At 46.6% G+C, this 142,088-nt stretch overlaps 1 protein-coding gene across 10 annotated transcripts; it reads left to right on the forward strand.

Moving 5' to 3' along the window:
- The first annotated feature begins 304 nt into the window (after positions 1–304).
- LOC311426703 (PH and SEC7 domain-containing protein 3-like) lies at positions 305–107,768 on the forward strand. Of its 10 annotated transcripts, XM_084503251.1 has the most exons (17): positions 2,830–3,078; positions 12,944–13,052; positions 25,597–26,665; positions 28,014–28,406; positions 41,243–41,449; positions 41,553–41,633; positions 44,345–44,457; positions 47,048–47,106; positions 50,050–50,139; positions 71,213–71,256; positions 78,192–78,385; positions 80,908–80,978; positions 87,115–87,272; positions 88,105–88,249; positions 91,421–91,564; positions 97,978–98,118; positions 101,372–107,768. In XM_084503251.1, exons 1-17 carry the CDS (start codon positions 2,845–2,847, stop codon positions 101,390–101,392), a joined length of 3,273 nt encoding a protein of 1,090 aa, XP_084359377.1. In that variant the 5' UTR covers positions 2,830–2,844; the 3' UTR covers positions 101,393–107,768. The 10 variants fall into 10 exon arrangements, with proteins under 10 accessions (XP_084359379.1, XP_084359381.1, XP_084359377.1 ...); XM_084503253.1 differs by lacking the exon at positions 2,830–3,078 and adding an exon at positions 305–447 and having other exon boundaries at positions 97,978–107,768; XM_084503249.1 differs by having other exon boundaries at positions 97,978–107,768.
- The last annotated feature ends 34,320 nt before the right edge of the window (positions 107,769–142,088 follow it).

The following is a 142,088-nucleotide window of genomic DNA, read 5'->3' on the forward strand; positions in this document are numbered from 1 at the left end:
CCTGACGCCTTGCGGGCTTTGGGGACCACCGCTCCCAAGCGCCGTCCTCATGGGTAAGCAGCCCTGCCCCTCGGCAATCCCGAAACCTCTCCTCATTTTTTAATTTTTATTTTTTTTTTGATTCAATCTCTTTTTGACGAGCACGTGGTGCACTCCGTTCCTCTTCCCCTTCCTTAACGTCCAACCCCCCTTCCCCTTCTTCCCTTTCCCCTTCCCGGCCCGGCCCGGCCCGGCCCGCCCACACCCCGCCCCGCCTCGCCCGGCCCGGCCCGGGCCCACCAGGCTGGGGCCGCCCGCGGCCGCGCTGCCCGGCTCCGCCGCCGGCGCTGCGGGGCCGGCAGGGCGCCACGGCCCGGCCCGGCCCGGCACGGCACGGCCCGGCCTCAAGGGAGGGCGGCTGCGATCCGCCGCGGCCGGCGATGGAAGATGGAGGGAGGCGGCGGTGCGGTAAGGGCGGCGGGTGCCGGCGTGCGGGAGCCGGGCGGGAGCCGGGCGGGCGGCGCGCCCAGCCGGGGGCACCTCCTCGCCTGCCTTTACTTTCCCTTTTTCTTTCTTAACACTTTTTTTTTTTTTTCTTCTTCTTCTTCTTCTTCTTCTTCTTCTCCTCTTCTCCCGTATCTCCTCTTCGTTTTCTTTTTTTTTTTTTTTTTTTTTTTCCGTTTCTCTTTTCTCCTTCATTTTTTACCTTTCCCTTTCATCTAGCTTTTATTTTTTGTAGCTTTTTTTTTTTCTGCAGCTTTCCTTTTTTTTTTTTTTTTTTTTTTTTAGCTTCTCCTTTTTTCTTTTAGCTTCTCCTTTTCTCCTTTCATTTTTTTTCTTTTCCCTTTTATTTTTCACTTTTTTCTTTCCCCTTTTCCCCCTTCTTTCCCCCTGTTCTTCCCTCTTTCCCCCTTTTCCGTCCTCTTTCCCCTCTCCTCTTTTCTCCCTCTCTCCTTTTCCCTCTCTTCTTTTTAATGTTTCCTTTTTCATTTTCTCTCTCTCTTTCCCCTTTCCTCTTTTCTCCCTCTCCTCTTCTTTCCCCCCTCTTCTTTTTAATGTTTCCTTTTTCATTATTTCTCTCTCTCTCTCTTTGTGCATACCCCTAAGGGGCAAACACTCGGAGCCCACTAAGGCGCTCACTACTGGTAGCTCCCCAGAAGCACCAGCATCACCAGAGAGGCAGCGCGGGGGGCCCCCATCCCCGGGCTGGGACCCCCCACCTGCATCTTGTGTGGTTGGTTTTGCTTCTGTCTCCGTGTCAGTGTAACAAATCAGCACCCTTGCTGCACTGACAGGCTCTGTTAATCATGCCAAATTCGTGAATTAAACGAGAAGGAGTGCAAAAATCAGCATCTTTGGCTGAGTTCATAGCATTGTGCTTTCTGGGGAGGAGTAGGGTTGAGGTGAATTCACCAAAGGTGTAAAGTTTTACAACATCAAACTTGCACAGGGACACTCCTGCACTACTAGGGTGTTATCATAAGCCCTGCTGCTGTGCTCCGAAGCCAAGCTTCTCAATGGGAGCATAAACATAGAGCTGTAATGAGCTTGAACTTCACACAAACTCGCAGAAGATGCTAACTTCTCACATAGACGCAGTATTTCCGTGCCATAAACAACAATTACGTGGCTCCCACAGGGTGCCAGTTAGTATATTGTCAGGCAGAGCACATCTATGTGTTATTGAAGTGATTTGGGTGTGTAGTAGGTAACTGCAATTACTTCTGCTTCTGCAGCTTCAGTCACACTTTAATTCTGTCTGTGCGTAGGGCCATTAAAACAGAGAGAGAAAATCAAATGCCATATTTCTAATGAAACTGCTGGTTGTGTACACGGTTTTTGAAGCAGTTGTAATAGGCTGCTGATAATCATCCAGGCCTTTCTGGTTTAGCTAGCAGAAAGGAACCTCTTTCTACTCCAAGTGCACTTTCATCGGTCACATCCTTAGTTGATGTGCTTTAGCAGATGTTACCAGTTTAACACTAGCTGTAAGTCAAGTCTGACCTAGCCCTGTTGGCTTGCACACGCTGAGAATTTGGCTATACAGTCGTTGGTTTTGGGAGTATGCTTTTGGTGGGAGAGAAGGTGAGGTTAAACCACCTAGGAATCCCTGTGCAAATGCTCCCATTCAGTTGTAGCCTTGGTTCACCGTAGAAAAGAGTGTAAGAAATTCCTTTGTGGTAGTGGTGATGTTAAAAACAATTTCAAGAATGTTATGCATTGCTCTCCTCTAAACTTGATACACAAAATAGGGCTTGATAGATAAAATTCTTGCACAACGTACCTGTGTGAAGGAGGTCCTCTTGTGCTGCTGGTGCTTGAGCAGATTATTCTTGCCATTTCTAATGCCATCAGATTGAAGGGAAGAGCAGTGAGGATCATAGTGAACACAACAGATATTTTTTCTTCCTCCTCCTCCCAGGAAGGCTGATGAAACTGGGGGAGCAAGGTTTTATTTGCTGTTGTCAAACTGGGTGGCTAAAAGACCGGATGCAGTTCAGAGCATTTTCCCTCCCCACCTCATCCTTTCTGTTCCTGACGATGTTACCGGGAGAGTTTGGCCTTTGGTTTCCAAGCTTGGATTGAAGAGGCAGTTTGGAGTTTGTTTCCTGTGGGATGAAGAGGATTGTGTCTGCTGGAGGATTGTGGACTGGTGCCACAAAGCATCTATGCAGACAAGCAGCTGTCATGCCAAAGGTGCTGTGCTTGGGATGAACGTCCCAAGTGCTGGGAGCTTCATCGTTGGGGCTGGTGGCCGTGGTGGCATGAGCCGTGCTCCACAGGTGGCTGTCAGCATGTGGGAAGGATCCTTTGGCCACAGCTGGTGAATGGTCCTCGTGCATGAGGCACTGATGGTGACTGGAAATGATGTCTGCTCGGTGGGGACAGGGGCACCTGGTAGCAACCTTGCCATGCTGCTGTGGGCAAGGTGGGGCAAGACCAACAAGCTGTTGCCAAAGCTCAAAGTTTGAGACAGCCAGAGCATCCCACCCTGTGTCGGCTCTACGGCTGGTGAAACACGTGTGGCTGCTGGGATCTCCGGGCTGCAGCAGCGGGAGGCCTTTGTCAGCACCAGGCTTGCAGGCCTGGCCTGAAGAGGTAGGAGAAGTCTTGGGGCTCAGCGACATGCAGCCCCTTTCCCCACGAAGGGCTGCTTCGTCACCTTGGTGGAAAGCTGCGCCTGAATCATGGCAGAGGGGGGATTTCTCCATCCCATTTTGCTCTCCTGCCCAGATCTGCTCTGTGGCATGGGTGGCTGCCCTGTCCCAGGGGGATGTACAGCCAGGGGTCCTTCCTCTGGAGGTTTGGCTGAGAGGGGTATCTGTGGTCAGAGAGCTCCTCCAGGCCGTCAGCATGCGGAGCAGCAGGGACACAGATGGACCGAGGCAGATCTTGAGCAATTTGTGTCTTCAGAGTCTGCATCTCCTTCTGAGGGGATTTCTGTGCTCTGGCACCCATGGCAGCAGAGGTTATTTCCAGTCCTTTTTTCCTGTTTGCACTGAGATGAAGCTGGGCGGGGGTGTTGAAACAGCACGTTTCTATGGGATGAAAAAGCTATTTCAGCCCAGTGGTAAGTGCCTGCCTGACACTTTCAGACCAGCCCTAAGCGTCCTGTTCCTCTCAGGATTACACCATTTGAAGTACGCTCTTGCAGCGTGTTTCCAGATGCTTTTTGTGAGCACGCCCCCTCCTTGCTCTGGGACTTCTCTTTCTGTCACGCCAGCTCCTGCCAGAGACCACAGGCCCCTGGGATGCTCACGCATCTGGGTGTTCGTGCTCTGTGTCTCAGGCAAGCACGGTGGGTCGTGGATGGGGCGTAAAAGCAGGGTGGAGTGAAGCTGATTCCGGGTGAGGCTGGGTTGCCATGGGGTTGAATGAGGAGTGAGAATAGCTCAGGTATTATCTAGCCCTTGAAGCTTGAATTGCTCCCGAATTGACTGTACTTCCTGGATGCTGTAAGCAAACAAACCTGCCGGGGCACAGGATCAAGCTGTCTGTCAGAGCAGGAGCTCTGCACCTCCAGCCAGTGCCTCAGCCATCAGCTCCAGCTGCTGGAAGCACACTGTGTTTGCCGTGGCTTGCTTTCCTAACTGTGCACTGTAGAAAAAGATTGTCAGTGCCACGAACAGTGTCATTAGCCTGAGGAGACCAGGCTGGAGCGGGCATTTGAGGCTGGGCTGCCAAGGCACACCGGTAGCTGTCACGCTTACCAAGGGCTTCACGTTGTGACCACAGCAGGTTTTTTTTGATGCCTGGTATTAGGGCTGAACAAGAAGGCATTGTCTTGAGCCTGTGACACAGTAGTTTGGGAGGACTAAGAAAACAACTCAAATGGCAAGGATTAAACAGTCGAGACCTCCCTTTTTGCGGAAGCGATGAATGCGGCATCCTTTCCTTTCTTAGCGTGAAATGCCACAGTGGAAGAGGTGGCTTATCTCCAAATTGTACTCATTATTATTTCACAACAGCTTTCAAACAGGAAGTGTCACTGGGGTAATAACCGCATCTCCCAGGCTGGGCAAGCGCCAAGTGCAATGGCAAGATGCACTTAAGCCCGGGATATGGCTGCATTTCAGCCCTAACAGAAGAAGTGGTACCAGGAGGGAACTTCCTTCAGAAGACGACAAATTCTAGCACCAGTGAGTTCTGGTTTTCATCAGCTCGCTTGTGTGTGGAGTCTCCGTGGCCTCATGAAAACAAAACAACAACAAAAAAGAAGGAAGAAGTGTGTATTAGCTTCTCCACCAGTGGGACACGTGTGCCAGCTGGCTGACTTTGTGCTGCTTGCAGGGAATATATAGCTCCTGGTGTCTTCTCTTCTGCCTTCCTGCCATGGTTGGAACTGCCTGGTGGCTCCTGGCCATCTCTGGGGCCACGGCTGCCAGAGGGTGCCAGTGCTGGCACTCCCTAACTCACGCTTTCTTAGCAGGCAGGCAGTCTGCTCTTGCAAAAAACATCTTTTCAGGCCCCCGGTATCTGCACAGCAGGAGGCTTACATAAACTTAGTTGGTGTGACTCCTAGCTTCTGCCTGTGTTCTGCCAGGGGAGGACAGATCAGCTCAAACTTCAGTCAGGTTGCTGATCTGAATAACTTCTGGTAAATCTAGGCAAGGTTTAGAAAGAACAATGGAGGCAAACATTGTAAAATTAATTTAAATACGTGATATGAAATAATCATGCAGGGTCAAAGAGCTGTTTCTAGGTTAGAGGCAGATCTATACACATCTTTGCATGCTCTTTTGCTGTGTTGTAGCTCTACAGCTTGTCTTTGCCTCAGAGGAAATGCAGATTTTTACATCTTTGCAGATGTTTTTCCAGTTGCTCTTGTGCAGAGTGGTTTTTGTTTTTGTTTTTTTTCCCCCCACTGTTCAGTTCCCTGAACTGCAAAGAATACTATAGTCACTTTGAGCTACTGCCTTAGACCAACCATGTTTGTAATGCTGATGTGGAAAAGGCACCTGAACTCTCCTGATAACTCTTCTTTTTCTCTACATCCATCCATAAAAACAGTGTTTTTAGCTCAACATAGGGAATGTACAGCATGTGGGAAGGGATGAGCTTTGCAAGTTCTCAAGTCTCAGCAGATGTTGGCTGGGGTTTTGAAAAAAAAAAAAAAGAGTTGCTTAAAGATACAGATGTAACTTCTGGTAGCCTCCTGAGGCACCAGATTTTAGCTTCTGTGGAGCTGAAATCCATGTGGGGCAGACCTGTAGCAGTCTAAACATTGTTCTGCCTTCTGAGGTACCTAAATATCATGGAAGTGCAATACCTGCTGAACAGAAGCAGTCTGTCAGTTTGCTAAATATACTTGGAACAGATTGGACAAAAAAAAAGTAAATGCAAGATGTCTGGTACATACCACTACTGAATTCTCTGAGTAAAAAATTGCTGGCTTTGTGTTATTTTTCCTACATCAGGACTCCATCCCAGTGCTGTCTGAGATAACTAAGAAAAAACATTTGTATTGTGACTTTTAATATTTTGGATCTTTCTACTCTATCTGCTTTATATTTAAGAAGGTGGTTTTTCATGCAGTGAGCTGCAGCCTACCTCTCGATGGGCTTGCTTTGACTTGAGCTCTGTGCTTACTTTCGAAATAATGCATAGACATCCAGAGGTCCATACAGCACACATCAAAAATCACTGACTCGGCAAATAGAAAATGCTGAGTGACCTTTAAAGGTAAAGTGTAATCATAAAGACTTTGAATTAAAATGCTGTACACATTCACGCAGTTACAGCTCAGACAGTGTCAGCCTTTGCATAATAAAAAGCATTTAATTCAGTATAGCAGCTGACTGCTTTCCTAGCAGCTTCGGCCAAACAACAAAGCAAACATTTCTTTAAGGCGGAAAAAAAAATGAAGTACAGGTGTAGAGCAAGACTAGCAGACTGAAAACAAAGTTTACCTGCAGCTGTTTGATTCTGCTGGTAAAGAATGTGTGTTTAGTCACTGTTCCCGTGGCTTTTTCTAAGAGGAGACTCTGGTGGCTAGTTTCTGAATCGAGCCTCTCATCAGACACTGAACTTTTGTGCAGTGTGGCTTTGAGGAGGGAGAATAGCCTCGATGGTATCTGCGCCCTGTTAGTTCTGCTCTCTTCTGCCCCGAACGCTTCCCAGGAGGCTGTTCCTGGTAAACAAATTCGTCAGCATCCCGAGCGCGATGAAAAGCCTGCAGAGCCCCAGTTCCTTGTGGCAAATTCCTGGGGCGAGCCAGGGTGTGCAGGGGGTGTGCCGCGGGGAGCCCCGCGGTGGGGCCGGAGCAGTGGAGCCGCCTGCCCGGCTGCAGAGCCCGAGGGCTGCCTCGTGCAGGGAGATGCCAGAGCCTGGTCAGCAGGTAAGAGCAGGCGGCTCTTCTGGGTTAGACCCACGGTCAGCTCAGCCCAGCAGCCTGTAGAGGTGGTCATGGGTGTCTACAGGTGCCTGGGAGGAGCTCAGTGTGGAGTTTCGTGCTTTCTACCTGCGTGGAGGATTTGTACCCCTTGAGGTTGTTTGCCTTCCTTTTCAGCCTTCCTGGTTTCCATGACATTGCTTTGTAGGGAGCTCTCTGGTTTGTCTGCAGGCTGTGTGAGGAACCGTCTCCTTCTGCTTGGTTTGATGCTGACTCCTAAAACCTTCTTCTGATGTCTTCTGGCATCATTATATATGGTATTAAAGGAGGCAGTGGGTCGCTTCTCACAGGCTTTTCCAGAGCCATAGTGACTGCATGCATCTCTGCTATATATCTCTCAGCCATCTCTTTCCTTTAGTTGGGAAGCTGCATCTGTGATCCCTTGGTATAATTCAAGCTTTTTTGCTGGAGAATGGTTATAGGGAGTGCCCTCACACCAGTCCTTTCCTTCCTCCCCAACGCCCTGTCTCTTTGCAGGTATCTCCCTGTAACTCCTGATAGTAAGAAATTAGTTTAAACCAGGAGCTGGGTTTTCTTCTCTTCCAGAACCTAGCATTGACTTTGGCAGCCCCAGGTGAGGTTTAGCCATGCAAAACTCCTGTTCTTTTCAGCCTTCATCTATTTTACTAATGCTTTAATTTAAAAATTGCAAACATGTATATTAGCATGTGGGAGGGCGTGTGAGGAAAACACGAACGTGGTGTACGAGGTCATACAAAAATAAAAACTACAAACCTTCTTAGCGGTCTGTTTGTGAGCACCAGCTCTCTCAGCTCTCCCTGCTGTCAGTGCATTGGCTTCCACCAGCTAGCAGGTTTATTTTAACTCCAGCTTTCCCCATCTCATCCTGTTACTTAGGAAAGGGACTCAAGAAAAGCTCAACAGAAATAGTCTTTTCAGAACAATTAGCACAACCTGTCAAAAGCACGAAGACTTGCTAAGTTCACGCCCACACAGGAATGATAACTGTGCTTAAAATCAAGGGCTGACCATTAGTGCTACCGGGCCCCTGGGAGCTTTGTCTGTCCGTGACAGCAGAGGCCAAGCTCTCGCTGCGTGTCTCCATGAAGAACTGACCACGGCATGGCAGCCTGGCTCAGATGCTCTCCCTTTTGCTCTTCTGGCAACTTGCTAAGAAGGCTGCAGATCTCTGGAAACACTCCATCCATCACTCTTGCCTCTCCCTTATGTGTTTTCTCATGTATTTTTTGAAGCTAGCTCCTCTACCAATTCCTGTATTTCAGCTAGTCTCTGAGGAAACTTCTGGGCTGTGGAAGAGAACGTCAAGGTAGAAGTTTAAACTCCTCCTGAAAGCTAAAACTCACCCGATTGGGGTGTATGATAGGCTGCTGAGAGGCATTTGGCTTCTTGCTGCAAGGGACGATGATGACGAGGTGAGGATAGGACAGTCCTGGAGTTAGAAATGGTCTGAGTGAAGTCTTCCACAGCTGACTTGTAATATACTTGGTTCCCAGCAGCTGTGCAGTCGAGGGGAAGGTGGTCAGCTCTGGAAGGAGGGGATATGCCACTGTGAGAGGGCAAAAACAGGGCTCCCCCAAGGCGCCCTCGTGGTGTGACTTAGCTGTGGAAGCCCCTGAGCCAACTACCCAGTTCCTTCTGGGTCCTCCTGTAAGCCCAGAATTAGATTAACATTTATTTATTATTTTTTTTCTGGGGGTAGGGTGAAAGTGTTTTATTAAGAAAGATTACAGCGGTCCCCCCAAGGGCACTTTCACTTCTCTGTCCTGGCTCACAGCCCTTCATGAGAGGTCACAGAAACACAGCATATCCTGAATTGGAAGGGACCCTCGAGAATCATCAGGTCGAACTCCTGGCTCCATACAGCACCACCCACAAAATCATGCCCGAGAGCATTGTCCGAATGCTTCTGGAGCTCTGTCAGGCTCGGTGCTGTGCCCATTGCCCTGGGGAGCCTGTCCCAGTGCCCGACCCCACTCTGGGTGCAGACCCTGTCCCTATCCCCCAGCCTGACCCTCCCCTGTCCCAGCTGCATGCCATTCCCTCAGGTCCTTAAACACCTTCCTGCTGATGTGTCTTTTTGCTCAGACTGGCCTGTTTCTGGTGTCAGCAGTTGTGGGCAATGTAACCAGACTTTGGTGTTCCTCAGTTAATGCTGTGTGGAATGTAGGTATTTAATGGGAAAAGAAAAAAAAAAAGTCCCCAAGAAGAAAACAGCCTGTTCCCAAAAGGTCCTGGCCAGAACCTCAGTTAAATTCAAAGAGGATATTTTGGTGCTTTCTTTCCGTGGAGAAAGGAGAAGCATTTCCTTCAGGTTTCGATGACTCAGCCATACCATCTAAATATCTGGGGCAGTTTGAGGGGAGCTCACAACTGGAACTGAAATCAAATTCACCCAGCAAGAGACACTGTGCTTCAGGAAAGCTGGCAAACAACCCTTGTTTTGGGTCTGGATCAAGCCACCTTTCAGGGACAGACTGTGGCAAGGGTTTTTCCTTGCAGCTACTGACCCGCTGCTCGGGTCAGCATTCAGGGAACAGAGCTGTGCAGAGATGTGGTGTGTGATTCACAGCTGCCTGACTTATCTGTACGTGGCAGCTCATGCCAGAGGAGCAGGACCCCTGAGCTCTGAGCATCCTCCTGCTGCTCACTTTGGTGCTGAAACACGCATTCAGCAGCTTTGCTTCCCGTGATGGCCTTAAAACACAAGTGCTGTGGGCACTTCCTAAGCAATCTGCTTTCCCTGAGGGAAAGGATGAAACACCAGCGAGTTGGGACCTTGTGCCAATGCCTTGCGCAGGGTCAATAGAGAGGTCCAGTGTGGTGCCAGGAGGCCTGAGGGGTGAGGACTGGCACATGGAAGCAAACACAGACTCACGAGCATTAAATGAAATTCTCCCAAGGGGCAAATGCAGCCTCCCCAAGTCCCAACCAAGATCCGTGACCCAGAGGAGCAGGCTTGAGCAAACATGACCCAGGAGGCAGAAAGGGCTGCAAGAGGGGTGAACAAATGGGCAGGAGCTTGCTGCCACTCTGCCCAGAGCTTAATCAGACTGAAAAACAGTATGTGTGTGTGTGTGGCTCATGAGAAATGAATGTACAGCTGGGCTGATTTAAGGGGATTGATGCTCTGGGTGAGCGTCACCCTCTCTGGTGGTGACAAACACCAGATGCATCAAAAGTGGTGGTTAAAGCCCTCCGAGGGAAGCAGTTATGAAATGAGATGACCCGGATGCAGATTTCTTTGCTCTTGAGCTGAGGGAGAAGGCTTAAGCAGGAGGTTTTTTTGTTATCCTTTCCAATCTTGCTTTCTTTTAATCCTTGCTAATGCAGCCTGGAAAGCTCCGGGAATGTTTGCCCTGCCCTCCTCTGAGCTCCCAGTTTCAGGGGCATAATGACTTCAGCAAGATTTGGGTGAGTGGCAGATTGAGGTAAGAAAAGGAGAGCAAATTTTCTCTCTTTGTTTTATAACTCTTCTTCCCTCTGTCTCCAAGGAAGGACCACAGTGAAGCAATGCTCTTAAAAGCAGTTCATGCCTGATAGCATTCACCTTCTCTCCCTCCCTTTTCTCTTTTCAATATTTTTTGTTTGGATGAAATACCGTGACCGTATCCTCAAGCCTGGCTCTGGAGGCTGTGACCTGCTTTACCTTTATGCATCCTTATATTGCTCTGACAGCCTAGACAGATGTTAGGCTCAGTTGTTTCCACACACCAGCCGCTACATGGAGTTCTCATCAGCAGCGCTGAGCACTTCTGAAAATGAAGTTGCCTCTTTCAGGTGCCAAGATGAAGGTCCCTGCCAAGGCACCAAACTGATAAATGCTGCCCTGTAAACTGAAAGATCATTCATTTCGTCCTAATACTGGGTGATGCGGAGGGTGTTGTGAACTGAAATCTTTTTCAATGCTTTATGATCAGATATAGGCAAGTACAGGCATTTGGAAAATGTGTTTGCTGACGAGGAGGCTCAGTGCAGCAGATGTCTGTTAAGTCTTGAAGAGCGGTGCTCAGGGATCGAGGTGCTGTATCTCAGAGGTGCGTAGATCAGAAATTTCTGATTGTTGAGCAACTGGACTGCTCTGTGCATTTTATTTACTATTTCATTCATGCGTAGGTGGGATTTGGCAGCAGCCAGAAGTTTAGCCATCCCATCCCATTGTATCAGCTGTGTAGGCTGAATTTTCATCTGGCTCCATAAGCTGCTTTTGACCAGGTTATCTCAGACTGAATCTTCTTCTGTGTGCTCTGTGTGTACCCCTTTCTTCCCCAGTTATTCCTGCCCCAAATCCTGTGAATGAACACATCTTCGTGGACATGATATAATTTGTCTTTGTGCTAGAAAGTCTTTGCTCTATTACTTCACGGTTTTCCTGAAGGATTTGTCTGGCTAGTATTAGGAGGTCCATCAAAGTAGCTGTTGGAGCCCTAGTGACAAATAGTTAGGCCAGTGAATGATAAATACACCCAAGAACTTCATGGATGACTGCTCAGTTATTACACATGTGAGCTGGACTCAATTCTGCAGAACTGGTTCAACACAGAGGTGTGGGAGAAATAATGGGGAAAGAAGTCCAGGAGAGCCTGGAGCAGTTCTAGGGCATGGGGTAAGATGGTTATTTGTCAGTGTGGTCTTAGAAGAAAATGTAGTTGTTGTAGAGCTGGCCTTGGGGGAACGTATAGATTAGTGATTCCATCCATCTCTGATTAAAGAGCCTTGACCGTGTGTTCCTGTGAATTATGTGTCTCCTGTACTTTGAATTTCTGTTTGTAGCTGACGCTTACCCTAAGGTATTTGTTGGAAGTGCATGAAAGTTATTATTGTCCTGGGGGGCAGAATGTTCCATCTGACTTTTTTTTTAAAGTATTTTTGTAAGCTAGGGCCTTTGCCAGTGTGAACCATGAAATGACTTGATATGCTGTAAGAACTGGCTGCCTGGCTGCCTAAGACATAGGATGTGAATACAAAGGTCACCGAAGAATTTATAGAGCTAATAATTTATTTCATCTGTCACTTCAGACAGAAGAATTACAGGCTCTGTCTTGCCCAGCTGGATAGCAACTTAAAGCTGACTGCAGACACTATTTGCGCTACAGTTTATTGCTGGTGTATGCTTCATCGTGGAGATTTGATTTGTCCTCACCTGTTCAGAAAAGTAATTTTAATGTTTGCTGTGCAGCCTCTCTTTCCCCTGAGAAACTGGACCTTTCTCTTTCAAATTGCTTCGTATGAGTAGGAAGCAGTGGGTAGGTGCTGGTGGCACCAGGCCTGTGTGACACCAAGATGCTTTATGTGCCTGTCCATCCATCCTCCCAGGTGCTCCCCTGCTAGCCAGGAGGGCCACCCTGAGCCTCCTCATGTCAAGGTTTGGCTTGTGGGATCATAAAAACAGGACGAGTTGTCATCCTGACTTAGGTGGTGGTGGTCAGGCACAGGCCTGGGATCCGGAGGACAGGGATTGTAACACATCACTGGCCATTTATTTGCTTGCCTTATTATCCTTTTTCACATTTCTGACCCTCCCTATTGTAGCCTCTTCTCACTTTCTTCACCCCAGTCTCCTCTCAAAAAAACCATCCTTTTCCTTTTTTTTTTTTTCCCCATAGGTCCAGTTTTGTGACATCCTTACTTGAATTTACTGTTTCTGATACCGATATTCGGACTTCGAGAAACGTTTGGACAATGCTGTCAGATATATCTGATTTTTGATGGTCCTGTGCAGACCAAGGGGTTGGGCTTGATGATCCATGTGGATCCCTTCCAACTCTGCCTGTTCTGTGATTCTGTACCACGGCCTAGCAGTGGCTAAGATTGCTAAAGGGGCTTGGTGTGGGCTGCTCTAGTCATCCTTGCTTGATACTGAAACATTTGGGTTCAAAGACTCAGAGATGAGCCCTTCAAAGGCACTGTGAGTTCGCTCAGGTCTGTTGTTCTTGATCTTAGTGGTGGTAATGGGGTGATGCTAATAGAGATAAATGAACAATTAGCACTTTGAAAATCCTACCTGACGGCCCACCTGAATGGATTTCGTGTTCCTGCTGCCATTTTTTTTGGCTAAAAGATAGATAAGCTTTGTTTATTTTGACTCTGCAGGCAGAAGCACTTGTGTGGGATAATGATGTATCGGCTCACGCCCAGACTGTTGCCAAGGCCAAATATGAATTTTTATTTGGCTTGGAAGAAGAGAAGCCTTCAGAAATGGGTAAGTGCTATTTATCAGTAATGTGTGCAAAAACATCCTCTGAAGGCCCTCAGGAAGGAATTGCAGAAGCTGCTCCTGAATGACCCCGCGAGGGCTTGCTCACTGTGCCACGCTGCTCTTCGCTGGCACGCAGTGCAAGTACCAGACCAAAGGACCCTGATGGTTTGGTCACAGCAATCTTATGCCCCCCACCTGTCTCTTTGGCTCACCTGGGCCACCTCGATGAGATGGTGGGGACTTGTGTGCTGCTCACACTCAGCCAAGGGGCTGGCGGAGGAAACCTCAGCCCTTCTCTGCAGTGGAGCCATCTCAGCCACGCGTCTGCACTCTGCATGCCAAAACATGGCTCTGCCTGGCAGTCCTTCCAGGAATGCCCTTCGTGAGCTGCACGCTGCTGTTCCTACAGCTAGAGGTAGATAAGATTTTAATTTAGATATTCAAGGTGGTACCTGAACTGCTCCCTCCTCTGTATTTAGTAATTCATGTTATCCAGATGTAGTATCTAATTTTATGCCTAAGGGTCAGTCTTGTTTCTATGTTTTTCTTGTAAACAGAGGGCGTTTTCTACCTTTTCCCAGTCCAAGCTTAGAAGAAGAAAAAAAACAAAAAGTAGTTACTATACCTATTTCTTTTGCTTCATTTTAATTACCAATCCCTGCCCTCTTTGCAAAAGTATTTCCTCAGGCTGTTCTCTTTGCGCCTTGATCCTTTCTAAATTGCAAACTTTCTGGAATGTCACTTTTAATTAAAGAAGATTCCCTTCCTGCCAGAGAAGGGCAGCACTTTGTACAGGAATAAGCTGTGTATGGTCTTCCACTTCAGTCAATAGAAAAAAAAAAAAAAAAAAAAGAAAGAAAAAAAAGAACAAGCAGAAGTGAGTTCTGGAAAGTGAATAACAGTTTCTCCTGGATTTCCTGAAGTTAGGTCTTCCACTTGGGAAATCCTAGTTGCAGAGCAGGGGGAAAAAAAAAAAAAAAACCACACAGATGCTCTTGTTTAGGAATTTTAAAAACTTACAAATTGCCACAGAAATGTATATCGCATTCTTACATGAATCACAATGACCTCATTTCTTGTTTCGGGAGAGACAATGTGAGAGCACTGTCAGCAGGCATTAGTACATTTCCGGAGATTGGCATTAAATAAAGCATGCTGTGTCTAGTAAATCCAAGTGAATCTATTGTCATTACTAACCAAAACAATTATCAAACGTGATGAGCATTCTGTGCTGCATTGGTACTTAAGAGTTAAAATAAAGGGCGGCTTTACTGGCTTAAGTGTGTACTTTGCCATATTTTTCCTGTGTTGCTTCTTGCCTTGTTTCTGAATCTCCTTCTGTACCTTTATTAATCGGAAGCTACCAGCAGGGGCTAACAGGCAGTGGAAAGGGAGTGACTTCCAAGGAGAGTTTCCAAATATTTAAGTGGTTAACATCTATCATTTGTGAATTGTACTCCAAAACTGTGTTGTAAGGGTGCTTTTACTATACCATTATGCCCACAGAATTAATGACTGTGACAAAGACCAAGCAGAGTCTCAGAAAAAACCCCTTCCCTTATGGCAGGTTGGTCCTTCTCCTTTTAGCAGATTCACAGCTGTCGAAATCCAGGTGGGACCTAGAAGAGTCTTCTCGCCCCATCCCATGTCCTGGCCAGCTAGACCTGTACTTGGCCAGCCTGGGATTTGCAGTCACCTTTGTCCCTCTGGCTCTGATAAAGGTCTGACAAACTGTACTGCTTCTGCTGTGTGTTTTCCCCAGCCAGGATGAGAATATGTGCTCTCCTCAAGGCCCCTGTTCCCCCTCCCCAAAACTCAGGTTCCCTGCTGCACAGCATTTTGTCAACCCAGGCTGGTTTCTTGGTGGTATCACAGGCAAAGGCAGTCTCCTCCTTCTGCAAGATGCCTGGCCAAAATGGATGCATGAGAATGGTGCTGACCCTTTTTCTTCAAGGTTTCAGTTGCTTATTTATTGGAGATGAATGACTGGGCTGGCTCAGGTCACGATAGTACAAACCCAGCTCCCTGTGCACCAAATCATAGTTTCCTTTGATTTAACCTATGCTGAAGATGTCATGGTGTATCTGCAGGCGATGAAGACTGTTCTGGGGGAAGCAGCTATGCCTGAAAGTCTTTCTGTCCTTCTTTATATTAGATGGGGATGGGAAAAAAAATCACTGAAAATCCAAACCAACCTGCTACTTTCTGAAGTTGCTTTTAAAATAAAGATGACATGGTTTTCATGGGTCAAAGTATGCAAGATTTCAGACAAATGAGTGACAGCAGTAGGGCCCAGGAGCAGCACTGGTGTTTAAACTTAATCAGGAGAACAGCTTGTCGCTGTGGGCAGTAAAGCTGAACTTTCATTTATCTGACCTAAAGAGGCTTCACTCGTGCCTTGGCTGGCCTCAGAAAACGAGAACATAATACATAAGCTGCTGAATGGCTTAATTAGTTCTGCCTCCCAGTTTGGCCTTTCTCTCAGACACAGCCATATTGCCGAAGCCCTGCTGGATGCTGTTGAGAGTACGATTTTTTTAATTGGGTAGTGAAATACTTGCGCTGGAGAAGACACTTCACAGAGAGGGACAATGACTGGGGGATGGTGTAGCAAGCACTTCTGTTTGCCTAGGTCTCTCTCTGGTGACAGCAGACTGTTAATAAGCTGCTGGGCTGATTTTTGCCTTCCAGGTTTACGCTAGCAGTCATTTTCACAGGTGAGAGGAGAAAAAAAACCACCTGGTTAAATGTGTATAGAAGAGGTGTTTCATTGCTATATTCAAATGTACGTGTTAATAAAGCTACCACATTACAAACAATTCCTCTTTTTTTTCCTTCACTGCCCTCGGTCTGTTTTTATTGGGGAGATTTGCAGTCCCAGGTCGTCTCTGTACTCGTCTATTGGTCTCCAGCGTGTGACTGTCCTGCCTGGCTTTCCTTTCTCCTCTGTCCCTGGTTCTCCTCTGTCCCTGGTCATCCTCCTCGAGGCAGGTGGGTAGATGTGTGCTGGGAGGACGAGGGGACATGAATTTTCCTGCCGAGGCCTGCTTGTGGGGCTGCACCGTGTCGCCTCTACGGCCTTGCAGCCCTGCCCTGCTCCTCGGTGGAGCCCCAGCCTTCTGCCTCCAGCAAAAGAAAATATTTTCTAAAATCTGAACTCAGCCGGAGCAGACAAGACGTCTTCTCAGCCTTGTTAACATAAAGGGCACTTGTATGGGTCTGGAAACATATCCTCCTCTGGAACTGGCCATGCTAACAGTGGTCTCTATTGAGCAGCTCTATCTCTTAGGCTTTGGCAGGCTGCAGAGTACTGATTGTTATGACTTTGCAGTTTATACATTTAAATACCAAAAAAAAAAGAGTTTTGACAAAGTGACTTAGTCCTAAAAAGTGCTTCCTTGGGGAAAGAAAAATTGGGGGGGGAGGGGAGGGCTGCAAAATAATTGCTTAAAGAAACATGAAATCCCTAATCCCTGTTATTTGATGAAAGAAATCCAAGGGAGTTGTTAAGAAGCAAATATCTTCTTAAGATTCGTGAACAGTCTTTTCTCTGATACTTCTAGGAGGGGAAAGCTTTCACCCCTCCTCTGTAACTAAGTGTATAATCTCATTCTTCACAAAAAAAACCCTGTACAAGTAGTTCCCGGGTTGCTATGCAAATCTGGTCTTTCCCAACAGCTGCTGGAAGGAGCTTGTTTTTGAATTCCTGGTGAAACAAATAGCTTTTTGGAAAGCCTGTCACTCGCTGTTTTGTGTACAGTGAGGTGTCATGAGGCAACTGAGCTCATGTAACAGCTTGCTTCTGCCAGAAGAGATGGTCCCAGCCGCATGCTGCCGCGGATTGTCTCATGCTAGCTCTTGTGCTCATCTGTTTTCTTAGCAAGTGTAAGCCAGTAAAAATGGAGTAAAAAAAAAAAAAAAGTCTAAAAAAAGGTTTAGTTTCTCCTGACAATGCATGCTGAATCACCTTTCCAATGGTCAAACAGTGCCAGAGCTGATATGCAGAAGAAAATGAAATACGTACATGTACTTTAAGCCATGCCACATACCCATTCCTGAAACTGAATCATGGAAATGAGTGCATTTGCTGTAGAATTTCTCTGGCTTCTTTCAGGAGCTAAGGAAGCACATAGTGGCTGTTTTTTTGTACACCCTTTTTCACAGAATCACAGAATAATTGAGGTTGGAAGGGATCTCAGGAGACCCTCTAGTCCAACCTCCTGCCTCAGGCAGGGTCCCCTTGAGAACATTTCCCAGTATTGTGTCCAGATGGTGGCCCTATATTGCTGATTTAAGCAGCCTTGAGAAAGTTACCCTCTTACCTTTCTGTAAAATACGTATTGCTTACTTTCTAGGGAGACCTTTGCTCTTCTGCTTTGCTTTCTTTCTCTGCATCACTTCCAGTCATGCATGTCCAGCTCTGCTGCACCCTCCTTGCACTGCGTAATGTGACACACTCCTGATCCTCACTCTAAAACTTCCCTTACATCAAATTTGCTCACGTACTGCATCATCCTCATATTAGCATGGATTGCTAGCTGCAGTCTTTCCCTGTGCTTTAACCACATCTCTGTTCATTTCGATAACACCACCCTTTGTCATGTTTTCCTTTCTTGCCCTTTCGCATTTCCAGGCAGTCTTGAAAGTCTAGGCACCCTGGGCTGCTGTTTTCCTCTGCAGTTCTGCTTTCCTGAAAAGGTACAAAATTGTATTTTCTGAGGGTCGAAGGGCTGCTGATTGCAAGTCCATGTTGCAGTGACTAGAGCCTGTGAAGATAAGTATGTCAAATGTTCATTTTGGATATGCCCTGCAACATTTAACAGGGGTACATGCAAGACTGGATTCTTGGATAGCTAAAACCTGTGGTGCCCATGCGCTCTTAATTGAAATTCCATCGTTCCGTTGTGCCTTCTTGAATCTCTAAGCTTACTTTTTGTTCTTTCTGCGGCTCTACTGCTGTTTCTGACACAATGAAGGCCAGCAGGAGCTTTTAAGTGGTAGTTTGGTAACACTGCATTTTATCCTAATTGTCCCTGATGTTTGCTGTCTTCTTTGGCTGGCAGTGAGACATTACGCGAGGTCCATGGCTCTGCAGGAGGAAATTGCATGTCTTGTGACCTGCACTTGAAAGCTGGGTAGTTCAAGTTATCATAACCTACAGCTGCAGGGAGGAGATTACCACATCCTTAACTCAGTAAACAACAAAATTGTTTGAAGGCCAAGGGTTTAGTACAAATAATAGTTAAAACATGGGCTGTTTGTTTATTGTTTTTTTTTAAGGTGCAGAATTAAACACTCAGCAGCTAGGAAATGCCAGAGTTGAGGCAGTAATTACCTCCCCATTTGTGGGCTGCCGGCTGGAGCGGCGGAACGCCCTGACACCAAATGGACAAATACTTGGGGGCCTGGTGATGCTGGCAGCCCCTTGGTGGTGGCTGGCCTTCTGCGGGCACCCAGAGCATACGGGGTGCAGGCTGAGCTCAGCAGCAGCTGAATGCAGCAGAAAAGCTTCCCCAGCACAACAAAGCCAAGTCCACAAGGCACAGAAGGAGGGGCTCAGCTGGCTGACTTGATCGACCGGCCGTATGTGGACGCGGTGGGGCACAGCTGCATCGTCGCTTATCCTCGCCATCGGCTCCGCTCCTCTCCTTTGCTACAGCCCTGTCATCTTTTGAGACAAAGGAGGTAGGCAGCACGCACACAGAAGCCCTCCATCGTGTTGTAGCCTTGGTTTATCTCTAAAGGCTTCCGGAGGAACAGCAGTGTACTGTCCTGCTGCTAAAGATGACTTGGTAATGAACATGTAGAATTAAAATTACATGGGTAGATGAAATTCTGGCTTGTGAAATGTAACATGGTACAGCAAATATCTTTCCTATTCACAGTTCAGCACTTTAACGAGCGCCTTCTGCTCTGGACCCCTGCGTTGTTTATTGACCACCATTCAGCTTACTGAGGAAGGGAATCTCATTCACCATGCTAGCTTGCTGAAGAGTGCCCGTGCAATGTCCAGCTGCACCTTTAGCAGCAAAGACTCCAAGCCCGGGAAATGCACATGTCCCTCTATGCGGCTACTTTTATTTTAGCTGCGTGCATAACTCGATATCCAGCTCCTGGGATGCTTTGAAGACTGCTTACCCAGCTTTCTCTTAGCCCAGCTAATTGATCCCGAATCTCAAAATGCAATAAATGACATCGTCTCACAGGGGTATGTCTAGTTTCCTCAGTAGCTGCTGCAAAGACGCAGGGTTTCTCAGATTGGTAAGCAATTGTGTGTTTGTTTTTGCTTTTTTTGTTTTGAAGCCGTCATTTCCACCTTGAAGTCTGGAGCGGTTTCTTTATTTGAGAATATCTTTCCATTCAAAGGACTTTTTGAGGGTTTTAAAAAGATTCTTTAGAAAGACAATATTTTAAATACATAAATGGAAGTGGATTCTGGGAGCTACAAAGTCTTCACTTTATAGTCGCTGTGAGTGTCAAAGCAGCTGTGGGTTGTCACTGCTCCAAAAGTTTGTGCTTTCAGCCTGAGGTTCTTAGGGAGCTTTTTAAATAATTACTGATATCACTGTATCTATCTGCACTTGGAAAATCACCTGTTAGGAGCTTCCTTTCTAAGTCACAGTAATGAAAAAATGACAAATTTTTGATTCTTTTTGGATTTGCCATTTGAATTTTGAGCTTAATGCTTATATTTTCCAAGTTTTTTAAACCAAAACTTAAGGTTCTTTCTGTCACAGCAGGCGGCGTGCCTTTAAAGAAATGAAATGCTGTGCATATAACAAGACCCACTGACGTCAGGGTAGTGAGCCCAGTTTTTCCCTTTGTATTCCCTCCCGTTCCCCCTTCTGCTAGCAGCTGTTTCAGTCTCTACCCTTTCGCTTTCCAGGGTAATGACTCTGGGGACCAAGCTATCTCACTGACCATCTGTGGCCCATGCAGCAATTTGTAGTGGATAATCCCTCACAGTAAGCTCTCCCAGCACGTGCTGTGTGTTAGTTTTGGACCGGGTCCTTTTCTGAGCTCACTGTGGGTCTGCGAGCTGCTGCGGCAGCGTGCCCTCTTTCCTGCAGCTTGGGGAGCGATGAGGTGCCCAGTGGAGGGCTTTTAGTTCAGTGTGGTTTGAGTTACACCAGAGGCTTCCAAACCCCATTTACCACTGGGAAATGGCTAAAATCTATAAAAGAAATATGTAATTGAGTCACAATGTTATTTACCTAAGGCTTTCCATCAGAAAGCACATGATGTGGAATAGAGCTGGAAGACTTACAATTGTAAAAAACCACACATGCACACGCACATATATTTTACATGCTGCTCTCGTCATTGCTTTCTTAAAGGACAGACTTTACGCTCATAACTCCTCCGTCTTCCTTTCTCAAGTGGTGCCAACCTGCCTGTCACATCATCGCCGACTGCAGGAGCTGGAGCTGAAGGAGCTGGTGGAGATGCTGTTGGTAAATGTACCTGGTGTAAGAGTGGCTGTCCTGTGGCAGACTGAAGGTTCACCTAATGCAGCCTCTTGTGGCCAAAAAACAGAATTTAGGGAACTAAGAACTACAGAGAGCAGTACTTCTCTGGTAACTTCTTCCAGCAGAGGTTTCCTGGTGGTCCTTGCTAGCGCTGGATGGATGGTGTCCTGCCCTGTGCTGGTCAGTCTAACTTCTCAGCTGTCAGCCACCACCAGGTCTGTGTCCCTGGGACTCACCAGTGACCCCCTCTGGTCCTCTCTTTTTGGGGTGAGGGATCCCAGACTGCATGGTCGTTTCTTATGCATAGGCTCATCTGTATCCTTGGCTCCAACTCACTTCCACTGTGTGTTTGCTAAGGCAGGCGTGGAGGTGGCAGTGACGTTTAGCCTGTGCTTACTTTATAAGTAGCTCTCCCTTACCTCTTTGCCCTGCTCTCCCTACTTCTGTCAGCTCCCATATTTCCACCAACCTGTTTTTTGTGTAATGCTGATGGGCCGGTGGAGGCCTGGCTCCAGCTTCCCCAGGTGAGCAAGCTGCCCAAAAGCCCAGAGCAGCTGCAAGCTGCAGAAACCTGTGCTCCCAGTGCGTGCAGCAAGATGTGGTCATTTGCAGTCTGGTTAGAAATCCTCAGTGCTTGCATCGCGTAAATCACTCAGCTTTGGCTAGCACAGGACCATCACGGCACGGAGAATGACATCATTTGGCAAAAGGGCTGCTGATGGTGGTGTGGCAGCATCCCTGCTCTCCCACAGGCAGGGGCCGCTCCAGCTCAGCCTGCACAGGCACAGCTTGATAAATCCAAATAGCTTTAGTTACCGCTGAAGTTTCTGCCCAAGGGAGTGCACGATGCCTGTGGCTCCCCCTCTCCAGAAAGGTGCAGGAATGATACCGTGCTGTAACTGCTGTGATCTGTTCATTAAACTTTGTCACCCAGAGATCGTTTCCTTGCAGTGCACCCATTGTTTTTACGGCCCTAATTTGCCATTTACAAATAAAGGCAATAAATGCCCGCAACAGAAGATCAATGGTATGGTTCTGCATGCAGTCTCACCTATGTGCTGCTAGCGATCAGCGCAAGGAGCTGCAGAGAAATAAAATGCAAGATGCCTGCACTGTTGTGTGAACCCTTCCAGCTCAGTAACGCTGAAAAGCCATCAGGCGCCTTCTGCTCTGAAACCAGCACGCCACTCTCAGGATCACCATGCTGCCCCTTTATTCCTCTTACAATACCCGGCAGTTAAGCACAAACATCTCCCTGGCATATCATCAGGCAGCCTGTGCTGGAGGAGATTTTTTTTTTCCCCCTGCAAGCTGCCAAGGTGGACTCCTTAGCTCCGGCGATAGACTGAATGAGACTGCAGTTCCCCCATCAGTTTCATAATACTCAGAAAGCTTCCATTTACATCATTGTGTGCAGTGCAGGGCAGCAGCTGCCAGGAAATTTGAAACTATTTTGATTCCAGTTGACTAGAACAGCAGCAATTGAATTAGCTGGTATCGCTATAGATAAACTGATGATCTGTGCATTTTATTTCTTTGACCAATGGGTAACTGCTGGAGCTACAGTAACCTCTGTGAGTAAGGAGACTGTTCAAGCAAATATATCTGATTTCTCTAGCTAGCTAATCTGTCTATCTATCTATCTATATACTGCATAGAGAGAGAGACACACACCATTCTTTTGTAAAATGTACCTGTAAACAAAATGTCTGTCTATGCTTGTAACTTGTGTTTTGCTTCCTAGAATTTCCTTTTATTATGCTGTAGACAAGCTTGATTGAAACGGAGTGTCTATTTACCTATGAAATATCATATCTATGCCTGATTTAAGTCATGAATTCTTTCAACCTCTAGTCATACGAAAGGCTGACAGCTGCTGTTAGGTTATATTTGCCCATTTTCTCGCCACTCGCCCCCGTGCTGTTTTAGCTCTTTCTCTCTCCTTTTTATTTTTTTTTTTTTTTGCTTTGTTGAAAGAAGCCACCTTCAATGCAAAGTAGAAATTGGTGTTACCTGAGAGTGTGTGTCCTTTCATTGTTTGTTTGGTGGTGGGTATTTTTTTCCCTGCTCATCTTCAGTGCGGTCCTTAAATTTTGTTGTTGCCTTTCTAGCCTTGTTTGTAATGCAGTCATATTGGGGGATGGGGTTGCACAGGATATGCCAGTAGCTGCAGCAAGACATGATGCTGTGGTGGTGGATGGGAATAAGGGAGGAGTTTCCCTTAAAGAGCTCAAGCTCCTCCAGACTTGGGCACCTGAAGCGGTGCTCCACGGAGCCTTGGGGAAGGCTTTGCCCCTTCCAGGAGCTGCTGGTGGTGGTGGTGATGGTGGTGGTGATGGTGGTGTGCTGCAAGGAGCGGAGGCCTCAGCAGCGTGGTGTGTGGTGCTGCCTGAGGCAGGGGGAACAGGCTGTCGCTTTGATGCCACATTTGATATTTGTTTTTCCTCAGGCAATGTCAGGCAATGAATTAGGCAATGTTTCTCCAGGATGCTCTGCAGGGGAGAACCCCATTTGCTTGTGGTAACAAACTGCAGCAGCAGAAGTCCTCCCAGAGCATTGCTGCTGCGACCTCAGGGTAGAAAAGGCCTTAGGTTTCTACTGTGATGGTGCCCAGGTGAAACACTTGCAGCTTGCACGTATGGCAAGTTCCTGTACGTCTCTGTGGGCCTGTGTGTTCTGTACTCATGGCTTTTCCTGACCGTACCAGGCTTGCCAGAGGGTCGTGTTTGCTTGGGAGTAGGTTGTGAAAGATGTTCAGGAGGAGAAGCAAAGCAGGAACTTGTTCAGGACTGTTCACTGCTGTAAGCAGTGGCCATCGGTGATGGATGGGGCGCGCGGCAATGTGTGCGGCATTCACTGCCAGAAAGAAGGCCTCCTCTGTTTTCCCTCCTGTCAGTTCAGAAGCTAAGATAGCAATTAGCAGAGACGAGCCTGGCCCCTTGGCAGGAGCTGTGCGCGGTGCCTTGTTGGGGCTTGGCCTCCAGTGTGTGTTGGCTGCAGCCCAGCCCCGTGGGGGGCCGGGGGGACACCGATGCCCCGGGCTTCCTTCCAAGGGGCCGAGTGTGTGGGTCAGAGGGAGGCATGGGGGTCCCTGCTTGTGTGGGCACTTCCCATTGCCTTCCTTCGGGATGTGCAGAGGCCGGGGCATGGCCATGTGCCTCGCCATGGTGCTGGGGATTTGGAGCTGGAGCAGCATCTGCCATGGGGGACACCCCCTCTGGTGGGTCTGCAAGCTGAGAGTTGCCGTAGGTAGAGCTGAGCCCTCCAAGAAGGGTTTACTGACATCTACAGTGATGGGGCAGCAGCCAGCATTAATGCTGCAGCACCTAAGTGCTGTGTGGATGTGAGACTGAATTTGTATACACTGGGGGCTGTTTACCTGGGGCTCCCAATCACTTAGAAAAAGCACTGTGCCTGGAGATGCCTGTGTGGAGAAAAGATACCACAGCCTTCTTCAAACTCCTCTGGTATACCCACACCTGTGGGCTTGGAAACTCTGTGACAAAGGCAGGCTAGCAGTGCAGATGTGGACAGGCCATCTCTGCTCCTCACAGCCCTGTGGGACCTTTCTCTTTGCTCTGAGGCTGCGTGACTTTTGCAGCAGAGGTCCCTGCTTTGCCCAGGCACTGTCCTTAACAACAGTCAAGTCATGTAGGTGAAACCTGAAGTTTAAATCAGGAGTGATTAAATCAAAGGCATGGAGATTCTAGAGAACCTGCTGGGGAAGAGGCTGTGGTTTGGTGTAGTCCGAGCCTGTCATTTTGATCCTTTGCATACACACACACCATGTGTGGTATTTACCCTGTGGATAGAGCTACTGGCTAGTTAGCTGCCAGGTGTGACCTGCTTCTCCTTGTCTTTACAAACTGCTGGCAGATATATAGCCACATTCATGTGGTGCTGAACTCGTGTTAACTTACTCTCCCTTTTACCTTGAAAATCATTAACTACAGCTACATGGCTTCCCCCTCAGCAATGGCTTGTGGCCAGCTCAGAGAGGAGACAGGCATGGGTTTGCAGAGCAGCACCCAGTGATGCCCCCCCCAGCAGGGCAAAGTGTCCAGATGCAAGTGGGTGTCTGGTTTCAGAGGTGTGCCTCTTGACATTTTTTGGAGTAGGTGATTGGGTTTGGCCTCCTCATTGTTTGGTTTAAAGAAATTTAAACTCCAGGCTATGTCTTTCCAGAAGTGTGCAGAGAATGCAGCTGCTGCTGCTTTTTTCCAAAAGCTCAGCTCCAGCTTGGACCGTAATATCAGGTGGCCAGAATTGCATCAGTGTGCCATCCATGGGTCCCTCTGAGAACAGCTGAGTCTGTGTTACCCAAGAACAATGGGAACCACTGGGTGCTCGGCTCCTTTGAAAATGCCACCATCAGTTTTCGCTCCCTCTCTGTTTACATCCGTTTGAAAAATAGCACGAGTAGGGAGGGGTAGTGAGCTTTTTGTGAAGCACTGAATTTACTTTTTTTTTAGCAGAAAATGTAAGCTACTTGGGATGTGTGCATCACTGCAACATGACCTTCAGTTACCTGAGTTGTTAAAGGAGGAGGGTAGTACTGGCAGAAAGTTTAATTGCCCATTAATTGCTGTATAATTTAACTAATTGGTTTTGTGGGATATATGGGGTGTGGCTGATTACCTTCCTGGTGTTTCACCTTTGTAAGTGAAAATGACCTCGAAGTATTTTTTAAGTGAAACCACTACGTATGGCGCATACTGTGGATGGATGTTAAACTACTGAGTATCTGCTTCGTTCAGCCTGTGTGTTTGGTGTGTGGCCTCAGACTATTCATGGGCCACTGGGACCCTTTCTGAAGTGTAGCAGACATTTTTGGCATTCCTTCCTCGGCAGTGCAAGCTTCCAACATAGGGCTGCCCAAAAACTCGTATGCAAGAGGACCAGTTGTGGATAGCTGCAGTGTGAGAGCATGCAGAAATGAGTTAAACAGAACGGTATTTTCCCTGCAGGGACAAACACAATTGCTCTGTTCTGAAAGGCTGGGATGCGGTAGTTAGGCTTTTTGCTTATGCACAAAGTAGATAAATCCACACTCTTTTTTTTTTTTTTTTTTTTGGCAGGTAGTGGCCATGGAAGTAACACGTTGCTCCCCCACACCATCATCAATGAATTTCCAGAGTACGGCACTATAGAGCCAAGTGGAGACGCACTCAGGACATCATCAGAGGGCCAGGCAGAGCCTGTGACGTGCAGCCCAGAAGGACGGGACAGTCACCAGGTACCTGGCAGGCCTCCTTCTCAGCCTGCGGCTTCTGTGGACGAGTCTAGAGCTCACGCTAAGGCAGTACAGCTGCATGCTACGGAAGAAGGCTTACAACCTGCGGGTAACGTGCCAGAGATTATGAAAATCTCTCGACGGCTAGAAGCAACAAAGGTGCAAGAGGGAGCAAATACTTCTCTTGATTCGGAGACACACATGGAAAAAAAGAACGTTCCTGGCAGCCAAAATGTACAGACAGCCAGAGAACCAGTTCCAGCAGGCCAAGAAAAAACCTCAGACATGCCTCTTCCATCTGAACGAACAGCTGAGGAAAAAATGCATTTGATCGTAGGGAAAGATCTGGCTGCAATATGGACTGGAGAAAAGCAGTCCGAGTCCTTGCAAGCCACCAGTAATAAAACTGAGGAGGTCCACACAGCAGAGGAGACAAGCTGTCATAGACCATCTGCGACAAACCTGGAAGCAGCCAGCAGAGTGGAAGGGTGGGCGCATTTCGAGGAGTTTTCAGCATACAGTCAAGGCAAAATGCAAATGGGTCCTGAGAGGAGGCTCTCTAAAGAGGCAGCTGTGAGCAAACATGTAGAATTTCAAGGGGTGGAGATTTTATGGCTGCAAAAAGCAGAGGAGCAGAGCAAAAAGAAGCATTCACTGCTGGAGACCGCATCCGTGGAGAGGAAGGCATTCCCCAAAACATCCAGCCACCCTGCGCCCCCAATGGTCTCCCCGGGCTTGGTTGCCGCTCCGGACAGTGCTTGGAGAGAGGTCTGGGAAGACCCCAAGCTGGGAGCTGCCTGTGGAGCTGCTCCTCTGGCGTTGCTTGATGAAAGTGGGGAGGATGAAGTTTTTGTGAAGGACAGAAAGAACCGCGGCGAGGAGGAGACCACTGTGCTAGCGAGAGGCCAGGGCAGGTGAGATGGCTTCTGGGGTTGTGGGGGTTCGGATGAGTGTCTCTTACTGCAAGCACAGGACTTTTGCCTGCCCCTGTAGGAGCTGCTGGTTTGCTATCAATGGCAACTCAAGATTGTCTGCAGTATGGTGGAAATGGTAATGGTTAGTGTGCAGTGGTGGCCAGTGTGTGAGGCTGGGCTGAGTCCTGTCCACACTGTGCTGATGCAGTTGGATGTCAAACTTGTCTTTGGAAGTGTGAAAGTGTCTTTTGCAGTCTGTCCAGTAGCAATTGTGTGGCGAAGCAACTCTGGCAGGTGTAGCCAGGATGGTGTATAGTTACATAGAGGCAACACACAGGCCTGGCCGCATGTGCCCTTATAGATGTTCTGGTTTCGAGCCAAGTTCGTGCAAGCACAGTGTGAGCACCTCTGTGAGGTTGGATAATGAAAACATTTAGCCAAAGCCAGTTGTGGGTAAATGCAGTGACGTGCTTTCTGTGTTGTCTACCTGTTCACCTAGATGTATTTATGAACTGCAGGCTGTTCTTTGTGACAGTGTCACGATTTGCTTGCCCTTTGCTCCTGGCCATGTCTGTAATGGTGTGTGGGGTGCCCCACAGCTGTGGGAAGGCCAGTGGGCCTCACTGGGGAGCACCCAGCCCCTTGGGGCCCTCAGGACTTGCTTTGGTTACTGCCTGGGGTGGCTCTGGTTTCAGCACTGGTGGCGGACAGGTGCCATGAACACCTGAGATCTGCTGCTGCCAGGCCTCAGGCCCTGCTGCCGGGTGAGGGCACGCAGATCTCAGCTTTTGGGCAAAACGAACATATGTGAAAAGCTGCTGGCTTCCCTCAGCTGGAAGGAAAGCTCAAAAAAATAGCCAGTAACCGTACACAGTGCTCTCTCCACCTTGTGTCAGGTGAAGGCCAGGCCCGTGGGGCTCCTGGGCTGGGCTCTTGCTTCTCTCTTATTTCGGAGAGGCCTCCTCCAGTCCCCCAGGGCCACTGGCTGGGCTTGTGGCTCTGTTCTGGCCAACAGGGATGGTGCTAACAGAGAGTATATGATTTAGTGAATGCACTAAATGCACTAGCATCTGGTGTTAACTGTTAGGCAATATCATGCCTCCCCCTGCAGTGCTTTTGCCCATAACACTGTTTCCTTTCATGTCCCCAGGACTGTAACAGAGTGGAGAGGGAGATGGTGCTTGTTGTGAGCAGAGGCGGTGTGAGATGCTGGTGGGTTGTCCATGGTGTGGTCTCCTGCATGAAGCACAGACCTTTCTGTCCAGAAAGGTGGAAAACAAGGAGGTCCACTCAAAGGTCCAAACCTAGCTGCCAAACTGAAACGAGCTTGTTTGTGCTTAATTTCTAGGATCATGGAGGAGGGGGAAGCCGCCGTGGGAGGATATGAAGATGTCCTTGGACAGAGGCACTCTGACGTCTCCACTGATCTGTACAGCTCGCAGTTCGAAAACATCCTAGACAATGCCTCTTTATACTATAGCGCGGAGTCACTGGAGACGTTATACTCGGAGCCTGACAGCTACTTCAGCTTCGAGATGCCACTCACTCCGATGATCCAGCAGCGCATGAAGGAGGGCAGTCAGTTTTTAGAACGGACTTCAGCCTCAGGACAGACGGATGTCTTTCAGCTTCCCCCTGACGGGGAAGCAAAGAGCTGCTGTGAAGGGATCGCCAATGGTTTAAGGGATGTAAGTGAAACGCTCTTCAGAGGAGATGTCACAGAAGTTCCTCGTTTGGAAAGGTAAAAGTAGTGGATAAGCTTTCTGTGTGTGTGCTTAATTGTTCTGATGCCTGTGTGCTGAAGCAGACTGTCTCAGAGTGTAGTTATGACTCTGCACGCTGCACGTTTTCTACACCAAATGATTTTCAGTGTAACAGAGTCAGGTGCAGAAGAGAAAAGAGCCGTCCAAACCTGCTGTTTTATTAGAAAGTGCAAATTTACATGTTTTTTGTAGGTGTCTCTGTCATAGTTGTGTCAATAAAAGGCTGGCCTGTATTGTAGCATCTGTGGGACTTGTCCCTGGAGGAGTTAGCTACCTGCTATAAATAAACACTGTTCATCTCCTCTTACACCTGAATTTGCTTACAGCAATTTTAGGAAGAATGAAATCTGTGCACATGCACAAGATGTCCAAATGCAGCTTATGATCTGGATGTTATAGATGTGTCTTTTGGCATGGCTTTTTCTCTCATGAGACCAGCAGGAATTTTGCTGGTTTCTTCAGCTGGGACGAGGTTTTGCTCCCACTGCGTCCTAGCAGTTGCACTAGTTAACTGATTTGTTTTACTAGTGCAGTAGCAACTGACTGAAAGAGGAAGGAGTGTTGCAAAAATACTGAAGATCTCTGTTTAGGTAAAGGGAGAGGCAAAGAAACCTAGTAAGAGAAGAGTTGTGTGAGAAATAAACACTGGACTAAGTGGTCAGAAGATGCTGTGTATTTATATAAACTTGCTCTATGAGCAAACGTCCCTCATAATGTGTTGGTCAAAGAGAGATGGGGATATTGAGAGGCAGCAACGCACAAAGTGGGGGAGCTACAGCCAAAGGCAGTAATTTTTTTTTATTTCTCAGCAGTAATGAGGGGTGAGAGACCTCACAAATGACGAAGATGCCTCAGGTCACCATCCTGCAGGGACGGGCTGTTATCTCAGAGCCCTTAGACTATTCCATTAGATGGGACTAGTCTAGTCTAGGTATTCCAGAGCATGAGTGGTAGGAGGTCTTTTATGTGTTTTAGTCCTTTTGTGCAAGTGTGAAAGAAGTCCTTTGAGCGGAGGTAGTTTTTCCAGCTTCATGGATTAAGGTACAGTTTGCCCTTAAAAGATCAGGCGGAACTTAGTAGTTCGGGTATTTCATCAATTTCACAGGAAAAGGGGTGTTTAAATCTTGTGCAACCTTGAGCTGCTTGGTGCCAATTAATAAAAAGTGACTGCTAATCTGCTACAAGGAGTTTAGAGCCAGAAACTGAGGTCAGTCCTGACACTTGGCAGCTTGTGCTTCTGCTAAAACCTGAGATTGCCGTAAGACTGGAGTAGTGGAAGACAAGCAGCACATACAAACCCTGGTCTGATACCCCATAGCTGTAGTCTCAAGTGTCCCACATAGTGAAAAGTACCATCAGGTAAGGTCCACATTGGCTTGTCAAGGCAGAAGTTTTAATGAAGACAAGGTGAGCTTAGGTAATGCTTGTTAACATGTTATTTGCCTATTTAGTATGAATTTCATGCAGAATGAAGTTCGATTGAGTTTAAATTTGCAACCACAGTGAAATACCAACAGAGGCTTTCAAAAATTCTTTCCCCTCCCTTCCCTTACTATACAAAGAAGAAAGAAATGCTCGTAAGAGTGGTTTTGTGGCAAAGCCCTCCTGTTGTAATCCACAAGGTGCTGGTAAGAGCAAACCCTGAGCTCGCTCTCTTATGGCAGGTACGGGTAAAGAGCATAGCTGCAGCAGAGCTGCCAGCCACGGATGTGCCCAGATGGGTAATCCTCCAGACAATAACTCAATTAACCACCCCCCCACGGCGATATTCTAATATTTTATTGTATTACACCAGGGCACAGATGGCTGGCAGATCATGTTTGCCTTACTGTTGGGAGCCAGAGGGGAGCCACGGTGTTGTCGTGTGCTGTTAAGGAGCGCAGCGTGCGTGCTGGGGGTCCTATGGGATTTATTTCCTAAGGGGGGATTGAGGCAGACTGTCACCGCGATGCTTGTTATGAACCAGAAACACCTGCCTAAACTGCAGGTGTTTTTAAGGTGTTTCTGTTCCTAAGAGGAATAACAGTACGTGGTTGTGTTGCCTGAAGCAACCCTGAACTGCTTTTCTCACCCGCATGACACTCGTGAGGTATCCTTCGCTCCTTCTGCTACAGGACACCATTTCCCACAGCACTGCAAAACCCTACCAGCCTCAGAGATGTTACCACCTCGGTGGAGAGCCTGCCTCTTTCTGCCCGAGCATCGGATGCTCTCCCTGAAGCTGCTGTTCTGCAGCGCAGCCCTGGGCCACCGGAGGGCTCCTCGGGCACAGGAGCAGCGGCAGCAGCAGCCAGCCTTGCAGAGGAGGCAGAGGGATTGGCAAGGGAGGGTGCTCGCAAGGGGGATCCTGCAAAGCTGCAGTCAGGCACGATGAGAAGCCTGCCCCCCACCTTTTTCTTTCCTTTTTTTTTTTTTTTTTTTTGTCTTCCAGAAATCAGCTTCCAGCTGAAAGCAAACAAAAACCGAAACCAAACACTCTGCAGCTCCCTGTGTGCTGGTATTTCGGTGACATAAAAAGCGCGTGGGAAAGTGCGTAGGGGGGAGGACACATCCTGGTACCAGCGCTAATTTATGGGGGAACAGGCTGTGAAATACTGACAGCTCTTCTTGGTCCTGCACAGGAGGAGAGGGTGGATGTGAGAGCAAGAGAGTTAATGGCTTACACCTGGAAATTGCATGCAGCGTGTCCATTGCAGGAGGAGAAGCAGGTGTTCCTCATGGTGAGGGTATCTTGGGAGCAGGCAGTCAGCACCACAGTCCTTTTGGGTCTCTGTGGAGGGATCCTGAGCATTAATGGCCCGCAGACCCTAGATGGCGTGAGGTTTTAATGCACGGCACACGCGTAACCACGTCTTCTCATGAGTAAGTGGGAGGGTAACATCCTTTTCGGCTCTTAGGAAATCACTGGCTCTGGGAGGGGTCAGCTCTGGTATGTGAAGGCCAGTCACATGCCTTCAGAAACAGAAAAAAAAAAGGGAAAAAAATGATTAAAGGCTCGCGGGCTGCAAGTTCCTATGGGCTTCTTCGTGTCCGGGTACTTCGTCCCTGCTGTCCTATCGGCTGCCAGCTGTGGTTAAATGCAGTAAGTCCCAATGCAAGCTGTGTGATGCTGACCATGCCTCCTCTGATGGGAACCTGTGGTTTTTCTGTGGGACAGGTGGGATGCCAGCTGGCCTGCAGGTTATCCGTGCGGGTCCTCGCAGAAGGACAGGTTGGCATGGTTTGCAAAGCAGAGCTTGTTTGCCCTCTGCATCTGGCTCAGAGGAAGGGAGAAGGGGAAGCTTGAGGTAGTTGTGCATGGTGTTTATGTTCTTTCAGGAACAACTTCAGCTCTTGTCATTATTTTGGTTTAACCTCTTTTGTAGTTACGTGTTACTCACCTCTGGCAAAAAACAAATTTTTGCTGCTGAGGTGGGCTTAATTTTCCCCAGATGGGGGTGGGAGAGCCGGGAGGAGGGGGAGTGTGCGTGAGTTTCTGGACCTGACTGATAGCCTCTCTGTGTATAGAGCACCATGGGGGTCCTTGTGGGGCGTGCTGAGCCAGAAGGTGCCAGTAATGAAGCTTTGCAGAGTTAATAACAATATTGTGTTTGGGCTGCATTTGGTCCTGTGACCTCCAAGCTATCTACACAGAGGCGTGCAAGTCCCTGCAGCCACCTGTATGCAGGATGTGACCCTCCTTCTCCTCAGTTTGGTGTGTCATGTGGAGAAAGAGAGGGCTCAGGCTCAGCATCTGGGTTGTGGTCTTACTCAGAGAGGCAAGAAAGAAGAGTATTTGCAAGGTGCTACTGAGCTCGAGTTTGCACCGTCCAAAGTAGGTGTAGTCATTCACACGAAATCACAGTGGGAAGAAGGTATTTCCAAAGCAGTAAGATAAAGCTCACTTTCTCCTCAGGTATCTTTGCTATATACACAGTGAGCGACAGAACATCTGCGTGTCTGTAAACATGGAGTTCTCTCTGTGATGATAATCTTTCTTTCTACTTTTTAACTTTAAACAGAGAATTTGTTTTAGTCATTTTCCTGCATTCTTTGTAGCAGACTTTGCATTCCCTCTTCCCTGTGTTCAGATTGTATCAGAACAAGAAAGGAGGAAAAAAAAATCCAACTTCTGGCATTTGTCTTCCTGAGTTGTCTTGGAAGGTGTGGTCTCTATTGGTAGGACATAGCCCGAGATTTTTGCAAATCCAGAGAGAAAAGAAAAAAAAAATCTGTATTGCAACTTCTAGTCCTCAAAAATGCTAACTATTTGCCACCTGCCATCATCTTCAAAGAACCGCTGTTGCTCAGCAAATTTTGCAAGTCTTGTTATGTGTATTTATTTTTTTTTCCTAGCAGTGCAAACTCTAATTTAGTCACATATGTGTTCTTCCATAGTTCATGGGGTGGTGGTGGGGAACAAGCTCCTTAAAGCAGTCTGGTAGTTCTCAGAGTAAATGCACGTGAATGTAGACTGTACTTCCCAGTGGCTGTCAGATTACTCTGAATGTTTGGGCCTCTCAAACTCTCGTAGTAGTTCCCAGCTGTTTTCCTTCTTCTGCATGTAGGTCATTTCCAGTACTTTCTGTACTTGTGTTTTACTTACTCCTTTTTGGAGACAGTAAACTTTGTCAATAGATAAAAATCAGTTTTGATTCTACTCTCCCGGTTGATTCTCCTAATTTTGCTCCCAGTTTATCAGTATTCTGTATGCCAGTTAGACTTCTGGCTTTCAGTTCACATTTTATTTTTCCAGTGGTAGCTTATATTTGATTTTCAATATAAATGTGAGACTCATTGCTTGCATATTTAATGTGTAACCTTTATTCATTAACTTTATTAGTCTGTCTAGCAGCAGCCTGGTAGGACTCTTCCCATCTGAAGACTCCCCTTGTGTCTTGGCTGATGTTTTTTCACTTAGCATGAAGTCTACCCAAGGTCTACATGTTCCTAAGTGGCTGCTTCTTGTCCTTCATGACCACCTCACTTCAGAATGAACTCGGGGACCCCAGAGAGCTGGGGCTTTCAGGAGGTGTTGCCATCCACCATCCTCTGCTTTGGAAGTATGGAGAAGCACGTGGTGAACAGTGTTCAGATGACTGCTGGCTGCTTGAATGTTCACTGCAGCCCAATGCCAGGTTTGGTTTCCTCATCTGGGTGTGCCTTTAAGCAGTGTAGTTGGGAGCAGTTGCCACTTCCTCCCAGCCGGTGTCTTTTTTGGCTGCCTGGTTCTGCATGTTTTGGCGAGCTGGCCCTGCTGTGATGGATGGGTCAGTCACGCTCCTCGCTGCTCCCGCTGCTGGCAGCGTGTGACAGAAGCGGAGCTCTCTGTAGTTGCCTTTTTCTGCCAATTCTCCCCGGAAAATACCCATTTAGAAAAATGGGATCTACTTCCCAAATCACTGCAATGACAGCAACAGCAGCTGCAGCTTCAGCAATTAGGAAATAAGCTCATCGTTTCTGTACAGAAGGAGTGATGCAACAGCGTGGTGAATGGGACTGTGCTCTGAAAAGGCTTACCGTGAGGAAAGGGAGCAGAAATCACCCTTGGACCTGTCTGACAGTGGGTCGAGGCTGCTGTGTTCCCAGGTGCATCTTCAGAGGTGCAGAAACTGTATCTCACCCCATTTTTTTTCCCCTTCAAAATGCAAAAAATGCCCAGAATAAGGAAATGTATTCCGAGGAGTATTGCTGGTTGTTGTCACAGAAGGCTGAATGCATCCAATGTGTCTGCAGCCAGAGAGCAAGCAAGCACGTGCCGGAGTGCATTTGCTTACACGTGGGCTACTGCATCTGCCATTAGGAAATGCAGAAGCATGGATACGGAGTGGTAAAAATCCAGGTAAAGACAGTCCAGGTGTAATCTGCAGCAGCAAATTTCTGTAGCTCTTCTGAACCTGTTGCAGCATTTTGGCGGATGAGGATTTGTCTCACAGGTTAGTAACGTCAAAAATGTTGAGCCACTCTGGTCAGCGTGGTGTTCCCTGCAGAAGGGTGGCATCGGTATTGAGGCTCTGAAAGGACAGAATGAGTTTGCTTCTGCTCTGGCTAACATGGTGCTTGCGGTGCAAGTTTAGTAAGAGTTTGTAAAACTGCTTCCAGCTCCTAAATAAACTGTTGTTTTAGGGAGAAAAAAAAAGGGCTGCTGACTCCTCGCCTCCTCAGGTCCCAGCCTCCTCCGAAAATAAAGCAAACGAGACCAAAATCCAAGAGCCGACGGCGACAGAAAAAGAAAAGCGCGTGGCAGCCGCTGAGTCCACGGCACAAAGCGCTCAGTGTGAAGCTGTCAGCGGCCCAGCTCCTCAGCTGGCACGCGTTGGCAGGTCTCCAGTGAAGCCAGAGACATGCAGGTCAGGAAGCCTCCATTCACCGAAACCCCTGCCAGCCCCGAGGCGCAGCCTGTTGTCTCATCCATTAGCCACGTCTGGCTGCTGCCGGTCAGGCCCCCTCCGAATTATTGCGGGTCGCCTCTCGTCCTCCAGGTTTCTGCCAGCAGAGAGGCAGCAGCGAGGAGGCATGCAGGGCTTCGCAGGCAATGCAGCAGCACCAGTGAAGAACGAGGCACGTGGCATGTGGGCACCTCATTAGCACAGCTGGGTGAGCTGGGGGATGTTGTTTGTTTTTTTTTTTTTTGTTATTTTCTCCTCCCACTTTAACAGCTTAAGCCTTTTTCATATTATTATTATTATCTGTTCTTTTTGAAGAAAGGCAGTCTGTTTCACTGCCACAAAGCTGCTGTGGCGTGAGGCTGCCCACACTGAAGTGCTCCGACTGCAGCTTGCAGAGGAAGGCATGGCGCCCGAATTTTTACGAGTCTATTTTCCTCCCTGCCCAGGGACCGTCCGGGCCAGCTGCCCGGTTATCACACGTGCTCCTGGCACCCATCTCCAGGCAGTCAGCCCGAACACGCAGGGCTCACGTGTGGCTCCTTGAAGCGGGGTCTGGTGGAGGGAGGCTGCTGGAGGCGAGCAGGCAGAGCAGCAGGGAGAACCTCGCTGGCTGCCCAGGCGTGCTCCTGCGCCGGGGGACCTGCAGGAGCAGCGTGGAGAGATGTCGTGCTGGCGCTGGGCTTTATCTGGTGGAGGCAGCCAGGAGATAGTTCATCGGGTCTGGTTTTCCTCGTCTGTGGTGGTAGGTGGACTGCATCCCCTGGATGGGCGCGGGGCTGTCCTGAAGTGCCTGTCAGGAGGGTTTAACCCAGCCTAGGTGTGAGTGCAGTTGGCAGAAATGCTCCTGGTGGAGGGAGCTGTTACAGCACACGCTGCCCTCTGTGGAGAGGGACAGGTTTTTGCTTTCCAAGCAGAGGGGCATTAATGTGGTGGCAGCCCCTTTTCCACCTGCAGCCCCTGCCACAGGGATGTAAGGAGCCCGAGGCTTGAAAGAGAATCAAACCTAAAGTATTTTTAGCAAAACGTTTGTATTTCAGGTGGCAACAGGCCAGCAAGCCTGTGCAATAAAGGACACGCTGTCTCTCGGAAGGATTGCAGTCCTGTCCCCGTGTGTGGCGGGACTCTGTGTCCTAGAGCTGCGGTCCTGCAAAGACAGAGCTTGGACCTGCTGCAGTGTGAGCCTACCAGAAATGGCATTTCCTGAGCATACTAGCTGTTAGCTCCCTACTTACAGTCGGCAGGACTTCTTTCAGTCAAAGAAAAAGGCAGATGATTGCAGGGAGCAAGAGGTTATTTTTAAGCAGCGGCGTTCGCTTCAGTTCCTGGAAATGGCTTTGCATACACGCTTATTGATAAGCAATAACAGGTTACAGGGCTTGTTTGCTTGTTTATTTGTTCTCTGCTCCTCTCCCCGTAGTGTGGGACAGCTTAGGTGCTCTTTAATGGATCCTCGGCGGGTGCTGTGGGTTATGGAAGCTGTCCTCCCTTCATGTGCACTCACGGATGCTGTGCTCATGAGCCACCCGCTGAACTCAGCTGCAGCACAGTGCAGCTGTGTCAGTCCTCAAAGAGCGATCTACTTCAAACGTGTCTTTGAAGAGAACCCGTACGTAGGACTTCAAAGCTGCTTAAACCGTTCGGAGTAGAATTGCACAGTGAGTCATCTGCCAGGAAAAGGCTTCATTTATTTATATATTTATTGCACACCCCCCTCCCCTCCTGTGGCTGTATTTTGGAAGAGCCCTGCAACTGGAGGTAACTGGCACGGTAAATTGTTACCTGACATAGTTTTGTGCTCGCTGCCGGTCCTGAAGAACCTGGTGCAGAGCTGTGGCAAAGCTGCAGCGAGGCAGCTCCCAGCCGGTCTGCATGATCGGTCCCTTGCAGCAGGAACTGACTCATCGTGTCCTTGTGCTGCCGGGATTTCTTTCCTTCTTGAGGCTGGGGTACTCCTTTCAGAAACCCGCCTGTGTGTCAGCTCTTTCGAAACACATCTCGGCTGGCGCCACGGATTGTTTCCGATCGGCTCTGAAATGTGGAAGCATGTTTCTGGCTGAGCCTGAGCCTTGCCCTGGCAGCTTGCAGGGCAGGGGTTCCTCGCCCCAGGGCGGGATGTTTCACAGAGCAAAGCCTGCTCCCCCTGCTATCCAGGCTGGTGTTGGTGGCATCCCAGTGCTCCTGTGTTTCTGAGGTCCCCACCGCGCTGCGACATGAGAGCCGCTGCTGGGGGGCTGTTCGGGAACCAAAAGAAGGAAAAGACATGGAGTGAAGGCATCTGAGACAGCAGGGACAGTGCTGTATTGCGGTGTTATCAGACCTGGTTTGGTTCCCTGGCGGATGCCGTGCTCCTGCTGAAGACAACATTTGTTCTGGCCCTGGTTTCAGTGAGCCAGAACTCTTCTCCACCCTTCCTTATTTTTAATAACTGCTGTGTTTTGCTCTGATGGACTACGCTGGCAAATGCCTGACTTAGTCTGCCTTAAAGAGTTCTTTCCCAACAGATTTGCTCAAAATGAGAAGCGTGCCGAGGTCTAATGCACCTAAAACTGCAGGTACTCATGCTCAAGTTTCCCTTTTGCAGTTTAATAGACTGGGAGGTCGAACTTCTGTGAGATGCAAAGTGCTGTATGCTTGCCACTAGGTTAGTGGTCTTGCTCTGCTGTTGCCTGAAAGTTGCAGCCATTCACCAGCCATCTCCAGCATTGCTATGAATGGTTTGAGTTTTGCATATATCGGAGAAAAAAAAAAAAAAAAAAAAAAAAAAAAAAAACAACCAAAAAAACAACAACAACAAAAAACCACCCACCAACCAAAAAATTACCTTAATCTGGAAGACTTTTAAATAGAGCGAAGCGTACTAAGTGCTGAGCACAATATGTTCAAGATACCTTGGCATCGGGAGTTAGGTTCCTGCAGACCTGGTCGATAATGGAATAAATAAAGAAAGCAGCATTACATGTTTCAGGCCCTTCCTGACTGTTAAGGTGTGTTAGGGGAAAGCAGCTTTACAGATGTTACAGTCTGCATGTGTTTTATCCATGAGCGAGGCGGGGTGGTTGCTGCTGTTGGAAGGTATTGAATTTACCGTAGCAGCTGTTTGTTAAATTGCTGTAGTTTCTGCTGGGTATGGTGGCCCAGAGCATGTGCACGTTCAGCGGAGAAGCTGAGGAGCTCATGTGTGGTGAGACTGAAGAGATTTATTTTTTTTTTTTGGTGTGCTTCTGTTTTCTCTGTTTTCTGATAGCAGAGATTAATATGAGAGTCTCTGGGTGAAAAACAGTAGCGTTGCAGTGCAGGCAATTACCAGCACTATTGTTACAGCCGCTTTTGGCCTTGAATCCAGGATAAGGCAGATACAATTTATTACGTTTTCAGCCTACTCTTGTCAGTGAAGGTTTCTCATTTTTATGTGATAAAGAGTGAAGCCGCATGAGAAATCTGTGTCCAGTCCTGCTCTCCATCACAAAGCCCCCTTTTGGCTGCGTGTAGCTAGCAGTGCTGCTGTGGACTGATTGTGCGTAGAAATTGCAGGCTGCAGAAGGCAGCCTTGGGCACTCCCAGCCTTTGGTTTGAGTCCATTACGGGCACTTTGCAGAAATAAGCAGGTATTAATGCCTGTGTTTGGCAGAGGGAACAAACAGGAAAATGGTACGCCCACGGAGCTTGGAGGTAAGAGGAGACGTCAGCCTTTCCCCTGTAAGACCTGCAGACCCCATAGAAATGACCTGTCCAGGAGGGGACATTAAAAAGGCAGCTTACATGCTGTAATCAGCAGGTGTCTGTATTTTACAAGCATTCGGTGACAAGGGCGCTGTCTTCTCACCACATAAAAAGTTTGAGAATTGGAGTCTTGCTTTATTTTAGCAGTCTGGCATTGTCCCTGAACACGAGGCTTATGTTACAAACAACCTGTACTATTGATCTGACCGCCTTTGTGTACTTACTAATTGAGTAACAAGTTAATTCATTGCCAGAATAGCTGAAGGAAGCCTATGACCTAATAATGTGTACGGGGACTCCCCAGGAGGATGAAGCCTACAATCAGGCAAGCTGGAAGTTAAGGTTTCTTACGCAGCTCTGTTGGCTCGTTTTAGCGCTCCCTTCTTGCTGTGTGTTCCTTCTCCACATACGAACGGCAGCCCTGAGAGGCAAAACAGAAGCCTAGGGCTCCTGCACTGTTTATTTCACCAAGAGGCAGATGCTGGCACTTCCTCTCTCTATAAACTCGTGGTGGTTTGTGGTGACGTTGACTCTCGCAGTGTGCTGCTTCTAGCAGAATGCAGATGTTGCTTGTCAGCGCTGGCCATCGTTCAGGGCTATAAATACTGCCTTTAATAAAGAGCAGTGGTGAAACAGGGCTGTGATTTATGAGCAAGGCTCCGCAAGTTGGCATGGCTTTTGGAGCAGCGTTTGCGTGTGGAAGGCAGGGTAGAGGTGTTAGCTCACCTGGCTGTCCTTTGCTCTTCTTAAATACCAGGGATGGGTGTTTGAAACCAGTTTTGGCTGTTGTGAATGGATGAGCTGTTCCTTTGGGTGTGTGTCAGAAGGGTTGGGGATCTGCTTTATTCACAAATTCAGAGTAGACCAAATTTGGTGTTTTTTTTTTTTTTTTTAATATTATTATTATTTCTAAGAGAATCTATGACTTTGTCTAGAGCTTTTGGAAAGGGCTGAGGAGGGGCTTCCCACAACAACAGTTATGAGGAGGGGCTTTTTTTGTTTGCTTTCTAGGGTGGCTGCTGGGCAGTGTTCTTAATACTTTATATCCAGTAATCCCATGGTAGATGAAAATGAAGTATTTTTATTATAGCATCTTAATATTTACACTTACGTGCAAACTAAAATCCCCATTACTTGTAAGAATGGGCAGATGTCTGTTTTCTCCAGATACGTTTTTAAAAAATAGAAAGGTTTACCCGAAGTGCAGATGTTTGATACCTTCATTAGGTGTTTTCTGTAAGTTTCCCACTTGTAGGCTCACAGCACAACCTCCTCTTAAACGTGAGAAGAGGGTAGGGCGCAGGTGATGATACATGTTGAGGAAGGTGTGCAGAACAACCAAGATCTTTGGTTTTAGCTCACGTTACATGAGAATCTCAGCTTGGAAAGGTTAATAAACATCTAACAGACATCTCAGGAAATCGGTAGGTCATTGCTGGAGTGATCAGTTTTTCTGACTGTGGCTTGTCCAGCCTGAGGATTACAGTGGCATACGAAGCTTTGGTATGCTGAAGCGTTGTGTTTAAAGTCATCTTTACCTCATTCCACTCATATCTGCCCTGCCTGTGACCTCTGCTGATCACTCATTATCCCTGTGTAAACTAAGACTTAGTGGAAAGAATTTCTGCATAGTACTTTTTTTTTTAATAGAAATGCTGTCACACGCAGAAACGAGATTGTGTAAGGGTTTTCATGCAAGTGTCAGACAAGCTTTTTTCCAAACTTTTTTTTTTTTTTTTAAAAAAGAAAAGACTTATCCATGTGGAGGGAGGTGTACGCGGGGGTGCACTTTCTTATGTGGAAGGCTTTTGCTTCTTTGAAGGAAGAAAAGCAAATACAGAGTTTAGCCAGAACTTTCCTGCTGTAGTAGAAGTGGGAGGAATCTATAAATGCATGATTTATATAAAGTGCCCTGGGACTGTGATGCTGAACATCCTGACTTGGAGCAGCCGGTGAGGGAAATCATCGCTGCCACGAGGGAGCAGGAGGAAGGCAAGAGGTTCTTCAGGCTGGCCCAGCAGTTTGTGCCTCTCTCCAGTTCTCCCAAATCAGCTTCCTTGCCCCGAGTCCTGCTCTTCCTGGTGGTGCCACCCAGTGGGATGCCCGCTGCGTGTGGGCAGCGTGGATGCTACTGAATTCTGCGGAGGTTATTTTAGATTTGGGGAGTAGCATTGTTTCCAGGACAACTGGGGGAAGAAATGAGGAAGGGACTTCTGCTGAGCCAGCGCGGAGCTGCCGATCGCCCTGGCTGTGTTGCCCTGTGGAAAGTGGCTTAGGGCTTACATCTACAGAGGACCCTTACAAGCTGTTCTCAAACACGTTGGGTACATGCTGCTGGCAAATGATTGAGTTAAAAAATACTACAACAAAAATTAGATGAGAAGTTGTTATTGTCAGGCGCAGTTGTAGGTTGACTGTAGCAAGCAACTGTCTGTGCGGTGAGCACGGGTTTTGGACAGAGCTTGTTCAAGAGGTGAGTGCAGAGCACAGTGTGTTTCTGGGCTGGAAAACCCATATTTGGGTCTCTGTTTAATTCTCTTATTCTCTGATGACTGCTAAATAAATGTTCCTGTTATACACAGCTCCTTCAATTAGGTGGCATTTGCTATAGCATGTAATATTGCCTCTGTACCATTAATTGCCCTCTATTCTAAGAGGAATTAAATCCTTCTTGAAGCCGTGATGTTGTCATTCTTACTTCTTTTCATGTTCCTTACATCTCATAGCAATGCTGGCCTGCAGAATGCGGTGCTAGACTCCAGTGCTGCCATGGGGAGCAATGAACTTCAGGAGAAAGATGCTGCTGGAGCCCTTGGCTACGACCTCAGCAATGGCAGCAGCAGCAATTTGGACGCAGCCAGGCGCCTGGCTAAACGCCTCTACCATCTGGACAGATTCAAGCGCTCCGATGTGGCGAAGCATTTGGGCAAAAAGTACGTGCTGATATGGGGACTTGTGCTGTGTTGTTCGTACTACTGGCTCAGGAGAGTTCAGTCTTGAATAACTCACCTTTCTTTCTTTTTTCTTTCTTTAAAGCAACGAGTTCAGCAAGCTCGTGGCCGAAGAATACCTTAAGTTTTTCGATTTTACAGGCATGACGCTGGACTACTCGCTCAGGTACGTGCCTCTTTGGAAACCCAATGCTCTTGTTTTAGTAGCAGGTCTGTTTGCTGTGTTGGCCTGGGTGAAGCAGTGGGAGCTTAAAATTGTGAAGAGAGGGAAGTGACGTGTTCTGGGATGGAGCATTTCTCTTCTGTTTAGCTTGGCGTGCTGCTGTGCGTAGCTCTGTTGGAGTGGTGGCATTTCCTGGAGGGAGAGATCTTTGGGTGGACTTGCTTAGATGTGATCCTTGACACAGGGGAGAGGGAGAAAAACAAGTCAGTGAACAGGGGGAGCTTGCAGCCTGCCAGGTGCAGCTGAAGAACGAAGGTGTTGCTCGCGGTTGAGCCGCCCAGTACTCACTGTCTTTTTGGCTGGTGCCTTTTGAAGCTTTCTCTGCCTGGCTGCACTGTGCAAGGCAGGGGCCAGGATTTCACGTGGCTTGGCAGCTCCCCTCGCTGTGTCCCTCTGAGGCACCTAAAAATGTGCAGAACAGCAAAAACTTCCACATGGAAAATGCCTTTGAGAGATCGGTAGCTGCCAGTGTGGGTGTTTGAAAACCCACCCCTTCAATTTTTGTTCCTTTTTACAATGGAATTAGGTCTTAACGGTGTTTGTTTTCAGTGTTTTTCTAGGAGGCAAAACACTAAACTTGTGTAGCAGTGGCCTGTTGGCACAGTTGCTGGACCATTAAATGCTGACAGAAAGGGAGAGGGATTTAATGTGAGTTTAAACCGTCTGGCTCAGGCTACTGGAAAGGGTTATTATTTTTCCTAATGATATGAAACCAGGAAGGCTGTGGGCTCTTGTTGGTCCCCTTGCAAATGCATTTCCAGGGGGTCAGCTGCAGGAAACTGTGGCAGAGCCCTGCCCCTGTCCATGAGGAAAGGACAATGAGCCCTGCATGCCGAGGGCAGCAGGGAGACACCTGCTGAAGGGTTAAAGGAGCGCTTGGATGCTGGGTGCTCCAGCACCAGCCCAGCACAGGGTGGGGGATGCTGCCTCCTTGTTCCGGGTGTTAGGAGCCCTGGAGCACGATTCTAAATATACCCCTCTTTTAAATTGTGAAATCCAACACCTAATTACTTCTCCTCGCATTTCTAGGAGGCCTCTTCTCCCTGTAGATCTCCTGTTAATATTAATAGTCGTGACCTTCTCTAAAATATGCTCTGGTTGGTACGGGACTGAGGCACTCAAGGGACTTGCAGAGGCTTCGTCAGCAACCGCTTGCCAGCCAAACTGCGGAGGCTGCTGGGTGCACAGGCTGAGGGCAAAGCATCCTCTTTTTTCACAGATTGAAGCCTGTGGTAGTCATGCTGACTTTTAAGATGCCTTGCCCTCCATCTGCAGCACGTGAGAGGTATCTGCCCCGCTGCTGCTGGCTTGCTGGTGAGCTGGAGTTGCTAAATGATTGTGATGCATCAGTGTACCACAGCCTGTGGCAGCAGCCCAGACCTGTGCTGCCTTCAGATGGTGTGAGGCTGTTGTGCAGGGTGCGGTGCAGTCCGTGGAGACTCAGGGCACATGGATAGGCAGTCGTTGCTCTGCTCTGCTCCCATGCCCTGGCTCTGCGTGTGGGCTGGCTTCACTCGTGCATCTCTCTTGTTTATTGAGCAAATGCTGTTCGTCTGGCTCCCTCTCCAGGGGTGCTTGCAAGGTGGGTCACGGTGCTGACAACAAGGAGAGGCTGGAGGTCTGTGGTGACCAGAAGGAGCAGGGGCTGCTGCTGGAGGGAGGGCTGGCTGTCAAAATTTCCCAGTAGGGCGTGAAATAGGGTGGGGAAGAGAAACCCTGCAAAGACTCGGTTGTATCTACTTGTGAGTTCGGTTATTTGCAATACGGTACATGTGAAATGAAGTTATTACCAGGCAGATCACACTCCGTATGGGTGTGAGATCCCTGCAAGTACAGTCTGTCTCTGACCTTACATCAAAGAAAAAGATTTAATAGTTATTCTTCCAGGCTAGATAGACTCGAATGTTCCAGCAGCATATTCCACGCCTCTCAGCTCTGGTGTTTGTTTCAGTCTCATGGGGTATTTAAAATTTGTCTATTAGGCACTCATTTGCAATGCCTTCTTGCTTTGGACCCAGAAGGTCTGTGTTTCCAAGCTTTTCTTAGAAGCATCTTGACAAATGAGTGTAGGCTGATACCGTTGAGGTCATCTCTTGGCTCCAGGATGTGGGGATTTCGGGAAGGAGAGAAGCTCTTCGTGAGAGCTGGCTGCAGGGCTAGTTTTCCTAGCAGGGAGAATAGTGGGGTGGCTAAGAGGCGGATGAAGGCGTGTCCCTGCTCCTTGCATGGGCTCACTTGCTGTGTCCAGTGCATGTGCTCGGATGTGCACAGCTGGAAGAGAACACCTTGAGTGTGTGCTGTGCATGGACAGCACCTGTCCCAGCTCCCTCCCTGAAGAAATGAGAAATACTGAAAACTAGGAACAGCTATTTCAAGCAGAAAAACTGCTTATTAGCTCATATATTCTGCGGTTGAGACCAGTAATTTAACTCCTCCTGGTTAATTTACTGTAGTATTTGGGTTAACTGCCCGTGGGATAATGGTTCACTTTCCTAGACAGGCTTCTTGGAACCAAATGTCTGGTGTGTGCTTATGTATTTCCTGCTAAGATTTGTGCTGTGCTGTGCAGCTGTATATGCTCCCTCCACACACACCGTGTGAGAGGAAAAAGGGATTTATGATTTTAATTTCTCCTTTTTCTGCGCTTCTTTTAGGAGTTTCTTTAAAGCCTTTTCACTTATTGGAGAAACTCAGGAACGAGAGAGAGTTTTAGTCCACTTTTCCAGCAGATACTATCAGTGTAACCCAAACACCATTTCTTCTCAAGGTAACTTTGCTTCTGATAAGGTCTTTGGTCTCCCTATTCCCTCATCCTCACCTTGTATGTATGGTAGCTTGTGTGGTGACATGCTGTAATTGCTGTGCCATGCTTCAGAGATTGCCTGTCACAAGCATGGAAACCCTTCCCATTGTCAACACACATTTGTGTTAAGACAGTGAAAAATCGTGTTTATCCCCACACAGGCAAGGTCTTTAGGCCTCCTCAGTGTAAATCCTTTGTTTCAGCATCTCCAGATTTAAACGTGTTTGGTTGTGGTTTTTGGTCTCGCTGACTTCCCATGTGTGTGGGTACCTGTGCTCCAGCTGCACGTGTACAGATGGGAACGATCGCATCTCATGTGGCAAAGACACTCTTCGCTTCTCATACTCAGCTCAGTGCTCATCTCTCCGCGTGCACTGGCAACGCACATGCCAGTTCTTGCCAGTTGTGGGGGTGAATTTTGGGTGCTGTATCCAGACCCTGGCACAGTTTCATCTTGACTGACTAACATCAGTCAGAGAGTACTGCCTCCGTGCCAATGTTTTCAGTCATTTTGGAAGTTGGTGGGGGAAACAAACAAGCGCAGAGATCAAACCCAAGGAAGTTGGCATTCGAGAAGAGGACGAGCTGTCCGCTGGCATAGCTGCTGCACTCAGTCACCCGTGCCAGCAGAGGAATGTGACCCTGCGATTCCAGTGCCGGCTGATCACACGCTGGGAAAGCTGAGAAAGGGAGGAGGAGAAGAAAGAAAATACGCACGGGCTCAGACGAGCCTTTGGTCTCTAGTGTAAGTAGGGAGGAGCTGCTGTGTTCAGAGGAACCACCACACTTCTTGCCCCTTGCTTCGTAATTAACCTGTGACAGAGAGGTGGCGTTTGCCCTCTCTGTGCCTGTTCAGCTTTACTGGCTGACCTGTCAGGGAAGGGAATAGGTAGCAATGAGATGTCAGCTGCTCCCACACCATATCTGTCCCCTTCCTGATGCCTTTCTTGTTTTAAGATGCCACAGGCAGTCAAGTAGAATAGGTGTGTGTCGTTTTTAGATTAAAACAATGATTTCCATGTTGATCTGGCTGCCTTACTCGAATTCCAGGTTGCAGTAGGGACATTTCCACTTAAGAGTGTGAGTAAGCATTTCAATTAAAGTGAGTCCTGTAGCCCTTGCTTAGGATTTCACATAATTTTGATGCTGGATTCCCACTGTCAGTAGTCAAGTGGTGCGCTGCAGAAATGTGGTGATAGTTCCTTTTGGTGGAAATCCAGGGTTGCATTTGCTTTTCTGTTTTCACTTTTCACATTTCCTTTTTTTTTTTAGTTCTCCGATTGTATTTGGGATTTGGAGGACGGGCTGCTCTAGAGAAATGTGTAGACCTGAACTAGAGCACCACTGTCCCAGATTCAAGCTGCTTCAGACTTGATGCTGTTACCGATTATAATAGTGCTGCTTTTATTCCATGCTCTGCTAGAGTTCTGCCACGTTGCTTGGTTGCCTTACAAACATTGTAAGAAAACATGGTGTTTACCTTGCAGCACGTCTTTTTGTAATGGCTTTATTTTTCACAGATTTAAGCCTGTGATAGTCATGCTGACTTTTAAGATGCATATATCCCCATCCCCATTTCTTCTCTTTTACACCACGTGGGGATCTGTGCATGGTCATAATCCTGACCTGGCTACAAAGGTTTTTCCTTGCATCTCACTGCAGTGTGTCCATGTCTTATAAATGATTCTGTATCTTTGTGAGAGAAAGGAAGACATCACCAGGTGTTTACAAACAGGAGAATGGAGAAAATATTTTTCTTAGAGCACTTTAAGTTTGCAAACTGGATGAAGGCATTTAGAAACTGAATTTTCCAAGGTGACAAATGGCACCATGGGCACTGTCACCTGTGTTTGGATTGTGCTCAGCTGCTACACTTGGGGTTTTAAAAGGGGTGCCTGGAAAATAAACAGTACTAAAGTGATAGCCACTTTTGCAAATACTGGTCTACTCTGACTTTCCCAGGTCTACCACAGTGACTCTAGGGATGGAGTGAGGAATGCAGCCCCTTTTCTTCTGGCTCCATGTGGAGTTCCTCTGCCACAGGACCTTTTTAGACATTGATGGGTTGTTCACTGTCCAACACGAAGCCTAGGCTATCAGAAGAGCTGAGGGAAATTCTTCAAAATTTAGTGTAACTGAGCCCTGAATGAGGAAGGGGCCACAAAAACAGCGTGCTATCTATCGTGTTGTATGTGCACCGTATACAAGAATGTGCGTGTATTATTCTTCCCTTTCTGCCCTAAAAAAGTGGGAGCTGATTCAAGCTGTACTGGCATTAGCAGGCAAAGGGTGGCAGCGTGGTTTCCTGTCTAGTTTGCATCATCCATGTGTGCTGCAAGATAGTTTTGACAGTCATTAAAAGATGAAAGAAAGGCTGTTCTGTCTTGGCAGCTGTGGAATGACCTCACTGTTCATTTACTTAATTATGTGTATTTCTTGATAAACAGATTCTCATTAGGAGAACAGACTCGATTAGGCTACAAGGCTTCGTTTCAGCTGTTCTTAAAGGTACAGGCTTGGGTTTGCATGTGACTCGTGTTATGCCTTTCTGCAGATGGAGTTCACTGCCTCACGTGTGCCATGATGCTGCTGAACACTGACCTGCATGGACACGTGAGTTTTGGGTTTTGCCATTATGTGCGAAGATGCTCCTAGTCCTCAGCCCCCTTTCTTTCTGGTGGGCTTCTCGTCCTTTCCCCAGTGATGGCAGGTGACCCTGGCCAGGGAGGGAACTGTGGTTGGGATTGAATTCTCCTTTCCAATACACAGAATACAAGGGGCAGGAGGTGCTTGCAGGTATCCTGTTGCAGGGAGAAGATCTGGTGGGACCAGAGTTCTGCTCAGCCAGGTAACGATGGCTGTGCCCAGAGGAAAAAGAGCAGAGGAGGGGCGTGGGTGCCCTGAGCAGGAGCCCTGCATTCCCCCGGTACATGCCTCTCTCCTGTGGCTGCCTGGGGGAGATAATTTTCCAGTCCCAGTCCTCTTAGTCACTCTGGTGCAGCAGGGTGCCAGCAGCCCTAGGACATGTATTTGAGCACCTGCAGTGCAATAGGCTGCTGTGCACGGTATTCCTGGGGCTTTCTCTGTCCATGCACAGCAAGGATGCGGGGCCAGGCAGCAGGGCATGGAGGCTTATCCCTGGGGGCAGGCACAGCTCTGCAGTGGCTGCGGGTAATGAAGCCCAGGCTTCTGCCTGCTTCCCCAGGGGTTTTGACGCCCACCTGACGTTAATTGAAGATCTTTGTCTGAAAATTGTAGGAGCAGGAGGGGGAAGGGAGTTGTAAAGACTTTTTCTTTTTTTTTTCCTTTGTGGTCTGGGCCTTCCCCGAGATACTGGAGTAAGGGATGTGGCTCTGGCCCTTCGTTACTGCTGTTGGTTTGTAGCTGGGGTTAGAATGACTGGTGCACCGTGTAACTTCGGAGGTTTATCCTGCTGGCAGCCATTACTCATGTGTTGCTACCTGTGTGGAGCTGTAATGTTTGCCAGGCTCCTGCACGTGTGCCACTTCTCTCTGGGATTTCCTGTAACTTTTTGGTTTTCTTCTTACTGCTTTGCATTTTTTCCACGTAGGTGGTAAGTTGGGCATTTCTGACTTGGAATGCAGCCCCTTGCACAAATATACTAATTGCCTGTTCCCTAACAAAGATACAATGCTCCAACCCATCCTTTAGCATGATTCTGCTGGAGCAGGAAACAAATGAGTCATAGGGCTTGTCTGCACTGAGCTCTGGTTGTTGCTGACAAGCTAATGATAAGTGCGGATGCTTTTGTTTCATGGTAAGCTCACATGCATGTAGGGCTGTAGGGCAACTGCTGTGCCTTCAGTCCATGCTCTCCCTTAACTCTTGTAGACAAACTCTTACTTACCCCTTTATTTGCCCCTGCCCTGCTGCATTTCTTTTTTTTTTTTTTTTTTGGTAGCTAAATCCTTTTTGCTAGCTGTGTCTTGAAGATGCATGCTTACTTCTCTGCAGGCAGGTTATTTCTTGGGCTGTGATGCCATGCTAGAGAGGTAACTCTGTTCAAGGCATCTCTAGACTGCAAGGCACATCTTCTGCAACCTGTGTGGTGATGTTAGCTTTGGTCCTTTGGTGGGTAGGTCCTAACCTGCTTTTGGTCCTTTGGTGGCCAAGGGCTGTGGGTTCTGTCTTTGTGGCTAGATGAGGCTGATGGTTAGGGTTTGGTGGTTTTCCGTCTTTCCCCGATCATCTTTTTTTTGCAAAACAGGAGTAGAAGTGCAACCCAAGCCATCATGTATCTGCAACACTGAATAACCTATATTATTGACTCATCTCTTTCTTGGGACTTTGCTTCTGCCTGTACACAAAGCTCTTCCACTGTAGGTTGTGAATGCTTCATGTTTTACTGGCAAGGCAGGGAGGAGGGCTTCAAGCTACAAGGCTGCTTCCCCAGGAGGACAGCCAGCAGTCCATTTTGCACACAGAAACAAGGCAGGTACCATGTAACATGCCCTCATTAGTCAGAGAGAGCAAGCGCTGTGCGGCTTGTGGGGACACTGTGCTACATGTGGAGGCTCACAGCATGGTATGTACGCGGGCGCACCGTGGCTAGCTCTGACCCAACAGAGGAGTTCACAGCCCAGTGTCATCCTGCAGCCACGGCATACCCTGACCATTGGATGCTCTTACCAGACCTTTTCCTCTCTGGCATCCCTAAAGATAACTCTGGTCATCAGAAAGCCCTGTTTTCCCTTTGCTTTTGTTTTATGGTTAGTTCCAGGCTGCTTCCCTTTCCTCAGTTCTCTCTGGACTCCTTTTTTCACCAGTTCGGTGTTACCATTGCTGCCCACTCACTTGCATGGCTTCCCACATGCAAGGCTTGGGGTTTCTAGCACCTGAGGTACCAGGGGGACCTGGCACAGACACCTTCTCTGAGCCCTCAGTGGGATCCCAGAACAATTTAAAGGCAGCCTCAAACCTTGAAATACAGAATGTTTTGGGTCCTACACGAATGTAGCTATCCCCTTTCTGATTGTAGCTCTGTTGGGCAACTTTGAGACAGTGAATTACACAGAAGGAGAGATAAAAGAATCCTCTGGAAGTGTGGAGGCAGAATCAGAGTCTGTGAATCAGAAGATGGTGGCTCCTGAGCATCCTGCTCTTGCAAGGCTGCTACTAGTGGAGGGCAGGATTAGAAGGAATAAGGATAAGGTCTGGAAAGTGTCTTGGTTGTTTCCCTATGCCCCACAGGCGGATCAAGTACAGATTTTCTCCCTTGTAGAGCCTTTGGAGACATGGGGGTGGAAGGCACCATGCACATTCCAGTGAACTTCATCAGCACCCTCTTCATTATCCTCCAGTATTCAACTTTTTTTTTTTTTCAGATGAGTATGTGGAGTCCAAGTACACTTTACCATTTCCAACTGTGTTCACACAGGGATGCTTGCCTGTGAGTGATCTTGGGAATGTCTTCTTAGTACTGCTTGCCTTGGGCTTGAATGAAAGCAGGGAGATGGAATTCACCTGTAACACTGCTTATGTACTTTCCAAAAGCAGCGTGAAGGTGATGCTTTGTTTCTCTGTCATCCTTTCCAGAACATCGGGAAAAAGATGACCTGCCAGGAGTTCATTGCTAACCTCCAGGGGATGAACGATGGCAAAGACTTCCCAAAAGGGCTGTTGAAGGTAAGAAAATGAACTGCAGAACATGTGTTTCAGTGAGAGATGGTTCAAGCCGTGCTTGCATTTTTTGAATCTCAATTGTAAAGCAGTGGGCACGTTTCTCCTCCCAGAGCATATACAATACGTACAGTGTGTTCATTCTGTTGTTTTCCCTCTGCCTTCACTTGCATGAGGCTGGGACAGTGTGCATCATGAACTAGCAGGACTAAACTTCAGTGGAATCATCTCCAGAGCCATACGTCCTGTAAGGTCGGGTGGTCAGGCAGTCCCAGGCTTCTGTCTCCTGATTCAATCAGAGAGAAGGCAGCCAGCTGGTTCTGACTATTGAATATGTAAGGACTAATCCTGAACTGCATATCTGGAAGGCGTGTGTTTTTTCATCAAAGGTGCTTTGGGGTTTTCATATTAGAGCAGATGTAATTTCAGATTACAGTGTGCTGTCTGGTACAGACTGCTTTGCTTCAGGTTTTGTTCATTAAGTTTATGGCAGGAGTTAAATCTGAAGAGCTGTGAAAGAGGCTGAGCAGGACAAATCTTGTTTCATTGTCAATAATAATGAGACTGTTTCGTTTCTCTTTTGTGTGATTGTTGGCATGAAACAGCAGTCTGTTTGAATGAGGAGAGGAGCGCATATACTAGACATTGTAATTTTTTTGGTAATGGAAATAGTAATGAGAGGTTGCTGCATCTGAGATCTGACCCAAAGCCTACTGAAGTAAATCAAGAGTTCCTCCTGTTCTGTTTTGTTTTTTTCTTTTTTTTCAGGCCTATTGTGAAATGCAGATGCACCTGCACAATTACAAGTGGCAGAGTTTTTTTCTACTATTGGCAGTTTCTTCAGTTTCTCCAGCTTTTTCAGGAGCTTTTTGTTAGTCCCTCCCACCTCAGTTTAGTAGTTAGGAATGTAAACTCAAACCCCTTGATTTTAGATTTAATGTATTTCTTTTTAAAATGTGGGTGCAGTGTGCTCGTCTGTCAGCAGCATCACTTATTTTATTCTTTTTTTCCCAAGGAAGTTCATTTCTCAGTCTGCCATAGAGAGATGTGTTGAGATTAATTTGCAGGCTAATTGCAGCCCTTATTGAATAAATAGGTCTCCAGGCTGTGTTTAAATAACCTTCTGAGTGTACTGAGGAGAGGTGCTCAACTGGTGCTCACCTGCTGTTTATTTTCATGCTGACAGAAGTACACAGTCGGGGCTGAATCTTGGTGTTTATTGCTGACCTTCAGTCTAGTGCTCAGACTGCCTGGCCCTTTGCCAGCCCACTGAAAGCCAGGGACTGGGACTCGGGATGTTTTGGAAGAAACCTGGTGCCAGTGTCCTGCTTCCTTTGAGGCACGCTGCCCTTTTCTGCGTGCCACCCTAATGCTCTGGGGACAGAGGTGGAAACCAGCACTGGTCTTTCATATGGCTTGTCTGAAGGTTTGCAGACGTTCTGCTGCTCATTGTTTTAATTCGCCAGCGGAGGGAAGTCGAGCGAGTGGCAGTAAATGTGCGTTTCAGTAGCTACATTACTGTGCCCGCAGCAGCCAGCCTGACACTAGATACGTGATTACCAAGATTTAGCAGAAATTAAATTTGCATTACTGTCAATAAATTTAATTCACGGAGCCCTGCTTCAGCACAGTGCTGAAGCGCGTTTGGCTCGCTGGTGCATTAGCAGGACAGCTGATGTGAGGAGGCTGCAGGCTGACTCCCCACAGCCCTTCTGAAGTTGTCTGGGAGAGCAAGGACCATTTCCACAGGGTGGCAGTGTGCCCCTGCGGGAGCGAGATGCTCAGCACCCACTGGTGAGTGGCGTAGATGTAGCTGGGAAGCAGTTGTGCTTTTCTGCCTCTTCCATCTTTCCCTGTTCCCCTTGTAGCACTGAGGTGGGCATTGCATCGCTGAATGAAACTCTGCAGCTGTACATAGCCGAGCCCCTGTGCAAAGCTGAGCAGTGCTGGCACTGAAAGAAAAGGGGGGAAATCTTAGACAAGTGCTTCATGCAGGACTTGGGAAGCTCTCTGTAACACTTGCTCAGTACAGAGCAAATACAGAGCAAGGTGGCTCAGTACAGAGTCAGAGCTGCAAGTCCCGCTTGAGACATGCAGAACAGTAAACACACAAGCAGAAGTCAAATGTCTTCAGTCACTCCTATTACCCTTACTTCCACTGCAGCCTTGAGTGTTTATTTCGTTTGGGTAGGAAAAGAGACTTTCAGTGGGCAGACATGAACGTGTGAGGAGAGACAGTTGCCTATTCTAATTGTAATCAGCCTCTGAAAACTTTGGATGTGGGATCTCATTGCTCCCCCCCTCCCACTCGCGTGAAGGAACCAGACCTCTGTTGTATTGTGTTTTTTGTTTTTTTTTCACCCCAGCAATAAGGGCAGTTTGGTGAACACCATAAGGCCTTGTAGTTCAGGCCTTGATTCTGTGTGTCCCTGTGCTTTGGGAACAGGGATTTTATTCTGGCTAGAAGGGAAATGAGGAATGCTAATACAACATCACTTGCTCTGTGTCCCTCTGTCTTTTCTTTAATAGTGAAAGGAGTTTCATTTTGTACATTCATCTATACGATGGTTTATCTATTATTTTTTTTTTTTTTGTCTTCCTCCCTCCTCCTGTTAGACCTGAGGTTGTTTTTAAAGTTGGGACCCACAACGGCAAATATGCCAAGCTGATTAACAGCATGGCTCTCCCCATGGGATCTGCTTGCAGTATGCATATATTCAGGTCTTTGCTGGGCGGGCAGATACATGCACAGATATATGCACCTTCCCTTTTATTCCATCTTAGCTCTGGTTTGACCGTCTGTCACGCATCTGCTGTCAACTGCTAGTAAAGACCAGAAGTGGAGACAGTGGCTTGATGTCCACTGTGTGCTGTCAGTGCATACAGGCCTGACAATGGTAGTTTATACTTACTCCAAAGTTCCCATATGCCTTCAGACTGGAACAACTCCTTGCAAGTGAGAACCAGCATCCCAAGCTGCGATTCTCTTCGGTGTAAATCAGTGGTATCTCTGTTTGGCTGACTGGTGTATAAGGTGATTCAGGCCTGTTGAATCCAGACAGATTAAGGTTCTTGAGAGTGAAGTTTTTCAAAGGCAAGAAAACTTTTTGAAACTCCTGTCCTTTGACTCTGAACTGTCACACTCCAAGCATGCAAATAGTTTTCTATTGTATCGAGCTGTGCGAGGTGAATCCTGAATTACTAGCAATGTTTTCCTTTCAGCTTTGGTCTGTTGCACAGATCCCTTCACTGTGATGAGTCGAAGCCTTGGAAGGAGTGCCAAGGCCTGTGAGCTTTAATCTGGTGTTGCCATACTATCTCCACTGATGGTAGTCTGTTACATAGGCATTGTCGCCTTCAATGTTGGGCTTCATGAGATTGGCTTGAAAAGCATCTACTTTTGGCTGTGCTCTCTTGTGCTGACTGGTGGCTGCATTGCCCCCCAGCGTGAGCACCGGGTGTGAGGTGTGCCCAGATCTGTGCCTTCAGGTGGAAGGTGATGGCTCTGCACCAGCGTGGTGTCAGGCAGCCTCACCAGCCTGAGGGAGCTGGGGTGCTCTGCAGTGACTTTGCTAGAGCTGTCCCAGGAGGGGCTGCTGTGGAGATAAGACTCCATTCCTGCATGACAGATCTGCTCTGTCTCCCGGAGAAGTGCTGTAATGAAGTGACCAAATTAAGTGGGAGTTGCTGCTGCCGAACTCTCCTGAAGAGCCAGTCCCCCTTAATTTCCTAAATGATTTGAATTCTTGATCAGGACTCCTGGGATATGCAATTTCCTATAGAAGCTGCAAGGTAGAGTTTATCTCATTTTGCTGTCAGTTCCTTGCACTTTAATCAATGATTGTTGTATTATTATTTTTTTTTTGCCACTGCCTTTGTCTCCTATTTCACCTTCTCCCCTGCTCCTCATCTCCCGTCCCCAAAAAGCCCTCCAAAGCAAACACTTCATTAAAAGAGTTGATCTCTTTTATTTCTCTTTTTATTTTATTTTTCATTCTTGAGCCGTTCCCATCATTTCAGGTGTCTCGTGGAGAGAAGGGGGTTGAATGTCAGGTAGCTAACTTTTTTCTCCCCTCTTATTTACCCAGAAGAAGTCACACTTACCAGACTGCTGTGTACGCTGTAACTGCCCTCGTCTGTAGTCTCTGCACTTCGTCCTTTTGTATCTGAGGCTCTTCGGCAAGGACTTTCCACCTTCCTGCTATTGCTGAATGGAAAAGCGAGCCTGATGAATTCACCGAGAAGGGAGTTTGTAGTGGCGTGCCAGAAGGGCCCCAGAAGGGTAGCGTTTATGGCTGGAGCACGGTGCAGTTGTGGGCAAAGCAGGGGGGCGGAGGGGATGAAATGTCTGTGCTCTGCTAGGAGAGTTGGAATTCTGCTTGGCAGGAATCGGGCCTTACCTCTTTGGTTCACCTCCAGGATGAAGTTTTTCCTTTTTAAAATGTTTCTGCTGGGATAGTGTTTCTGGGGCAGCCATTTCTTATCTGTTTGAAATGAAGGATCTGTTGCTGAAGGCCTCTTTCAGCTGCTAGGAAACAACTGAGTCTAATCCAGCAGTCTAAAAGTCAGGGAATGCCGGATAAAACCATTAATCCATGTCTTTAACAGTTGTTTGTGAAAACATACTTCCCTTTCAGTCACTGAAGAGCCACAGTAACAGTGACTGAAGGGAACACCCGGATTGCCTTCGGTCTTCTCCATCCTCAGTAAGGACCTTTCTACTGTGGTAACCTTCATTTCCCTTGGTTTATGATTCTGGATGTTGTAGCTTATCCTCTGCAGGGATAGTAACCAGCTAAAGCATGCCCATGCAGAACTGTGAATTAAGCCAGGTTATGGTGATGCGTGCATTACTCTGGGATCTGCTAGTAACAGAGGTCCTGACACCTGCCTGCCTGGGTGACATACACATCTATTTTTTTCTTGTGTTCCGGGAATTTGGCTCAATTCATGTAAAGAGAAAAATCTGAAATCTGTGCACTCTCTGAAGTCAAACAAGCCTAAGTATTAAGTCTAGGAAAGCAATATAAAATAACAGCAAAAGTCTAATGCTCTCCACTGACTTTCTTTCTCTGAGCAGGGGAAGTGAAACTCTTGAAAAGGCTTAAATGTAAGATTGTGTGATGGTGATCCAGGAATAATAATTCCTCTCAGTGGTCTAGGGGTGGTGCAGGGAATTGCTTATCTTGCTAGGAAGCAGGCGTTTCAGGGCGGGCATGTTTCTGCTTTCATTGCCTGCATTTCTCTGACTTATTTTTCCTTCTCCAACCTTTTATTTCTATGCATTCAGATAGTTACTCAGAAGATCTTGCCTAGCCCATCAGGCTTTTGTGTCAGCAAGGAGTGAAACCCAAGCAGGGTCGGCTAAGAATTTCCATTAGTACCTGCTGCAGTTATGTGGCTTAATACCAGGCTCCTAATGAGCATTTGGGGGGTTAATTCTCATCTGTGGAGGCAAAGTCTCAGTAGCGAATTGTCCAAGTTGATCAGGCAAGTGAATCATATGATGTTTAGCTTCTCCATCCTGTCAGATGGCCAAGGCTGTCAGTTACTCTCTGGTTTAGCCAAAATGCTTAGCAGCTCCCGAGGACGAATGTCTCTGTGTAGAGCTTCCCGTTCCTCGTGCTGTCAGTGTGAAGGGTACAGAATGCTGGTCTTGAGCAGTGCTGCTCTCTGCCACCTTAAAGAAGGAGCTTTAGGCTCTTTTTGAGCTGGGAAATCTCTAATACAATGTCACACATACATTTTGGTCCCTATGACATATTACTCCCACCTCCATGTAGGTAGAAAACAAATTCTGAAAAACATTCTTTGATCTTCCACCCACTGATCTGCTTGAAATTTTAGTTCTGTACTGCAACTCGAGAGAAGGAGGAGTAGGAATATAATTTATACCATATTTAAAAAAAAAAAAAAAAAAAAGGGAAGAAAAAGAAAGGGAGAAAACATTACTTCCACCAGTCTTGGAATTATTGCCATATAAATCTTTGGTACTCATGCCTCCTGTTAGTCATCTCACTTTTAAAATGACATTGGATTACTCTCTCTCTGACCCAGTTACACTGTTTCTTTTCAAGCAGGAGCACCGTGTTGCTGCTTGAATTTTGATGTGTGTGTGTGTATATATATAATTATTTTTTTTAATGTTAAATGGAGCACTTAGTTTCCTTCTGAGGTCATGCTTCCTTGTGTGACAAAGTATTCGTAAGATCCTGGTGAAAACAGAGGGCAAATCCAAGATGACTCCTTCCTGCCCTGCTGACAGATGGTGTTTGGCAGGCGTCATGAGGACTACGTTGGATTTCTCCTGCGGCTGGGGCAAGGCAGCCAGACACCCCTCCATAGCCACATGCGTTTGTGGAGGACAGGGATGCCAGAGGCTGTGCCTATGTACCCCCCCTTGGGCTGCTCCTTCCAGTGCCAGCAACACCCACGTCAAACTTTTGTGGCTCTCACAATGGCCTCAATTATTTTTTTTTAATTTTTTTATTTTTTGCTATTGTTGTGTTTGCTGTCTCTGAATCAGAGGGAAGCATTAAGGGGTGGTTGTTTTTCTTTTCATGCAATGTCTGGGGGCGTGCTGGGTGGCGGAGGGTTTATTTAAATGTTGTTGGCTGTAAGCATGCTCGCTGCAGGTACAGAGGCATGGTTTGTTTGCAGCTGACAGGGAGAGTCTGTTGGCTTTGCAACCATGTTTGATTTGCATCACTGCGGGTTTCCGTCACATCTACTTAGGACGGTAGGGTTTTTTCATGGTTTTATGGATTTGCTTGGGATGCTGCTCTTTTGTGTAGCTACATCTGTTAGCTTTAACTTAAGGAACTTGGTGGTCTCTGATAGTTGACGCTTGTTGTATGGCTTCATTTGTTTCTGCCAGCCCAATTTACAATAGACTGTAGCTCCCAAAAGGAGGATGCAAGAGAAGACTTTTTTTTTTTTTTTTTTTTCCTCTGGAGACTATACTGCTTAGCTAGGAAATGCAGTCTGTGACACTGAGCTGTGTAGGGATATGCTGTAAGGAAAATCAAGTTAGGTAACTGCATCTCTTCACTTGTAATGCTGATCAGGATAAAGGAGGTGTGGTTCCTTTGCACCACTGTTCTTATCCAGGAGCTTGTTTTCACTAAACTTGTAGTCTCCCATCATTCTCAGCAGGGCACTTCATCTTGGGACAGATTTCTTTTGGCTCAAGATGCAGCAGGGATCCTGGAGAGAGAGAGATAGCAGGATTGATTTGGTCTTCCACCAGCCAATGTGATTTTATCTCTCAGCTTGCTTTTTGGTGATTTACTGATGTAAAAGGTCAGTTGTAAAGACTAGTGTCTGTGACTACAAGTCAGCTGATCACAGATGTGCTTTTGGCCTGCTTCTCACATAGAGTAAAACTTTACCTTCTTGAGTTAACCTCTTGGGAGCAAGGCTTCTATTTTCCTGGTACTGTAAGTTGATGTGCTTTGCTTCATGGTTGAAGTGGTCTAAAAGCACATGCTCTTGCAGTTTGAATAGCTTAGTTGAAATGGGATAGCTTTCTAGGCTGTAGTAGTTTAACTGCCTTCCATTGTAAGGATTACTTTCCATATTGTAACAGAAATCAGAGTAATCTCCAGGCATTCCTTCAGAATCTATAGCAAAGGTGTATGCACTACTACGTAAGTCGTAAGAAAGCAAAAAATTCTTTCTTGAGGACATCAGTGAGTGTTTTTTTGCTGGTAAATTCACTCAGATTGGGGTAAAACCCAGCAGCTCCATAAACGTCACTATAAAGATCTACTGTGGTCAGTGGAGAACAGGAGTATCTCTTGGGAAAAGCTAGGTGGTTAATTTGGAGATTAATTTTGAAATTCCCTGTCAATATCTGCCATTTTCCCACCATACACAAAACGTGCTGTTACCCTGTAAGGGTTCCTTGTAGATGTGATTGCTTATGTATGTAGAAACAAAGTGATTGCTCTAGTATTTCTGCTATTTACAGGGATGGCCGTTGGGAGACATTAAGATTTAATCTTGGTTGTCAGCTCCCCCTGGTTAGCAGACCTCAGAAATCATTATCTTAATATCACAGTAATGTCAGTTCAATAATGTCACTGTTGATCAGTTGTTGAGCTGTAGTTCTGTAGCCATCATGTATTAGTATTTGATCCAGCAGAATTAACTGCAAGTCTGTTTTGGGGAGAAGAAAAAAACAGGGATGAAGGAAGAAGAAAAGCAATCTTATGAGAGATTTAATGCTGTTTATTTAACAAACAACAGTATTTAATAGTGGTATTAAATACTGCTGCTTTCCTGTGCTGCACAAATATGTTATTACTGGCTCTTGAGAGTACATTTTAGGTAATTGATGTGTGTATGTATTTTGTTAGCTTTTGTTGGGGGTATTGCTGTCACTGGGATCAGGCTTAAATGATACTAATGGATTCTTGTGGCTTTGTCTGAGGACATTGAAGTTCTTCAGACACAATAACTTGGTCCTTGGGTTTGGTAGCTAAAAGCCAATATTGAATTTCACTTTGAATTCCTCAGGTTTTCTTCTTTTGTTGTTATTTGCTGAATAACATTAGGAGGACAAAGCGAGGACTGGGTGTATTTGGCCCTGACTGAGTCAGTGAAACCTGGTGGGAGGAAAAGATGGGAAGGAGCTTATTGCATAGGAAGTTGGCACGGCTGCCTGTTACCTGTATGGGTGATGTACTCTGCCACTGCCTGTGACAGGTGAAAAGCTTTTGGATAGCTTTGAAACGGTGAGACGGAAAGAACTGCAGATACTCTGCTCCCCCCTCCCTTCATCTGCTTTGGCCTAAAGTTTCAAATTCTCCTGCTGATTTATGGTTTGCTCTTGGAGGTGCTGGTAGGAAGTGTCCATAAATAGGGTCACCATCCTTTCAGTCACCCTAGTGGTGTTACTGAACTGTTCCGACTAAATGCCAGCTGAATATCTCCATCTTGCTCCTTTCCTACTACCTCTTTGCTGGCCTCTGATCAAGGGGAAGATCGTGGCTTCTTGCCACTGCTGGAGATTCCCCTGGGTGCAGATGGCTTTGATTTTTTTTTTTTTTTTTTTTTTCCGGTATTGCATAGTCATATCAGCCCCTCGTTAAAGAAATTCCTTCTGTCCCCTTTTCTGTCAACAACCCACTTCCCTTCTCCCTCAGAAATTCTGTTGCTCAGTTACAGACACAAATCAATCCTGTATGCATGTTAATTTCTAAAATGGTGGAACCTCTCTGATGTTCAGAAGTGGTCTTTCTGAAGAGGAAGAGCAGTCACTGTGTACACAGATGTACTTGCTCAGTCAGGACTACAAGACTGTGTTATAACTTACAGATGAAAATTAGAGACAGTGGAGCAATAGACAATCCCTGGGCTGAAGACATTTAAGGCTTCATAAAGCATGATCTCAAGGTGTTTTCTTTATTGGAGAGCATGAGCTGACAGGTGTTTTCCATGCTCTGGCTGGGGGGGGAATAAAATTGAACAAGATGTGACCTCTCACCCTGGATGTTTTGAACTGCTGCTTGGTTACAGCTGAACTAGACCCGATCCCTTGTGAATTAAGGTTCCCATCCTGCCTGGGGATCTGCTAACCTTGGCTTGGAGGGTGATAGATAGTGAGCTGCGACACTGGGGCAGCGTTGATGGTACTGTGTTCTGGGTAAGGGAAGAGAAATGAGAAATGTTGCTGTGATTTGGTATAGCTTGTGTTTAATAATGAAATTGCTCTGCATAATGCATGGTGGCCTAGGTCTGTATGTGGTATTTAAAGAATATAATTATTTTGGATGTGTTGAGGGTGCTTGGGGAGGTGGCCTTATAAATCTGAGAGCAAGAATAATCTGCCTAGGCAGGGGGCTGGTAGGTTAGGGAGTGATTTGTGGCCATTTACGTAGCACCTGTCGGGACCTGCTGCTTAGCTCATCTGGAGCTGTTTGATTGCAATGAAAATTTCCACTAAGATGATATTTTCTTTGAAAAGCTTTTCCACTAGCAGTGGATAATTTCAGTTGGGTTAAGTAATGGTTTCTGGGAAATGGTGCAAATAGCTTCGAGCACGCAGCTGATTGCTGCCAGAGCAGAGCGGCCTTCTGTTCCTTCGGGTATCCCCTGACAACGTCAGGTTTGTGTACGGAGGCTGGAGCACACCTGCAATTTGATCCTAACGCGTGAGGCGGGGGTGAGCTTGCAAGACTGCCACGGAGTTAGGAATGCATTTTGCTTCTTGGCCAGGTGGGAAGAAGTCAGTAGTCAAGCTGGCCAGAGGCAGGATCTGTGGGGAATCAGCACCCGGCTCAGTGGGGCTCCTTGTTCCCCTCTTCACGAAGTGTTGCCCTTCAGCATTGCCTGCAGCGATCGTGGTCTGTGGGCAGGACTGGTGTCTGCAGCATCCCTGGGGGTAATGCAAGCAAAGGGTGGCTGCTGAGAGGTGCTGGGGAGGGGGGGAGCGGTGTTTTCCACAAGCAGAAATGCACCTCGGAGCACAACGTGGCTGTCTAGTCACTTGTCCGCTGAGGCTGTAAATCCCAGATTGCAAGAGGCTTGGCAGGTGTATGTAGGGAAAACGCCCACTCGGTTCATCTGCTTCTTGTTTACTCCTGGGTGCTGCAGCACACATGACAGGGGCTAAACAAGCTCTGGCTCTGCCTCAGCGTGGCTCTGCTGACACCAAATGTGACTGGGGTGTGGGATGGGGCTGGAGCCCCTCCAGACGGCTGTCAGGGGTGGGGGGGGTCTCAAGGGGGCTTCCCCTCCTCTGAGGGGTCTGGGCATGTGGTGTGACGTGCCACATGGGAGCGGGACACGGGGCTATGGGGTCCCCACGGCTTGTGACCCTACTGCTGGCCTGGCCTTGCCCTGCAGGCTGGCGGCACGGGGCAGGCCAAGGTCCCCAAGCCGTTCAATCTCCCAGCTCCTCGTGCTTCTTTAGGCAACCTGCTTCCCTCTTCTGAGTTCAAGGGCCAGGTCTGCCTCGTGTCCTCCTGCCTTGGCACTGGCACGGGCTGCTCCACCTGCCCCAGCATGTGCCGTCGCTGCCATGGCCCGGCCTGGCGCCGAGCATAGTAGGTCTCCCTCACCGTAGCATGTTGCCATGGCGATGCTCAGTCTGCAGCGCTCCGGGTCTCCAGCAACCAGAAATGATGGTGCTTTTGCAACGTTGAGGTAAACATCTCTCTTCTCCCTTACACGGCGCACCCACCCCTGCTGACTTATCCGGCTGCCATTGGCGCCGGCCTCCCCTCGCCCCCTGCGCGGGGGAGAGCAGCTCCAGGCAGCACAGAAATTGGGGGATGCGATTTGTTTGCAGGGTGGTGTGGTTGTGGTCCCCCGGAGCCCCAAGGGGGGGAACTGGCCCCTGTCTGTTTGCTCACAGTCTTGCCCTGGTCACCTTGTGAAAGTCATCCCTTTCCCTCCAGCCCCTCCGAGTGTGTGAGAGTGGTGGCCCGCTCCCTCACCCCAGGAGGGCACCCTGAGGGCTCTGGCTAAACACTTGAGTTGCTGAATCTCTCTGAGGATGGACAGCGGGCATCTCTGTGGGGCTTGGGTGCTTCCCAGAACTTTTGTTGTGGTGTTGTGGGCTTTCACTTGTTTCTCCAGTGCTTTGGGAACCCGTCAGTATTTCTAACACCCAGGAGCCTGTAGCTGGCAGGTGATTGAAGGCTCTCTTTACGGTGTCCTTTGTTACTGCAGACAGTAATGAGCGTGGCAGGCCACTGCAGGCAGGGAAGTGTGGCCGTGTGAACTGAAAATGAATCTCTTGCTTGATCTGCTGGCATTTGTTCCAGCATCTTTCTCTCCTCCTCTCTGCCTCTCACCGTCGGTGTGTGTATGAAGGGGGCGTCTAAGCTAGAGAGGGGAGTGGAGCAGGGGTGGAGTTTCTGTCGTCCTCTTCTTTTTCTTTTCCTTTTTTTTTTTTTTCCTATCCAGTGACGTGAGCAATGCCTGGAACAATCAGGCTGGCTCCAAACAGTGTGCCTGAAGATGCTGGAGGAAACAGCCTAGTGCGTTTTAAGCAAACACTGATTGCTTGAGCCTGGGCTCTCCAGACTTGACCTTTTCCAATTCCTCTGCAGGGGATTGGGAAGTGCCATTAGCTTTCTTCTCCCCCATCCCATACCGTCACTTTTTGGAGATGATCGGAGTTAACAGTGTTCAGAGCACCAGCAAAGTCCGGGTGAGAGCCACAGGTTCAGTGAAATACTCCCGAGAAGAATCTCTCTGGCGGCAGTCCCATCGGTCAAAATCTATGAAAATCTCCAACTCCTCTGAGTTCTCTACTAAAGAAAGCAAGGTAAATGGCTAAATATTCAGTGTTTCTCTCTGCTAAGAATGAAGGTGATGATGCTGAAAAGATTATGCTCTGCAGGAATGAAGGGCTCCGGATAATCTGCAGTGATCACGGAGTTGCTGTCAAGTCAGAAAAGATCTTTAGGCTTAAGGAGAGGCTGAAGGTGGAAAAGGTTTGGTGTGTATGATAGCGATCAGGTTTTACAGGAATGCCTTTTACTGTGCTCGATGCAGTAGTAAACAGTGAAAACTTGCTAGTGAGAATGCTAATTGGAGCTCTGCTCCCAGGAAAGGTGCCTGAGTTTGCAAATAATGTCCTTGGGGTTATCCCTCTAATGGGAATTGTTTTCCCCAGCAAAAAATAGTTTTTGCTCTTTCTCTGCAGCTCGGTGTTTTAGTAGGTGGGTGATAGATAAAAACATCATCTCGCTTGCTTGCGTGATTAAGTATTGCCATCAAGTATTTATTAGGGACGCATCACTTGTGCGCTTACGGGAATACATTATTGTTTGTCTAACAGTCGGTAGCACGGGCTATGCCCAGCTGCTACGGTGGCTGCGTTCAGCATTTCCTCGCCTGGTGCAGTTTGGTTCCCAGGTGGACAGCCCCCACTTCATGCAGTATTGCATCTTCCCTCGTTCCGTCACTCCTGAGAGGCACCTGGGAACCTCTGGCAAGAGCTTTAATACCTGTCTCCCTCCCAAAGCTCTCTGTGTTTCCAAGGATTAGATGAACTTTATGCAGTGACCTCTAATTCCTCTAATTTCATTCCTGCTGCAAATTGATTTTTGCCTTGGGATTAGAAGATAAAACCGTTTGCTGAGGTGTGCTGAATGAAGCTGAAGTATTTCACAATAACAGCCAAAGGCGTTTAATCAACCGTGTCTTGTCTGCCTGCATACAAACAAGCAGGCAGACACATGGATCAACCTGTGCTGTCCCTTGGCTAAATCCTGTATCTGTCCTGAGAGAAGCCTCCTTCGGTACGGTGGAAACGTCCTTATGCTGCACAGTACTTCTTAGCAGATCACCCTGTGCCAGATTACAAGTTGTGTGCTATTTCAGAGTCTCAGCTGCAGAGCTTTCATCAGAGTGCTGCAAGCAGAAATAAATATTTTATTCACTCTAGTTCTAGGAATTACCATTTTGGGGGCTTAATTTCACCATAACTAGGAAATAATGTAATGGTAAGGCTGTGGCAGAGGAATTGTGTGGCCACTATTTTGGGGCTGTAGCTGATGCGGTGTCTGTTACTTTGATACTGCTACTCTGGAAAATGCCAAAGTGAGGGGTGGATCTTACAAGTGCTTTAGGACCCTGCTCTTGTAAGCAATTTCACCTTAGGCATGTGAAAAATTCTGGTGTATTTGGTGGGAGGATGCACACATATGAAGTCTCCGCATGTGGCAGAAACTTGGGTCTTTTGGCTTTGGGTGAAACACAGTCTCTGCACCTCTGTGCCCCCTCCTGGGTTTTGTGACCACTGTGTGCACATGGTGTAATGTCCTCAGAGCAGGACTCCCAGGGGTGATGTCTGACACCCGTAGCTGCTACTGCAGCGATGATTGCTCTGTGCTCGTTCCTCTGTGGGATTCCCATTTCTGCCCCCTGAGTGCTGGGCGCAGTGGGTTGTGGTGAGGGAGAAAGCCACTTCTCACCTGCCTAGCTCAAGCAGTTGGGAAGCGTACTTCAGCTTTGATTTTGTTTATAGAGCTGTACCTTTGTTTAGTAGCAAGATATTTGTATCTGTCAAGTACATAGGACCTGTAAAGGGGATATTATGGAGGGCTGAGGTGATCCTTACGTGCCCATCAGTGGTACCTGCCCAGCTAAGACTAGAAGCCTGCATGGGCTGTGTATTCCTCTTGCCTATTTCCCCCTTTTGTCCCCAGCGTGGCCTGTAACTTTTCTTGTAGACAGGATTTTGGATGAGATTTGTATTTTTGGCTCTACCATTGATTAGAGACGTGTGATTTGAGGCAGCCCCATTCTTTCCATATGTCTGTTCCCTCTTCTGTTCCTTATCTGACCATCTATGATTTAGAGATCTGGTTTATGCTTGAGTTTTGGCTCTTCAGTGCCGCTGTCTCGGTGGAAGACACCTGAAAATCTAGAAGTTATTGCCACTGTGTAGCATGGCATAGGATGTCTTTTCATCAGTGAAGCCCATGTGTGCGTGCCTGTACATCACCTCGCACAAAATGTCCTCAGTTCTAGGCTCTTTATTTTTTAAGTTCTGTTCCCCATACAAAAGGACTACAATGCTCAAGACCTGTTTCCGTGACTGCTTCCGCTGTTTAACCTATTTGTGCCCCAGAGCCACGTTCCATGGGTGTTTTGCACTCACATCACAGCCTGTTTTGCTAATCTGGAGAGTATTATGTACTCTTGTGCTATAGCTGGTGTGAACGAGGCACCAACATGGTGCCTGCATATGGAATATACCTGCTGCCCGTGTCAAAGAAGTTAGCCCGGGGAGCCATCACCTCCTTTGAAAACATCAGGAAATGCTTCTGTGGACACACGTACACTTCTGTATGCACAGGGTCCACTATGTAATTCGTCCTGGGTGTATTACAGGCAGACGTCACAGTCTCAGGGCAGCAGGAGAACCCGTGAAAAGGATGTTGTGAATCGATGTGCCATTATTCCCAGGAAGGTAGTCTCAAACCCAGGCTGCAGGCAAGGTGAGTTGGAGGATCTCAGGATCTTCTGTGCGATGTGCCGTGCTCAGCAGTCTCTCCTCCCGACAGGCACTGTTTCCCTGCAACCATGGGCTGAATCGCATAGTGCCTGTACAGGTCCTGCCTGCAAATGCGCAAGGATAATAAAACAGTTTCTGAAACAGTCTGTGCAGGTGCTCCGCTATCAAGAAACACTTCTCTAGCCTTTTTCTCTGTTCACTCTTAATAATTCAGTGTGCTGCCTTTACCAGTAACATTGATGAAACACTCCAGCAAGTACAGAACAAATCTTTCTAGCAACCCCAATGTATCAAGATTACAGAGGAAGCATTTCTTGTGTGGCATTAATTTCTTGGCTCTTGAGAGCCCCAGCTAACCACCCTTTTCTGTTTTGTGACGATGATGTATCTGGCACAATCTTTCCTTCCTTTTTTTTTTTCCCTTCCACCCCACCCCCCCCTTCTCTCCATACAAACCAGATTTTTTAACAGAGGAGTTTTCTCTTAGAAATGTTCTCCTCCAGTTGGTGACGCACTTGAAATTCCCTGGGTGAAATGATCTCTTTTCCTTCCCCCTAAAACATTCCTATCAACCCTATCTCCACCCACACCAAAACAACATTCATCGGTTCCATATGCTGCTGAACAGCTCTGTGCTGTTTTATGAATAATGTATGCCGGCTTGTTAGAAGAATGTTTGTTGTACAAACCAGTGGAATTTGCAATTGAGAGAGGTGTCAGCAGACGTGCCACGCCACGTACTAACCCATGGCCTTCCTGGGGTACTGCTCTGGCATCCTTGCTGCACCCCTGTCAGAAAGAGAAAGAGGGGTAAGGCGCTGGGCGTGAGCAGATTTTGAGGCTGGCAAGATGCTACAGGCACTTGGTGTTCAGAGCCCGTATACTTGCCTCGCCAGGTGTTACAGATCCGTGCATGGGGAGAGGAGAAAATTTCAAGATCTGAATTTTGGGGGGAGGGTGGGGAATGGAAAATGGCAATGTAATGTGGATCTAAATGCAAGTAACAGCTCTAGGGGAGGGTCAGCCTCCGGGGTAGATGCGTAAGCAGCAAACCAAGGGTGTTTTATAGCAGTGCATCCCGCTCCGTTCCTGCCTGAGGAGGCTGTGACACAGAGACATGCTGGTTCAAGGGACCTGCATGCTGAGTACAACACCTATCAGACCTGCGTGCAGGCATCTGTGATGTCTGGTATTTGTGGCTTCCCTAATCTGTTTTATAGGGCTCTGCCTCTTAACGTTGTGTGTCCTCCCTCCAGTAAATCCTGCACGGTGGGAGCTGGGCTGGTGCCTGGCTGGCTGCCACGGTCCTGGGGGCAGAGCTGGTGGACGGGAGCTGAACTGAATGGGAGGCGTGCGGAGCTGCATCGGCACGCAGGCTGGTCGGGAGAGGAGAGCGTGGTTCACGCTGTTCCCACAGCGCAGACAGGTGACAGAGATGTTCCTGACTTTGTCTTGTTTCAGGACGTACACAGACTGCTCTTTCCTGCCTCCTCCCCTGACCTGCCAGCTTCCCTGTCTCTGGGCTGGTGGACAGGAGGAGCACATCTCTGTCTGGGGCTGTGTCTGGGGCTCCCTTGGCTTCCTGAGCCTGACCGTGCCGCAACCAGCTGGAAGAAGAAGACATGTCCTCGGGCAGGGCTCCTTCTGACAGCAGCTGCAGGGGGAGGCTGGCAGGGGCCTGGCTCTGAGAGCATGAGTGCATCCCTCTCCTGCCTGGTGGGAGCTGCAGAGGTCCCCTGCTGCATCTCCTGTAGCGGTCAGATGGCCATTCCCCCAGCAGCGACTTCAGAAACCAGGGCAAAACTGGGTGTTGGCAGAGCGCCTGAGAAACAAATACCAGGGAAAGCTGGCTGGGTGATCCCAGCTCCCCAAAGTTGGTTTTGTTTTCGCCTGTTTACCTGCTCATGACAAGCATTTATGGCACCTTCCCTTTTGTGCGCAGAGCAGGTGTGAGAAATACCTGTGGCGCATTTCCTTCCTTCTTGGCAAGCTTTTCTGGAGGGACCCATGTGTGCAAATGTGACCAGAAACTAGCACTTAGGTTCTTGAAGCAGACTTTCTCTGCCCTGCGTTGCCTTTCAAAGGAAGGGCTCATGCCTTGCTCCAGGAGCTCCTCAGCTCCTTGTGCTGTGCTGGCCAGGATTTGGGAGTCTGCCCCTTCTTGTTGCCTAAACTATTTACCTGGATGAGTACCCTGGTATTTCCCTGCATCTCTACCCCTGTGTTCACACCTGCTCTTGCCTTTCTTTTGTCTGCTGCTTCTGCATGCAGAGGCTGACTCACAGCATAGCAGGCAGTCGGCAGGTGCTGAGAGCAGCCTATCTAAATGGGTCCAGTGGTTTTTGCATGTGACAGGCTTTTGAGGGAGGTGAGGATGGCATGCGATCTCTTTTTTTTTTTTTTTGGCTGCTTTGTAAATAAACATTTTTCAGAAGCGCTTTCTGCGTGGTTTTGCTTCTCTTTCCAATTGCAATAAAATTATCAACTGGTGAGAGATTGTTGAAATCTAGATTTCTAGTTTACCTGCTTACCAAAGGGAAAACAGATGGAATTCAGTGAATTCTCACAGAATTGCAGGCTTCCTGCACACATTTGTTTTCCTGTTTATGAACAACTGCAAACAAATCCTGCTTTGCTCTTTTTTTTTTATGCTGCAGGCTGTTGAGGGTCAAATTGGAGCTATAGGAAACAACCCTGGAGTTAAGAAAGGTGTTCAGGATGGTGCTTTCTATTCTGTTTTGTACACCAGTTAATTTCTTTTGTTCTCCCTTACAAACTATGCTTTTTTCTCCAGGAAGCCCGGAGGAGTGCTGGGCCTCATGTGTAGTGGACCCAAAGATCAGCAGTTCCCAGAAAAGGAAAAGCTCCAGGGAGTAGGTTTTGGGGGTCTGGGTAGTAGTGCTTGTAAGTTAAAACAGTGAAACTGGACGCTGCCGAGTAGCTGTTTATATGCTGTTTACAGTAGCCTTGGGTGACAAGAGAGAGAGAAAGAGTCTCTCCTTTCCAAGTGGTATCAGTCCAGCTGGGGAGATGAGACCAGTGAAGTACTAATTCTGGCATTCCCTGCTGTGGTCCAGCCTGAGGTTTTCTGATTTAGAGAATAAATTGGCCAAGCACTTCCCAGGCTAACAGGTAAGAAGCTCAGATTTTTGTCAAACTATGAATATGCCTGAAACCAGGACCTTTTGTCATTTGCTAGACAAAAAGCATGAGTTAGTGAAACCCATCCTTGCAGCTAGCCAAGTACAGTTAAAGTCATGTTCCCACTGTAATCTCTGATCAGTTCTGTTACAATTTAGCGAAGCATTTAAGTGTTTGTCTTCAAGTTTGATTTAATCATACTCTGGAGAGATGTCTGCTGAAAAGAGCTGCTGTCTGAATCAGGGCCTTGGGAAACAGCCATGAAATGACAGAGCAGGTGCTGGACTGTAAAATAAGGGAGGAAAAAAAAATTTTCTTCCGATCATTGGGGAGCCCGGTAGAAACTGGGAGAATGCTACAGTATAAACAGTGATGGAAAAGGAATGAAAAGCATCTCTAAAAGGATGGTGTGGCCAGTGCCAGAAGGGCGGGCTGGGGGGCAAGGGTGAGAGCTGATACATCACCATCCCTTACGTGGTCTGCTCACTGAGGTCTCAATGACCATGCTCTGTATACAGCTGCCTGGGCTGTGGATATTTTCTAGGATTTGCTGTTCCACTTTTGTAAATAACAGAGACTTTCTGAGAGCCTGTATTTGGTGCTCCGTGGGACACAGTGTCCTTTGTCGGATGTATGCCATATGACTGGGTTGGTGTCTGTTACTCCCTAAGGAAGGGTCTGGCTCTCTCCTAAGGATTGGGACAAACACATGTCACTTTCCACAAGGCAAAAGCCTGGGGCATTTGTTGTTCCTTCACCAATCTGGAGTTCTGCTTTTATGTGTCCTGCTCTTTGGCTGTAGTGATCCTTAGAGATTTCCTTAGCAGCAAGATCCATAAAAAGCAGTACTGCACAGGGCAGGTGTTCATTTTCAGACATTGCGACCCAATCTGGTGTTTGGGCCAGGGAAGAACAAGAGGCATTTCTGATGCCTGAGGGCAGGCCAAGTTTCAAAAGCTCTTCCAACCAACTGGGGGAAAAAAATTCTATCCCTTTACCTTATATTTTAAAGTAGATTTTTGGCTTGAAAAAAATGCAGGAGAATATTTTAATAATAGTAGGAAGAAGAGGCCAAGTCAAAGAATAATAATGGGGCTTTGACTAAGTCATTAGAAATATAGTGGCTTCTAATAGGAAGTATTGGGCAACCCGAGGCAATCAGTGCTGCTTTTCTGCATGTGCAGAAGAATGAAGGTACATCTAATTCTGCAGGACTGCTGGCTGCATGGTAGGACAAATGTTAGCACTTTGTTTTCTTTTCTTCCTGCAGGGTATTCTTAAAATCTCTTACTAGCTCTCATCTGAAAATTAAGCAAATTGCCTACAAACTGCCAGCAGTGCCCTTTCCTTCACCTTTGTCTGGCTGTTTGCCTTTGGATCAGAGCTTCTCATACAAATTTGGAGAAGATAGGTTAAATACAAATAGACAGAGAACACTCCAGAGTTGGAAATATTTCATCATGTTTCTGTGAGTAGCACAGCAAAGCCCTCTGAGTGGTGGGGACCTCTCTCTGCTGGTAAAAGTATGGTGTGGGATGGTTCCTTCTGGTGATCATCTTGGTTCTAATGCTCTGAGACACCTACGTTTATGGTACGTGGTGCCTAAAAGCTGCTCAATGCATAGCATCAGTATGAGGCAAGTTGTACTAGTGTGTTTGACCTCCTTGTGTATGGTTTGGTGAAGCCAGATTTTCACAGAGCTAAATATTACGGATCTTCAAATATAGACTATGCAAGATTCAGACAGGAGTCCGTGGATCACAGGATGAGCAGTGAGATATACTCATGGGATTCCCATTGCAAGTTCAATGGTGACATATGTACAAGACTAGTTTCAACTCTATAGTCTTCCAAATTATTTTTGTTTTGGGGCAGACTTAAGACTATTTAAATGCTAATGTTTCTGTTGAACATGTCATAGCTTCTATAGTGTGTGACTTTCAGATTTGTTCATCCTTGATGTGCTACTTTTTGGTAATCATGTGCATCAACAGTTCTTCTACACGTTAACATATTTCAAGGCTGTGTAGGAGTTATGTGCCAGAGGGAGTAAATCTAGCTATGTATATAAGGTAAATTACAAATGTGGATTATAAGTGCGAGAATCAGGGACGTTCCATACCAAAATACCTCACTTGAGTCAAGTGGCCTATTTGAAGAACTCCATTAGCTTGTAGTAATAGCAGGCTTTTATCCATTGTATATACCAGCACAAATCAGATGCTCTTATCCAAGTGCTTCCTCTCAAAAGAAATTAATCCCAACTGTCTGATATCTATCCAGGCTAAAGTCATCCTCCAGACCCTTTTCATTGCAGGCTGGTATCAACAACAGAATTGGGACCCTTGGTATCAAGCCTACTAGCTTCTGTTTTGTGAAGTGAAGTAATAACTATGTTAGGAGGTAGCAGTCTAAGACATTCATCTTCAAACACAAAAGTTACTTGTAGTTTATTTTTCTGTTTTGCACTTAAATGGAATTTATTTATGTCTGTGTAACTGGGGGAGGTATTCAGGTGTCTGTGATGCTCAAAGGCTTTGGATAGGTATCCTGGTATACTTTAATTGGTAAGCCTGTGTGATGCAATCTTGGCCCCGTTAAAGTCAGTGGCAAAAAAATCTCACTGACTATAGCCACAATTAAATTTGAGCTTGAATTTCAGAGTGGCGTGTAGGGTTGTAGTCTTGTGCATCTTGCGAACTTGTGGAGTTATTTAAAAATAAATATAGGTAAAATTGTGTTCCAGAAAATGACTCTACTCTCAAACCGTGTATTCTGCTAGTTTCTTTTTAGATGAGATTTTTTCTCAAGACTTTTTTGTTACCATAAGCAGTTATGGTACTTTCTTGATCAGAGACAGCTCACTTGCTCGTACTAGTTTACTAATTTTCATTAGCATATTAATGTATGTGTAGCAGGGGTAAAAAATAATCACATCTCCTTTCTCTCCCTTTGCAGGCTCTCTACAATTCAATCAAGAATGAGAAGCTTGAATGGGCAGTGTAAGTATACTGCATGGGATTTAGGAGTTTAAAAATAGTACCTGAGTAGTAACCTGTTTATAATTCCTGTGCCACTATCTGAGTGGGCTCCAAAGCTTGTAGAAGATAGCCAGTGTGTGTAATGACTTTGCTTTTCTGTTAATGAATGACCTGGCAATACTGCCTCATCTGTTTATCCAGTGAGGGGAGTTGTTAGTGATAGGAGCCAATTGCATTTGTAAGGAAAGAGGACATTTCATTTTGTAGGAAACTTCAGCCTGAAAAGAGAGAAATTAAATCCTCTCTTGTTCTGTGACTGCATAAATAAAACAGATGTTGACTTCTCCCTTTATCTTTCAGTACATTGTGTCAGAACCACTGAATAGAAACACACATCTTGGATTGAGTTTCCTGCTGTTGGTTTATTGTCTTGGTTTGTCTCCTGATTAATTATGGATAACTTGACAACAACCTAATATGAAAGATGATAAATAGGACAAAGTCTGATATCCCCCTATCCTTAGCTGCTTTTGACAGACTAACACTTGTTAACTACTGAAACAATGAAGATGAGAGAGCTTCCATTTCTAATCATGTTAAATTGACGTTTCTCTGTGCTTAGGTTTAATGTGGTCAAGGTATGCCAGCACAGAGCAGAAGGGTCTGCTTTAGACCTTGCCTCTTGCAGAACAGTGTATTTTGGTGTAAAATAGAATGATGTTTCTATCTTCATGGATTTACCTATCTGAAGCCTCACTTTCCTAAGACTGCATGCTACTGCATCTTTTGTGCCAGCAGTCCTAACCACTGCCATAGGTCTTGCAGGCCCTCTGACTTCTGATCTTCCTTAAGTTTAAGTTCTGCAAGTGAGTATCTTGTCAAGGCATAAAACATTGCTTGCAAGGGCTGGTTATCCCAACTGGGATCGCAGCCCCTGTTTTGGAAATGTGTTAGGTAACGTCAGGGTAGTGAGGAAGGTGTACTGGCAATGCGAACCACTGGGAAGTGCAACCTCTGATGAGCCTTATAAGAAGCAGGGTGAGACATTCTCCCAAACCATGTGTTGGGTCTGGAGCATGCTGTGTGAATATCACACCTCACAAGATCAGAGCGCTTTGCAGGATACCTTCTCAGAGGTACTTTAGACCCAGCAGAATCTGTTATGACTTTCACGTCAGAATTTTTCTCCTGGCAAGAGACCATATTGTGTTTAATCGATTTGGGCAGCCTCCAGGTGGGAATTGGCTCATGCTTGGCTCTGCTCCCATGAGCTTCAGTCAAGGTGATTTATGCGATGACCTGGTCCTGTATAGGTAATAACTTCTTTGGCATTTACGTAGTCCAGACTATATCCATTGCTAATGAATAGTTGGGGGGCGGGGGGAGGAATGCAAGCAGGCTGGAAGAGAGGGAAACCAGAATCTTAAATTAGGCTTTGGGATGTGGTTGTAATGCAACTCGGGAAGATAGCTGGGACTTGTGTGCAAATTATTTTCTACGCTGAGAAACACAGCTTGTTCTAGACAAAGCTGAAGAGGTAGTACCTTTAGATTAGGCCTGAGAGGGATGGCTGGAAGAGGGAGCATGAAGACATTTCTCACTGTTATTCTGCTGTGGGTTGGTATAAAGTAACCTCAAGCAGCCTCAGGACTGCCTGAGCTGGAGGGAGAAGGCAAATCACTGTCTCTTGATCTGCTGCAGAGGAAGGTGAGTGGGAAGGAAGTGTGGTCAGTTTTGCTGCGAGAGGACTGAGAAAGGTCCTGTCTGTCCTTTCCAAAGAGTATTCCTTTGCTTCACCTGATGGAGGTGGCTGTGGAAGAATTGGGAGGTAAGGCAATGTGGAAATATGGCTGCAAAATCCAGCATAACCTCCCTCATGGTGCTGTTAAGATGAAGGAACACCTTTCCTTTAGCTAAAATCCCCTTGAGGATCTAAAGCTGTTTTTTATGAGCTGAGAAGCAGTTTAAGAGCTTCTCTGGCAATGCATTATTGGTGGATTAATGGCTGTCTGTAAGTCCTTAGGCAGGGACGGCTAACACTGATGAGTGAGATGGGGAAGATTGCTACCCGATCCTAATCGCACTAATTACAAGATAGCATGTGTCATCATACGAAGTAGGTTGCTGTCCACTTCCAGTAGAATTACAGTCTAGTCCTAAGCCCCCTGAGAGGAAAAGCTACCATTGAATTCAAATTTGTAGTCAAAAGAAGTGGCACCTTTAATCAGCAGATGTGCTCCTCCTCTATTTCCGCAGGTATTCAGTAGGACAAATACTCGTTTATGCTGTATGAACAAGGAAACACGAGTACAGCTCTGGGAGAGAATTTACATTAGAATTCCTTTCTCTGCAGTACTTGCAGGTTCCAGTTCCCTAAAAGGTTAGAAGTGAATCACATGCCATGATCTATAAAATAAGCCAATCTGACCCGGAATCCATGGAGAACTGGTAAATGTAGCTCTTGAGTGCAAACTTCCACCTGCCCCCCCCCCCCCTCCCAGGTTTTTGATTAATTTTCACAACAGAACTACCAGGAGGTATTCTGTCATTTACTGGTTGTTTCCTCTTGCCCGCCTGCCTTGAGTAAAGCAGTGTGGGAAAATTGACCATCATATGTATGATTTCTGTCTCTTGTCCCATTCCATGTTTTCTCTGCACTGCATACCACTCTAGATCTCTTCTCTCTGTTGGACTTTAGTTCGTTTCCTTGAACTGCTGGTCAAGCACAAAGTAGCCAGGCCTCACTGAAGTCGCTGGCAGAAATTCCTACTGGTTGCAGTGAAGCCAGGCACTGTTTTGTCCAGTTAGTCCAATCCACCTTGTTTTCAGCGTGCTGAGGTCACTGGAACTACCCCAGTTTGGTGCATTTAGCTATGATAATCGTGTAATAATTTCTCGTGCTTCTTAAACTTCTCCCAAGGGACTAGATTTTTTCATGATTTTTTTTTTTCATACTTGATTGGGAACGTCTTGTTCTGCCCTGACATCACCTGTAAGACTAAATGAATTCAAGATCCTGTGAATACGAATGTTGAGAAAAGATAACACTGATGAGAGGTAACTGGTTGTATTCTTTTGAGTTGTATAAAGGCTGTTGCAGAGATAGGTGTGAATAATTCTTCACACCCATTGTGGATGGGCTTATATTTGAAACAAGAGAATTCGATGTTAAACATTAAAAATAAAAATAAAAAATCTAGCAATAATTCTTGTAAACCAGCAAGTAGCTTTGCCAGAGCGAGCTATAGAAGTCCTTTCACTGGAGATTTTCCTGAGCTGTTTTTACAAGTATCTGTCTAGAATGGATTATGAAGAATGGATCCAGCCATGGATATTAAGAGATGGTTTAGCTGACCTTTTAACATCCCTTCAGTCTCATTTTGTATAATTTTACATCCCGGGTTTTGTAGGTGTTCCTTCTCCTTTGGCTTTTGCATCAGTTGTTGTCAGCTTTCAAGTGAATAAGAAAAATGAGTTTGATTTTCAAAGGTGCCAGAGCTAAATATGTTTTGTTTGCACGATGTCTGCATGGAAATGTGATGGTGAACTTTGTTCACCATTGCCTGTAATATGTCTGCCTTCTGCTGCAGGTGATACGAGTAATAGAATAATCATCTTAAAATAAACTGAATAGTAATTTGGAATTAATAATATGAAATCCCAAATTGCTGTTTACAAAATTGCAGAAACTAGATGGCTGCATTTGAGCCAATAGTACCTGGGATGCTGAGACTGAGCTGGTTATAATGACATCTGTGCTGAAGCTCACCCTTTTCTAGGTCAAATCCAGAAATCTCTCTCCATTGTAATTACCATTTCTTTTCTCAAATTCTAGGATATTTCCTGCTTGCAGCTTAATGATTAGTTTTAGAGAGGGGTTGGCTGGTAGTCACCTGGCGCTCCTTTCTTCTCTCCTCCCTTTGGGAAAGATGCCAAGGGGAACTTCTTTCCATTGGCTTCTCAAGTCACAGTCTTGATAAAAATGCTGTCTGTCCCACAGATTTGTATAATTATATGTTACACATAGGAATATTTTTTAAATGCCATTTCTTTTAAATTGATGAACCCAGTCTTTTTTCTTGCCATGTCATGTAAGTTTTCTATTCAAACAAAGGCAAAGAAGCATCCATGTACTTCTTATCAGTCCTTACCTGACTCCAGTCCTGACCAGTATTATCCGTCTGACTTCAGAGGGTACACAACCAAAGACCATCATTACCTGAACTGTTTTGCTGCTTTGAAACTCCTCCCAATCCTCCTTCCTTCTTCTTCTTGACTGCCAAAGTAAAATGAAGCATTTGAAGAAGTGGGTCCCAGAGCCCCTGATTTTGTCTCTGCTGCTGCTAGGTATTCAGGGTCAGAGGGAGATAGAAGGTGCTCAGCTGTTCATCCCTTCCTTCATGTTCTCTGCAATGCTTGTGCATCTTGACATCCGAACTGTCAGTGTCCAGGTCTAACAAGTGCATGAGGCTTCTGAGTCTCAAGGATGTCCCATTTCCACTGTCAGTTTAAAGGGCCATTTAAAGGCTTGTTTTCTGCTGCCAGCTGTCAGGACAGCAGATGCCATTATGTACTTGTCCGCCCTGTCTGCAATTTGTCTTTTGAAGACAATTTAGTTGTCCCAGAGATGCTGAATTTGAGAGCACCACCCCCAGCACTAGGGCTGTCCAGGATCCCTGTAACTGCTCATCACAGCTCTGGTGGCTGCTTGCACAGGGACATTCCCAGAGGACAGGATCAGTATTGGATAACCCGCTTCCATGGATCCGAAGAAGATAGCACATTCCAAAAAATCCTAAGCCATTTACTGCAGTAGGTCTCTGCTGACAAGGAGAAATCCATTGTGTCCTTGGCTGAGATCCCAGAATTCACAAGGCACTTAAATGTGACAAATCAGCTTGAGTGCTTAGTGCCCTAAGAAAGATTTTAGTCTGGATTAGGCACCGTGAAATACACAGAGAATTGGGTGGAAAGAATGTGCTCCTGGAACAGACACATTTAAGAAGTGTGTGCCACACAGTGGTCTGTCCTGGCCACCAGCTGGTCAGAGCAGTAGGCGCTGGAAAGGCTGGGGACAACCAAAATTGTCAGAAATTCCTCCCCTTTTTAGCTTCGGAGAGGGCTTCAATCAAACTGTGCACAAGGATACCCTTATTGCTTTAACCAGCAAATAGTTAATTGCATATATCTGTGTTCTTAGTGGACAAACACAGACTGGTAGCCTGGAAGATGCAAGGACTGGTCTCCTGTGCAGGAATCAGATCTTCCAGTAAAAGTTTGACTCACCTTATTAATCAGAAGACCTTTCCAGACCACACCACGATGATATGTTGCACTACCATAGCTACCTTCTCCACAACTGAATCAAGTGTCTGGCAGCTTTCTGAGGCTCTCAGGCTGGTTGTCAATACTTAGCACCCATACCCATACTGCCAAAAAGTTTTACCCTCTGACAGAAGAGTGGTCCTTGGCTATACTGATTCTGATTCTGAGCCTGGAAGTTATTTGGGAGCCTGCTGGGCTTAGACCATGCCAAACATGAGGTAACATGAGAGGTGATCAGATTCAAGTAGTTGGGAATGTTCCCTGGCACTGCTGAGTGCACTGATTTGGCCTCCGTGTCTCTGGGTTTGGTTTCCTTGTTGTCATATCAGGTCATTACCCTGGTATCTCGTCAGGCTAAATTCCCCAGGAAGCTAGCAAAGGCTGGGATGTTACCTGATCGTCCCTATATCCTGCAGTTCTTGGAGGATGTTCCTGTGGGTGGTCGTTTGCACAGGCAGATGTGGTTGCAGCATGTTGTAAGAGGAGCTTTTGGACTGATGTATTTTTGCTAATTGCTAATTCTTGCTGATCCTTGTCTGATAAACACCTGTGAATGTATGCATGTTGGGAAGTTTTGCTTTGGGTGCTGATTATCTGGGTCCAGTGAAATGCAGCAATTTAAAGTTTTACCTTCCCTCCACAAGTGGTCATCATTGCACTGAAGTGTTAATGATTTTTTTTTGTCAGGTGCTGGTTTTAAGAGAAGCCTTTCTACCCTATCCTTCAAATGGCAGCCTTCAGCCTCCCTGTCATACCTTGGGCAGTCACCGGGAGAGGAATGTGTGGGGACTTCAAAGGAGACAGGGCTGCTTTGTAGTCTGACACTAACTATGATTCCTACAGATGTGCCATCCAGCCAGATTCGGTGGCCCGTTGTTTCTCTGAAAACTATCGTTTTCAGAGATGGACACCCTTTATTTTCTAAGTTGCTTTATCCTTTTTGCTTTTGTCTGTGACGAGCAAGAAGGCATTCATTAGGTAGGCAACACTTGTGACTTGCTGAAAGGGTTGCATTGTTGTTCCCAAGAGCTGTGTAGAATACATTGTACTAATAAGTAACATTTTGAGCAGCATTTTGTTTCTAAAATACAGATAACATAATTCACCTACTGTAGTTTTTATTTTTAAATTACTACTTTTGTGCTAGTCTGTGGAGGAAAATAAAGAAAAGGAGTTAGAGGCTGTGTTTCATATGCTAAGTTAAGGAGTAAGCCACAGCGATGTGTAGTAATCTAATTCTTTTCATCTACATATGAATTCATGGAGAAATTGGAGATTTTTCAGGAGAGCCCAGCAGGCAAATATTTCCTATTTTAGCACTCGGATAAGTGGAAATAAAAATAGGTGTAGCTGGAGGACAGAGAACACTCTTGAAAGCCTGCCTTTTGGCAATGTAAAAGGCAAACTTTGGCTTTCTTTAAAATCCAGCTCCTATGAACTGTGCTGGTGAAGTAGGTGAACTGTAGCTTTGCTATGATCTCTCTGTGTTTTGGTGCGTGTCTAGGTTTCTCACTGCATAGGGTCCTGTATGGAGTGGGAGGTATGTTTTAACAAGGACTGTGCAAGGGTTACTGCAATGAAACCTTGCTGGTCAGTTGCTCACTCATTCTTGTTTTTCCTTACTTCTTAAGGGATGAAGAAGAGAAAAAAAAATCTCATTTGGAAGGTACAGATGAAAAAGATAATGGGAACCAGACGAAGGCTGTAAGTCGAATTGGTAACTCTAACAACCCATTTCTGGACATCCCTCATGACCCCAATGCTGCTGTGTATAAAACTGGATTTCTGGCTCGGAAAATCCATGCAGATATGGATGGAAAGAAAAGTAAGTATCTTTCACACTTAACATCTCTCTTCCTCTCTTCCTCGTTATCTCTGCACAGAGCCACTTAATGATGAGACTGTGTGGTTCTCAAGGTGAATAGTACTGCTTCATTAGGGGAAATTGCAGCAGTAACAAACAACAAAGCAATTGGATTATTGCACTCTTGCTATCAGGCCAGGATTTACATTGTTCGGTCCTATTTGTAGCTACTCTAATGCATGTGCATAATGAGTAATATGATACAGCAAAGCAGTGTGAATCTTTTGTGCTAAAAGAAAATGAAGTGCATGGTTTACAGAAGAGAAAACAATTGCTAGTGAATTACAGCTCGTCTGTAGTAGCTTGATAATTCTCCTTTTCCTTATGTTATACCAGATTGTTTCAAGCCTTCCTTCCCTTCTAGGTCTGTCTTTAAATAAAGGCTGGTTTTGATCTCTGCTTGGATAATCCTTTAAGTATTTCCTTCCCTTCTTCCCCGTCTTGTGCACATAGCTGACAAATTCAACAGCTTTTGGTAACAGTCAGAATTATGCCATGCAATTTATCCCTGCCCCTGTAATAATCTTGCTGTGTCTGTTATTTACTTTAATTGTCCTCTTTCCTTCTCATCCTACTTCCATTCTTGGTGCACTAATTATCAAAGGCCTTTGATTTGACTGGGTGTGTCTGTTGTTGTTCAGTTATCTTCAATTAGGAGTTGGACTCGATGATCCTTTTGGTCCCTTCCAACTCAGGATAGTCTACGATCCTATGATTTTATGTTCAGTTTGTTTTCAGCTTATGGTCTTGGAAACAGCAGAGGCTACTCAGAACATCTGTATTTTTCCCAGCCACTATTGAAGATCGCCTACCAATGGCCCATACTGTTGGGTTGAATTCTGAAGGCAAAAGGGAACTTTGTGGTTGGTTTCCACTAACTGCAACTCTCTCTAGTTAGGCCAAGCTCTTTTGCATTGGCATATTGTGCTAGTGTATTTTAGGAGGTGCATTTGGAGGTCACTGTTTTCAGCCTGAAGACTGGCAGCTGGACAATTAAATCCAAGTGGAGATGTCGTAATCGAACCGATCAGATTCTTTGTGATGACTGGATGTTTTGAATAGGTTCTTCTTTATTAAACTTATGTTTACTTAACCTTAAGTAATTGTATATGGTTACCATTATTAACTTAATTATAAATATTCAGAATCACTCATTATTCAGTGCACTGGATATTGGCATTTTTGGGATAATCCTTTAATGAGTAATGTAATTAGGGCCGTGCCTTTAGAATTTCCTTTGTACATTAGAGGCTTGTCTCTCATTGTCATGCAACTCTTGAAAAAGTTACATTCAGACTTCCTAGTCATAAGTAAAATGAAACTAATTTTTAAAGTTAGGGCTTTTCATATTTCATTTCTTAAAGTAATTGTTGCAGGGCCAAGATCAGCTTGTGTGGGATTGCTAATGAGGTGGTGTGATTACATGCTATACATATTTCCTTAAGAAAGGAGTACTGAGGGCTGAAGCACTTAACGAGTCTAGAAGAGAAGGACATAACAGGGGCCAGTGGCTGGAAGCTGAGATGAACAAATGCCAATTAAGAATAATGCTCATTGTGTAAGATGAGAATGATTAACCTCTGGAGCAAGGGACTAGTAATTTCTTCACTGCCACTTGGTGTCTTCAGATCAGAATGAGACACTTTTTGAGGGTGATGCTTTAGTCATGTATTAATCTCAGTACTGAGGTCAGCATGATGCTGGTCAGTGGTGCGTGCTTGGCGGAGAGTGAACTGAGATGCTTCTGGTCGCTGTGACTGTACAGCCTGTGCCTTCTCGCCCTGTACCACAGCTGAATTTCAGACTGCAGCTTTCATGCTGAATTCACCTCCCTGCTCCCCCTCCCACCTTCTTTTCCCACTGCTTGTTCCTGGGAATTTGTGGGATGGATATGTTGTCTCTCTTATGCTCTTCAGTGCCACTTCAGGTTTCTTGAGGGGTGATTTTTTTTTTTTCTTAGGATTTCATTTGGCTCCCCTCTCCATCCACTTCTTTAGCTTCCCCAGTGGCTGCAGGAAGAGGGGTGAAGCAGCAGTGCCCGCTGGGGTGTGCAGCAGCTGCAAGAGGGAAGGATGCTCTTGGGAGGTGTTGATTTTCAAGCTGTGTCTGAGCAGTGCCTGCCAGCCTGTTTTGGCATGGAGAAAGGGTGTTCCCTACTGAAAGCACCGCCACGGCACAGAGCTCTGACATAGCTGTACAGGGGCAGTGTACACCCACCCGCAAGAGCACAAAGACCAGATCTCTCTGGCCTGTTTTCTGCGTTGCTCCTGTTCCTTTCTGATCCAGTCCAGGGCTGTCGTCAGGGCTGTTTTATTACTTTATCTCACAGCAGGTATGTGCAGGCACTGTGCTGAGTTGCATTGTCCTTTGAAAAGGAGAGTACAAAGGAGGTTTAACACAGGACTAATGTAGCTCTCCTGTTGCCTAGACAAAGTGTAAAAATGGATCTGAGTTAAATGGGTTTTCATTTGTTTTCTTTGCAGCTCCCCGGGGAAAGCGAGGCTGGAAAACCTTTTATGCTGTGCTGAAGGGAACAGTCCTGTACTTGCAGAAGGTAGGAGAAATCACTGTCTTTTGGAAAGTAATTAAAGAGGGATAAAGCAGCAGGCATCTTCTCCACTCTCACAGCCCACCTCCAGGTTCCTTTCTCTCTGACACACAGTATAGCTCTTCTCTCTGTCTCCCATCCTGTTTACACACGCATTCAGACATGAATCCTCTCACTGACACCCTCCCTTATTTCACAGCTTCAAGTTCAGTCCCATTGTCCCCATCCACATGTCCACCCTGTCAATTCCAGTTTATACCATTGCTGTCACTCATGACTGACAAAACAGCCAGCTTCACCAGCAAAGACGGTGTCATCTCTCTGTGTCTTGCATACATTCCTCTGGGCTGCTTTTAACACTGCAGTTGATATGTATGACTTCACCCTCCTGTAAGGCTGTCCTCCTTTCCAGTCTTTTCTCAGTATACTTTTCTGCAATGCCTGCAAGAGCAGCTGCAAAACAGTTTAACAGCAGCTCTGTCTTGGTAGGAATCTGCTCCATCGCAAAACTGGAGGATACCATTTTTTTTTCCTAAATCAAGATAGAAACACTTATTTCTAACAAATTTTATTCCCTGCCAGCAAGAAGTCTAAAAAAAAAAAAAAAATCAGCTCAAACCCTTCAAGTCTTTTGGCGCAAGCTTAGATGTATTATTATACAGCTTTAACTATAAAAGTCTTAAACTGTAACTTGTTCTGGAAAGTGAGATGTATTATATGAGTGAGAACTGACAAAATGAAATAAATGGTAGCAGCTAGGTAGATTTTTAAGGCTTTTTGACCCCAAGTGTAAGTGAAATGTTATTGAAATCGGTGGTGTCTGTCCACGTTGCCCTGCATTGTAGAATTTTGCTCCATTGAAAGCACTTTTACATTTCCAATGTGTTTTGTGACTGTCAGGAGTGCAAGTTGAAGTGCATAATGTTGTTTCTTCCTTTCCTGCTCTGGTTTTCTGAAGATGTTGGTTTCATTGGAGACAGAAATTTGAATAGTTTGGATCAAATTCTTACAGCATGTGGTTTATGAGGTGGATGGTCTTGCACTCAGTGCCTGTTTGAGAGGGCTGAAATGCTGAAGCAGACAAAGCAATCTGCAGGCAGGAGGAAAAGGTTTGGGTTGGAAGTTGGGTGTGGCATGCTCAAAGCCAGTGCAGGAGGCTTGAACGAAGTCTCCCTAATTGCATCTGACCCTTCCCTCTCTCTGGTCCTTTTGGTGACAGTACATTGCAATTTTAGTAAAGTGGCATTCCTGGCAGGTTTGTATTTGCCCTTTCCTGTGTATATTCAAGACAACTGCTTTGATTTCTGGAGTCATATTTATCAGTTGCCTGCAAAGGCTGCATGGCTCCCTAAGAAGCAAGAAGGTTCCTTGTCCATGGCACATGAATTAATTTCTTGTTTGATCCTTGAGGGTTGCTTAGTAATCATTCAAGGGTAAGAACTGGAGATGCTGTCTATTCTAGAGTCTTAATTAAAAACTTCTGCATGTATCACTGGAATACTACTTAAAAACACTTTTCCTTTGACAACATGTAGAGATGCTGATGTACCATGCAAATTTTCTGCAGCAGTTTGCTCTCGCCACTGTCACCCTCCATCCCTTGGAAAACAAGAGAGTAGTTTCACATCTGACTGCACATTTGCAGAAGAAAATGCATTGGTGGAGTTCTTGTTCTCATTTATTTGTTATTTGTGTATCCTGCACTTGTCACAGCACTTGAATTCAGTGGTTACAGGGTAGTTACTTTGCAAAGCTGCTCTTTCCCACCTAGCTCTGAAACCACTTTCTCTGAAGCTGCAGCACAGTGACAAGCAAGACTTATGGTTTAGTGCCAAAAACAGTTGACAGAGGGGTCTGATGGTAAATGGCTCACTCCAAGAGTGATGGGGTAGCTACGGGCCACCCCGAGGTGCTTGTAAATCCTGCTCAGCAGCAGTGCCTTGTACTACAGCAGTGAAACATAATCTGGTTTCTCTTCAGCTCCAGAAGGTCCAGCAGGGCTTTGCTTCAACCCTGAAACAATCTTTGCTCTGTTAAGCTGTGGCTTAGAAGTTGAGGATGACAGGGTTTTAAAACATGCAGCTAGACTAACCTTAGTTATAGTAAAAGTCAGTGAACTGTTGTTTAATTCTGGAGTAAGCATACACCAGGAGACAGAAATCTTCCTAATTTCGTAAAGTTCAGGAGCATTTTAGAACAACTTGTTTTCTTTGTAGAAATCCCGAACTCTGGTGGTCGTCATGGGCAAGGGATTTCCATGGCTGTTTCCCTTCTCTCCTGATTATGTGGTGCTACTGGGCACGGTGCACGCACACACAGGTTTTCCCTCTTTCTCTCATTATCTGTACATCTGTGGAGGGAACAGCTGTGATGATAGTTTCATTACACCGAGTGCTATTCAAGCAGAGGAGGGAGAAATCTCACTGTTCTAGGTGCTGTACGCACACAAACATACAAGCCTCTGCACTATTGCTTTCTGTATTCATCTGCAGCTCAGCTGTTTCCTCAAGACACTACTCCAGTATAAATATTAACAGCTGTGATTCCCCCATTGGGTAGTGTGGGCCTGATTCGCTTTTCGTTCTGTTTGTATCCCTGTCTACATCGCCTTGTTTTGCTGTCAAAGACCATAGACAAGAGTGGTTCCTTAAATGGTGATCATTTGAGATTTACAGGTGAGTTTATCTGGGCAGTCTGGTCTCTGCTTACTTTTTTTTTTTTTTTTCCAATTGGAAGTGTTCCAGTGCTAATTACTGTGCTGCATATTGTTTCTCTTTTTTTAATGAGTGATTTGAGAGAGATGGTTTCTGAATTAGTGAGCACAGAAGCCACCGGAGGGGCTCCGTGGAAGCTATCACAATTAGCCAACTAAACATGCCTGCACAATATTATATAAAATGAGAAGTTTGACATGTTTGGGATGTTCGCTCTGACTCTGGACATCCTCAGGCCAAGGTTAATTTCCTGCCCTCTGTTTATAGCAAGAGGAAATTGGAAAGTAGGAGCTTGACAGAATGTCTGTTCTCTAGACTGACATGGGATGTGATGTGCATGCAGACGAGAGGTTTGTAAGGAGAGGACACAGGGCTGACCTCACCTCCTTGCTTGAAATTGCTTATGGGCAGGCAGGGCACGACATGGGCGACATGTTTCGACTCTGCTCTGAGGTTTGTAACATCTTATACACCTTATAATGTGGGATTTCAAATATTTTTATGTAACTTTTCTCCAACGTGGTTCCTCCATTAAATTAAAAAGAGAGAGAGAGGAGGAAAAAAAAGCCATAATGATGTAAAGAGATCAGTGACAAGACTTTCTGAAAGAAATAATTTTGCATCTGTCACATGCAACTGAGCAGAGAAACCCACCCACGGGTACGTTGGCTGATGAAAAAAACCCATTGCCGTTCTTTGGTCTATCAAAAATGGATACAGAAACACGCTGACTCTGGGTCAGCAGAAGATGGGAAAGTCGTTCATTGGGAGTCTTAGACAGACGAATCCAGCCTGTACTTGTGTGGTGTGCAGCACTTGCAGCAGCCCTCAGTCGATAAAGGGGTCGCGTTTCCTTTCTGGCTCCTCATCTATTTCTTGCCGCTGCCGTGGTCTAACTTTAGTGAGCTGCCTCTCCTTCCAGCTCCACCTCCGTGCTGACACCAGCACTCCAGAGCATGTGCTGTCCTTGAAGGCATGTGAGACAGGGGTGTTCCCGCGCCCCGAGCATTCCCTGCCAGTTGCGAAGAGCTTGGAGGCCTTAGGGGAGGAATTTTGACAGCGCCTTCACATCCCTCCGACTTTCTCTGAGGCTGGCCAAGTCCTCGGAGACGTTTCCGGTATGCCGATCAGTGCTGGTGGAGAGCCTGGCAGAGCCCCAGCTGTCAAGGTAGACGGCAGCCAGCGGATCCAGCAGGATTAGCAAGGATTATCCCGAACTCTTTCCCTTGATAAGGAGGGGTTTGGGTCAGGGCTGCTTCTGGGGCTGCCCAAATGTGGAGTTGTTCTGGAGCAGGGTTAGGCACCAGAGCGAGTTGTGGTCGTTGGATTCATCCCACAGAGAAGGCTGGGAGGCACCAAGCAAGGCAATAGCTGTCAATGTCTCACGGCAGTAATTTGAGGAAAGCCAGAATATCATGCTTTTGTGATCTAAGTTCATTTCCTGGCCTTGAATTTTCTCAGTGCCCCTGGATAGTGAAGCCAGTCATCTACCCCAAAGCTACTACCAAAGAAATCAGCTTTGGTACCCATGATGCAGGGGGCTTGACCTTGGGGTTTGCTTCCTTCATCTTCAAGATAGGGCTGGGCCAGGTGTTGGACTGCTTCCTGCAGTTCTTGCCCTTTGGCTAGGGACTTTCCCAAATTTTCCATGAAGAAGGTTTAGGAGCGCCCTGAATGGAAGCAGGTGAAGTACATCATGATCTGAAGATCCCTCCAAAACTTGCTGGGACCCATCTATGAGAGGGGAGAGGCATTTGGCTTAGCTCTCTACCATACCTTGAAACCCTCATTTGTCACAGGCAGCTGGATTGAAGGCTGTGCTTTGGCCATCTGTGGAGCAGTGCCTTGCCATTAGTCCTGCCGCGGATCTGTGGTGGGTGGTGCCCTTGCCTGTCCCCCAGCGGAGTGGTTGCAGTGATGATATTGCTGGTAGGCTGTCTCCTCCCTGGTGTGTTGGAGAAATGTCCAAATATCAGGTTGTCCATGGTGAAACACATCCTGGAGAGGCCCTGGCAAATCCAGCATCTCACTGGTGAGAGCACCGATGCCCTTAGCAGTGGCCTAATTGCCTCCGTTTGCTGCCTCTGCCTGTGCACCACCAGATAAGCCCTCTAAATCAATTCTTGCATGTCAAACAGCTCTTCTCCAGGACGAGTACCTCTCTGGGTGTTTAAGCTAATGTTGTCCCTGTGCATGTTTTGTGTGCTGCAGTCTGTTGTCTGCTAAACCTGGCCTCATCACTCTTGTGTTCAAGTGAAGGGATCAATAATTATGACACCTGCAGGGAATTACTGTTGAGTGTTGCAGCCATCATACCCACTCCCTTGGTGGGTGTTTCAGATGAGACTGATTTCTGTGATATATCAAAGGAGAGCAGTAGAGACAGTTGCAGGCTGCTTTGGCCTCTCCCTAAGAAATTTTGTGATTATTTTTGCAGGTGCAGCATTGCTGACGAGTGATTTTTTTCCTTAAAGCTGCTGGCTTTCCGTATATTCAGAAAAACATTTATAGTCAGGTGGGCCTTAATCTGAACTCGTGTCTACACCACTCACCCAGCTCTTGTTGCTCAGGAGATTCCAGTCTGATAACGGCAACACAGAGGAGTTTGTGTCCCTGTTTTTCATAATTTGCTGTTAGGAGTGGTACTGTTGCCGTGTCAGGACCATACTGGGGTTGTCATTTGCAGACCCTGCCCAGAGAAGCTATCCCCTCCTGCAGGACATACAGCTCTGTGCTTGCAAAGAGACTGTGTAATGTGATGTAACCTGGAGCTGACCCAGTCACCCAGGGTGGTTCCTTTTTGTTTCTGCAATAAAGGCTGCAGATGTGCAAAGAAGCTGTGTGATGGTGCTGGGTCATAAAGCTGTCAGTGTATTGGCACAGCAGTCACTGCTAGCATCATGCCTCCTTGGTAGCATAGCAAAAGAGAGGCTTAAACGATGTTGCTATATTTGCTTTGTGGAGACTGATAGGAAGGCTTCTCTGCTGTTGAGGGCCTATCTAGAAGGAAGTACAAAGATAGTTGAGAAAAAATAAAAATTGAGCAGTGGGAGCTGAGAACTCAAGCAGGAACTAGCAGCTGAGTAGTGGAGTTGGAGAGCTGTCCATGGAGGATTCCTGAAGTGAAGACAAATAGTCTGTAGCTGCTGTGATAATCAGATACTCCTTGTTCACCTCTCTTCTGTAAGGCAGGTAGCAGAAATACTTCTCCCTTGTGAAGAGGCCAAAACAAAACGAAAACCCACCCAAAACCAAAAAAGGAGATTTAAAAAGTAGTGGGAACAGCAAGTGCTCAAGTCACATTGCATTCAGTTCACATACTTTGGTACTTCTCATGACTATGCAACAAGGTTTTTTCTTAGGTTAAGGAAAGAGGAGTAGCACATGAAGAAATAAGATGCCATTTTTTATCTTGTTAATTCCTGTAGGATGAGTACAAGCCAGAAAAGGCTTTGTCGGAGGAAGATCTGAAGAATGCAGTTAGCGTGCATCATGCGCTGGCATCCAAGGCAACAGACTATGAGAAGAAACCCAATGTCCTCAAGCTTAAAACAGCAGATTGGAGGGTCCTGCTTTTCCAAGCCCAGTAAGTGCTCTCTTTTGATTTGTGCCAATAGTTCAGGAAAGAAAGCGGTTCTTTAGGAGGGGTAAATTCATGCCTGGGCAAGTTAAAGCAGAGGCTTAAGAGGTTCAATCTGTTTATTTGATCAGAAATAAGATTAAGTAGTGATTTGATTAAAGTGCACAAGTAGTTCATGAGAAAGAAAGATCAGGTTTTAAGAACCTTTTTAATCTAGCTGAGAAAGGCATAACAAGATGCAGCAGCTGGAAGCTGAAGCTGCAGGAAATTCAATTTGGAAACAAGGCACAAACTTCTAACAGTCAGGGTGATTAATCATTTTAACAAATGACCGAAGGCAGTCTTGGATTCTGGCTCCTGATGTCATCAGGACCCAGCCGGATGTCTTTCTAGAAGATACACTTTGGTCAGAAACAAAGTTAGTACATAATACAAGAGTAATTTGATTAAGTTCTTCAGGCTGTGATATCCAGACAGAACAGATGACCTGCCTTTTGCTTCTGGCATTAAAAACCTGTTCATCAGTTTTCTACATTAGCCTGTTTCTACTGAGATCCACATGAAACCTCCTAGAGATCTGCTGGGTACAGAACAGCTGAGACCTTAGGACACACATCTGAATCAGGGCATTTTCTGCCTCTGCTTCCTGTGTCACTTGGTTTGGATTAGGAAAAGATGCATGTTAGGATGAGTTATAGACACTAACTGCTTACAAGAGCCAGAAGACTCATCAGACTGAAACTTGTTCATATTCTCACTTCAAAAGTGCCATTGAAGGGGTAGCGAAGATAGAGAGGAGGCTGAGTCAACAGGTTCTCAGTATGTGTTTCTTTCCCAGGAGCCAAGAAGAAATGCAGACCTGGATCAACAAGATTAACTGTGTGGCTGCTGTCTTCTCTGCACCACCGTTTCCAGCAGCAATTGGCTCTCAGAAGAAGTTCAGTCGCCCACTCCTGCCAGCTACCACAACGAAGCTATCTCAGGTGAGCTGTTTTTATATGGAGGGTAGGTGATGGAGATTTCTCTGACTGGCTTGGGCCTGGAAGGTGGTTCTTTACTTTTTGTTCCTGTCAGTGCTGGTATTTGTAGGAGAAATAGGCTTGTGTGGATGTCTGCTAGCAGGGTAAATCTCTGCTCATTTCCTGAGCCAAGATTTTAAGTAGGGGGAGAGAAGGAGAAGACTTGAGTATAATTCTTTTATATTTCCGAAGGAAAGAAACAGTCACTAGTGTGCCTAGTACTAGATACAGGATTTTAATTCCATGGATATAGCTCTGCAGAGGACATTTCAAATACCATCAGGCTGGTGATTTTATGAATTTGAGGGTTTATTGCCACTTGTTTCAAAAGAAACGCATGTATTCCTGAGTGTTTGGGTTATTGGGGTGATAAAGGGTGAAAGCTGATTTCATCAGTCAAACGTGAATTCTTTTTCCCATAATACTTTTCCAGACTTCAATCCTTATCAGCTGAGGGATTTCTTCTTTTCTATTTATCAGCTATCTCTTACTTGAGCATCCGTGGTCTTCCCTTGTGATCATATAACCTTTTATTTTCCACAACAACCTGTGGCAGGGAGTTTCACACATCTATTACTTCCTGCGTGAACAAACACCTACTTTTGCTGTTTTCAAACTGGCCGTGCCTGGTGCTTGAACCTACAGCTCTGTGTACTCTGATGTGATGAATGCCTGCAGTTCCTCCTGCATTGACAGGAACCCACTATTGATTGTGTCAATCAGATTGACAGAGTGGCAGAGGGGATAGATCCCAGCCCTAGGTATATAATTTTACAAATAAAATCCTGTAACTTTTAATCATCTCTTCATGCTGGATTGCTTCTTAAATGCGTTCCTGCCATCTTCATAGCTTAGCAACACTCCTTAGAAACCATTATCTCATAATCTGCATTTCTCTAAGAGGGTGTTTTTATGTCGCCCCTGCTTTTTCCCTCTCTGTGGCAATAGCCGTTTTCCTTGTGATGTGGTGACCGACTTTCTATCTTCTATTCTGGGTTAAAGTTTAAAACATGTCTCATACAGGATAATAATAACTTGTCCTTTTACTCATACATACTTTTTATATACTGATATGGGGTTTCAATAATTTACCCCCAGTCACCAAAAAAAGCCTTTTTACTCATCATTGTTCTGTGTGATTGTTCCATTTAGCACATTGTTTCCTACTCTCACTGTTTCTGTTTAATCTGGAAAGGGAAAAAATAGAATATAGCCCTGTGGTTTGTGTCTTGAAGAAGAGGAGACAGAAAAAGTGAAATAAGATAAGCTGTTTAGCTAAAGGCAGAAGAATGTTAAGTGTTCAAAGCAGATAAATTCAAAGACAAGCAGAAACATGTCTGCTTTTATCTGTCAGTGTGGAAAAGCTGCCAGCAGGCTGCTTCTCATTTGGCAGACCAAAAAATATGAATTGTCAAATCCCTCTGGTTGCTGTTTAGGATTTTGTGGACTGAATCATGATGCACAGTACTTCTTCAGGGGGCTTTTTCCCGGTCAGACAGAAGTCAGGATGCCTTAAGAACATAACATGGGCAAGGGAGAGAGGGTGGTGGACATGACAGGTTGCACAAGATCATTGTAACGAGTTTGCTTTCAGTGTCTGATCTTGGTTAGTCCAGAGGGATGTGACAAAACTATATGCAAAGGAACAACCAGCGTAGAAAGGATCTGGTAGCTTTGTGTGCCTTCTTTCTGAGGGTGTGCCTGCACACACAAAAACACCAAAGGGCTGCTACCCTGGAAATTACAAGTGCCAAATTAATGGCTTCTCAAAGACCTCCTGTCATCAGACTGGAGAACTCACTGCAACAGGATGTCACTGAGACCAGCAATTTATCACGAAGTAAGAAGTGATTGGATACTTAAAGAAAAAGCAGCAGATCCAGGGTAGTTACTAACAGCAACAAGGATTTTTGGCAGTCAGTAGAGATCAGTTCGAACCCACCCATGTATAGGCGGAGGCAAATTATCCCACATATTTCCTTCTACGGTCTTCTTGCACACAAAAAAAAAAAAAAAAAAGGTGAAACACAAGATTAGCTGGGAATCAGCTGTTGTCCTCTGTAGAAGTTTTCCCCGTTCTGCTCTTTTCTGCAGCTCCAATTCAGTGAGCTAAAAGGCTTAGTCCTTGGTGTGACTCAGTGTGCTGCAGACAAGTCTGAAAGAGGCTTGAAGCTGCAAGCTGCACATCCACACCACTGGGGGACAACTACTGGCAGCAGTCCCCTCTTCTGAGGCTAGGTAAATATTTGTTAGCTGAGCTGGGCGCTACCTGCTGTTATGACTCTGCCTAAGTCATTGAGGTTTGCATGACTGTGTCTATATTTTGGACTTACCTAAATCAAACATAATTTTAGATCCAAGCCTAGAGATGGCCAGAAGGCCATGCAGCAGGAGCTGGAAACCTTCTGAGCTGAGGGAAGGTTAGCTGACAGATGGACTGGAGGAAGTGAGTGGGCCTGGGATTATGATAAAGGAAATTGCCTAGAAAGAGGGAGTAGCAGCTCCTCATTCTCTCCAACTGCACAGTGGGGAAAAAAAAGCGTGTAGCAGCTTAGCAAAATGAGATACCTTTTTAGGAGAGGACAACCCTTCCTTTCCTGGATTCATTGCATTGTTCTGAACAAAAGGAAAACACAGACTGGAGAGCGTTTGGTAGCATAGAAATGGAAGTAAGGACCCTGTCCTCTCTGTCCTGGAAGGAGCTACTTTTATATTGCAAAGACCTGAGGCAGGGTCTCTGCCTGTCTCATTCTGCCCTCAGTCTGACTCTGTATAACAGCCTTAATTAATTTGCCAAAAATGTATTAGAGCAGAAGTGTCGTGTTGTCAGTAATGCTCTACAGCAAGCTGCTTCCGTTGCTCCCAGCAAGGCAAGGGATGACAGGTTTGCTATCCTTCCCAGTGGCATCTGCTCACTGCTGAGTTTTTCTGCAAAGTTGGCCACTTTGCTTGGATGCCTTTGAGAGAGCTGTTGGGGACAAAGGATTGGGAAAACAGGCCTGATCAATCTAATTAAAATTAGTTAAGAGAAAGAAAGAAAGAATTTACTTGTTATTGCAAAAGGATCTCCGTTTACTTTCCTTTGCTTATAGAATATTTTATATTCTGTAATTTGTGTGCCTCGTGTTTCTGAAGGATGAACAGCTGAAATCCCATGAAGCTAAGCTGAAGCAGATCTCCACTGAGCTTGCTGAACATCGCTCTTACCCTCCTGACAAGAAGCTGAAAGGAAAGGAAGTAGATGATTACAAACTGAAAGACCACTATCTGGAGTTTGAGGTATGTATGGGAAACATTATTGCTTTTACTTTTTAGGTGTGGATGGAGCTGGTCTTGTATTTGTGATACAATCCAGGAGTTCTTCATTTTTCACCTTTACCCACCGAGGAAGATGTGCTTTTTTGAGAGATATGTCACAGCAATCCCAGAAGTTGGGATGTGGTTCTTTCTTTTGATAAAGACTTCCTGTGAATTTGGCTGTGGGCTTAGCTCCTTATCTATAAAATGGAAAAACATGACCCTCTGTCCTTGCCTGTTTTATCTCTTTGAAGACAAGGTTTTTAGGCAGGAACTGTCTCATGTTGTAAGACTGTGTGTTGCGCACTGTGGTGGGACTCCAGTCTTTACCTGGAATTACTGCATTGTGGAATAATACAGATCATAATTATTATCTTGCATTGGTATGTTCTGAAGGAACAGCTCTTCTAAAACTTATGTCATAAACGTGCCTCTCGAGAGCTATTTGTGTTGTCTACCGGTGAGCTAGACATCAGGATGAGCAGGTGAAGGGTAGAACTAAAGATCACAGGAGTGACTGATGCAATTTAGGCAGCTGTACGGGGACGTTGTTCTGAGATTCTGACAGCAGCTTTTATCTTTTACTGCGTCTGCCACGTTGTAGGGCTATGTGGGAAGGGTTGGGCAGCCCAGCAGATGGCTGGTGTTTTTCATGGCTGCACCTTTGAGCATTTTCCCCACAGAACTGCAAGTCATTGTTGCCTTGGATCTGAACGGATCTTAAGGCAGGCACTGCCTTACAAGGAATATCCACATACTGAAGGAAGAGCAGAGGTATTTTCTGTTATGATCCATAGAGGTTCCAAGAGATTAAAGTTTATTGGCTGTGTTTGCAGAGAGAAAGGTCCCTTAATCAACCGCTGATAGAGACAGCTGCCTTCTGCCAGGAAGGGGAGAATTCTTCATGGGAATGAGCACACTGATTTGACAGTGGAGCAGAGGAGTCTGGGAGCAGGGACTTCTGTGGCTCCTGGTTTCCATTCAGGCTGTAACTGGTATTCTCTTCTCCATCTTGGGCAAAGGGTGTGTATTTTACTGGACTGAAAAGCTCAGAGCTCTCTCCTGCATTCCCCAGACATACAAACAGTTCTAAGGCTGTGGCTTAGTGAAACTCCATTCAGGTAAGAAGTCAGGGGGACCACCAAAGGAGATGGTGGAGGTAATACAAGCCTTCAGAGCTGAAGTAAGCCTCTCAGCATGTATTATATGTATTATTATTATTTTGGAGGGCCTCTTTTTGCTCCTGGGCTGACTGGCTGCGTACTTCTGCTGTTGCAGTGGAAGGTTGTAGCCCCTCGTTGTGTGTTTGATTTTGCTGTAGCTCTGGGCTGCTGCTGTTGCATATGGTGAGCTTGAGATGTGCTCCTGCTGTTTTGTGAAGGGAGCACAGTTGGCCAGTTTGATTTTCCACATCCCACGTATCTGAAATGATCTGATAAACAATCAAATGAGGAGGTGGTGGAAAGGGCTGGTAAGCGAAGAGTACACAATGATGTGAAGAAGAAAGACTTCATAATCAACAAAACAGGGCTAAAGCAGGTTCATCTCACACATAGTACATAATTAAGTGCCCACAGGACAACATTATAGGGAAAGCTCCTATACCCTTTTTGAGCAATCAGTACAGGTAGGTGCCTCTGAAGTGCCTGTGCGCTAATGCATACAGCATGGGAAATGAACAGAGTAAATTAGAGATCTGTGTGCAGTTGCAGGCTACAATCTCGTTGGGACCACAGATATTTGATGGGATAGTTCACACAGCATGAGTGCTGCCACGAATGGATACAGGCCTTTTAGGAAGGACAGACATGGATGGAGCGGAGCGGAGGGGGAGTCATCCTTAATGTGGGTGAGCAGCAGGATCATGTGAAGCCTCGCCTAGGGAAGGGTAACGAGCCAGCTGAGAGTGTGGGTCAAGATTAGTGTGCACACCAAGACGAGTGACATTGTGTTGGTTGTCTGATAGGCCATTTCTAATTTCTGGGAGAAGCCCTGTGTTTGCAGGCCCTTGTTCTCCTGGGCAATTTCAACCACCATGGTATCTGCTGGAGAGACAACACAGCAGGGTACAAACAATCCAGGAGGTTTCTGGAGAGCAGTGACAACCTCTTAATACAGGTAGTCGAGGAGCAGACAAGGAAAGGCACTTTGCCAGACCTCTTACTTATGAATAAGGAAGAAGTGTTTGGGCATATGAAAGCCAGGGACAAACATGGCAGCAAGTGACTATGAGATGTGGACTTCAGGATCCTGTAAGGAGTTGTCAAATCAAAGAGTAGGATCACAGCTGTGAGCTTCAGGAGAGCTGACTTTGGGGAACTGCTTGGAAGACTCCTATGGGATACTGCTTTGGGGGAAAGAGGGCTCAGTGAGAGCTGGTCAGTTTTCAAGTATCATCTCCTTCAAGCTCAGGAACGCTCTACCCTGATGAGCCAGAAACCAGGCAGAGGTGTCAGAAAGCCTTCATGGATCAACAGAGAGCTCCTGAAAAAAATCAACTATAAAAATGTACAGAAGTGGAAGCAGTGGCAAATGACATAAGAGGAATATAGAGATACTGTCCAAGCATGTGAGGTTGGGTTTAAGGATGTCAAAGCCCAAGTGAAGTTGAATTTGTCAGAAGGTGTGAAGGTCAAGAAGGAAGGTTTCTATGGGTATGTTAGCAGCAGAACAAACAGGGAAAATAAATATCCTAGCTGGAGCCTGTTGTGAAGCAGGGAACCTGGTCACAAAAGGGAAAGGCCAAGGTAGTCAATGTCTTCTTTGTCTAGGTCTCTACTGGTAAGACTAGCCTAGCCTTCAGCAATTGCAAGACCATGAGCCCAGTGGGAAAATCTGGAGCAAGCAAGACTTACTCTTGGGGAATGAGGACAAAGTCAGGCAATAATTTAAGTTGGATACACACACATCTATGGGATCTGATGGGTCATACCAATGAGTGGAGCTCTGAGGGAGCTGGATAATGTAATTGGGAGGCCATTCTTGTTTACCTTTGAAAGATCCTGGTAATCAGGGAAGGTTCCTGAGGAATGGATGAAAATAAATTCCTATCTTCAGCAAGGGCAAGGTACAGAGAACTACAGGCTGATTGGATTCTTCTCCATCCAGGTAAAAGGTGTTAGAGCAAATTCTACTGGAAATCTCTTCCAAAAACATTACAGACAGGGAGGTGGCTAACAATAATCAATGTGGGTTTACAAAAGCAAAATTGTGCCAGACCAATGTGATAGCTGGCTGAACAGCAGTGATAAAAGGGCTGTGATCAATGGCATAGTCAATTTTGGACACAGCACTCACGTGCACTTAAGCCACACGCTTGCCCTCCATAGGGGTGTTGTGCAACTTAGGAGAGCAAAATAGTTTTTTTGGGTTTCAGCCCTTGACTGACAGTTTATTTTCTATCACTCCTGGAAGCACGATGAGTTAGGATGAAACGTAGGCTATAGTGTCTGATGATTTGGAAAGACTGATAAGAGAAAGAGGTTGTTGTGTGTGTGTTTGTTTTCTGTCAATTTTATTTTGAGAATTATGTCTGATTCCTCAGGACAAAGCAGAAGCAGTATAGCACAGGAAACAAAAGATATCTTCTCCCCTAGTGAGACCCTTGAACAGCAGTCGAGCTGCACGGTTCAAATCTGTGACCAGCACTGCAAGGAAAGCCTGTCTAAACAGGCAAATGGTGGTACCAACTTGAACTGGGTGTGAGACAGTGATTCAAGGTGCTGCTGTGCAGTGCTGAATTACCTTCACACTTGGCACAGATTGCACAGACCATGCTGAAGTATCAGTTCAGAAGTTTGGGGGGAATAAAAAGCGCTATACAAAAATTCTGAATGGAAACTTTCTACCAGTTTTGGAATTCCTTAACCTTTCCTTCAGAATAAAGCGCTGTCAGGATCAGCGAGGAACTGGTGATAGACTTTGCTGCATGAGGTTACAGCAAGAGGACAAGAGGCAGGTGAGGCAGTATTTTGTACTTGTCTCTTTCAGGCAGAGCCTGCAGGCCAGAGCTTTCATCAGTGTACAAAGGGCCAGACCAATACATCCCTGAGCACAGCAAAAAGGACCTGTTAGTTCCAAAGGAAGCAGCATAGTCCCATTAGGGAGGAAGAAGCCAGATTTCTTTTTCAGTAGGCTCTTGTAATCTCTTTTCATTCAACCATTTGAGTTCCCTTCATTCTTATTCCTGATGTAATACAAGCAATGGCATTTCCTTGTGAGGGGAGGTGAACAAGGAGTTGCCCGGTCCTTGTTTAGGGATGTGTCCTTGATCACTTTTCCTTGCTGGTGCTTTTGCTTGTAAAAACCAAGCAAAGAATGCTACCTCTTTGTTTGTTGTCTGAAAAAATGCTACTCCAGGTTATGATTGCTCAGGATGGCAAAGTTATGAGCGAGAGATGTTTCGAGCACTGTCAGTCAGAGGTGAAGCCAGGAATTTGATGGATGGCTGTCTCATCTCATCTTCATTACATACATTCAGTCTTCAGAAATGCGTACAGTACATACATTGTCTTCAAATTGAAAAAGCTTCAGAACATTTTTAATTTCCATGTCTTATTTTCTTGACAGAATTTTCCAGATTGCTTTCTTTTAGGGAAAAATTTCCACCAAATTGAGTACGTAGCTGCAAATGTCAGATCATTAAAAGAGCAAGTTTGCAGCTGAAATCAATTGAGAAACTTTCAGATGCATTGCTTAGTTGAGACATCATGAGCCCACAGAGCCCAAGGTAAAATGGCCACTGACAGAAGTGCAGGGAGGAAACTGGTCCTGGATTTCTGTTCTTAATGCTAGGTCTTGTGACCCAAGTGGTGTTTTTACTGGACCAACAAATAAAATTCCATATGGCAGTAATGTTCTCCTCTCCCTTGATGAGTGTTATGCTGATACCAGGGTTAGAGCACTGTCCTGGCTTCTTTTTTTTGCAGAGGTGTACCGTTCATTGTGTGATGAATCATTCATCAGCCCAGTGCATTGTCAGATTTCTGCCTTCTGTTTCTCCATTTCCTTTCATATTGAATGACACATCTTACCTGCTAAATGCCTTTGTCTCTGGAGCTCCAGATACGGAATTGATAAGGATGCTTTTTGTTTATTTTTTAGGTGTATTCTTTTATGATCCTCCTCTATGTGGTTTTGTTTATTCAAAGGACTTTTTGGAAACACAGTCACATAATCTCCTTTTTTTTCTTTTATATTCCACTCTTCAAAGCAGTTATAAAGCTTTTAGCTTTTTTTCTTTTTTTCCTGTAAATACGTATTATTACCTGGTATTTTTTATTTTATTACAAATTGGAAGAATTTTCGCTAAGCACTTCTTGCTTAGTCAGGAACATAACAGTTTGGCAGCTGTTTTCAGTGGAAATATTTATACTTTCTTTTCGCCGGCCCCTATCCCACTGAGATCCCCTTCATTACAATGCCTGCATTATGTCTTTAGTGGTTATGTCACAGTCAGGTTATTGAACAAATGCCAAGGGGTGGGTTGCTCTGTTCCCAACAGCTCCTGCCCCAGGTAATGGTTTTGAGGCCCTGCGGTGCTCCTTTGTTAATCCAGCTTCAATTTGTTGTTCGCTGAGATGTTCTGTGCGGAAAGGTGTTACCGTGACACAGTAGAGCAAAATCTTCCCATTGGAAGGGGAAAGCTCCACTCCAGAGAAGGAACTGGAGCAAGCAGGAATGGGGCGTGGTAAAGTGAAGAAAATAAAAGTGTCTGGACAGAGAGCACCCTTCATCGTTCATCATTAGCTGTCCTGTCAGGGGAATGAATATTCCCTGCTGCTCTCATATCCCTCTCATCTGCTTCTCCCTCTCCAAGCATCGTCTCAAGGGCTCAGTGGTGGCTGAGCTGGAACAGTTTTAGATTAAAAGGACCCTGCTTTGGTTTCTACCCCTTAGGCTGAATTCAGAAAAGCAGGACCCGCTGATGGGAGTGGAGGGTTGCAGCGGGGAGATGTAGCGAGCCAGAGCACGATTCTTGTTGTCCCTTAGTCCATTTTGCTGCCCATTAACTCCATGCTTTCTTCAGGCACGTAATGCCTCAATGTATGTGAGCATAGGAGGTGACTCAGCATGGCTAAGGTCAGCAAGCTCTTGGTGTTGTTACTCAGAAATCACCAGGCACTCTGCTAGGCGAGAGCCACCATTCAGCAGAGCACTGGGACTTGTATGCTGCAGAACTGAGTGCCTTAAATTGCACAGCATCCCTAGGCACAGCCTGCCTGAAATCCTTTTTGCACAGTGTAGTTTACATTAGCCACCATTGTTCTCATCCGTATTAGACTCCCAGCTTTCAAGGCCAGCTGAAACCATTATGTTACCTAGACAGCCTCTCAAAAATGCTTCTGCAGAATTTCTCCTAGACTGATTCGGGCCTTTCTTTTTTCACTTCCCAGAAAAGTCGCTACGAGATCTACGTTGGCCTCCTGAAAGAAGGGGTGAAGGAGCTGCTGAGCGGAGGTGAGAACGACGCGCCAGGATTGAAGAAATCCCACTCAAGTCCGTCGCTCAACCAGGAGTCTCCAGTCAGTGCCAAGGTGAAGCGCAATGTCTCGGAGAGGAAGGACTACAGGCCAGAAACACCCAGCATTAAGCAGAAGGTCACTTAGGGCGGAAGTGATAGCTAGGGGAACAGCCATGCAGCAAAGTACCGGTGGTCAAAATTTTTCCATTTAATAACCTGTCATTCACAAAATTAAGTGCATCTGCCTGAATGGGGTGTTAGTGACATTTTCTATTGTATATTTTGCTGTTTCTGTGCAGATTGTGGGAGATGTCTTTGCTCCTGCTTTGCTTTGTTAATTTATCATTTAGCAATTGAAGCATCGGGACTTTTTTGTGTTCTGTTTTTAAAGGAGCTGGGGGAGGGGTAGAGCGCTGTGACGTGTATTCTGTCTCTTCCCCGTTTATCTCCTCCCATCGGCACGTGGCTTTCATCTCTCAAGTCACTTGTCACTTTATTTACGTGGTGGGTGGGAAAAGTAACTGGACAAATGCTGCAGTGTTGTGAATGTGAGCTGTAGCTGTGAGAAATTTTGTGCAAACAGGCAGCTGCAGAGGGCTGGACAGAGTCTAGGGTGCTGGGAACATTGGTTTCCTGACAGCGCAGAGTGTGTTGGTACTGGCAATTAGCAGTGGGTGCTACGGTAAATAGTCGCTGTTGCTTATTGTTCCTACGTTGACCCTGGACCCACAAAGGCAAAGGAATGCAACCTGGAAATCTCTGGCAATGCTGGGATGACAGCATTGGAATCGTTGGTTTGCTTCTTTCCAAGCAAAGAGCCTTCTCCTGAGGTAGCAGGCTGGGGGGTATCCAAACCTGTCGTGTCTCTGTGGTCAGGGAGATGAGGAGTTACCCGGCTGGGATGAACCTGGGTTGCAGCAGTGGCTGCTGAGGATGTCAGCCACTGGCATTGCGTTTAAAGACAAAGGGCCTCTGTGTAGTTTTTAACTATACACTCTTCACTTAGCTGCTATATAGAGCCTTATGATACATTGTCCCCCGATGCTCCCCTTCCCAGGAGTTCCCGTGTTGGTGTGTGCAGATGTATGCAATTTCTCTGATAGTGACAGTGCACTTTGCCTTTTCCCTCCAGAAAGGGATTCTCCTCAGCTATTTGTTTTCCTGCTTTAGTTCATATAGAGGTGGAAGAGGCTGGTGCAGACTGGAGGATGGTACAGATGTGTGGTTGCTCAGGGCCAGGGTTTGATGCCCTCCTGGCTCCTCCATGCCTGGAGGCCAGCACAGGGCTGCCTCAGCTTTGGCAGATCCTGTCCTCCACCTGCGGGGAGCCAGCCTGCCCTGCAGCTCCAGCGTATCCCACTTCAGGCTTTCAGAGGGAGGCAGAGGCCAGGGAGAGGCCACCATGGGCAGAGCTTTCCATACCTCAAAGCCGTGCTTGGTCCGCAGATCCTGGAGGTCTTTGGCAGTCACAGGGGTCAGGGGAGCACCAAGATGATGCAGAGATTTGTTTTTCTGTTTCCCAGCCCCTCTCGACTTGGGGCAGCTTGGTACTGCAGAGAACACAGGCTCACCTGGTACTTTACACGCTCAGTTTTAATCTCTGATTTGATACTGGCCTGCTGTGTGAGCTCGGACAGGTTTCTCCCTCTTTGCCTCACCCACCCATCCCCTTTGCAGAGTAGTTGAACCATTCTGGCTTTTCTCACAAAGCACCTTGAGAGGTAATGTTCAGGGCCAGCTGAGAAATGTTTGTTGCTGTTGTTTTTGTTGGGCCTGGTGCAGGGTAGCCATCCAGATAGATATAATTTGTAATGTATAGAGAAATGCCCAGATCAGTGCAAAGACTGTTCAGAAATGTGCTGGAATTTCCAGCATGAACGGTGTAGGGCCACACATCAAAAAAAAAATTACCATCTGATGGGATTTGTGCTCTGCCAGACTTCCCAAAGGGTCCAAGCCAATTAGCCCAGCTTATAGAACTGCCAGTTCAGTGGGCAGAAAAGGAAGCAATCAAAGAGAGGGGGACCCTAACAGGCACCACATGACCTGCCTCCCCCACTGAGGACCACCATGCAGCATCTCTCCCGATGTTGTGCTCGCCGTGGGCTGCAACAAAGGATGTCATGCACTCGGATGCCAGGAGGTGCTGAAGCGAATCGATCCTTGCAGTTGCAGCAGAATTGGATGGGACTGACTCCGTGTGTGATGGTGGGGCACACACATTTGGCATCTGCCCCTTGGAGCGGCTGCTCCATGCTGGGAGTCAGGAGGCCAGCACCTAGCCCTAAAAACTGCAGAGATCTGAGCAGAAACTGTCGGTGCTCACTGAACGCTGCGGCTTTAGAAGTTGCGTGTGGTTTTGGTGGAGCAAGCCTTCAGTCCTGCTGCTGAAGGAGAGAGAGGCCTTCTTGTACCGGGGCGTGCTGCACTGGGAGACTCCGTGCAGACAGGTGCACAGCAGTGCTTATCGGAGGGGGTTGTGTGAATTAATCGTGTGTGGTAGGTAAACAGCTCGTGGAGGGGAAACAGAGCCAGGAGATCCCTGCAGCTGTTCATCGTACTCTGGTGGTTTTAAACAAACAATCAGAAGAGAGAGAGAGAGAGAGGTTATACTAAGAGGGAAAAAAGACATATGGGGAATGCTGAGTGCGTGTTTGAGAAGAAAACTTGTCCAGTCTCAGATAACAGCATTTCACAGAAAGCATGCAGCAGAAACAGGGAAAAAAAAAAAAAAAGGTGCAGATGTGTAAATGGACCTTGCTTGGATGTCAGGGTGGGGTTGTCTGGGGGAGCTTTTCAGAGGCATCCTGGAACACACCCAGCAAACCTCTTGTGATACTGAGTGCAGCGCTTTAAAAGGCGAAGAGGTGACATTTAACTTTTTTCTCAGCTTTTAAAATGCTCTGCTACTGTAGACTAGAGTTAAATTGCTGAACTCAAAAAAAAAAAAAAAAATCCTGTGAAATGCATTTCCCAGCTTTGACACAGAAACTGGTTAATTCCTTTTCAAAGTCACTGCAGAGGAGATGATTTGAAATAACAGGAAAAGTCAAAAAGTAAGCTGCGAAAATGATTTTTTTCAGTTTTTGTTATTTATTCTCCATTACCAGGTGTACTTGCAAATGGATTGGGGTATAATTTTTAAGTCTCATCTGTGCTTAGCAAATGCAATTTTTCACTGCATTTTTTAGCAATTAAACATTTGTTGAACTTGGAGCAGTCTCGGTGAGACTGTTGAGGCGTGCAGATTAGTTTACTGCGAATTTGTCAGGTTCTGCTCAAGTTTTAATTAATGTCATTTTGCTCCATTGCTTTACAAATTCTAGGCGTCCCAGCCACCCATGTGAATATGCACATTTCAGAGGCCAAGAGAAAAAGGAGATCCTGTCGTGAATGCCTAAGCCTCCTGGACTCCCTTAGGAACAGGATCATCTGCTGAGCAGTACTGTCATTTGCTTTTTTTTTTTTTTCCCTTCCCCCCCCGATGCTATTGTAAAGGGTGGGTGCAGATTCTCCAGGGGTGTGAGCAGTGCATCTTGTTGGGTGGCACCACGGAGAGTCTGGCCAGATGGCTTTGCATGGTACCCGGTGCCCTGCCTTTTCTTTGCTGAATGTTTGCCTTTATTAGAGATCGGTGTTTGGCCTCAGTGACTCAGGAGCCCCCCGTTGCAGCATGTAAGGATCCTCTGCTGATTTCCAGCCCTCCCCTGGACCCCTGCATGCCTGGCTGTCCCCACTGTGCACCCAACCTCAGTATCACCTGAGCAGCCTGTGGCTTCCTGGGGGTGCTGAATGTTAGCAGGAGGTACCTGAGGCTTGTTTTGCGCCCCCGTTCAGCCTGGGCAGAGCTGTGTCAGGATGCTCAGTGATAAGATCTTGCAGTGCCCGCTCGCTCAGCTGCAGCTGGCAGGCCACTGCAAGCGTGCGTCCGAGCATGCAGCCCCCAAGCCAGCCCTTTGCGTTGGTGCTGCCGGGGAGGTATTGCCCTCCCTTGTCCTCCTCCCTGCTGCAGCCTGCCACCTGGAAGCCGCCGCTCGGGCAGAAGCTCTGCCCCCACGTCTTGAGAGGGGGGAAGCGAGGAGGGGATGATGATTGATTGCTCACCCTCCGTGTTGGACTCCTCTCCCGGCTGAAGGAGGAGCGGCAGGAGGGTCTGGACGTGACAGCAGAGAGGGGAGGGAGAAGCAAAGAGATGCCTTCCCTCCCTCCGCTCAGCAACCAAAGCAGGTGAGAAAACTCTCCCAACGCCAAAGCCGCGCTCTCCTTCGTAAGCCGGCAGGATGCTGGGATTTTTGTTCAGCAGCATCGTGGAAGAAAATCTCTGGGCTGGCTTTGTGTTTGGATGCGTCTTGCAGATAAATCACGCATGGACCAGTGAACATGGGTGCAGCTTTTTAATCCAGTATTTATGTTGTGTCTTTAATTGATGTAGAGAGATAAGTCAGCCAGCAGGGTGATTAATGTAGCGGAGCTGTGGGGGAATGCTGTTCATCTGCGACTCCGACTCAGACACTTTTTCATCTATAGCCAGCCACTTGTAAATGGTTACCAGAAGCTTTCTAAGGGCTGTAACAGCTCATCCCTTAAGTGCTTTCTCTTTGATCCTGCCTGCTCCCAGGGTGCAGCCTGTCCAAGTTCAGGGGCTCCTCTGGAGCACGGTGTGCAGCAGTTTGAGCTCTCTGACCTCCAGAGGCCCCTTGTGACCTGGACTGATGGGTGACTTTTCACAGCTCCAGTGCCTTCCCGTAATAGGCCGGTTGTTCTTCTGCCTTGAAACCATCAGGCTTTTTTGTCTCACCCGCGTGGGGCTGGGTTCCCACTTGGTTAGAGCATCTCTTTGGTGAGGGGGTTGTTGCGGCGGTGGGGAACGTCAGGGGTGGCAGGATGATCACTGCATTTCTGGAGGCATTGCACTACAGTGCTCTTCTTGAAAGATGGAAGGCTCTTCTCTGCAGACAGCTTACAGCTTACCCATGTCTGCATTCTCCATCCCTAAATCAATTTTGGCCTTATTGCAGTTAGTCTGACAGCTCCTCCTCCTTTTCTGTCAAGCTGCTCCTGTCTGTCATCTTAGCACCTCAGCTGCTTCTGTGTAACAGGTCTCTTTCCTTCCATGCTTGCAGAAATCCAGAAAATTTGACTGTCCCATCTTGCCTTGAGAAAACCTGCTCCGAGGCAGTACCGTGTTGAATGGATAACCTTTTGAACAGCTTTCTCGTTCTGCTCGTTTGTAGCCTGTATTTCCAGCCACAGTTATAGCTGGGAAGTGCGAGACAGAGTTTCAGACTTCTGTGATCCTTGTGTGTTACACTGCATGGATGCAAGGTCCCCCTCCCACACTCAGACCAGACACTTGTGACATTCCGAGTCTCCTTTCCAAAAATCTCAGCGGCAGAGGCAGCCTGTGCTGTGCTGTGGGGAAACTTTGACACGCTGTTTTGCAAGGATTTGGGTGGTTTCCAAATCAGGTCATACATTCTGCAACCTTTCAGGGAGCTGTGTAAAAAAAAAAAAAAAGAAAAGAAAAAAAAAATAAAAATAAAAGATGCCATTTTCAATCAGTGCCCCCCAAGCACAGAGAGATGGTATCCAGAAACACCATCTGCTTTTGCAGAGGCATAGGCAGTATGAACACCTTGTCTCCAGCAGTCTTACAGGTTGCTGCTTGTTTGGATTTGACCCAGTGTGGCTCTCCCCCAGCCCTGGGGTGTCGTGTCTGCTCTGAGGGGACAACTCTTCAGTCCACGTTTCACCACTCTCCCCAGAGCACGACTGGAGCTCCTCAGCTTGTGTCCTGGTGTCAGCTGCCTAGGCTGCCGAGAGGGGCAAGCCAAAGGAGCTGTCTCAGAAATTTCTTTGAAAGAGCTGGTTGCCAGCTTGTGCTTCATGGAGGGTATTTTTAGTGCATGCTCACGCAGTATGCCTGGCCTCTCCTCTCCTCTCTCTCTCTCTCTGATCTCTCCCAGCAGCATAAGTGTAGTATAGTGAACTGCTTTACTTGGAGTTCCTGAGCGTTTGCTCCAGCAAGAAGAGGCTTTGTCAGCCTCCAGAGAAGTTATGTTCCCCAGGCTGAGCACCAGTGCATGGGGCCATCTCCCATGCGGCCAGCGATACTGTAAGAAGACACTCGGAAAGCCAGTGCCACCCTCTGTGTCTGGCCACCTCCTGGGACCTGGGCAGTAGTGCTCTCCATCATTGCCCTCAGTGCTGGGGGAAGTGAGAAATGCCAGCTTCCTTCTCCACGTACGCCCTGCTGCTTAGGGAACTGGCCCCAGTCTGTGTCGCCAGCTGCTTCTCTCCCTTGCGACTGCAACGCCCTCATCCAGGGGTGTCCCGGCCTCAGTGTGAAGAGGCTGGTTTAAATTAAAGCAAGGAGGAGAGGTGGTCCTGGGGAGCTGTGTCTGGAGGCCTTCTGTTGGCAACACCCAGCTGAGCAGTGGAAGGAGGCCAGCTCTCAACCCTGCCTGAGCTGGAGGTACCTTGCTCGTTTGTTTTGTGAGCTGCACTGAGGCTTCGGGTTAATTATTTATGAGAGCACTTCCTTAACAAGCGCAAGCAACAGCTTTCCCAAAGGCTGCACTATTGACCTGGCTTTGCTGCCGTGGTCAAAAGGAGCAAATATAGGTCAGCCCGCAGAGCTTCTGCCACCCCCCTTTGAGCAGTGAAGTATTCTGCAAAAGTTATAAATTTTTAAACGGTGAGGGACCTACCATGGCATCTGCTGTTATGTCTGTGCCAGGAATCAGCTGGGGTACAGGCCTGAGGTACTGAGGAGAAGTACATCACTTAGTGCATGTGCTGAAAGTGCTGCAGATTACAAGGGCACGACTTTCCTCTGACATCAACCTTAGCAAATAGCAGCCGCTCTGCGGTGACGGTCCTGCGTGCAATTCACCTGAACTAGACCAACACAGCAAGGGGGCTGTGGCTCGAGCAGGCACGGCAGGTTTCAGCTCTGCCTTGTGCCATGTGGCAGCTAGCCAGCTGCTATGCAGAGGTGTTGGACTGAAGGCCCCCGGCTCCCCAGAGCCTCTTGCTGGGAACGGAGCGATCTGCGGTACCCAGTCTGTCACTTCACCAGGCAAAAGCTATCGATGGTGGAAGTCTGAAGCCACTCAGACACTTGTGAAAACCTCATGCTCAGTGCTGTTGAGCCCTGAAAAACCATAGGATGAGAACAGGGGTGGGTCTTTTTTTTGTGTTGTTGTTGTTTCTTGTTTTGTGTGTACATATTCATGACAACTATGTCCTCTTATTTGAGGCTAGGATTAAACCTTGGCTAAAAGAACAGAGTTTTTTGGCAGTTTGAAAACTTTAAAATCAATACTCTCTGCGTGAGGTACAATCTGAGGCTTACAGTACTTGGTGAACGTGTTTAAGTGATGCCTATAGATGTGTGTACGTGTTTCATAGGTATAGTATGGCTTCTGTGGCTCAGCACTCCAAAGCCTGCTATTCTTTTCTGAAGCTTATTTTTGTCAAAGCTCTTAAAACAGCTGCGAACTTTGTTAGGATGCTTGTTGTTCTAGTTGTTCTCAAATTAGGTTAAACAGTCATCAGAGCTTTTGCAGATTTAGGGTATCCCTTGAGCTGCCTTGATCTCCGTGTGTTGTCCACCGGGGGCTGCCTGTTGTTGTGCGTGTTGAAAGCAAAGGCACATGCCTGAGAGTCTAAGCGAGGATCGCTGGGTGCTGTTTTCTGCTAGCTCCACGCTGGGCTGTCTCCCTGGTGGTGTCAGCTGATGCCTGCACCACGAGCATCCACGCCTGATTCTTCTGAAAATCACACTCTGGGGATCCAATATACAGCTTTACTTCTGAAAATGTTGACCTCGCTCTGTGAAAATTTCAGCAAGGGGACATCATGTCCAAAAGTGTCCGAGCAGGACAGGTGCCTGTGATGTCTCCTGCAGATACAGCCGTACAGCAGTAGTGAGGGTTTCTTTCTGCAACTGTACAGATTTCCAGAAGAATGTTGGGCTCATCAGAGGGGAAAAGAAGAGCAGCAGGACGGATATCTCTCTAGGGCATCTTGTTTGCCTCCTAGAGGTCTCCCTTGTGAGGTTTAAGCAACCTTTTAACAAGTTGGTGCGCTAGGTAAAGGGATGAGGAAGCCCAGTGGGTTTTCCCATTATGCTTTGTCTAGTTGGTGCAACAGCAGCACTGTCTGCATTATCCCAGGAAAGGGGGAGCAAGGCCTAAGGATGGATTCTTACCTGGAGTCATAAAACGTGTAAGGTGCAGGTAACTTGATGCACTTGGGCAACCTCAGTGAAGTGGCTCTGACCATGGCTAGAGTGATCACGTCTTGGAGGACTGAGAGGCAAGTGGAGTTTAGCTCAGGGTGAGATGAAGAGGGACATCCCCGTCACCTTGCTTTCGGTCAGTTGTGGTCTTGTAATCCTTTTTCAGGCTCTGAGCTTCTCCCTTGGGTTACCTGCCTCCCGTGGTGACACAGTGGGCAGGTGAGGGTCAGCACTGTTGCGTTCAGAGTTGCAGTTAGGGACTGGCACTTGCCCTCCGCCTGAGATGATGCAGCGTTGTGTTCCCTTAGGTTGAGAGAGAGCACTGAATTTTCAGTTACCGTGGTGTGGTGCCCCTATGGGAATAGTAGCCCCTGGCAGCAGCAGTGCAAAAAACATTTTGCACATGCGTGTACATGCACCCTGTGGATCTCTTCTGTGCAGACTTAACCTTACTGGGCCCAACAGCAGTCCTTGCAAGACTTTTCCTCTGGGCAGCCTCCTGTCCCTTTTGCCAAGCGTAGGAGCCTTCTTCCTAATAACCTTGAACGCGGTTTATTCTCATCACCAACTCACTGGAGTGTTTTCCATGCAACACACTAGAGACGCAGTCCCGGTCTCACTGCTTTGTGGTAACTTCTTGGTCTGCTCTCAAGCAGCTTTGAGGTAATCACTAAATCTTTTCCAGCAGCATGAAATTTGCTGCTCTGACTCTTTGGTGTGGTAATTGTCTCGTGTCTGAGGCTGTCCTACCACCAGGGCACTCCTTCCTGTCCCTGGGTGCATGCATGGTCAGAAAAGCATATTGCTTCTCGGTGGTTAGAGTCAGAGCTGTGCCGACTTAAATCAAACCCTGGTTCATGGGAGGTGTTTCCACGTGCTGCTGATGTCCATAAGGACTCAAACAAATACTTGCTTACACAGAGATGCTTTCCTGAAGCAGAGTCGTCACTCTTTTCTACAGGTACCACAGGATGCCCTCCCTTATTCTGCTTCATGTAACTGGTACTAGAATGATCATTTCCTGATAAATGAAGGCACTTAATCAGTCCTCTTCCCCTTGGAAGAAGGACTTTTGGGGATATTGTTATATCATTTAAAATAATATTTTGGAATTTAAGTTTACATTGCTTTATTTTTCACTTGAGGTGACTGTATATAAATATTTTCCTCTATTTTATCATTGCTGATAAAGTAAGCCTACGGTATACAGACAAATAATTTGCCTTTGATGTATTGAAACTGTGAGATATAAAGTAGACTTCTCTCTTGTGTCCATGTTCCTGACTATTACTCTGTTCCTCTGTGTTTTTATAAGTTGGAATAAATGTTGCTTACGGGCAACAGAGAGCCTGCAAGCTTCCCAATAATTTTTATGTAATTGAACTCAAGCAACCCTAGTGAAGGATCTCACATATGTATAATGATATATGTATATGTACAAACTTTAGAAAGAAATAAACCAAATGTATTTCATCTCCTGCAGTTGAATGTTTTTTTATTGGAGCCCTCGCTGTTATTTCTTGTGCATAAGAGCATGAAGGTGGCGCTACCAGCTCACAGCAGCCTCTGGCGGGTCTGCAGCCCTGCTGAGGGAAGATAGCACCCACTAGCTGGCACAACGCTTTCCCCAGTGCACGTTGCTGACCTCTGGCAGTCAGCAGTATCAAAGTTTCCTGAGCTGGAGAGTGCAGGTACTGTGTACCTTGCAGAAACACAGCCTGGACCAGAGTACCTCTTCCAGGGTGGAAACCAGGGTGGCCCGACACAAATGTACAGTAAAAGCTCCTTATTCATCACAGGAAGCTTATTTATCACATGAAGTAGGCGTGTGGTTTGGGCATGCACACTAGTCCTACATGAGGGCAGCTGGAGCTCCCCTCTCCTTCCAGCTCTGCCAGAGGTGGCCTTACCTGTGGGCTGTTACAGGACTGTGAAGTTACCGCCGCCTGGCTGTGAAGAGGCACCAAGAAGACAATTAACTGATTAAAAATGGTTTTGCCAGCAGATGAGCTGGTAGAGGGCAGCTGCAGCGGTCAGCTATTCAGAAACGATTGGGAGTTGACCTCAACCTTTTTACAAGACAGTTTGTTTGGGAGCACTGTCAAGGTTGGGAATTGCTGCTGGCGTAGTGAATGGGAGGAAGCAAGGATCCCTGACATCCCAGCAAAGCGGGACACTAAAGAAAAGGGGAAGCACAGAAAGAAGAGGTGGGAGTGGGTAAGAAACAATGGCTAAGTGAAGGGAAGCAGACTGCACAATACACAGAAAGCAAACAACTTTGTGTTTGCTGTTCTTGCGCTGGCTGTGGCTCAGCGTGGGAATGTAGGAGGCTGTCTGCCGAATGGGTTACAGGGCAAATTGACAGGATGTCTCCAAGAGCAGGTAGGGCCCAGGGAAGCCTCACGACAGGGCTGGGAGCTTGTATTGGGAAAACAATAGTAGGGAAGATGTTTTTTCTTACCAAGATCTCTCTGAACGTTTGACCATCTTGAGATGATTGTTTCTTTGTATTTTTCTTCCTCCTAGAAACTCAGCGTGTTACTTTCAGATGAATAGCAAGACCTCCGGCACTTGAGATTGCTTTCTTTTCCACATTATGCTATGGGATGTCAAGGTTTTTTCTTTGCTGTTCCTGTGGATTTGCCATCCTGGTTACTTCAAAGCACTGGAAGTTTTTGTTTCTAACACATGCTCCTGGATTAGTATTTCTTTTATGAAAGGGCTAAACAAAGTGATGGTGAGGAGTGGGAGTTGTACTTAGAGGAGGCATTTAATATTTCTTCCTAATGCCTGAATGAATGTTTTAACTATGTGTGAATGCTAATGTCAGTGCTGCTCACCACATCTTTCCCTATTTTACCTTCTGAGCTGACAAAGTCAACTCTGAGTGTTTTCTGGTGATCCCTTTTCTGCCTGGAATCGCAAGTCGTGTCACGTTGCTCACAGTGCACTAAACTAGAACAAAATGACAGGACAGCCGCAAAGTGAAAGACAGATGCATTTATATTCTCTGCATTCTTCATTGTCCATTTTCAGTTTACATTTCCAAGTAAGGAATATAATTACCAAGGGAGCCCAAAAGGGCTAGCTTGAATATAAAGGTGAATATCCACCGTGCACAAAAGCTACACATCTCTGGCTATTTACAAATAATCTAGCATGACAGAGTGACTTAGCCCAAAACTAAAGCACAAATTGGTCTGAAGTTGTCATGGATATCTCTAGATTAGAAACTGAAAGCATTCTTACCCAGCAGAACATTGATGTATTGCAGTAGCCTTCTAACTGGCAAGGCAAAGGCAAAAATACCTTGTGGGCTTTATGGTGGAGGTTGGTACGTCATGAAGAGGAATGATACACTGATGACCCAGGTTTTCATTCGTCAGGCCGTCACAGTGTTCAGCTCTGTCTATGTTTGGTGCTAAATAGATGTTTTTCAGAAAAAAAAAAAAAAAAAGAAAAAGAAAAAATGCCACCCACTATTATAACCACTTTCCCTAAAAAATGGGCCATCCTAGAAAAGATAAACTACTGCACAACAGCTTGCCACCACTCCAGGATTATTTGGTCTTATTTGTTCTAGGGTATCTCTTCTAGTCACCAGTCCACAGCTAATTTTTGGGTGGATCAGGTATGGAGATGGTGTGTGTCTTAGTTTCGTTGGTCTTATGACAAGGACACAAAAACAATGAGCTTAACTTGCTTGAGGTGGAGGAATCAAGGCCAAAGCACACTGTTTTGTCTTAGAAAATATATAAGGCAAACAATAATAACTGGAAAGCCACAGGGGAGTTTTATTCCCCTGTGCCCAGACAGTATCAGTAGTACTGTATAAAGCTGAGACTGCCCCAGCAACAACTTTGGAAATAGCAGACTTGCAGTAGCAGAACTGGGCCAGCCAGAAAGGATTAGCAAGGGATGTGTCTTAGAGATCATTTAGCATAGAGAAAGGGAGGCAAAAGGGTGGCAAAAAAGGTGTTCCAGAAATAGAAACGATAATGAATATGGTAGAAAATCAGGTGAAGAGCAAAGGATGGGGGAATATTCTGAAGGGAGGAGTGCAGGTGCCTGCAGATAGTTGGGATACTGACCCATAAGCCCAAACCAGAGGGAGTTCTGTGGGGCAACACATTGGAGTTCCCATCAGCTCTGTCCTGGTGTGAGGGTGGGCTGCAGAGGGGCAGATTTGCACGCTAGTGACAGGTCATGTGGAGAGGAAAAGGTGGAGGATCAGTAACTAAGTAATGGCTGTGTGTGATTCATGATATGTAAAAGAGCTGATTAACAGCTTTATAATTGTGTAATAATGTGGAAAGTGGTATAATTGCAGATTAGTGAGAGGGTGTGTTTACTGGGTATTCAGTATATTGATTCTTTAATAGATGGACCATTTTCTTAGTAATGGCTTGCTTAATCACTAGACGCTGTAGTTTCCTAAATCAGTGGCATCTCGATCCTGCAGTCTAAATGGAGAGAGTTGGTTCCTGAAATAACAGTTTCATGGGAAGAAAGGCTTCAGGACAGTTCCTGCCTCATTTAAACTTGGTTCAGTCACAACAAGTTTAATGACTTAGACAACTGCAAGGATGTTTGTAAGAATATTTGAAAATAATGAATTATGCAGGAGCTCTGCCAGTGACCACACGCTAAGAAGGATGAGTCTAGAGAATGCAAAAATAACAGTAAAAAAAAAAAAAAAAAAAAAAAAGACATTAAGACATTTTAGGAAAGCAGGGTCTGTGAGTTAAAATTTCAGGGACAGACATCTATAGTGTGGAAGCATGGTGTTTTCTCCAAGAACAAACACTACTTGTCTGCACATGTAAAGGCACTGGTGGGCCATTATCTGTGCAGTCTTGAAATGTAGGTGAAATGTATTGTGCAGATGGCTGGAAGGCTGCAGAAGAATGCAGAATATAGCACCAGGGACTGAAAGCTCTGTGGAAAAGAAGATGGCAAGGAGAGTTTGCCCGAGGGGAGAGCAACAAAGAGCGGTTTGAAAGCCGGAGGCAAGGAGAAAACTGAGCAAAACTGTAAAGAAAAAGCATGGGAGGCAACTGAAATGTATACAGATTCAGCCATCACTTGGAAAAGGAAATCAATTAATAAGAAAGGAGCTGCCACCTGTGAAGGTTGCCTGACACCTTCCTTTGTCTTTTGATGAAAAGTTCATGTTCCCCCATTGTTTGCAGAGGAGATTTTAACACTGTCAGGGCTGCCATGAGGTCAGAAGAGGGTGCTGTGTGCTGACCTTCAGAGAAAGCTGTTCAGTTAGCCAAGATAAATACTTCTGTCTACGCCTTGTAGCTTGGAAGACAGCACCATCCTTCTGTCTGTGCAGTGTCTGCTGGATGGGGAATGGCTTTGCTAGGAAGAGAAGGAAAACATAAAATAAAAAATGCCAAGCTGAAGCCCCTTCCCCTCCCTTTGGAAGGTGAATATTTTTAGTTAGCTTGAACAAGCTTCTCCCCTCTGCTCAGGTGTCAAAAATTAAAAACAACAACAACAGCAACAACAAACACACACACACACGCACCAAAAAAAAACAAAACCAAAACAACCAACTTTCTGTTTTCAGGTGAATTCCAACCATGGCTTGTTAGCAAGGATGCATGTCTCAGAAAACTCATAGTGGATGCAGCCAGCAGTATAGGTACGTGATGTGCCCTGTCACTTGAGAAGCGGCTTGACAGGACAAGGGGGCATGGCTTTAAACTAAAAGAGGGGAGATTTAGATTAGAGTTTAGGAGGTAATTCTTCTCTCAGAGGGTGGTGAGGCCATGGCACAGGTCGCCCAGAAGAGCTGTGGATGCCCCATCCCTGGAGGTGCTCAAGGCCAGGCTGGATGGGGCTTTGGGCAACCTGGTCTGGTGGGAGGTGTCCCTGCCCATGGCAGGGGGTTGGAACTGGGTGATCTGTGAGGTCCCTTCCAGCCCAAACCATTTTATAGTTCTATGGATAATGACTGGGTCATAACTGAGGATGTGTGTGGATAGCATGAAGTAATGAACTGGGATGGATGGAGCCAAGGTCATTACTGGAATAATTACCAGAGTAATGTAGACACCAGCTACTGCACCCCTGGCTTCTCCCAGGGTGGTGCTTGCTATGGCAGGTGCTTGCAGTGGGCTGTGCCTGGAGTGGGAATGCTCTCTCTGTATGGGCTAGAGCATCCTGCTGGGACACTTCTGTGGGGGCCTTGCAGCTAGCCAGTGATAGCAAGCATGGTGTAAAACCCAAATCTCTATTACCACCACCATACCCACGCTGCGTTACTCAGGCAACTGAGGTGTGGGCGGCAGTTAGAGGTTGTAATTGTTTCTGGAGGGGAAAAAAAAAAAAAGAAAAAGAAAAAGAAAAAAAAAAAAAAACACAAAAAAAGAAGTGCCCTTTCTGTTTAGCTGCAATTTCTGACTGCACTTTAGACAAATTGTCAGAATCCACATTCCCGTTGGCAGGGAGCCAGGCTCCCTGGCACGCTGATTAAACTGTGTGTGGGCAAAATGTAGGCAGATGATGGGGACCTGGTACAGTGAAACCTCGGAGAGCTTTGTTTTCCTTGCTGCTTTCTTCTTCTCTCTATGTTCCTTCCAGGCTAGTTTTCTGACCATCCCTCATTGGGTCTTGAACCTCTGACTTTGGGAGTTGAGGACTGTGGACCTAGAGCAGCAGCTGCTCGTGGCTAATAACCCCTGCATGTTTGTCCACCTGCAGGCGAGCGGGTGAACCTCTGAGTGCAGTGAAGCTGCTGGAGAGACCCAAAATACCAGACTGCAGCAATATAAAGGTAATTTTTACAGGTGGATGGGGAACTTCCTTCTGCAAATGGCCCATCTGGACAGCAAGGCATGTGCTCGTGCTCCTCATCCAGCTTCAGCCTGCTGGGGATCTCCATCCACAGAGGGCTCCTCTGAGGAGCGTGGCTGCGGCTCAGTGTGGGAGTGTGGTTGTGCTTGGGTGAGCTACGCTGTCCTTCTCCATCACAGGGCCCTGGGCTCAGCTGCCCTGGAAGCGTTAGGGCTGGGGAATTTCGGAAATCAGCTTTGTAGTCTCTCTGCTGCTTACATCTCATAGCCACGGCATTTCCACACCCTTGCATGCGAAGCCTTTGCACCATTCCCAGGACATCTATCTGTCTGCCAAGGTGGGATCCCCTGGTTCAGAGAGGCTTGCTTGTTCACTAACCTTTTGTCTGTTCTCTCATCATTTCTCTTAGGGCTTGTCTGTGCTCTGTTGGAAAGGTAAGATGAGATGAGGAAGCCTTTGTGAGTGCAGCACGTGTGGTGTGGGTACTCTTTTTCAGGAACACGATGGCTGAGCTCCCCTGTAACACTGCATGGGAGCTGACGCCACCACAAAGGGCTTAACTGGATAGCTACATCTGAAGTGAGGTAACTCTGCTTCAAAACGTGGGCTGCACTGCATTAAACACCTGTGTGGGCACCCTGATTCAGAGGCAGGGTGGCCTCGACGCCGCCAAGCTTCTGGAGCGTGGCAACAGGAGTCCCGTGAGGGCCTCTTTTCAACCAGAACATGTTCCCCTCAGCGATTTGATTCACGTCTTCAGCTAATTCCTCTTGAACTTTCTAAGAGATCTGGCACAAACAAGTCCCTAGAGGTATTCCGCAGCCCTCTGGGCTGTTGCTGTGCTTGTGATTCATCAGATGTCTCTTGATGTTTAGCTCACTGCGCAGCCTGACTGACAGGGCCTCCTCGCCAAGCATCAGGAGCTGCGGACGTCCTTCGGGGGCTCACATATGCCGACCCACCGTGAGGTCTGGGGCTCGGCCTCGCTTCATTTCAGAGCACAGTCCACTCCTCCAGGCAAGAGCTCTTTGCTCTTATGAGCTCAGGCTGCAGCCCGCCCCAGCCCTGATCTCTGTGCCCAGCAGCCCGACAAGTTTCACCCCCAGCTTCCCTGGGAGCAGACCAAGGCCAGAGCTGAGAACATGTGCCTGTTCTTCCTGTACTATTTAAACTGCAAACTCCCCAGGGCAGGGGCCTCAACCACGTACATTCAATAGTAATAAATATTAATCCCCATGATTTGCAAACTGCGAGGCTTTCGGAGGCTGGTATGACTTTAATGCAAAACACAGAAGGCCTGGCACCGTGTTTTGTGAGCCCTGGGGATGGTTTAACTTGTTCGAATGCATGCTTGGATTTGAGTCACAGATGCGATCAATCAAAGGAGCAGTCCTTTCCCTGTGACTCACCGAGGCTGATTCCGTGAATTTGAGGGGTTTAAATATCCACTTGACTCAACTCAGGCTTTAAGGAGTTTGAAAAATTCTGGATAATGAAGCCGCAGCTGCAGTAACTGGCCCTAGCTCTGGCAAGGTCAAATAAAGATGACTCAGGTGCTAAAGGTAGAGGTCATCTCCTTGGCTTTCCTCCGCCAGAGACTGGGCTTTGTGGGCCATGAAATGCAGATTTGCTGGGGTGCCAAATGTGGAAAACTTACTCTGTAAATTTCCTCTAATCTTTCATCAAAATGGCTTTCAAAAGCAAACAGACAAAAACAAACAAAACCAAACACAATCAGCCAAACAAGCAAACAAAACACCAGCAAACCCTCTGCAATGGGCTTTTCAGGTTTACCATTCTGCTCTTGGGAGTTCTAATTTTGCCAAAGGAGTTTACAATGGTGGAGGAGAAAGGGAAAAATATGGCCCAGTTTATTCAGTCAGATCCTTCCTGTTGCAGTACAGTTTTTATTCCACATTTCCTCAGCAGGTATGCTTTGAGTCCCAGTGGGTTTCTGCAGCCCAGTGGGACTGTCCCATGTTGAATGGTGAAAGGTCACCATGCCCATTGCTGTTTCTCTTTTGGCTGTGATGGGTGTGAGGAAACACTGCATTTGTTTGGCTGCCTGTGTTACCTGTGGCATTGCCTTGCTGGAGTTTGTCATCCCTTGCTTATATTTCCCCCTCAATGCTTTTATTGTCGTGCTAATGTACTGCACTGTATTTTTAATCTTCTCCTCATGCGATTGACCTCTAGGTGGAAAATGAGACACAAAAAGCCCAAGCAATTTGCTCATCTGGGAATTTGTGAGCTTATATGAAATGTGAATTCCCATCTCCTACTTCTGGGTCACTCTTCCTTTTCAGCTCCCTCGAGTACTTTGACAGCTTTGCCTCCATGACAAAGACCATCCCATCCTGGCCTTACCCTCCATTGCTGCTCTTGGCTTGTTTAGTTCTGAATTGCCGGTAAAGAAAACCTCATAAAATCACTGCCATTACAACTAACACCTCCAGCATATCCACACCTCTCTTATTTCAGGGCAAAACGCCAGCTGAAGATCAAGCAGTAGCACCGTACAGATTTATTCGTGGTCGCTTGTACGGCAGCCATCACCCGAGTTCAGAGTACTCTTATGTTAAGCAGTGTGTAAGCCCCCCCATGGCTCCACACTATGGCTTTGATCTGTTTGCTCTCAAAAGATTTATATCCAAGCTGAAATTCAGAGGTAAGTGGTTTACTGGACTTTTTGCTGTTAATGCTAATAGGGTCAGGATGCACTGGTTGGCTGCAGAGCGTAAAGATTAGCAGACAAAATAGTTAGAAAAGACAGATAACAGAGACAAAGAAACAGGCACACTGCGATCGCTTTGCCCATGGTCAGACATTGTTATTGATAACTGTTCTTAAAGCTCTTGTTATGGACAATAAACATAAATACCAGAAGTTTGGACTGAGGGTAGAGGTTGGTACTGCCCTGTCAGTGACTTTCATCCTTCCAGGTGAGAGAAGTGAAACACAATTTCACACACAAATACACACACACAAAAAAAGAATCCAAATTCTGTTTTTTCAGTGAGCTTGGACAGAAGTTTTTATTACAAATCAAGATGCAGAACATCCCTCACTTAACAGAAACACCCATCTGCCCAGCATTAAAGAACATTAAAGATTTTTTTGTAAGCTTCTGGCAGTTCACACTGGGAGTGCTGGGGCCAGTGCTGGGCTTTCCATTACAGGAGAGACATGGGGATACTGGAGAGAGTCCAGCAAAGGGCCTTGAAGTAGATGAAAGGGATGGAGAACCTCTCCTGTGAGGAAAGGCTGAGAGAGCTGGGACAGTACATCTTGGAGAAGAGAAGGGTCAGGGGGTCTCATCAATGTGTACAAATACACGAGCAGGGGGAGTGCAAAGAGGATGGAGCCAGGCTCTTTTTGTTACTGTCAGGTGACAGGATGAGAGATGATGGGCACAAGCTGAAACACAGGAGGCTCCCTCTGAACACCAGGCAGCACGTCTGTGCTGTGTGGGTGATGGAGCACTGGCACAGGCTGCCCAGAGAGGCTGTGGGGTCTCCCTCCTTGGAGATCTCCAGAAGCCACCTGGAAATGCTCCTGGGCAGCCTGCTCTGGTTGTCCCTTGCTTGAGCAGGGTTTGGACCAGGTGACCTCCAGAGATCCTCTCCATTTTTAACTGTTCTGTGATCCCGATTCTGTAGTTTTCCTGCTTAAGCACAGCATAAATTATACAGCATTGGCCAAGTCTCCTTATTAATTTCACTCTGTAAGCAATCATAAAACATTTAGTTCTAGTATGTATTATTCAAGTTCTTCTCTGATTGTTTTTGAATCCTTTATGTATAATTCAGAGAATTCAGTACCACAGAAATTATTAACTATGGATATGTCAGATTATGAGAAAGCTAAGGAGGAGGGACAAGGATACTGAAAACTGAAGGAGTTACCAAAACCGTAACAAAATATTTTGAGTGAAGATTTTTCCTTGGACAATGAAAACAAGAACTAGTCCCTGATTTTAAGGCCAGAAAGGGCCTTCTTGATAATTTGCTAGAGACAGTCTGCAAAGCCCTGGGTGGGGTTGTTATTACTGGCACGAGGCTGTCTTTGCACCAGGTGAGCTGCCTGACCTCCCTGTGCTTTAAAGCAGCGCGTCCCAGCCTTCATGCAAGGGTGATCCCAAAAACATCACCCTGTGTTTCCCACATGTTCAAGGCAGGAAAAAGCCCCAATGGGAAGATCTGAAGGCTTCCACTTTGTGCCTCAATAAACTGCTTTTCGCTTGGAAAAAATGTGCCATTGTACCGTTGTCACAAAGAGCACCAGAGCTCACATAGGATGAAGAGGATGACGGGGTGGGGCTGCAGAGGAAGAGCCTTCGAGCTCAAAGCTCCCCTTGCTCCTCCTTGCAGCTACACTAAATCTGAAACCCACCAGCTGCTCCAAGTCAAGCACCCTCTCTGACTCCTCCCCAAACGTCCCTGGCCCTAGCTCTGTGCACCCTTGCCCCCAGGAAGCCCCAGGCCCTGTGTGCTCCTCCCATCCCGTGGCACCCCAGTCCTGTAACTGCTCTGAGAGCACAAAGTGCAACTCCTCCTTGCTGGCACACTCCTCACCATTTGCCCCCTGGCTTTCCTGGCTGCTGGGACTCTCTGATGGCATACCTCTGCAATGCTCCCTGGACAAGAGGTTGCCTGGTCCCATCTGAGCCTGGATTACCAGGGTGCATCCTCCTTGTTTCTCCAGATATCGGTCCCCAGGTTATGCCCCAGAGGCAGAGGGCAGCTAAGGTCCCATCTGGGCGTCTGCACCACCTGTGTGGCACAGCAGCCATGAGGGAGCAGTGGCAAAACACAGCAGAGCAGAGCTCCTGCACCCACCCCTTCAGGCTCCTCATGTGGTTGACTGAGCTTTGCTGCCATGTAGTGATGGCTTTGGCAAAATATGGGAGGGCACAGAACCTGATAGAAGGAGCTTGGTGTTCCTCTTTGGCCAAAAAAAGTCACTGCTACGATTATTCACCCTTTGCCAGGCTATTAGTGGCTTGTAGGCGTATAGGGCTTGAAGAAAAGCATCATCCATTTTCAAGCCAGATAAAGAAATCAACAACTAGCTGCACTTCTGAATAGAAATGTGAATTTTTGGAGAGCTAAACACGTATTTATTATTACTGGGAAACCAAGTACTTCTGAAAACCTGCCTCTTTGTTGCTGCTTGTAGTTTGGAGTCTGATGCAGTTGCAGGTGGGGACAGTTCAGTGGTGGGAGCTTTCACATGGATTAGTAGCACAATAGGCGCAGGAGCAGAGGGAACAGTTTGTGCATTGCATCACGGCAACTAAGAAAGGCATCTGTGAAATATCACCCTCCCGTCAGCCACGCAGGAATACATCTCGATTCTTTCTTTCCCAGCCAGCTCCCGCTTCAGGGGGTTATGAGAAATGAAGCCCTGTGCCGGGACTGCAATCACTGATTGCAGAGGAAAGGGCAGTCCTTGGTGGAGTGGTTATCATTCAAGCCTTGTGCCTGCTCCAGAAGAGCCAGGACTTAGCATGCATTCTGAGCAAAGGGAGAGGAAGGATGGAGCAGGGCAAACCACTGTGCATTTTAAACAGCTTTGATTCTGAGTTGGAGTTTTATGTTAAATACCGTGATTCATCTCTATTTATTTTGTTAAGGAGTGAGCAAGCAGAAAGTCTAGCAGCTGAAATGATGTGCCTGAAAGACTCCTGGCAGGCAATCCATCAAACAAGTATTGATTAGTACTGCCACAGGAGCCATTTTGCACAGTAAGACCTTTATTCTTTACTCTGACAAATGCTCACTTAGATGTAAATTAGCTGAAGGTGTCCTTCTCTCACGTTGTAGGGTTGAATTGGGAATGAAGGTTTCATCTCCTAAGGGCAGAAGTGTGGAGAGCATAGTAAGAGCTGTGAGGAAAAGAATAAGTCTAAGATTCCAGTGCTTCCAGGAGCTGTTTTTTGTTGTTGTTATTTGTTTGTTTGTTCTTTGTTGTTTGTTTGGTTTGGTTTGTTTTTCATTCGGTTGTTTAAGGAGAAAAAAAAAAAAAAACAAACACAAAACAAACAAAAAATTCCAGTGCACAGTGTCAGGAGATGCTGTTATACCATTTAGCTTTGCATCACATCTGGAAGCTCCCCTGTGCTGCCCCAGCAGTGTTCACGTCAGCACAGTGGTTAGAGAGCCAGGCTTAGCCCTCCCAGAAGGAATATGAGGCTGCTGCTGTTGAGCCTCCAACCAAATGGCTAATTCTCCTTTAATTTTACAAATCCTTCTAATCTTGGTGTAAACGTCTGACTTCAATTTGTAGCCATTGGTTCCCATTGTACCTTCCTCTGCTTGATTAAGCAGCCCTTCAGGATCCAGAGTTTTCTCTCCCTGAGAGGCAGCTTTACACGGCAGTCACGGTCTCTTTAGTTCCTTTTTGAGCAGTGAAACAGATTGAGCTCTCCTCTTCCCTCAGTGCTGGGCATCTGCTCTGATCCTGGCTTCAAAAGCCCCTTCTAGCTCTCTCAGTGACCCTGCCCAGGGACATCTCAGTCACCTTTACAGGGCTGTGAGCTGAGATGCAGTACTACAGCTTTGGTTTCCTTCACAGCCAGAAGAGAGCTTTGCACTTCTTGTGGGCTCCACACCTCCAAGGATAGATAGCCTGTTGGACTTTGAGTTCCCTGAGCTTCTTTTCACCATGGGCTATGAAGATAAGGGGTTGTATTATTTCTGCTGGCACCAAGTTGAAACAGGTTGTTCACTGCTGGCCACCCAAGCACTGTGGAAGGTATGTTTCGTGTAGGAAGACCTGGTTGCATCATAACCAAAACCTTCTCCCAGTCCCATGAAAAATACACGGTGGTGAAACAACCAGTATGAGCCTACACTTGGCTGTTTGTAAAAGCTGGGTGAGTGGCTCTGTGTCATTTATTTTCTGCCTAAAGCATAATGACCCCCGCCAAAATCAGGGCTGCTAGCCTCCATGCTGTGTTGTATTGTGGGAGATGTGTGCTGTCTTGGAAAACAAGACAAAAGAGACAGGAGAAAGCCCAGAAAGGAGGAGCGAGCTCAACAAGTTGGTGATGAAATGATCGGTTTTGACTGCCCTTGGCACCACTACGGGCTGCTCGCATCCAGCCACAACACTGCCACGCTGGAGCACACCTTGCCAGCTGTGCCTGGAGAGTTCTCTACATGCATGCTTTTCAGCCTCTCTGTGGGCAGCGTACCCTTGATAGTCTGCAGTTAACACCATCTCTCTCCAGGAAGTAATTAGGTGTTGCCACATCTACAGCAAGTTCCTAAGCTGGGCAGGACTGTGGGCGATCACAGTGGGCCTTGTGCTCAGAGTGCAGCAGCACAAGGCACCTGTAACATCTATTGGAAAGCCTTGCTGATGAGCAGAGGGCAGTAGGCTGTTGAGTGTGCCAGCTGCACAGAGGTAATACCTCTGGGTTTTCATCCACGTGGAGCTCTAATGAAGCAGACAACACGTATATGTCTGCTGCTTGTGTCTGAATGCAGGTAAGACTCAGTCCCTGTGCTGGGACGCGTGAACCATGTGTAAATCACACCGGGTGCTGGCTGGTGGCTGGGAGGGTTTGGTGCAGCTTAGGTGAGCAGCAGCCCCTCTAGGCTGCAATGTGAGGACTGAAAATGGGGGTCATGCTGCTCCTCTCCCACCTGCTTCTGCTCCCTCACAGATGCAGTGCTGTCTCTATCGCCCATGGAGGTCTTGGTCTAAGGATCTTCCTGTACAGTACTAGCTTAGTCCTCGTTGTGGCAGTATGCAAACACCTTGCTCTCCCATGATCTCTGCATGATGTGGTTTGTTTAGCTGACTTAAGATATCACTGTAGTCAGCTGCCTGCCCCATCTCTAGATGAGGAGTTGCCCCACCTGAAACGATGCAGCGCATCCACATTTCACCGGGGCATTCACAGTTCAGCTTACTCCACCGATGCGCCTGAAGCTGCATTAAAACAACCAGGCCATGAGCTACACACCTTATTATGTCCCGGAGTGTTAGATCATGCAGGAAGTACTTGGCAGAGAAGGAAAATGAACCAGTCTCTTCCAAATCACTGCCTAGATCCACTTTCTATCTCAGAGAAAATGTTTCATTACAGTGCATCAGCTGCACTGATTTTGAATGATTTCAGCTTTCTTGGCTCCAAAGCAATTTTAGCACTGGCCAAAGCAAAAACTGTTGTGGAGCCTATGCCTGGATGTATTTTAAGACCACTATAAAATACAAAAATCTTAGCAAAGCTCTGACTTGTACTCTTTAATATGTTGCAGTTTTTTTTTTTTTTTTTTTTTTTTTTTTTTTTTTTTTTCTTCCCATGCAGCGAATTATTCCAAGAACAGGTGGCAGGGGAGAGGGTGAATACATCTGTAGAGACATGTTCTATCTCAGCCATTTAAGCAGCAATTAGCTGTAATCTCTCCTAATTTACTGACTTGTACGGGGTCTGGTATCACAAAATATTAATAAGAGCTGGACAGGGAATTCATTGGCAACAGTCTATCTGTATGCTTTTAATTGAACTTCTCTCCCAGCTGATTCATCTTATTAGATTGCAGTGGTAGTACAATTTGAAGACACTCTGCTGTGTAAACTGATGTGACCTCACCTATTTTGATCTGGCTTTATTGTCACTGGGGACTCTCTGTACTTCCCTTTTGTTCTTTGGGACCGTTTTCACTTCACAGCTCAGGTGTGAGGTATTGATTTCTCTTGCTAGTGGCAGGCAGAAAAATGTGGAGAAGCACAGGACAGGATCCAGTCAGGGCCCTGGAAGAGGAAGACATGTAACTATGAGACAGCAGGGTCTAATTCAGTCCTTAGGTTTGTAGGACAAGGCTCAGAAGAGACACAGTCAGACGTACACACTGGAAACAAGGACTAAGAGCACCTGGTAAGGTCTCCTACAACACGTGTTGCTCTGCTCTGCTCTGCCTGCATGGTACTACCTCTTCACCACTGCCCAGCACCTTTCTCTGGGCATTTCTGGTCTCTCTTCTTGCAATAAGTAATTTTTTTTCCTGCTACGTGTGGATGCCAGCAACCATTCAAGATGCTGCTGGGCTGGTGCTTCTATACAGATGTCCTATATGTACCAGGAAGAATTTTCCAGGGACCTAGCAGCACCTTTACTTATTTATTTATTTATTTATTGCACTGTTAGCAAGTCACAAAAATGGGGCAAAGAGGGTGTGTGGGTGAGATAATCCAAAAGATGGAGCAGACCTGAAAGATACATGATTCATGTGTTTCACCAGCACTGGCATTCAGTCCGTGGGCTTTCAATGCTCACCATATGGAAAATGTTTAGGGAGTGAGACCCCACTCTTGGTGGTAGTACACCATTGTTGGTTGCTGCCTTAGTCCATCCATTTTAGACATGTCTGATGTTTACTGGGACATGGGTTTCTCACTGCCAATGCACTTTGCTGGCGTATATTAACCTTCGTGGCCCTTTCCACCACCTTCTTTGCCTTGGCTCAAAGCAGAATCAGTGTTTAATGTGTGTAAGGAAATATTGTCCCCTGCAAAGGTGCTGACTGGAAAAGGGCACAGGACTTTTAACTTCTCTCCTAGCTGATTGCTATTTGTAGATGCTGATGGAAAGTGCATGAGAAAATGTTGATCACAGCTGCAGGGAGTCTTATCTCCAGAGTAACTTTCCCAGAGTTATTGTCGTGTTGCCTGAGAAAAAGCCCTCATCATGAGCATAGGAGCAATGGGAACCAAAAGTGGAGGAAATCTCCTTGATAAGTCTGTGAGTCCTGAGTGAAAACTGCCAAGGACATGACACTGCATTGCCTCCCAGCAGCTGCCTTGGGTTTCCATGGCTCCGGTACCCTCCTGGTGATGGCAACAGAAGGGTCTGGAAGATGGTGACCACCGCTGGGAAGTAGGAGCCCCACAGATGCATCCGGCAGGATGGTCCTCCTGGGAGCTGGTGGGTGCTGCTCAGTGTCCGTGCCCACCTCTACAACAGCAGAGTCGTGGTCCTGGGGGTCACCATCTCTCTCTTTCTGGCTGTTTGGAAGCTGCAGATTGCTGCCTGCTTGAGCATGAGGCACAGTCAGGGTTACTGCTGGAGAGCACAAATATCCCTTCTTTCAGTCCACTTCCTGAAGGCCTTACCCTCTGACAGTGCTGCAGGGCAGCACCCTGCATTCCCTCTGCTGGAAACAGCTGGTGAGCAAGCTCACTGGCTAAGGGAGCAGGGCTGGGAAATAAATGATCAACACCCTGGAAAGGCTCTCAGCTGATGCATTACCTTTTGTGTAAGTACTTGCCTCAGCATGCGCTCCACCTTTGGAAACGGGATAGGGGAACCCAAACAAACAGTGGCGGTCACCTCAAGAATATCCTGTACTAGGGACTTCCTTAGTTTGGCTACAGGCTTTGTTATTTCCTTTTATGTGCTTTAAGCCTATTATTTGCAAATGTTTCCACATCCATGTGCTATTATGAAGGCGGAATCACCCAGCTGCCCATCCACCAAACCATTCAGTGTTGGAGGCACAGCCTTAAATCCCATTGGTGACTGCTCGTTCTGAAATGAAGGTCCGATCCCCTTCCCTTTCTCAGAGGCAGTTTGCACCCACAAATATTGCTGGACAAGGGTGTTACTTTCACCTCATCACTGCACGTTCACCTTCTGGGAAGTTCAGGTGCTACCCTGGCACACAGCACACCAACACCAGGTCTAGCTGCTGCTTTCCTTGCTGTTCACTCTCCAGTGGTGAGCTCCAGCTGCTCAGGGTTTCCTACAGAGCTCAGCCAAGTAACACTTGTGAGGACAAATGCTCCTGGTTATCTCTACCTCACTTCCTTCTGAAGCCACAAAAGACTATCAGAAGAACCGTGACGGCCATCTCCCTCATGGTATCTCCGTTATGACCTTTCCATCGCGCCCATCCAGTGGAGCAGAATCACCTTCCATTTCCGTGCCAGTAGGTGGCATTGCTTACTCTCTTAAACGCCTAAAAGTTTAGCAAACTTTCGGTCTTGCCTTTGCAGGTACCTTGCTGGCAGGTCATGCAGGCGTTCCCAACGCTGCAACAGCATCTGAACCCTGTGTGTGAAGTCAGGCTGGATGTCAGGTTGGTTTCTAACCACCAGGAAAGGAGTCCTGCAAGCACCTTCCTGCAGGAGTTGCAGGGGCAGAGGAACTAGGTAGTTTCATGCCGTAGGTAAACTTATGAACTTGGGTGGCATGGTGTGGTTGCTTGTGTTGTTAAAGAGCTGCAGCCCACGACCTTGTCACTTCTACAGTGGCTCACCAAGAATGAAGGCAGTCTGCTCAATGGAGCTGGGGGCCAGCAATTACAGCGCTGCCCCGTGCTAGGCTGCAATTACGGTTGCAATCCTGTCCTGTGTTACTCCATGGCACAGACTGCCAAAGATGTGACTGTGCCATCTCTCTTCCCAATGGACAGCCATTTCCTGTCCTGGAAATAAGGCACATGGGACACCATTTCTCTATCATAAATAGACTAGGGGGAGGTTTCCAAGGGGATGTTGAAAGTTCCTGGTTTTGACACTGCAAACGCAACTTTGCTGAGAATCAGCACTCCAGGAAAGGGAACTTGGCAGGGCAGGGACGGCGATGGTGCCATCGCAGGAGACGAGTGTCTACAGGCTGTTGGGAGAGAAGGGGCATATGAGGAGAAAGGCAAGCAGCACAAAGGCAATTAGAAGTTGGAGTGGTGAAACTTCCAACTGCTGTCCCGCATCCAGGAAAAAAACACTCAGACATGTACATTATTCCAGGGAAAGCTGTAGGGTCTCTTGACTCTTTGCTGGCAAGGAGTATCCTGGAAGACTTTACCAGCAGCCAGCACCAGTGGATTAGATTTATGAGCAGAAGATGTGTCCTCAGCCCACCCATGCGGAGCCTACTGAAATGGACAGGATACATTAACTGTCATGCCTGAGACTGCCCTGGACACCTGTCTCTGAAACAAGGGACTAACTGCCGTGTCACTCATCCTGACACAGGGAAGTGAAGGTCAAAGCACAACTTTTTAACCAGCTGTGTCTGTATCATCACCCAGATCAGTGGGATAAGGTGTCCCATTGCAACATCTGGTGTGCTTTGAACGTGCTGATGAGAGATTGTGCAGTTCACTGGCTTGCTCTGAGGGGACTCTCTGGGCAGAGAACAGCCTCTAGAAGAAGGGGAACCAAGCTCAAGTCAGCCCTGGAGAACAGCACAATCATGGGACATGAGGAAAGTTTGACAAGCTGGTGAAAGCCCAATGTTTTGCTGTCTGTTAATACTCTCTGCTTCTTGCTGACAAGATTATGTACTGCACATACCATTGATCTGGCTCCAGTAACTAGGATGACTCTGCCTTTCTTTGCATGGCAGGTAGACCATAATTTTCTGAGCTATGCATGACATCTGACACAAATATGGGATGCATTTGATGCCTCATACAAGCTGCCCATGGCAAAGCAAACAGGCTGCTCTTGGCCCTGTAGTGATCTCTTTCTCCTACCATGTGCTGTACTCATCTTCTAATTAGAAAAGACTAGTTGGAGGGTCTACTGTTTCAGGAATTGGAACAGATATAATGGACCAAAGCCTGTATGGTCCTTCCTGTACAGGTGGAGAAAAGAGAGGCCACCCTAGGCCTTGATGCCACAGGAGTGGAGTTTGTCTGGTGCAGGAGGCTGAGCTACATGGAAAGCACCCCATCGCCAAGACTGTACGACACAGACAGTGACTCTAGGCCACTTCTCTCAATACCCACATCTGAAAGGTTTTATGTTCTACCTCATCCCTCATGCTGCTGACTGGAGCTGGAGATGCTGGTCTCTGAACACCAGCCATGCAGCAAGAGCAAGGCCTGGAGAATACATTTCCTGATCAGATGACCTCTGCTAAATACCTTTTAGTTTGTATCATAATATCCCTTTGTCCCAGACAGAAGACTCCTGAATGAAGAATATAATTAGCATCAGACAATGCTCACTGTGAATTAAAAGACTTTCAATTCCATTGTATATTAATTCTATGGAGCCTACTTAGATTACTCTTTCATGATTTATTTTTAAATTGCTGCAGAGCACTGGAACCTATTCTTCTTGGAAAGTGACGTATGACTAGATGTGAGATGTTCTCACAGAGGGCGTCAGGTTGTCTTCTCACGTAGCGGCTTTACCATTTTTGGTTGCAGTGTCTTATGGAAAATTTGAGGATGATTCAGGTTCTTAAACACCACTTTAGATATCCTGGGGTGTTCAAACCCTCTATCCAGAACAGGTAAGTCTAGTACGGCACCTATAGGTCCACAGGGTTCATGAGTTATTGACTGCAAGGCATGGCTTTAGTGGCTGGCTCCTCTGCAATGCAATACAGATTATTTCTTGCATATTCATGTGTCAGGGTTGTTCTCTAATACTGGAAGAGCTTAGTGGAAATTAGTCCCTTGGGCTAATTGTCAGCTCATCACTTGCTTACTCAATGTCATGCCCACAGTATCTCAGCCAGGATGGACTTGCATAAGAAGAGGAACGGAGAACAAGAAAGGCTTGTATGGTAAAAACAAAACAAAACAAAACAAAACACAATTGGTTTAAATAAATCAATGAATGTACATGTTGTCTGCTTTGACAATAAGAAATAACATAAACCTCTCTTTCACTTGTGCAATCAAGGAGCTGACAGCCAAGTAAAGGGCAGTCCCTGTTTCACCAGAATTTTTTCTTTTTTCTTTCCAAAAAATACCTCTGCTTTCTTTCCCCACCCTCTCCTTTCCCTTCTCCTCTTCCTCCCCTACCAACCCCCTTCACCCCTCCACACCCTCCTCCACTCCCTTCCTCCCCAGCAATTAGGAAATTCCACTCCTCCACCTGTGGCCACGATGGTCTTGGCTGCAGATTTCACAGGTCAGACTGACCCTGGCTGGCCAGTTCCTCTGACTGAGAGCGTCCTCCAGGGAGCACAGACCAGCTGTGGAGGCACAAAACACATGGCGTCTCCTCCTTGGACATGTCTGGGGCCCTGCTCTGCTATTGGCAGCCCTTTCTCAACTCAGCTCTTAGGCTTGCAGGGTATGTCTTCACTGGTGTGATGTATACTTGCTGGGACAAAATTAACCCTGAAGTAGTGAGGAGCTGAGAAGAGTTTAGGTGCCATAGTGCTGAGCTGCTGCAGCCTGCAGAGATCCCAGTCCTAGCTGTGTACCATGCAGCCCCAGTTGTACAGCTTCTAGCAGTGGTCAGCCTCTGCTAACAGAAGCCACGTTTGTGTTGGTATAGGAAGGAGATAACAACAAAGGAAGAAAAGAGCGCTCTTTACTTGCTCGCACTGTGCTAACGTGCGTTTCGTGAGTCCAGAGGAGGATTCTTCCTGAATAAATTAAACATAACTTTTTGAAAGAAAAAGACACTGTGCAGTCTTTCCTCCTGTTCAGGACAAACTAAGCCTAGGATTTAGGGTCAAAACTGATCACCTGTCCAGAAGCTTTGGGAGATTTTGGATTCTGTTGCAGATGTGGTTGTAGCATGTTACTTTCATGAAAATGAAGGCCACAGAGGAAGAAGTGGTAATGCAAAGGCTCTGAAGGATGTCAGTGCTGGAGAGGCTTGTTGGTGCTTTGTTGTGGCTTGAGCATCTTTCCTGGAATGAAGAGAGAGAAGGCGTGTAAGCAAGTTTCAGGCTCTTTATTTGTTTCCAAGTGTCTGTGTTGCCTGAAAAGCCCCACCAGGAGCAGGAGGAGGAAGCCAGGATATACAAGCTCCTTATGACTGTGCTTGGTACCTGAGAGTAAAAAAACAAAACAAACAAACAAACAAACAAACAAAAAACACAAACAAAACAAAAACAAAACAAAACAAAACAACAAAACAAACAAAACAAAACAAAACAAAAAAACACAAAACAAAACAAACAAAAAAAAAACAACCCAGGAGCACAAGAGGGTGTAAAATGACAAATTGTTCTGAGATGTTCTGCACACATCCCTGAAATGCTGCGCGACAATTGGATTAGCAGCCAGCGGATATCTCTTCATTAACGAGGAGACAGAGTAATAAGCTGGTTGGAACATGCCACAGAGAGAGTGGCCGTGTGTTTCCTTGCAGGTCTAGTCAATGAATCCCAGAGCTCTTCTATTTATATCCTGTGAGCGAGCACCGGCGTCAGCCTGAGGTGTGCCGGATGCTGCTCGTTGTGTGGGGCTGGAACCTGGAGGCGCCATCTGAGGCTGGGGTCCTGCTTTCTAGGCACGTTCCCAGCACATAGTGAAGGGCTTCTGCAGCCTGCACGAAGCCCGGTGTTCCTTGGGCACAAAAACCAGCCACCCAGCTTCCTATCAAACCATTCCTTGAATGGGTTTAAATTGGGCTTCAGGGCTTTCTCCTTCAATTCAGGAGCAAGTCCTTCCAAGACCATATTGGTTATGAGTAGCCATCACTCTTTTTCAAGGAGCTGTGTGCTTTCAGGGGCATGTGAGAGTGCACATCTTATATCCCTGAGATTGCTCTCCTAGAAAAAACAATTGGCCAAGATCCTCAGCTGTGCAGTTCTGCAGACCTCAATGTGTCTTCTACAGTTTGGCAGATGAAAGACCCAAGGGATGAAACTGAGGCATAGCAAACTGTTTAGGCTTTTAAAAGGGTGTTTAGAGTAACAGAACAGGAGAAACTTTTATGAGATATTTTGTACATAACAAGCACTAGCTGACCTCAGTAAACCAGAATTTTGTGTGACTGACGTCTTCTGGACGAAGTTTGAAATTGGGGGTTGTCCTCTGCTTTTCTTTCTTCTTCCAGGGGTCACATCGTATAGTCCTTATAGCACCAATTTAGGACTGCATAATTGTATTTCAGATCTGGAGGGGTCACCATTTCTTTAACAGCTCACCACAAATAGGTATTGACTCACAGACCTGCAGACCTGACCTGCCCATTCCTGAGGCCTGCATGGCAAGTGTCCGAGAAAAGAAATAAAACAAAGTTATTCCAGATAGGTTTGCAATCTCGGTATTGAATGTGGTATCTGAGCTAAAGGTAGGAATGGTGGTTACTTGCTTTAAGATAGGGATTTCTTTCTTCATGTATCTTTAACACTTAAGCTGCGTTTTTTATCTCCAGTGAAATAAGCTGTCTGTGGTTAGTTTGCTGATGATGAGATCCTGGTGGCTGAGGGAGAGGTACAGGTTAAAGGTATTGATTGTCCCCATTGGAATAAGTTCTTCAGCAGCAAGTGACCTTTTCTGAGGCAAAAGCATATTAAGAAATATTTCTGAACTTCTTAGCTTGCATTAATTTCAGCAAATAATGAAGAAAATTTAAAATAGCTCAGGAATAGCAATATGTTTCATAATTTGCGTAATATTGTCTTTTTCCTAACTGTACACTAGGGATGAATGGTAGAAATTTATGTTCTATTGCATAATTAACCAATTCATGCTGTTCTTTCCTGATTTTTCATGAGTTTGGAAATTTCTGCAGAACAATGATGGTCTTCTGCTTGGAGATTTTTTTTTTTCCTTTTTGCACGTCAACTGCTTTTGATAGGGACTAACAGGATTAACACCAATTCCTTAATTTTGACTTTCTCTTTCCTGTCAGTAGCACCCAAGAAGCTTGCTCCTTTATCTTTCCTATCAAATGATATGTATGTTGGAGCTGCAGATTCTTTTTCCTTTTTAAGCGTTTCCCCCAGCTTCACCTGATGTACCAGAAATATCCTTGGGCTCTTTGTCGAGGGCATGGAAAATCAGTAATGGATCTCCCAGGGCTGTGTGTATTTTTAACTCATATGTCTTTAGACCCAACCTGGAACGTGAAGGGACTCAAATACTTTTCCTGCTGACAGTTCACTCTTTAATGAGTTGTTGCCTGCTTCTGATGTTGTCTACTAATGCTGTGTTCTTCCAGAATGGTTAGCATATTTAGGTGAACAGTTTTGCAATAAATGGATGTTAAGTGTTCAGACTCTCTAAGAAAATTTGAAATCTCTTGGCCATGGCATATCTGTGTCCTGACACCCATGTTCATGCAGCAGGAGCACTCTGTTAGTTGGATTGGGCCCTGAAATTGCTTTGTTTTCTTGTTCATTGAATGTCATGTGTCATCCAAGAGAAATAACTGGAACTTTCCTCTGACAGAATTAACTGAACAGTTCTTAGAGCCTGTGTTTGTCTTTCTGGGGGCTGAATTGTATTCTCAAGGGATAAGGAGCAAGGGAAAAAGTAACAAGTGATGTCCACAAGTTGATGGTATGGACGTGAGTAGGTGGAGGAATAGCAACAGCATCACCTTTGTCCCAGAGAGTTGTTCCAGTTGACTCTCTTGGGGTTTACAGGGCTAAACATGTGAGTGGGAAGGGCTGCAAAGCTGGCTGTCTGCCATGGCACTCTCTGGGGCCTGAAGGGGATTAAAGTAGTCAGTACTGCTCCTTTACGAGGGGGACTGTAAACCATGCAACCAGACAAGATGCGATACTCAGACTCTCTTTTCCTTCTTGTTTCTCTCAGACCTCACTATGTGATGGGTTTTTAGTCAGCTGAAGTCTTATTTACAAGTGTGATGAGTTTGCAGCTAGTATACAGCTAAATGCTTCCCTGTGAGAACTGTATGCTGCATCAGGGCATTTCTGTGTAAGAGCTTAATGCACCTTGGAGGCCCTGCTTGAAATCCATGATAAGGTTTCACAGTGAAGGTATCAGATAACCATAGAATCACAGAATCATAGAATATCCCGAGTTGGAAGGGACCCACGAGGATCATCGAGTCCAACTCCTGGTGCCACACAGGTCGACCCAAAATTTTAGACCATGTGACTAAGTGCACAGTCCAAACACTTCTTAAACTCTGACAGGCTTGGTGCAGTGACTATGTCCCTGGGGAGCCTGTTCCAATGTGCAACCACCCTCTCGGTGAAGAACCTCTTCCTGATGTCCAGACTAAATCTCCCCTGCCTCAGCTTGACACAATTCCTGTGGGTCCTATCACTGGTGATTAAGGAGAACATATTTGCGCCTGCCCCTCCAGTCCCCCTCGCGAGGAAGCTGTAAACCGCAATGAGGCCCCCCCTCAGCCTCCTCTTCTTCAGGCTGAACAGGCCCAGTGTCCTCAGCCGCTCCTCATACATCTTCCCCTCTAGGCCTTTCACCATCTTAGTAGCCTTCAACCAAATTAGTTTCCACCATGACACTCTCTTTCATTTATATTTTCAGATGGGTAGCAAGATATGTGCACCTGATGCAAACCAAAACGCACAAACCCAAGCAGTGAATGGGAAGTCTAGAAGGTGCTGAGGACACCACACATATGGCATTCAAGGAGGGTTTCCAGTTCTCAGTGCACAGCAGCCTTGCATCAAGCACTGTCCCTAAAACTGCACTAACCCCTAGATTCACTGCAAAGAGATGGTGTTTGCAGGTTGTAGATAACATTCAGCCGTGGATGTTGAGTTGCATTTAGCAATCTCTTGGCTAGGGCAGTTGCAAAGCAAGCTCAGTTCATGCAATTTCAGCTGTGTACTCCCTCCAGGGGATTGTGTCAGACAGGAAGGGCCTCTAAGTTTTAAAAAGGTCATGGCTGGACTCCCATGGGACTTAGATTGCCCTTCTGTATCCTTGGGGAAGAGGTTAATTTTCCAATGGGTTCATGTGGGTGTAGGGAGAGAAAGGATGGTGTAAGGTCTTGGAACAAAACATCAGGCTTGGGTTTAAGCAAGTTTGAGGCTAGAGGGGAATAGGCCTGGTTCTTCTCTTGGGTTGTTAGGCATTGATTTATTGAGATGGTTTACCCAAGTGCAAGAAGGACCCTTGGGCTCAGGTTCAATTTCAGTGGGGTGAAAGAGAAAGCTGTGTTCTCAAGTGAGAGCAAGACAGACAACCGATCAACACAGGAAAAAGATTTAGAAAAAGGGTGTATTCATGCAATCAAGAGCTGTATGAAGGAAGCAGAAAGAAGGGACTTATCACATGAGACCTTACCAGTAGAAAAGCACTAGCTGAATCTACTTCAACTCTACAGTTTGCCAATGTGCTTGGTAGGTGGGTAGTGGTGTGAGAATAAAGCAAAGGCGAAAAAATAACTGGTCAGAAAAAGAAATTAATAAGTGGAAATTACAAGTTACAGGCTTTTATTCTCAGCAGGATTTTGGACTACAGTAAGAAACAGTTTATTTTCATGAAAACACTCCATATTGCTCTTTTACCACATATCCTAAATGTTTTGAAAGGCCAGAAGCAGTCACACAAGAAGCTAGTGAACTGATTTTGCTTGAATTAACATCAGGTAAATGGTAGGCCTCCTTCATGCTATCCAGAGGCTGCAAGGATTACCTGACATGGAAAATAGCAAACTTTTGTATGAACCCGGAGCATTTTTGCTGAGTTGCTGGGGCTTTTGCTGTGTTACTGGAACTTCAGTGTCTCTTTTCAGAGCTCTTTTCATAAGGGCTGATGTTTCAGCTTTCATCCCTTGGATGAATTCTGGGTTGGATGTTACAGCAGTGCTACAAGCACTGTGCACCAATGGCCTCACCAGGCCAGACCACTGTCCTTCTGGCTCCAGATTTTGCCTCAGCAACAGGTGCTTAAGGGAAGGCTGACAGATACACCAGTCGTGTGACTAAAGCCAGTTAGCCAGCTGACACTGAGAAATACCTGATTCCAGCCATTGCCTACTGCACTCATCAGCTGCTAGGCACTGCACACTGTTCCCCAATGCTCTGGCTTCCTCAAGGTCTGTCCATGCAAAATTCAAATGCAGTTTTGGGTTACAAGACTCCTATTCCTCCAACCTGCTAACTTGTTTCCTTGCACCCCTGCCTGGGGTGAGCCAGCCTGCAGAGGGGTTGGAAACTCTTTTGCAATGCACACCGCAATCATCAGTTGACAGGTGGCAAGGTAATACATCATCGCTGTAAAGCTCCTTCTCCATGCTGGCGTCCAACCATGGCAAAAAGCTTGGGGAAGGGGATTGCTCACTGAGCGACAGGGAGCGCAGCAGCAGCAGTAACTAAGCACAGATACACACGCTGACATATCTCAGCTGCTCCCTGGAAGGAAAGTAATACTGTCTCCTGCTCAAGTCAATCAGTGCTCCCAGCCCTGTGCCTCAATGGGACCGAGATCTGCCAGCAGGGTTGTGCTGGCAAGAGCGAGCCACTTCCTTCCCAAACCCTGTTGGGATACACCGTGGCTCTGCTCCTTGAAGAGGTACCAGGTTTTCTTCCCACACGCATAAACCCTGCATCACTGGAGGAGGGTCATCTGGCCAGCAGAAAGACCAGCTAGGAGAAGGTCCTGTTTCACTATAAGGAAACCTTACACTTGACTGCCAGCTATTGCAAAGTTTATAGTAGCTGCTTTGAGATTATTTACAGCATCTAGTCTGCTATTCCAGAAGAAAATACCTTTCCAGCCAGAGCAAATCCAACGATTATACAGAGGTCAAATTACAAAAAAGTCATCTGTATTTTTCATATATTTTCAGATTTGGTTTCCAGATTTTTAGATTTATGCTGTAATTACTAAGTTTTGAAAATTACTTTTTTTGTTTGTTTGTTTGTTTGTTTTGGGGGGGTGGGTGGGTGCGGATGGAATTGTTTCATTTAGAACAAAAAATATCATTTTAAAATGTTAAGGCTTTTTCCTCCAAAAAAAAAAAAAAAAAAAAAAAAAAATTGAAACTGGAAATGGAAATGAAATTGGAAGCTCAGAAGCAGATATTTAATATGTCTGGGTAAATTTAAGACTAAATGTATCATATTCTTGCAGACCCATTCTTGCCAGGAGGGCTGGTCCTGCATTTGTTCAGAGTACGAATCATACACCTAGATGCATAGATCTGTATCCAGACCTGCCAGAGGGGTCCAAAAGCAAGTCCAACAGCAGCAGCTCTGACATGTCCTGCCTGCAGCAGGTCCCAGGTATCTGGGAGCATGTCTGATTAATGAGGGTTGTGATTCTGAGCTTCCCTGCATAAGCACAATTGAGCTTTTGCAGAGATCCCCAAAACACAGACCAAGAAATATGGAAGTGAGTTGTCACTGAGTGATACTTTTCTGCCAGGGTCAGTCAAGCTGGCATGTGTATAGTGTACTCCTCTGGCTAGCATGGTTCCATCAGAAGCAAAAGAGATGTTATATTTCTGGCCCTGCCAGCTGGACAGTTTATAGCTGCTTAGCACCTCTGAGACTGGCACTCGAATGGGTACAAAACAGCCGAGTCTGTCCTTGTGGATTTACATGGGATATCTGGATGGAAAGTAGCTGCATGCAAGAGGAGACAGAGAAACCAAAAAAGCTTGCAGATGAAATACCTGTCTGAGGCAAATGCAACTGCTCACTGAAACCAGGATCAATATCCAAATTTGTTTTCAAGAGATGGGTAGTTGTTTTCCTTTTCTCTCTCTCTTTTTTTTTTTTTTTTAAACAAATTTGAAAGGTGCCAACCCCAAAAGTTTTAAAAGGCAGCGTTTTGCTTTAAAAATGTCAAAACAGAAAGTTTGGGTGGCATTATTTTTTAATCTTCAGCAATTTATTTAATTCAGCACAAAGCTGCAAAATATCGTGACTGAGTCATAACATAAGTTTTCAAAGCCAAGAATTACTTAGGTTGGAAATACTTTGCTGAGCTCTACTTCTGCCTCGAAAGAGAAGCCTGCAGCTGTTTCCTAGTGAATTATCCATGGAGCACTGACTCCTTCCTTTAGCATGCCTAATCAGCCCCAAATTTGCCTTATCCCATTAGCTTTGTTTGCTCTGTTGTCTGTCTCTGCTTTATCTTGGGAGAGAATAAAGGTGACAGCCTAGCACCAAACAGGGCAGAGACTGTCCTCTTCAATTGCCTGCAAAGCAGCTCACAGGGTGGTTCTCCCCTGTGATCAGGGTCCTGAAAACACAAGGGAAGAATTTGTTTAGCTCTCCCCTCTTCAAGGGAAATTTTTAAGTAGGAGCTGTTTTTTCCATGTCCACAGGTGGAACTTCCTTTGAGCCTGATTCTCTCCTTTACTTTACAGCTGCTTTCTTCTCTTCGGGATATTAAGGAAAAAATACACAGGCCAAAACAACAACAATAAAAAACCTTGCTTGGCTGGGATGACAAACCTCAATATTCAGATATGAGCTGTTGAAGGAGATGGGAGAGTGAGTGCCTTTTCATCAGTTTGTTGACAAACATAAACAATTATAAAAGAATTATTCAGTAAATCTGATCATAGATTAACAAGCAAGAGAAAACCAGGGACAATTTGTTAACTAATCCCAAAAGGACTGGAAGCTCTCAGGAATGATAGCAAGCCTTGTGGAAGCAGGTAGTTTATGTAAGATCCCCTTCCAGCCCTGCAATTACCTACGACTCACAGCTTGCATTACAGAAGAGTAAATGTTTAGCCTTCATGGCCACAGAGAAGAGTTTGAAGACAAGAATGTTAAACCTCAAAAACCAGAAGGCAAATAAAAAATACCTCACCATTTGTCTTTTGAAACAAAACAAATAAAGCCTAGCATTTTTTAAGCTAGGCTGAGTAGTGTTCATTTTTCTGCTGCGTGTACTTTCTCAGCTTTTGCTGTCTCTTCAGCCGTGTACCTCAACCACATCTTTTGTAGAAAACCCCAGGGTTAAAAATATCTATGCAATTGAATGACTGGGCTTTGCAGCAACAGCATCTCCTCATACTTTCTACAGTGGCACTTAAGACAGGGTTAGGTGGCTTTTCTAAGACCTAAATCCAAGATCACACCAAGGTCAAGGCTGCTGCCACAGACAGTCCTGCATTTTATCCTCCAGAGTGCCTAAGCACCATGCAGCCAAGCATGTCCAGAAGCAGCCCATGACAGGTAAATGCAGATGTCCTTGGGAAAAGCCATCTCTGCCAGTAGTCCGTGCATGCAGAAGAGATGGGAACTGCCTTTTGCATGACAGCCTGTGCTATGGCTGCTTGGTTGAAAAGTGTTTGGTCCTGGGCTGGAGACAGGCAGGGAAGCCAGGAGGAGCTGGGTGGCAAGGCTGAGCTCTCTTGAGACTGAGGCCCTTCCGTGTTGCATGGGAAAAAAACAGCTGTCCAAAACAGCTTTTGTCATCAAAATGGCCTATGGAAAGTCTCAGTGCTTGAGAAAAATATAGAACAGCTGTGGAGCATTAATAATTTGTTTTCCCTGGAGCCCTGGTGCAGCATGGATGTGCTGATGGTGAGCTCTGCCCAGAGGAAGCTCAGCCTGTCCCGTGGCCAGGGGAGAGTCGGATGGCTGGCTGGCATGGGGACCCACTGCTGCCAGCCAGGGAAACACCTTCCTGGGACCTTTCCTCTTCCCAGAGGGAATTTTCACTGTATCTGTATCCCTGTCTTGGCTGTGTGAGTCCAGAATGGTTTACGTGCTAGGAACTCGTCTGGCTGATTTTATTTTCCCAAGATTTTTGGTCATAAGCCTTCTAGTTACGTTACTACACGGGAAAGCCTGGAGCCCTTAGTTCTTACTGTAACACAAAATAATCCTTAAGGATGTAAATAAGTTTAAACATCACAACCCCAGAAAATTTGAGGAAGAAGTTCACCTAACAACAAAGGAGCCGATATTCCTTAAAAAAGCCACCTTCCCCCAGAGTTCTCATAGCATCAGGACTATTGGAAATCAAATTCACATGTCCCTAATTATTTAACAGGAATTCTTAAGATTCCTGCAGGATAAGTAATTTGAAACAACCCACAAAGCTATTTTGCCTGTTTCCTGGGGCAAATTTATGTCATAGTTTGGTTAGTTACAATGTTATCAGCTGCCTGGAGAAACAGGCTATGCTAATACCAGTATTACCTAATTCATGCCTGGAGTCTGATCCTCAGAGATTTCTAAGCCTTTTAGTGGTTCTTTGAATGGCCTCTTTATAGCTTTAAACACAGGAACATTTACTGAGGTAGCTGCCATACTAAGTAAACAGGAAGGTTTGTAAGAATAGCCATTTTTTGCTTGGCATCCTGCCAGCCACACAACTGCAAACTTGTGTATAAACACACACACATGGCTGCTTTCTTCACCACTGGATCCTGAAAACAGAAATCCCCCCATGGACCTCACGGACACGCTGGGAGATGTGAATGTCGAGGAGGTGAAGATATCGGTGGAGCCTGATGCCTGTGGCACCCAAAGGAGATGGATTGAGCTCTTGTCCTGCTTCTCACCACCTACTCCGTGCCCCCCTGGCCTTATCCCCATAGGACAGCCACTGGGCAGGAGCCTGTCCTGCTGAGGAACATCTGAGCTTTGGGTCTCTTTCAGCCCCTGGCTTTGTATGCAGCCCTGGGGCAGGACGATTGAAGGTTTTGTGCCTTGTCTTCTTACTCAGTCCATAGAGCACTTACAAGTGGCCTCAGGAGCTGCAGAGGACAAGGGTTGCCCAGATGGTGGGTCACTGACAGTGGTTTCCACTGCAGCAGCAACTGGGTCTCACTGGTGTCTCCTACAAGGCTCAGCACTCGGACACAAAAGGATTGAGTCAGGAGGGAGATGGTGTTGGAGACCTTCAAACAGCCAAATTTCCATCTGCTTTGTGTAGCTGGCTGGTGAGGAGCTCTCTACCTGGCCGGTGAAGAGCACCTTGATGAGGCCTAGCTGTGTTTTCTGCTCTGGGGGCTGCCCTCAGGACCCAGGCCCTAGCAGGGGCTGGAACTTGCCTCCTCTCTGGTGTGCCACCTGGCAGCACCTTCAGTGACACACACAGGACTTCCACATAAAGAGTGACAGACTGAGCACTTTGGGGCTTTAAAAACAAAGGTCCCCTGGATTCGTGGCTGCCTTCAACACACTGTAATGCTGGCATCATCTGGTGCCATAAAGGCAAAGATGATATACTTCCCTCACAGGTTCTCCCTGAATGAAGTGTCTCTAGGGAAAATATCCCTTTCCAGCTTGGAGAACCCATCTGCAGGGTCTGAAACCCTCCTTGATAATGGAACCAGGTTTGCCATTTCTCATGTTTCTCCCACAGTCTGCATGGTGACCGGGGTCACCTGAAGAGTGGTGGGATCTTGATATTGCAGCCCCTCCCCTTCCCTGGCTTGTTTGTATCTCCTCTTTGTTCCCATGTCTGGCTTTTGACAGGAATACCTCTGGTACGGGGATCGGTATGCGCTCCTACAGTGTCAGCATGCTTGCGACAGTGAAGTAATGTGAATAAAGAAGTGGGTGGAAATAAATACAATTTATTGGCTACCTACATGTGACAAACAGAATAGACCTGACAAGAGAATTTTGCATATACAAACTTGGCTTGCTTCCTGCTAATAGTTTGAAGACAGCTCACTGAGTTTAAGCTTTGCTTGAAATCATTTAAATTTCCATAAGGCCTAAAAATTTGTCTCAGTATCTTTTTTAGCTCCAAGCTTCCCTGAGCTAAATCCTGATTTCACCTAATTGGAGGGGAGCTGGAGAACTACGTGCTCAGCCACTTGTCTCCTCTGCTCTGCACTACAATCTTGAGGACATTTTCAAAAGTTTTCGTGTTTAAATCCCCCTCTTCCTTTGGCATATTCTTGTTGACTGTCTGATACTGAGCAGAGGAACTGGGAGCCAACATCAGAGCCATAAGCACACACCAAGTTAGAGCTAGTTATATGCAAACCCTGCAGGCACAGAAAAATGGAGAGAACATATGCATGAACCTAAGTGTCCACACATGCATGCAAACAGGAATAAAACCCTCTAACTTTGGGCTTGGAACCAAGGCAAATAAAACCTGGGAGAACAAAAACACTGAAAGATTCCTCTGTATTCCCCAGAGGCACTGCACAAGTGTGCTGTGACTGCAGGTAGGCTGACCTGTCCTGTGGGAGCACACCCCTCTCTCCACGAGTGCTTGGGCTGGATGTCCACATCAGGGGTGCTGGGCCAGGAGGGAGTTTTTACTTACCAGTTGCGAAACCCCAGAGCAGCAATGCTAGCTCAGCCTAAACTTTAAGTGAAAATTTAAAACAAATCCCCTTTGGGATGAGATGGAAATGTCAGCCCAAGGAGGAATATGTTCTGAGTAAGTTGCAAGTGACCGAAGGAGATACAAGCTGGAATCCAGCCTTGGCTGCACCACACACCATCTGTCAGCGTTGCAGAGCAAACTAAAGGAAGAGCAGAAAGTGTGCAATTATCCTCTCCCTTGCTGGGGAGCCCAGAGGCCAGAGAAGTGGCTTATCTTCCCTGCTACACTTCTTGAGACTGACACATGCATTTCCCCCCACTGGCCACGCCATGCATTCCCTCTCATCCTACTCACTCTCCCTGTGGTGAGCCAGGGATGCAGACTGCTGTGCTGGGACATGAGCAAGAGGGCTCTGTTCCCATGGTTAAAGAGACTGGTTTAGGAAATAGTGTGAGAGGAACAACAGGCACCTTGCTGGCAAGACCTGGGGGCTTACTCATGTCCCTACGGGCACCCAAGCACCACTGGGACTGAGCACTACCCCCAGACAAGAGCTCTTCCCTCTCCTTCTCCCCCCTGCCCTTGCACATTTTCGTAACCTTGCAAAAGTTTCAGACAACGTCATCTTTAACCTACTGCAGGCAGGGCTCGGGAGCCACGTGAGGGGCAGCGAGGGGGCCTGCACGTGTTCAGCACACCAGCCCCATGGCCAATGAGTGGGGAGCTGGCCTACACTCCCCTGTCCGCCACCCCAAAAGGGCTGCAGGAATGTCTCCCCCCTGGCATTGCGTTTTGAAAGATGTGTCTGGCGAGACAGCAAGCTGACTTTGGCAGGCAGCGCCGGCAGCGTGGTAATTAATTAAAGCACAGTTGAGAAAATCGCAGCGCAAGCTTACCCCGCAGCCAGGCCCGCAGCTCTGTGGCAGAGCGTGGCGTCTTGCTGGAGCCCACACCTCTTCGTGCGAGGGGGTGGGCAGCCTGCATTTGGCTCCAAAAATGAGAGCGGGATGGAGAGGAACGGATCCTTGCGCTAATCAGTGAGCGAGGACCTTGTCTGCAAGATAAGGCAACCTGGGAATGGAGCAGCAAGCTGTACCACAGTAGCAGAGAGGATAAACAAGTGAAGGCTACTAAAGAGTGTCTCACACAGGCAGGAATCCCTTCTCCTGTCGCATGTGCAGCTCTGGAGACTGAAGGAGCCTCCCCACAGAGAGCCGCAGACAGAGAGCCGCAGGAGGAACAGGTGCCCCATCCTTTGCAGCCAGAGCAGCCAGAGCTGCAAACACTGCACAGCTCCCCGTAGCTCTGTGCCTACAGCTGAGCTCTTCCAGCTACCAGAACTGCATTGCCAGCAGACACTCCTGTGGTTCCTGCCATCACCTTTCCCACTGCTGCACACTTAGGGGGTTTGGGAGAGCCACAACGTGCAGGCTTCCACTTCGTTCCCACCTGCAGCACATGCTTGCCTGTCACCAGGCTGTCCGTGCTGCTAGGCAGTTTTCAAAAATACCTCTTTTTCAACCTTTGAATAAACTTAACATAGGAGAAAAGTATTCTTTTTGTTTGCTTGTTTGTATTTACTAGAGGAGAAATCACATGGAAGCTCACTCTGACTTTTTAAATTTAATTTCCCCTTTTCTCTTTAATCAAAAACTTAAATATTCATAGGGTGAAAACAAAGACCTCTTGCTTATTTGCATCTTCTAGCCAGGAGAAAAGCAGATTTTTTTTTATTATTATTTTTTTTTTCTTATATCTAGGAATACATTTTTTGGTGGGAGACCTCTTGTCCTAACATCCTGTATGAGGAGAATTAAGGCAGCACAGGAATTTTCAAAGTTACAGCATTAGCTCTCTCTCTCTTTCTCTCTTACACATACACAAACACATTTCTGTGCTGTGTTTCAAGCTCCCTATGGAGTATTGCAGTGGAAATAAAACTTTGGGGTTGACTTCCTCTTGCCTGCCATTGTGTGAGGCCAATGAATCTGCTCAGGGTTTAACACAGCTGCATCACATAGACCAGCGCTGCCCACGTTGTGCTGGGGACACTCATGGGCTTGCTTTGACTTTAACCTTGCACATGGTCTGTGGGTGCAAGTAGCAGCCCAGTTACGCAACCCCTGTCTCCATTCCTCCAGACTCCCCACCCTTCCCTGTTGGAAATAATGTGTTTTAGCTCTCACTCTGTTACCTTCCACCCATTTTGGAACCCCTGACTACATTAAATCAGGCTCAGTTTCGCAGATGGAGTTTTGCTTTCCCCTATAGGATTATGTATTTTACAGAGGAAGCAAAACTTTAATCCAGTTAATGACTGCGCTGAAGCATGTTGAGTTGATGCCGTGAAGCTTCTTCGCAGCCTGATCACGATTACCTGCAAGGGGAATAGCAATTTTAAGTACTGGAAGATGTGCTGTGACAGAGTAGTGCAACTGCACATTGCTTAGTGGTCAGGGACACATTCTGCCTTCATGAAGGGCCACGTATTTCAGACTATTTTGCAGCTGGGTATACACAGATTGAGGCAACTACTTGTTCAAGATCTGAGAAAACAGAATTACTTGGCCCGTCCTTCCCCGCCTTGCCCCACAACTTCTCTTTGATCACATGGAAGTTTTCTTTTAGTGCTTTGTTTGCAATTTTTTCCTTTTTTTTTTTTTTTTTTTTTTTTGGTGGAGACTTTGCACAACTCTCTCAGATTATGCCTTCAAGTGCTACACGGGCATGAGAAGGAACCCAAAATTATGCAAACGAGCATTTTCAGTGTAACAAAGTAGATCTTATTCCAAATAGACTTCAAATCCACTGCCAGCCCTTGCTGCTCATAGGTTCCATGCTCTGTGCTGGGAATGAGCTGAAATTCTGATTACAGCCTGTGGATTAGCAGAGGTTAGTGGGGCCAGCAGTCTGCCCAGGGCTAGCCTGCCAGGCATTGTGACTGCTCTTTTGTACCTGATCCCACCAGATGCTAAAATTGCGTTAGTTTTCTTCCCACAGTTGTATTCTAACATAAGTTTTTTGCTGCAGTAGCCATGGACGTAGCTGTGCAAAACAGGAGAGAGACACCCTTCATGCCCTCTTGTGCTCTGACTGGGTCAGTAGCACCACCTGTGAGAAAGG

The sequence above is a fragment of the Aythya ferina genome (genome assembly GCF_964211825.1).
Source record: "Aythya ferina genome assembly, chromosome: Z".
NCBI classification, from domain to species: Eukaryota; Metazoa; Chordata; class Aves; order Anseriformes; family Anatidae; genus Aythya; species Aythya ferina.

Excerpts from the sequence above, each read along its gene's own strand:
- LOC311426703 (XM_084503249.1), top strand. The coding sequence starts at position 2,845 with ATGATGTCTGCTCGGTGGGGACAGGGGCACCTGGTAGCAACCTTGCCA. Across the intron at positions 26,666-28,013 it reads CTAGCGAGAGGCCAGGGCAG|GATCATGGAGGAGGGGGAAG; the intron begins GTGAGATGGCTT and ends CTTAATTTCTAG. Across the intron at positions 28,407-41,242 it reads GAAGTTCCTCGTTTGGAAAG|CAATGCTGGCCTGCAGAATG; the intron begins GTAAAAGTAGTG and ends TACATCTCATAG.